Below are 144179 nucleotides of genomic sequence, written 5' to 3'. Positions count from 1 at the left end.
GCAGTGTAACAGAGACACCCATGTCCAACTGAAATTTCTCACATTTCCCACAAAGAAGCAAATGAACAAAAAGTTTGTTGGACTGGCGTAGCACTGAAGAAACTGCTCGCTTGCTAATTTTACTAATGCCTGTTGCAGACTTTGAAGACACAGCATTAATGACATGGGTCTTGTGACTAGTTTTCCGTGAGTGGGCCGAATTCTTATATTTTTTCCGTTGCAAACATATGGATTGTACATGTCCTTGTCACAAGCGTAGCACTATGCATGTCGGGAGGCGCAGTCTCGGCATTTGTGCCATGAATAACACCAAGGGCATGACTTAATTCTGTTCGCCTGTGTAGCCGCCTGTTTAGTGGGCTCCTTACGCGGCATGGAGAGTTGGTTACGTAGTGTGGCGAGCGCAAGCTGCCGCTGCCGAATGGGCCGGTCACAAACAAGGGACTCAACCCAACAAATTGCTGGCTTCTCAGATTTATCAGCTGACAGGGCATCGGAATGGTACTGATCAAGTATTTGCACTACTTGCTGAAATTATGGATCGGATTGTTTCAGAATCTGTTCTCTGAGTTTGACATCCGTTACATTGTACATGATCACATCACGCAACATAACATCTGAATATGAAGCACCACAGGCACATCTGAATTTGCATTTCCTCATCATACCCTTCTCCCCATGAACCATGGACCTTGCCGTTGGTGGGGAGGCTTGCGTGCCTCAGCGATACAGATAGCCGTACCGTAGGTGAAACCGCAACGGAGGGGTATCTGTTGAGAGGCCAGACAAACGTGTGGTTCCTGAAGAGGGGCAGCAGCCTTTCCAGTAGCTGCAGGGGAAACAGTCTTGTTGATTGACTGATCTGGCCTTGTAACACCAACCAAAACGGCCTTGCTGTTCTGGCACTGCGAAAGGCTGAAAGCAAGGGGAAACTACAGCCGTAATTTTTCCCAAGAGCATGCAGCTTTACTGTATGGTTAAATGATGATGGCGTCCTCTTGGGTAAAATATTCCGGTGGTAAAATAGTCCCCCATTCGGAGCTCCGGGCGGGGACTACTCAAGAGGACGCCGTTATCAGGAGAAAGAAAACTGGCGTTCTACGGATCGGAGCGTGGAATGTCAGATCCCTTAATCGGGCAGGTAGGTTAGAAAATTTAAAAAGGGAAATGGATAGGTTAAAGTTAGATATAGTGGGAATTAGTGAAGTTCGGTGGTAGGAGGAACGAGACTTCTGGTCAGGTGAATACAGGGTTATAAACACAAAGTCAAATAGGGGTAATGCAGGAGTAGGTTTAATAATGAATAGGAAAATAGGGATGCGGGTAAGCTACTACAAACAGCATAGTGAACGCATTATTGTGGCCAAGATAGACACGAAGCCCACGCCTACTACGGTAGTACACGTTTATATGCCAACTAGCTCTGCAGATGATGAAGAAATTGATGAAATGTATGATGAGATAAAATAAATTATTCGGGTAGTGAAGGGAGACGAAAATTTAATAGTCATGGGTGACTGGCATTCGACAGTAGGAAAAGGAAGAGAAGGAAAAGTAGTAGGTGAATATGGATTGGGGCTAAGAAATGCAAGAGGAAGCCGCCTGGTAGAATTTTGCACAGAGCATAACTTAATCATAGCTAACACTTGGTTCAAGAATCATGAAAGAAGGTTGTATACATGGAAAAACCCTGGAGATACTAGAAGGTTTCAGATAGATTATATAATGGTAAGACAGAGATTTAGGAACCAGGTTTTAAATTGTAAGACATTTCCAGGTGCAGATGTGAACTCTGACCACAATCTATTGGTTATGACCTGTAGATTAAAACTGAAGAAACTGCAAAAAGGTGGGAATTTAAGGAGATGGAACCTGGAGAAACTGAATAAACCAGAGGTTGTACAGAATTTCAGGGAGAGCATAAGGAAACAATTGACAGGAATGGGGGAAAGAAATACAGTAGAAAAAGAATGGGTAGCTTTGAGGAATGAAATAGTGAAGGCAGCAGAGGATCAAGTAGGTAAAAAGACGAGGGCTAGTAGAAATCCTTGGGTAACACAAGAGATCCTGAATTTAATTGATGAAAGGAGAAAATACAAAAATGCAGTAAATGAAGCAGCCAAAAAGGAATACAAATGTCTCAAAAATGAGATCGACAGGAAGTGCAAAATGGCTAAGCAGGGATGGCTAGACGACAAATGTAAGGATGTAGAGGCTTATCTCACGAGAAGTAAGATAGATACTGCCTACAGGAAAATTAAAGAGACCTTTGGAGAAAAGAGAGCCACTTGTATGAATATCAAGAGCTCAAATGGAAACCCTGTTCTAAGCAAAGAAGGGAAAGCAGAAAGGTGGAAGGAGTATATAGAGGGTCTATGCAAGGGCGATGTACTTGAGGACAATATTATGGAAATGGAAGAGGATGTAGATGAAGATGAAATGGGAGATACGATACTGCGTGAAGAGTTTGACAGAGCACTGAAAGACCTGAGTTGAAACAAGGCCCCGGGAGTAGACAACATTCCATTGGAACTACTGACGGCCTTGGGAGAGCCAGTCCTGACAAAACTCTACCATCTGGTGAGTAAGATGTATGAGACAGGCGAAATACCCTCAGACTTCAAGAAGAATATAATAATTCCAATCCCAAAGAAAGCAGATGTTGACAGATGTGAAAATTACCGAACTATCAGTTTAATAAGTCACAACTGCAAAATACTAACGCGAATTCTTTAAAGACGAATGGAAAAACTGGTAGAAGCCGACCTCGGCGAAGATCAGTTTGGATTTCGCAGAAATGTTGGAACACGTGAGGCAATTGTGACCCTACGACTTATCTTAGAAAATAGATTAAGGAAAGGCAAACCTACATTTCTAGCATTTGTGGACTTAGAGAAAGCTTTTGACAATGTTGACTGGAATACTCTCTTTCAAATTCTGAAGGTGGCAGGGATAAAATACAGGGAGCGAAAGGCTATTTACAATTTGTACAGAAAGCAGATGGCAGCTATAAGAGTCGAGGGACATGAAAGGGAAGCAGTGGTTGTGAAAGGAGTGAGACAGGGTTGTAGCCTCTCCCCGATGCTATTCAATCTGTATATTGAGCAAGCAGTAAAGGAAACAAAAGAAAAGTTTGGAGTAGGTATTAAAATCCATGGAGAAGAAATAAAAACTTTGAGTTTCGCCGATGACATTGTAATTCTGTCAGAGACAGCATAGGACTTGGAAGAGCAGTTGAACTGAATGGACAGTGTCTTGAAAGGAGGGTATAAAATGAACATCAACAAAAGCAAAACGAGGATAATGGAATGTAGTGGAATTAAGTCGGGTGATGCTGAGGGAATTAGATTAGGAAATGAGACACTTAAAGTAGTAAAGGAGTTTTGCTATTTGGGGAGCAAAAAAACTGATGTTGGTGGAAGTAGAGAGGATATAAAATGTAGACTGGCAACGGCAAGGAAAGCGTTTCTGAAGAAGAGAAATTTGTTAACATCCAGTATAGATTTAAGTGTCATGAAGTCGTTTCTGAAAGTATTTGTATGGAGTGAGCCATGTATGGAAGTGAAACATGGACGATAAATAGTTTAGACAAGAAGAGAATAGAAGCTACAGAAAAATGCTGAAGATTAGATGGGTAGATCACATAACTAATGAGGAGGTATTGAATAGAATTGGGGAGAAGAGGCGTTTGTGGCACAGCTTGACAAGAAGAAGGGACCGGTTGGTAGGACATGTTCTGAGGCATCAAGGGATCACAAATTTAGCGTTGGAGGGCAGTGTGGAGGGTAAAAATCGTAGGGGGAGACCAAGAGATGAATACACTAAGCAGATTCAGAAGGATGTAAGTTGCAGTAAGTACTGGGAGATGAAGAAGCCTGAAGAGGATAGAGTAGCATGGAGAGCTGCATCCTAGGCACTCAGTCCGGAACCGCGCGACTGCTACGGTCGCAGGTTCGAATCCTGCCTCGGGCATGGATGTGTTTGATGTCCTTAGGTTGGTTAGGTTTAAGTAGTTCTAAGTTCTAGGGGACTGATGACCACAGATGTAAGTCCCATAGTACTCCGAGCCATTTGAACCATTTTTAGAGCTGCATCAAACCAGTCTTAGGACTGAAGACCACAACAACAACAACCCTGCAAATCTGTTACCCACTCACGATATGAAAAAATTGATACCTAGCTACTACCACAGTCATTTTTTGGTCATTATAGTTAGTTAGCGAATCTACAACCTGATCATACGAAAGTTCACTCAGTGTGGCATTAGGAAATAGCTTCTGTAGGAGGCAGAACACTGCACTTCCTATCGTAGACAAGAAATAGGAGAGTCTTACAGTACCTGGTACGTTGTGAGCAATTATGTGGGCTTCAACTGTTGCAACTACTCGAGCCATTCCTCTTCTTGCTCATGAGACTGGCGGAAAGGCGGTGTAGCACTGGGAGTAGGCATTGCTTGTGCTGCATTAGTAGCTTGGTCTGCCTGGAGCTGCTGTACTGCGTGTAGCAAAAAATGGTTGAAATGACTCTGAGCACTATGGGACTTAACTTCTGAGATCATCGGTCCCCTAGAACTTAGAACTACTTAAACCTAACTAACCTAAGGACATCACACACATCCATGCCCGAGGCAGGATTCGAACCTGCGACTGTAGCACTCGCACAGTTCCAGACTGTAGCGCCAGAACCGCTCGGCCACTCCTGCCGGCCCACCTACAGAGATCAAGTCAGGCAAGAACTTCAGGTTATGTTAGATCAAGGTATCAATGGACCAGCCGTTTGTCAATATATTAACTCTCTTCTCATTACAAAATCGTTATGGCTTTCTTTCACACTGTTAACAAAAAAGATGGCTCACTTCGTCTTGTGTTGGATTCACGTCAGATAACGAAATCATCATTACTGAAACCGATCGTCCACAAGCACTGCAAGAGCTCTTGTAAAAATTTCAGGAAACGTCGATCTATTCCACTTTGGACCTAAAATAGGAATTCTGGCAAATTTACTGCATCCTAATTACAGAAAATACACTGCTTTCCTATGTTTCGGTAACTGCTACCAATTTTGTAAATTGCCTTATGATTTAACAACTAGCTGCTCTGCATTCATCCGTGCGATGAATACTACTCGTCCAAACGAATTAAAAGACAATCACCACATACACTGACGACGTTCTAATTGCAGAACCTTCTTGGCCGGAACATAATTATGTTCTTCGCATGCTATTGCAAACTTTTCTTACCTCAGTAACTCTCAGATTGGCAAGGGTTCCATTAAATTTCTAGGTCACGTGATTTCGGCAGACGACGTTACGCCCGATCCCGACAAACTACAAGCCATCCGTGGAATTTCAATTTCGTCTACCGAAAAACAGCTTCGCAGCTTCGTCGGTTTGATCAATTTTTTTCGCTGTTTCATACAGCACACTGCACTAGATACCCCTAGATTATGTCATCTTACCGGTAAAAATACTATCTGATCGTAGGATGGCCAAGCACACTCCGAGTTTCTCAATCTAAAAAATGCTTTACTTAACGCTCCACTTCTATCACATCCTGCATCGACAAAGAATTTTTCGATTGCTACAGGCAGTTCCAAGACTGCTCATGGTGACCATGTATTTTAAGAAATAGAGGAAAATGGTACAACTGTTAAGAAAAACATCGCGTTTGCTAGTCACATCCTCACATCGGCTGAAAGAAATAATTCTATCACCGAACTCGAAACATTGTGTGTTATTTGGGCTTTCTCTAAGTTTCGTCACTTTCTGTATGGCAGACACACAACAACTTTCACAGATCACAAAGCTATTCAGTTTCTTTTATCTGCTAACTTCACACATGACAGACCTCGCCGTCGGAAACTTCATTTGCAGGAATTTGATTTTACGATTTACCCCATCCCAGGAACGCAGAACACTGTAACAGATGCATTTTCACGCTCACTTTGCAGTGTTGTTGTTGCTATTATCTTCAGTCCAGAGACTGGTTTGATGCAGCTCCCCATGCTACTCTACCCTGTACAAGCTTCTTCATTTCCAAGTAACTGCTGCACGCTACGTCCTTCTGAATCTGCTTGGTGTTTCCATCTCCTGGTCTCCCTCTACGATTTTTACCCTCCAAGCAGCCCCCCATTACTAACTTGGTGATATCTTGATGCCTCAGAACATGTCCTACTGAAGTAAAAAAAGCAAGCACTGTATCGCGTGTGAGATACAGAGGCGAGCAAGTGTGCTGGGACATACCCCAGTTCACTGCTAGTAGCGCCACGTCACCTTATGCGTCTGCGCGAAGCGCGCCCAGTATTGCACCACAATTCAGTATAAAATTAAAAGTCAAAATTTAAGTTTAAAACTTCATTAAAATGTAGTTTAATTAATAATGTTTCACATATCAAGTCTTTTAGGGGGGCTATGCTCCAGACTGAACGCTGAAAGGCATAATCAGTCTTAAATGATGATGATGATGATGATGATGATGATGATCAAGTCTTTGTGCACCTAGACTTGATAGTTCCCATAAAAATGCAGTTTTAGGAAAATAATAAGTGACGCCAAATAATAAAGCTAGAAAGCCAGAATTTGATTATCACGTGCCTATAGAGCTCATAAATAAGTGGTGCAAGTTTCAAAGCTAAAGAGCGATAAATACCACCGGAATCCACGTTTACAGGAAAAATGAAATGCGCTAAATATTGGACTTAGAAACGTAAAAATTTGTTTTATGCTTCAGTTCACCCTAAAAATCATAACTAAGAGACCATGTTAAGCTACCTCTTATAGTTTTTGAGTAATTAAGTAAAAACCAATTTTGTAGCTGAAATACACCCAACTGTAGTAGATTAAGTACCTGTAATTTTAAGAGTAGAGAATTTTGGTTAAAGCAGGTGATAAACCTACTAAATGGTTCACTTTGCACTCAGCCACTGTAAGATCCACGTCTGTTAAACATCGGATGACGTCAGAGCCGGACTAACAAATCGCGTATTTGCGGTAAAACCTGATAGTGAACTCTCGAGGACTGTACACCGTCCTGGATCGCTTAGAATTCGACAAAGTAACTCAAAATGGCTCAAATGGCTCTGAGCACTATGGGACTTAACATCTGTGGTCATCAGTCCCCTAGAACTTAGAACTACTTAAACCTAACTAACCTAAGGACATCACACACATCCACGCCCGAGGCAGGATTCGAACCTGCTACCGTAGTAGTCGCGCGGTTCCGGATGACGACAAAGTAACTTTTGTGGCGAGCATTAATTTTGAACATTAATTTGAACAATCAATTGAGTATTATTAGTCAGAGCGAAAGACAATTTGGTAGGAACGTACCGTAGAGGTCGCCTCTGAACTGTTAGTTGTGCTATTTATCATAGAAAGATTTACTCTCAACAGACCATAGTGAATTTCAGAGTGTTGTACGTGACAGACTTTACTCAATACATTTTTCAACCAAGAACTTTACAATTTCATTTAAAATTATTTATTAACCCGCCGCCCCACACTACCAACCGATCTCTTCTTCTAGTCAAGTTTTGCCACAAATTCCTCTTCTCCCCAATTCTGTTCAGTATTTCCTCATTAGTTACGTGATTTACCCACATAATCTTGGGCATTCTTCTGTAGCACCACATTTCGCAGACATCTATTCACGTCTTATCTAAACTATTTATCGTCAATATTTCACTTCCATAAATGGCTACAATCCATACAAATACTTCTAGAAAAGACTTCCTGACACTTAAATCTATACTCGATGTTAAGAAATTTCTTTCTTCAGAAATGCTTTTCTTGCCACTGCCAGTCTACATTTTATATCCACTCTACTTCGACCATCGTCAGTTATTTTGCTCCCTAAACAGCAAATTATTTAAACTACATCCCATTATCATCACTTTGCTTTTATTGATGTTCATCTTATATCCACCTTTCAAGACACTGTCCATTCCGTTCAACTGTTCTTCCAGGCCCTTTGCTGTCTCTGACAGAATTACAATTTCATCAACAAATCTCAAAGTTTTCATTTCTTCTCCACGGATTTTAATTCCTACTCCAAATTTTTCTGTTGTTTCCTTTACTGCTTGCTCAATATATAGATTGAATAACATCGGGGGTAGGCTAAAACCCTTTTCACTCCCGTCCTAACCACTGCTTCCCTTTCATGCACCACAACTCTTACGCCTGCCATATGGTTTCTGTATAAATTGTACATAGCCTTTCGCTCCCTGTATTTGACCCCTGCCATCTTCAGTATTTGAAGGAGAGTATTCCAGTCAGCATTGTCAAAAGCTTTCTCTAAGTCTACAAATGCTAGAAACATAGGTTTGCCTTTCCTTAATCTATCTTCTAAGATAAGTCGTAGGGCAGTATTGCCTCATGTCTTCCAAGATTTCTACGGAATCCAAATTTACCTTCTCCGAGGGTGGCCAGTTTTTCTATTCGTCTATAAAGAACTCGTCTCAGTATTTTGCAGCTATGACTTATTAAACTGATAGTTCAGATATTTTCACACCTGTCAACATCTGCTTCCTTTGGGATTGGAATTATTATATTCTTCTTGAAGTCTGAGGGTATTTCGCCTGTCTCATACATCTTGCTCACCAGATGGTAGATTTTTGTCAGGGCTGACTCTCCCAAGGCTATCAATAGTTCTAATAGAATATTGTCTGCTCCCAAGGCCTTGTTTCGACTTACGTCTTTCAGTGCTCTTTCAGATTCTTCATGCAATATCATATCTCCCATTTCATCTTCACCTTCATCCTCTTCCATTTCCATAATATTGCCCCTGAGTACATTGCCCTTGTATTTAGGCAGTATCTATATTACCCCTGATGATATGTGGCTCTACATCCTCACATTTGTCTTCTAGCCATCTCTGCTTAGCCGTTTTGCACTTCCTGTTGATCTCATTTTTGAGACGTTTGTATTCCTTTTTGTGTGCTTCGTTTACTGCATTTTTATATTTTCTCCTTCCAGTAATTAAGTTCAATATCACTTCTGTTACCAAAGGATTTCTTCTAGCTCACATCTTTTTATCTGCTTAATCCTCTGCTGTCTTCACTGTTTCACTTCTCAAAGCTGCCCATTCTTCTTCTACTCTATTTCTTTCCCTGTTCTTGTCAATTGTTCCCTAATGCTCTCCTTTAAACTCTCTGCAAACTCTGGTCCTTTCAGTTTATCCAGGTCCCATATCCTTAAGTTCCCACCTTTTTGCAGCTTCTTCAGTTTTAATCTACAGTTAAAAACCAGTAGATTGTGGTCAGAGTCCACATCTGCCCCTGGAAATGTCTCACAATTTAAAACCTAGCTCCTAAATCTCTGTCTTACCATTAAACAATCTGTCTGAAACATTCTAGTGTCTCCAGGCCTCTTCCACGTGCATGAGATGCTATCCAAAATTTTCAGGACTGGTGCTGCCATCTGTTGAAAACCTTTCTTTTGGACTAATGGTCACCATCACCCTTGAAGTAGTTCCTATCTGCACATACACACCAGTCACAGCACTTCTGCCACTGGTCAAACATTTTCTGGAAGTTCTGTTCTTTGAGGGTGTTTATCACTGCCAGCGATGCTTCTTGAATCCTCTCTAGAGTGTCGAACCGACGGCCTTTCAACTTGAGCACACAGAATTCACTGTTTGGTTGGGTGGGATGAATTCTTTGTGCACAATTCCCTTGGTATCAAAGAAAACTATGATCATGCTCTTCACCTGTCTCGCTTTTTTGGGTCTTGAAGAGCCCGGGCTCTTCCACTGGGATGATTGTTGCTTTGTCGTACATGCATGCCCTGTCCCCCCAAACACTTGTTGAATCATAGCATGGGTCTGCATAGCACTTTTCCTGAGATTCACACAGAATTTGATACACATGCACTGTTCTGTTCGCGGACCCCTCGTAAAATCGCCACACACCAACCACAGAGTATTATGGAAATCAATGTGAACACGCAACAATTCCTCCCAGCTGAATGCCACTCCACACACTGACTCATCAGATATGCAGCTCTCTCCACCTACTGGTGCAAAGATCTACTACTCCTACTTTCCAGATGTCAGCACTAGTCCCAAAAACTTTGGATTCCTCCTTGTACAACCTTCTTTCATCATTCTTAAACCAAATGGTAGCTACGATTAAGTTATGCTTGTGCAAAATTCTACCAGGCAGCTTCCTCTCTCATAACTTACCCCCACTCCATATTCATCTACTACTTTTCCTTCTCTTCCTTTTCCTACTATTGAATTCCAGTCCCCCATGGCTATTACATTTTCCTTTTCCTTAACTTTCTGAATAATATCTTTTATCTCATCATACATTTCTTCAATTTCCTCAGATCTGCGGAGCTAGTTGTCATATTAACTTGTACTACTGTGTAGGACTTCGTGTCTGTCTTGGCTACAATTTGTTCACTATGCTGTTCGTAGTAGCTTACCCGTGCCCCTATTTGTTTATTCATTATTAAACCTACTCCTGCCTCACCCCTATTTGACTTTGTATTTATAGCACTGTATTCACCTGACCAGAAGTCTTGTTCCTCCTGTCACCAAACTTCACTAATTCCCACTATATCTAACTTTAACTTATCCATTTCCCTTTTTAAATTTTCTAACACACCTGCCCAATTACAATGTCACAGCCCGGAGATCCGAATGGGGGACTATTTCAGCATCATTAAAAGAAATTGTCAGAAGGCAGAGCAAAGATGGTGTCTGGAAAGAGATCAAACTTTTCTGGTGTGACACGAGCCAACCAACAATCTGAACTTACTACTCCATGCACAATAATATTGTGTTTCGCCACGCTCACCCAGACAGCAATAACAATTGATCTCTCTGCATACCTGAGGAATTTGTCAGTAAATTAATCTGGTATGCACACTTGAGCTATCCTCATTATGGTGCTCACAAATGCCTTTTGATACTACGACAGAACTGTTATTTCACAAATGTGGGAAAGCGTATTCAACAAGTCTTGGCGACTTGCAAAATTTTGTCAAAGAGCTAAATCTTCTACAGTATCTCACATTGTCCCTCTGTACACCATTGTACCCATGAAATTAAGGCATATGGCAGCAGTTGATCTATTTGGATCCATTCCAAGAACTAATAAAGGTTTCTGTTACATATTCATTGCTGTAGAACTAACTTTAAAATTGGTACCTGTAGCTCCGTTAGGAAACGCCACTTCTATAACTGTTTCTATTGATTTTACTTAACATTTTTTGCCTCATGTTGGACATGTTTAGAAGGTAATCTCCAATAATGGACTGCAATTTCGATCAGTATTATGAAACACACACTGCAAGCTAGAAATATTACACCCATTTTTCCCTCCAGATACCATGCTGCTTCTACCCATCAACATTCATCATGAAAGAGATTGGAAAACTTTGTCGTATCTCTTGTCAAAAAAAAATATTGATTGGGACAAGTACATTTCTGAGTTGCAGAATTCCGTACCAAATGACTCCATCATGCTTTCAGCGTATCTTGTGTTAAAAAATGTAGATCCACCTAACAAAATTCTTGAAATTGTTTCTTTTCCTACAACAAAAAAACTACATCACCATGAAATAATGGTCATCACTCTTTACAGTATAAAGTGTGCAGCACAGCTCCACAAACTTCAACAAAAAATAGGTAAGTAACCTCCAGGAATTCCGCATAGAAAAAAAATTGTTGGTATGCACTCACTATCTATCTACCAGAGGAAAATGTTGTTGCAGTAAATTTGAACTTTTATATTCTTGACCTTTTAGAATTTGTAATCTTCCCCATCCCAATGTAGTTCATACTGAAACTTTACGAACGAGAAAAGCATGAGGCAGTCATCACATCAGCAACGTCAAGCACTTTATAGAATAACTTTTGCTTTGGTTCATTTCACATAGCTAGATAAATTTGATGATCACGTACTACTACTACTTATTTTTCCGCCTTTCATCTTTGTATAATTTCTCTTTTTTTGCTATTTTTCAGGAACTGTGCTAATTGCTAAATTTTTTTACAGATGTGCGTATTTATATTGCCGGCTTTCATATGTGCTTATTCTGACTTACATATGACTGTACATAATAATATGACATGACACAGAGTTTTTTACCTGATGCATTTCCCATGCTTACACAAATTCTATTGGTACCTTCTTGTTCAGTATTTCTTGATTATTCAGCATTTTATTAGGTGGCGACGTACCCAGTAGGGAGAATCTTGCAGGTTGGTTCTCTTACCGTAAGTTTAGGCCTTGCTCATTTTTCTGTCTTCATATACAAGTGCATGAAAACAACAACTGAAAGAGACACCATTTATTGTAATATGTGTCCAGCGGATCACAGCCCTTGGATGGTCTGACAGCTGCAAATTGTAACTGAAACGTTTTCCTTCCCCTCCCCCCCCCCCCCCCCCCCTCATAATAAGAATGTTTGTGCTTTGGTATATAGTCTCTATACGTCTTATGTTCATTTATTTCTGATGCTATTTTGTCTTTACTGATACCATGTAATGTGCTATTTTTTATGATGTTATGCTGAAATTTAGGCTACTGTCTGATGAATTATTATTGCATTTTTTGTTAGGTTAGTCACTCTTTGTATTTTATGATGTTGCCATTTTTCATTTATTCCCAGTCTTGTGTTTGGTTTTTGTATATATCTCTTGTGTTTGATGATGTCATTAGTTTACTTGCTTTCACCTTTGTAAATTTAAGAAATCAATGTACTCTGTAACTCATGTCCATTGCATATACTCATCCATTTCATATGTTTTGCAGAACCAATGTACCAAAGTTTAATTGTATTGAAGAGAGCCATTATGTTCATAAATAGAAGCACATGAAAGTGTGAAATGTGCCACCCATAAAAGTGTGCAGGAAATGTATTACATAGAAAGCACGACATAAGCAACTTATATGGAATATTAAACACCATTGACACTTCTCACACTGTTTCCTGGCAGGCTTTTATAACCATTTTCCTGTTGGTGTTCTGGGTAAATTAGGCAGAGTGCCTATAAAGATTTAGGATTAAGGATATTTTTTCTCTGCATTTTGTGTTAGGTATAAGAGTATTACTAGAATATTTAATAAGTTTTCAAGCTCTGAGCTGCACCAATTTTATGGAATAATGATGGAATTTTCATGTTTAATGAGTGTTCATGCCCTGAGCTGCACCCAGTAAGGATTATATTGATATAGTGATGATTCTTCTGTAATGATATTGTATGATGTTAATATGTATTTTGTGTATGTTGAGTCCTTTCTAGGAAAATCTTTCTTATCTTGTGACATATGATTGGAGGTGTTTGTGGAAGTCTGTCACAGAAGCTTTGCACCGAAAAATATTTTTTCACCATTCCTTATGAGACTGCATACAATACTGCCTTCTTATGTTAGCATGCATGATTGCTTTCTTTTCCCAGGCTAATAATCACATTTCTAGGTTCCACTATTTCTGCAATTCACCCTCATCATTTCATATGTATCTCATGACTTACTGTGGTGTGTTACATTTAGCTAATTAGTAAGCTATATTGCACTTAGCACTCCTGCTTGCATGCAGTATAACCACCTTTTTTTTCTTTGCTTTGGCCATAGCAGTTCATGCCTCAGGACAAATGACATTTGTTAGATTAATGTAGGAATTACGAGAACATGGAAGCAGAAGTCTTAATGCAAGCAATGTAAAGATGTTAAATAATTATTACTTTCATTTTGCTAGTGTGTTAGTATAGATGAGTTGGCTGTGAATTTGTCAATTGTTAAGTAACCCCAGAATATACATAAACTGATTGATAAAAAGGCTAGTTAGATATTTACTTTTGTAATGTTTCTAAGATTTGTTAATGGAGCTATATGCAATTTGATGATTTACATTTATGCTGGTTTAGTGACATTAGATAATACATGCTCTTGTAAAGGATGAGCCAGACAGTAGGGGATTTTACTTTATTATATGAGCTTCCAAACGGTAACTTCATTTTTCCATTGCGGCCAAGCCACGGCCGGCAGTGTTAGCTGCCTGTAAATTCTTTTGTACCATGGTCTAGTACACTGACACCGTATAAGTCTCGTTGTTCATAAATCAGTTAGTAAGTATGATGTTTTTTTTATGACTGATGTAACTTCAATTGTCAGATGTTTTTAAAAAGACAAACTTAACTTGCAATATTATTTTACTAAAAACATCAGGGTTAGTAATTCACCACAATGAGTGCCACCTCCCTGACAAGGTCATATGTTTTTCAAAGATGTTGGATTTTTCTTAAATGTTTTCATTTGTCAGCCAAAAGAATTTCATGTACATTCCAAAGTACTGCTGTCAGCATTGCACACCGCTGAGCCAGCATATTTATATTATTGTATGAGAGACCAGAATATATCACGTTCCACCATGGCTGCTTTTATTTTTTTCATGCACAGGGATCAATGTTATCAGTTTTGAACAGGGCCAGAGGATTCAGTACCTAAGGGGCTTAATGTATTTTGTAGTGACTGTATTTCTTTATTGTTACTGGTGGTTGCATTGCCCAAACAGTTTGTATATAGTTTTTGGTAACAGTAACACAGAGTGAGCACACCACTTGCAGTTACAACACATTACACGATAACACCAGATTTATTTGTTATATGCACTCCTCTTCCTCCAAAGTATCTCAATGAATTTTTTAAAAGAATGTTACACCATAAGGTGTGATTTTTTTACACTTAGGGGTTGGGATGTATGCATTTAACAGTTTTGTGCAAGTATTGTACTACTATGTAACCTTACCCCTTTTTTGCACTACTTTCTGTGAGCTTACCAATTCCTAGAAAGGTCAGATTGTGTTATCTCTGTGTTACATTCCTTTTCTGGGAGTATATTTCAGGTTACAAAATGTGTTCATCACTTTACATAGACCCTTGTAATTTGTTGATATAGAAGGGCAGCTTGTAAGCCAGGTGTTTTGCAGCCAACACAGCTACAGGTGCTTAAAGGCGACAGATGACATCCCCTCCCCAGTACCCTCCTTGCTCGTGGAGGCCTTCCCAACCTTCCACTGCAGCTGTGACGTTGTCACAAGCAGAGCCAGAGCAAATAGCCAAAAAACCACATTGCAACAGAAGATATCACGCTTTCAAAGGTCACAATTTTGAATATTTTCCTTGCATTCATCTTTATTGGTTATATTTCACCAGGTTATAAGATTGTTTTGTTGAATTTATAGAAAACAATGGTGTTTTAATGAAATGTGAGTAATTTTCAAATTGCAAATGAAATTGTTATGGTGAAAATGATTTACTACATTTGTCCTTTGTTCCAGATTTTAAGATAATATGGCAAAGAGGACGTTCAATTTGAGTAATGAGAAGGATATGGAGGAGGTAGTAAGACTTTTGACAGCTGATGATGATGATGAGGAGGAGGAGGAGGAGGAGGAGGAGGAGGATGATCCAGTGCTAACAGAAAATTTAGATGAAGAATACGATATTGTGTGAGAAGATGGAGTGGAGGAAAAAAAGATAACATAGCTACTGAACAACAGTAGACTGCCAGTTCTGATGAGAAAGAGGCTTGTGAAGATGAAGATGCCCATTCACGTTAAGGACGGATGAGAACACCAGCTGGACCAGAAAGCCACCAAATAGTGGTACATGCAGAGGACCTGAAAATATTGTCACTGATCAACCAGGGGTCGTGCAAGTAGCTTAAACTCACCAAAAGCCCAGTTGAGCATTGAAATCACTTTTCAACTGATACTATGCTTGAAATGATCATGAAATGCACCAATCAGTATATGGAGAGCATCAAGGGGAATTTTGCTATAGTGAGAGACATTAGGTCAACAAATATGACTGAAGCTTGGGCATTTATTGGTTTATTGTGCTCTGGGGGTTGTGAAACTGATGGAATTGAAAAATTTGGCCTGCTCATGAGCCTAAGATGCTTTAAAACCTTTATCAGGTGTCTTTGCTTCAATGACTGCAATTCCCCAGAGTAAAGGAAAAAGTTTTACAGGCTCTGTCCTATTCATGGTATCTTTAAACTATTTGTGGAGAATTATCAGAACTGTTCTGTTGGAGAGAGGGTCACCATTGACAAAATGCTTCCAGTTTCAGAGGAAGATGCCTTTGCCTTCAGTATGTGCCCTCAAAACTCAACGAATATGAGATCAAACTGTTCAGCCTCATGTAAAGATGACCTACATGTACAAGTTGGAAGTGTATGCTGCCACACATCTTGAACGTCCTTTCAGTGTGAGCAATGAACCACCTGACATCATCAAATGAATGGTTAGCCATTAGCAGGAAGTGGCCAAAATGTCACATAAGACAACAGGTTTACCAATTTTTGTCTTCTTGATGAGCTCAAAAAGCCTAAGCTCACCTATTTTGGAAGCAGTATGTTCAACAATAGGTCTCATACATTCCAAGAGGGAAAAAAGATGTGATCTTTCTGTCTTTGCTTCATAATGACAATGTTACAAATTCTTCATCTGAGCAAGCCAAGAGGTCAGAGATCATAACATTCTACAACACCACAAAAGGTGGGACGGATACTGCAGACCAAATGCGTTCAACTGTGATGTACACAAAACAATAAGTGTTGCCCAATGGTAATCTTTTATTCAAAGAGGAATTTGGCTGGGATCAATTCCCTCCTCGTCTACCTTCACAATAATTAATCTTGAGCCATTAACACCGGAAGGTATTCCTCAAAAAGTTGGCCCATGGCCGTTCTCACCTAGAGCTGCAGAGAAGGAGCCAGAAGAGGCATGGAATCCTCTCCAGCCTCCAAATCTGCCTGAGGAAGATTACTCCCATGAGAAAATTCAGTAATTATTGTCATAAGGACCAACAATCCTTCAAGAGGCAATGGTGCATTACCTGCACAACCGAAACTGGTTTGAGGAGGCTTACCATGTCAAAATGTCTGTGTTGTGCCAAGCTGATATGCAATAAACACGCAAACTTCTGCAATGAGTGCAAAGTTGCCACCCTTCCAAAATTTTCTGAGGAGCTTAATCCAACGAATCTGAGGAGTACTGAGCTCACTGGGATAAGACTGGAGGTCGTACATGGTTTTTAGCATTTTCTTTTAATGTTCATGTCACCATTCAGTTCAAATTTTGAATCAAGTACATCTGAGAGCTAAAAAATGGTTATTTTCTAAATTGGTGTTTTGGGTAAGAAAAACCTTTTTCCTTCAATTTCCTTTTTTTTTAATCCCTAATGTCCATCCTAGAGAAGGTAAGTACAAAAGAACATCCCTTAGATCCAAAAGGAGATGGGAGTTATGACAATTTGAAATTGTGTGCCTTTTTGGCACTTGCAACCGAATGAAATTATGAAAAGGTTGTGACCAATGGAGCATTAAGTGGGGATGTAACCATATATTATATTTCAGATACATTTGCACTAATTAAGAGAACACTTAGTACTGAAGTCAGTGATGGCTTGTAACCACTTGCATTTAGTGTAATGTTTATGCTTCTATTATCATTTTATACTTCCACTCATGTCAGTTTCCACTACTAATCAGTATACACCTCATATGCAAATTTTACACCTGGGTGTCTCTGGTGCCCTTATTAGCCTTGTGCTCCAAGCGGCTTGTCATGTTGCTTGGACCTTACACCAGCCCTGATAATACACTTCTACAACACTTCTCCCTTCTTTGAATAATCACCTTTGGCTAGTTTTAAATATTAGGAAATGTGCCCGCCTCTACAATCTTCTGCCAGTGACTGGTAATTCCAGATGAGTAGGTTGAGGGCAGTGTCGATGCAGTACAGTAGATACTTTACTTCTTCCAGTGACTGACTGATGCAGCATCAGTCTTACATGTACCCAGAGTTTCCCACATGTCAGTATGTGGGAATGTACATCACAACCTCTTTTGTTCATTTGCTTATTGTGCGAATTTTGGTAGCTGAACCACTGAATACTGTAAGTTTATGTATAGAAAATGGGAGAAATTAAGCAGATATAACAAAGACTTAGTCCTACCCAAGAATGAATTGCACTAATATTGCATAAAAATGCCTACAACCTTCATAATGGCCTCAATTCACTGAGGAAGAGACTCCACAAGTTTCTTCAGTTATTTTGTACCCTGCTGAAGCGTCATTGATGATTAGATTCCATAGAGCTAATAAACTGTGGAGACTGTGACATTCGCCTACTTCATTATCTTGTTGATAGTTCTCGGTGTCAACGTACTGCATTGTGATACTGGCTGAAAAATGGGGGCGTTTGGGGGGTGGGGGGTGGAAGTGCAATACTGTCTGCTGTAAATAATGTAGCTGACAGGTGCACAGTTGCATCTCATAGTTCTTTACTTTCAATGTCACAAACCTCCAATATACGCAGTTAATATGGCCAGTGCACTATTGTTTAACTTTCGATAAGCCTCATTAACAGTTTTCAGGCAAACATCAGCATACTGCTACCATAGTTTACTGTTGAATATCTATGAGCAGCAAAAACCTACCCACACAGTTCACAGTTCTTGCAGAGTAATATGGTACGTATTGAACAAACACAGTCATTGTTTTAACACATGGCCTAATTGTGTTACACTTATTCCCCTGTTAAGCTGATTCATTGTTGTTGTTCTAACCAGTACAGATTCCTTGTCTGAAAATCGGCCATGGACTTACTGACTCAGGATAAAAAATCAGGCCTTTATATATCATCACAATAATAGGTACTGAAACTATACATAGTTTGATGTTTAATTTACAGAAATTACAGTAAATTAACTGAATACATTGAAAAAATGGTTCTTTTTAACGGTTTCTTCTACCACAAAGGTTAAGCCAAATTATTTATTTAAATGATGAAATTAACAGATATAGTTATACAAACAATACTTTTGATGAAACTGGTAATTACGTTGGAATTAATTAAGAACTGGATTTGCTAACATGTTTTTGAATAGAGCCAAGTAAATACTTTAAGAATCCTAGTGATTCATTTTCCAAATGATTGCCGTTATTACAGAATTTATATTTGTTTGTAAGTCAACATTAGAATTTAAGTCACAGAACAATTACTGATTTCACCGTATAACGAATGATATTAACTAGGAATAGTCAAAATAAATCAGAAAATTAATTACATACACAAAACTAAGCACAAAATTAGATCTGGTGCTATATTCTTTAAAACTGAGGGCCAACCGTTCTGTTTTATGAAAATGCAGATTATGTTAATGGTAATTAATTAAAAATGAAAAAAAATTTAAGGAGGCAGATGGCAAAACAAGAGGGGAAGTGAAAGTATCACAGCTTGCTTCGTCATATTACGCACCCCCCCCCCCCCCCCCCCCCCAATTGACCAGATAGATATATAGATATTGCAAATAGCTAACTAGGCAATTCAATGACCACAAGTGACTCCAGAAATTGGGTTTAACAATCTACATACAAAAAAATATTACATAAGAAATCTTATCAAAACTACAGTACATATGTTTGTTTTTTTTTTTTTCAAATTTGTACTTATATGAACTGGCCATGTGAAAATCCCCATACAAAATATTTACACAAAGTGTATTGTACAATGGCACAAAATATCCACAAGTTATACTTTTGATAAAATTTAGGCATCTTCATCAAAAGTGACATCCTTTTTGGGTAAACAATGAATACATTCAAAGATATGTATCACTTTATAAAAGTCCTGTCTTGCTTAAAAAAGTAAATCCTCATGGGTTGCAAAAAGTTAAATTAAACTGTACATTGCAGTTCACGTTTTAGATAGAATATTTCACTTTCTCAATTTTTAGTATTTTTCACGAGTACTTTCACTTCTTCAACAAGCTTCAACGCATTTTCTCACCAAGTTGTCCATGTCTTCAACATGTCCAAGTGGCAGTTAGTAAGGAAATGTACTGCTACCAGTTCCCTTGGAGATGGTTCTACTCTAGCACAGTACATGAAAAAATTAGACAAAATACCTACTTTAGTACACTCACCTTTACTTCTAAATATAAGGAAAAAAATGTTTAACACAAATGCAAAAATGGTCATTACTTCATAAATAAATAGATTACATAGTCCTCATTACTTTATAATAATTAGCACTAAAATTGGCTATAGTACGAAAGGTGGGAACTAGTAAAAATGTAAAATCAAGTGCACATTACACTACAAAACATTACTCTCGGTCTTAACTGTCTGAAACTGGTTAAACTTGAAAGAGTTGGCTTTCTTTCTCTTTGCAAAATCACTCACATGCCAAGTCCTGGTTTGAAATTAACATCATTTATGGACTCATCATCTTAATGTCCAAAATATGTACCTCTAGAAAAACTCAAGATCTGCAGTAGCATACATTTATTAATCATTACATTATGGAAAAAGAATAGTCACCATCACATAACTTAATTACTGCTCAGTTCAAAATTAAGGTGATGGAAGTTGTACCCAATCATTGCCCCACTTCTCTACTCAACTCTGAGCATTACTCTCATCCCACCAGAAAATTAAATCCTCACAAAATGTTACCAAATAGTTGACCTGTCAAAAATACTCACATCAGTCTTGCACCACAGTTATCAGTTAATCAGCAAAATTACTTTTCTTTGTTCCAGTATTATCACTTTAAGCTCATAATTCCTCAGAACACAAATAGAAGTTTTCAGATAACCTATAGACACAAAATGCAGCATTATATGACTAATACCTTACTAAAATATTGCTCTTTTCATTAAGCTAGCATTCCCAGCTGCAGTATCATGAATTGCACAATACACACTGTACCAATGTTGTCTAGTTCAAAAATAGATCATCAATATAATTAACAACAGATTTGTTTGTATATAGTTATCTTTTTCATTAATCAATCATGTCTGTCAGCTCCATTATTTTACTTACCTTTCTTACCTCGTTAGCTAGTGCAGTGCATTCTCAAAAAATATCCCTACTGCAGACAGGCTCCCTAACCATTAAGACCCTAACATTATTCATTATTTCATTATCGCATCATTATCCAATAAATTAACACCTGCTCTGCTTATCCAATGCAAAATTGATTCTACTGAAAAACACTCCACAGTAATAGGTCCTTATGCTAAGGCAAACTTAACTCTCATTACTGATCAGACAAAATTATCACTTAGAAAAACTATTCACTGTATTCTATCAAATTCTGTAAGATTCTAGCCTGAAGGGCGATATACATACAAATCTTGCTAATCCTTTCCACACATTATTCCAGGCAACTATGTTTAAAGTTCTATTTCCTTAATGTGAGAAAAGGCTGTACCCTGACACACTTCTATAGGTAGATAGTTATCTCCATATACTGATTGCATGGAACCAAACACTTTTATTATACCACAGTTAACCTTAAGACCTAGTATTCAAGATGGCTTTTACCACATATTACCTCTGCTGCTACACCCATGAGCTACAGTTGGGGTAAGCATTATCGCCACATAATGAATCCAGCACAGAATGTTGAACCCCCTACTTGCTCGTAGGTCTTATTTCTGGTTCAATGCACACTCCATTCTCCTAACAAAATCAATACTACCCAAGCTTAGAAACGTTTTGAACTGTTGTGGATCGATATTCGTACACCTAACTGGTGATACATAGGATTTCAGGTCAATAATATTCTTTAATCCAAAAATCCTGTTACTCTTTGTGTAAGCCAATTCATAAGAGTTTTCATCAGCAAGACGTACCACTCTGAAAGAACCATGATACACATGCAGAAATTTCTTTATCTCATCATTTACTTTGCTAGATTTTTCTTAGGTTTTGATGAGGACAAGGTCACCTATTCTGAAACTGGTTGGATTCACTCCTTTGTCATGCCTTTTGTTTTTCCTGCTGCTTTCTTTTTCATCATCTCTTTAGCCAATCTGATCTTTTCGTCCTGTGCTACTTCACTTACCTGAGGGAAATCCACTTCTTCACTGGTGATGTTGCGGGGTCTCTAATTGAACATAAGCTCACATGGGGCATATCCTGTCTTCCACAAGTTGTTGATAATATTTTCAGGATGTCGAATATGACCGAATATGACACGTGTGTCTTACTACAATAAGTCCTGAGCAGTCTATTAATCTCCTTCATAACCCTTTCACTCATGTTACCTTGTGGAAAATAGGTAGATTTATGTGTTTTATATTGTGTATTGCCATACAGTACTTCTCTGAAACAAATTGTGGACCATTGTTAGATAAAAGTGATTTTGATACCCCTACATTGAAAAAGTACTCAGATGTCAACTTCTCAATTATAGTAACAGTATTTGCCTTCTTAAATGGATACAGTTTTACATATTTTGAGAATGAGTCCAAAACAACGAAAATATATTTACAACCTCCTGTAGATGCAGGCAATGATCCTAGAAGGTAAACTGCTATAAGCTCTTTAGGTTCATTAGGAAGGACAGAATGCATTAAGCCCTTTGATAGCACACCAGTTATCTTTACTCTCTGACATTTATCACACCTTTCTAGGCTCCGCTTAACCCTTCTCCACAAGTTGTTAAATATTACTGTCTCCTGTATCTTAGTTACTATTTTCCTGGTCCCATAATGCCCATAACTCTCATTCAAGTAGTCAATAAATTTATCAACATGTTGGTCAGGAAAGTTTAACTTCCAGTCCTGATCATTCAAATTTTTCCTCCTAAACAACAACCCTTTATGTATAGTACTGTGTCACCTTTGGCATGTTGTCTGAATTGTAATACTGCTTAACCAACCTTAAATGCTGCTCCCTTCTCATTTGCTTGCAAATTTTCCTAAGCAGCTCATCATCCTTCACTCCCCACAAATAAAACAACCTTACTTATTCTTCATGGTTCTCACTACTGTCAGTATCCTCCTTCCCTGCTGGCATCCTAGATAATGCATCAGCCACAATATTGTCTTTTCCTTTTACATACCTTACCTCTAAATCAAATTGTCACAAATACAAAGCCACCTAGTTAACCTAGTGTGTTTCAGCCTGCAGTTCTGAAGGTAACTCAAAGCCTTTTTGTCTGTATACACTGTGGTCTTATGTCCAAGCAAATAGTACTCAAACTTTTGAAATCCAAAAATAATTGCCAAAGTCTCTAATTCTGAAGTGTAATAGTGCTTTTCACGTGGGTGTAATGTTCTACTAACAACAGCGATAGTTTTGTGTTCAACCCCCATCTCAGTAGGTACTAACTGGAAAATTTCTAGCCCCAAACCAAAAAAACTTGCATCAGTCCTCATGCAGAAAGGCAGTGAAAAATTTTGATGTCATAACATCTTACTATTTACTAATTCTTATTTCAGACTCTGAAATGCCTCTTTAGACTCCTCAGTTCAATTCCACACTACATTCTTTTTCAACAAATTACCAAGGCAAGGACTGTTAAATGATTGATCTGATACAAACTTTCTGTAGAAGCCAAACATACACTCCTGGAAATGGAAAAAAGAACACATTGACACCGGTGTGTCAGACCCACCATACTTGCTCCGGACACTGCGAGAGGGCTGTACAAGCAATGATCACATGCACGGCACAGCGGACACACCAGGAACCGCGGTGTTGGCCGTCGAATGGCGCTAGCTGCGCAGCATTTGTGCACCGCCGCCGTCAGTGTCAGCCAGTTTGCCGTGGCATACGGAGCTCCATCGCAGTCTTTAACACTGGTAGCATGCCGCGACAGCGTGGACGTGAACCGTATGTGTGGGGAGCGATCTCCTACACTGGCCGTACACCACTGGTGATCGTCAAGGGGACACTGAATAGTGCACGGTACATCCAAACCGTCATCGAACCCATCGTTCTACCATTCCTAGACCGGCAAGGGAACTTGCTGTTCCAACAGGACAATGCACGTCCGCATGTACCCCGTGCCACCCAACGTGCTCTAGAAGGTGTAAGTCAACTACCCTGGCCAGCAAGATCTCCGGATCTGTCCCCCATTGAGCATGTTTGGGACTGGATGAAGCGTCGTCTCACGCGGTCTGCGCGTCCAGCACGTACGCTGGTCCAACTGAGACGCCAGGTGGAAATGGCATGGCAAACCGTTCCACAGCACTATATCCAGCATCTCTACGATCGTCTCCATGGGAGAACAGCAGCCTGCATTGGTGCGAAATGTGGATATACACTGTACTAGTGCCGACATTGTGCATGCTCTGTTGCCTGTGTCTATGTGCCTGTGGTTCTGTCAGTGTGATCGTGTGATGTATCTGACCCCAGGAATGTGTCAATAAAGTTTCCCCTTCCTGGGACAATGAATTCACGGTGTTCTTATTTCAATTTCCAAGAGTGTACTACCTCTACCGTGTATGTTTATTGTTGACACACTAATGTACGTAAAAAAGTATATGATTGGAAATGATGATAATACTTTAAAAAACAAAGATATACATGATTATAATACTCGAATGAAATATAACTTGCGTGTACCCCCAGCCAGAACCAGTTTGTATCAGAAAGGTACATGCTATCTGGGTATTAAACTCTATAATAGACTTTCAAGTAGTATAAAATGCTTACAAAATATTAGTGCTTTTGAAAGATCTGTCAGAGAATATCTACAGTACCACTGTTTCTACTCAGTAAAGGAATACTTGGACCAGAATAACTGTTAAGAACTAAAGCTACTGTAATTTGTAACATTGTATCATTGTAAGAACTAGAACTATTGAAATTGGTAGCATGTTGAAAAATGATTATTTAAATATGTATCATTTTGAACTTAGTAAAAAGTCCAATATCATCCTGTACACTATACTACATATGATCAAAGGACTCAATAAAAAAAATAAAAATAAACAGCCCCATGACAATGCATCAAATATGTAAGGCTGTTGCAACAGTCATTAAGTAGATAATACCTATGAGTATACGAACCACGCATAAATTGCATACCATTGAAACTCACTTTGTTTTGAGTATGTTCTGATGTAACCTGTAAGTTTTTCTTTCCCTGGGTGTCATCCAGTTGATATGGTAGAGTGCACAAATATTCTGAAGGGAAAATGATGACAATTTTCAATGCCCTGTATTTTGTTTTTGTATTTGCAATGCATTGTTGAAGATGTGAATCAAAAGTCTGAAACACTTTAGTTGGTCCAAAGTTTGCTAAATGGAATTTTGAAAAAAAATTCTTTTATTAGAGTAATTAGCATAATAATATGATAAGGTGACAGGTTAAAATCATTGTTCTGCCAATCAGATTTGGGTTTTCACTCATTTCCCCAAATCATTTAAGGATTGAGACAGAATAAGACAAAAGAAGGTAGCAATGGGAGCTGGTAGAAGATGAGGACTACAGGTGGTTAGGGGCTGACATGTTACAAAGAGACTTGGGCTAAAGCACCAGTTCCCATCTGCTACCTACATCATTTAGAATAATGTTTAAAGGGTGGAGAGAAGGGAGAAAAGGATAGAACCCAAACTATAAGTGCGTTGAAGTCATTTGTGTTGTGGTGTGCAAGTTCTGTTGAAACTATGAGCAATAAATGGGAATCCAGGGGAAAAAAGTAGGAAAATAATGAGAAAATTAAAGGACAAACATGCAACTATCACATGGGAATAGACATAATTAACAATACTATTCAAAACTAAATATTGCAATCATTACATGAATGAGTTTCTGGACATTTGGATCATTTACAGTTTTTTGAGTAAGTATTGTATTTCTCAGTACATACATTTCTAACTAATAGTATTACTTATACTTCTTTAAAAAAAGAAACTACAGACTTTAATTTGTCAAATATTCTTGAAATTTGGTAGATTATCTTCGCTTATAGAACTTGCAATTTTCAATATTTATGAATGAACTACTGCATTCATCTCTAATTTACTGATGTGTACCTATACGCTCTCAATGTTGCCTTCACAATTAACCCACTACAAAACATGATGTGACTTGGCTGCAGCAGCTGCCAAAGCATTTAATGTGTTGATATGTTTTCTACACTGTGATTGAGTGCTGTACAATTTTCTGACATGATGTGTTTATGATTTAGTTAGTCCACTGGCATACACTTACAATGCTTTCATCAGATGCTTTATACTCAACAAATGGCTTTTCAGTGTGCAGTATATGACTGCCTGTCAAATAAACATCATGATTATAAATGGACTCTATTTTCACTTTACATGTGCAAACCAAACAGACAGCATTCCAATTTACACCCACTCTGCAGTTTTGGACTTTAGCCAGAGACAGTGTTGTCACATTGTGCTCACCCATTACTCACCTCTATTAGCACATGAATTTTGGACAAGGTAATATCCAATAAACTTCACTTAGGCCTATGTTATGAATGTAATGCAATAACAAGGTATAAAAATTTTCATTTCAATGCAATTTGTTTTAAATATTTCAAGTACATTCAAAAAAGCAAGTGGTGACAAACATCAAGAATTATCCTACCAAATTTGCTGTGTTAATGTATTTACCAAATCAGTGGGAAAAGTGTAAGACACAATTAGTCTTTGTAAAAACTGACGTTACAAACAAAAGAATTGCTGCTGTAAATAATTCAATGAAACACTCGTTTTTCCATATGTGAAGTAGTACCACAAACAACAGACCAGCAGCATATAATCACGTTTTGGCTTCTCTTATGAGAATAGATGAATATATCTCACATGTAAACACCAATCTTTTCAACAAAAACACATCGCACACTAATGCACGACCTCCAAAACAACGACAAATGACATCAGAAGTATTCAGCATTCGGGCCACTATTTAGGTGTTACAAAAATACAGTATTCAAGGCACAGCCACTTCATCTCATACATTGTATCGAAAGGGGTAACAGTTATCTCCAGGAAATTTAAAGTCATTGAAACTTAACAGCACAGGCTGAACCATCAAAATATGTAACTCATCACTTCAATCTGCTAGTCTGCATGCTAGTCCTGGTATGCTACACAGTTTTAATTCACTGATGATGTCCACAACAGTTTACACCCCTCTTCAGAGTGAAGAACCTCACTCTGGAGATTTTTTTATTTCATGGTAAAAATCTTCAGAATAAATTAATGTCAAAAACAGACTTCCCTTGATTGCATGCTTTCATACATAGCAAGAATATGTAATTAGTTTACCACAGCAGTGCAACTGTACTGCCTGAAACTCACGATACTAATCATTCCTCGTCCACACAGTACTATCCTGACTTTAATAAATCATAAATTTTTATCAAGTACTGTATTAATGATAATAAAATTTATTTTTAAGTAAATATGAGCACAGCTGCCACCTTAATGAATCTATGTCAGGGGAATCCTCACAGTTACCAGCTGGTTTTTTAGTAATCAGCAAATTCATCTCAAGCTTAAATTTTCTACAGACACCATGCAAACAACACTGCTGTGGTAGTCAGTCATGGTGTAAACAAGCAAGAACTTGGACCACCCGCAGAGAGAGGAGTGGAATGGGGGAAAAAACCGTACCTCCCTCTCAGAGGACTAGCAGCCTACATCTGTGTTCTGCATTCCTGCGAAAGCTTAAGTGGAGTAATGGACATAGGGACTGCCAATCTCTTCTGAAGTTGTTAGGGTCATACTCAAACCATGTCATGGACTGGGATTATCTCTTCACTCACTATGAAACAGAAAAATAAAACAACCACCAACTGACAACGTAAAGCAAAGTGTAATACAAAAGCATTCACTAATGGATACAGTGCAATTGTTTACCGAGGTTGACAGTGTCATACATAGTAGTTCACACCCAACCTCTACCGATATCTTAAGCTACTATAGATCAAACACCCACCACCTAAAACTGCCATTATTAAGTGTCAGCATAATGTGTGGGGGTCAGCAGTAGATAATGCTAACCCTCTGTTTAGTAAGGATTAGTCCACAACCTTTTTAAAATGACTGCATGCTGGTAATAAGTTTTTCCATATGTACCACTAAAAAGAACTGTCTGCTAGATAGTTTGTTTTGTCTTATTGTTTTTATGTTCATGTATTTGAATTTAATCAAACATATAACATGCAGCAACTCAAAATATGCTCTAGTGGGTTAGCAATTTCTTCTGCCAACCCCTTTACATTCATTTTAATTGTCATACTGCCCAACATGACTAATTATTTTAGATCAGGTGTTTTTGCAGTTATAGATGCTATTTTACCTGGCACTCTCTTTTTGGTTTCAGACATCCAGTGTCAGAAATTACAGCTTTTTTTCACCAGGTCTTAATTGTGGTTAAAAATGTGAGGCACACATTACACTTGAATTGTCAACAGTATCCCACTTTGTTTTATTTTTCACATAGCCAATTAAAAATAATCTCAATAATAGATCGCAGAAATGTTCTGTATACAGTCTCCTTATAGATGATCTGCTCATTTCTAGAATGCCTTCCCTACAACTGACCTGCCATTTCATGTCATTTTGTGATGTGCCTAGATATTTAATAGATGTGACTGTGTCCAGCAGCACGGCACTAATACTTCATCACACATTACATGACTATTTTTCCAATACATCTACATTAACTGATGTGTTGGCAAATGTGCCAACACCTTGTAGATAGAGGAGGCCGAAATGCACGCTATCTAACGCAGATGGGCGTGAAGTCTGGAACAGGATACGTTATGAAGGCACTAAAGAAAAGTACGTAGCTTCTTTAATACTTAACTTTACTTCATCCTTGTGGTACATCGCTCTTGATCATACAAGTGAAATTCTCAGATATGGTTAATGGCGCCTTGCTAGGTCGTAGCCATGGACTTAGCTGAAGGCTATTCTAACTGTCTCTCGGCAAAATGAGAGAAAGGCTTCGTCAGTGTAGTCGCTAGCAAAGTCATCGTACAACTGGGGCGAGTGCTAGTACGTCCTTCTAGACCTGCCATGTGGTGGCGCTAGGTCTGCGATTACTGACAGTGGCGACATGCGGGTCCGACATGTACTAATGGACCGCGGCCGATTTAAAGCTACCACCTAGCAAGTGTGGTGTCTGGTGGTGACATCACATTAACTTACACTTTTACCACATTTAGAGCAATTTTTGCAACATTTGTTCTTCTTCGAGTCTCCAAAGGAATATATATCGATACATCCATGATAATGCTGTATACAATCTGTACTCATCTGTGTTGTAGTCTGATTCTCAGGCTGCCTTTATCAACAATCCAAATGATGTGCAGGTTGGCTACAAATGTAGTTCTACAGCTGGGTATTGTAATAGTACTCGTGCATTCCCCATCAGTCACTGACTGTTTTGAATAATGCTGCAGCACAATGCACCATTTCCAGACCAAAGTATGTAACAGAAACCTACCACCTGTAACACCACACCCAGCCTGAGAGTGTATAAACACTCCAAATTCAGTCAGTAGCATAATTCCTTTGGCATTGGGCATTAGACCAGTGCAATTTCTGTACGAGTCTATCAGTCAAATGAACAGCTCATCAAGCAGTGCCTCCAGCTGGGTTAAGCTGCTGATGTAATACCTGTTGGCAAATCTTTATGGTTCTGGGCTTCCAACAAGATCTACTGATGCAAAGCCACCTCATGGGTGCTATTGTCTGACAACCCAGCCAGTCTCCTACAGCCTAAGATTTGACATGTAGCCTGTGCATTTATCACTAGCATCACAAAGCACCAGCCATATTCTATCACCACCTAGCTTGGCTTTATGTCACCAAGCTGACAAAGAATCTTGCATCAGCTAGGTCACTGACCATTGCAAATCTCTGCAGTCCCAGCATACTGCTGGGTACAACACCTTCTGCTAATAGTGATGATTGGCACCTAGGCCACAAATGTTGTAAAGGGTGTCCATAAATGAATGTCCCAGTTTCAATGGTGTATTGTAATAGTTTAATTTAGACTATTTACTTAGTTTTCCTTACAGATGTTCAATATGTGCACCTTCAGTTATATGGTACATGTTGTTGTTGTTGTGGTCTTCAGTCCTGAGACTGGTTTGATGCAGCTCTCCATGCTACTCTATCCTGTGCAAAATTCTTCATCTCCCAGTACCTACTGCAACCTACATCCTTCTGAATCTGCTTAGTGTATTCATCTCTTGGTCTCCCCCTACGATTTTTACCCTCCACGCTGCCCTCCAATACTAAATTGGTGATCCCCTGATGCCTCAGAACATGTCCTACCAACAGATCCCTTCTTCTGGTCAAGTTGTGCCACAAACTTCTCTTCTCCCCAATCCTATTCAATACTTCCTCATTAGTTATGTGATCTACCCATCTAATCTTCAGCATTCTTCTGTAGCACCACATTTCGAAAGCTTCTATTCTCTTCTTGTCCAAACTATTTACCATCCATGTTTCACTTCCATACATGGCTGCACTCCATACAAATACTTTCAGAAAAGACTTCCTGACACTTAAATCTACACTCGATGTTAACAAATTTCTCTTCTTCAGAAACGCTTTCCTTGCCATTGCCAGTCTACATTTTATATCCTCTCTACTTGGACCACCCTCAGTTATTTTGCTCCCCAAATAGCAAAACTCCTTTACTACTTTAAGTGTCTCATTTCCTATTCTAATACCCTCAACATCACCCGACTTAATTCGACTACATTCCATTATCCTTGTTTTGCTTTTGTTGATGTTCATCTTATATCTTCCTTTCAAGACACTGTCCATTCCGTTCAACTGCTCTTCCAAGTCCTTTGCTGTCTCTGACAGAATTACAATGTCATCGGCGAACCTCAAAGTCTTTATTTCTTCTCCATGGATTTTAATACCTACTCCGAATTTTTCTTTTGTTTCCTTAACTGCTTGCTCAATATACAGATTGAATAACATCGGGGAGAGGCTACAACCCTGTCTTACTCCCTTCCCAACCACTGCTTCCCTTTCATGTCCCTCGACTCTTATAACTGCCATCTGGTTTCTGTACAAATTGTAAATAGCCTTTCGCTCCCTGTATTTTACCCCTGCCACCTTTAGAATTTGAAAGAGAGTATTCCAGTCAACATTGTCAAAAGCTTTCTCGAAGTCTACAAATGCTAGAAACGTAGGTTTGCCTTTCCTTAATCTTTCTTCTAAGATAAGTCGTAAGGTCAGTATTGCCTCACGTGTTCCAGTATTTCTACGGAATCCAAACTGATCTTCCCCGAGGTCAGCTTCTACTAGTTTTTCCATTCGTCTGTAAAGAATTCGTGTTAGTATTTTGCAGCTGTGGCTTATTAAACTGACTGTTCGGTACTTTTCACATCTGTCAACACCTGCTTTCTTTGGGATTGGAATTATTATATTCTTCTTGAAGTCTGAGGGTATTTCACCTGTTTCATACATCTTGCTCACCAGATGGTAGAGTTTCGTCAGGGCTGGCTCTCCCAAGGCCGTCAGTAGTTTCAATGGAACGTTGTCTACTCCGGGGGCCTTGTTTCGACTGAGGTCTTTCAGTGCTCTGTCAAACTCTTCACACAATATCGTATCTCCCATTTCATCTTCATCTACATCCTCTTCCATTTCCATAATATTGTCATCAAGTATATCGCCCTTGTGTAGACCCTCTATATACTCCTTCCACCTTTCTGCTTTCCCTTCTTTGCTTAGAACTGGGTTTCCATCTGAGCTCTTGATGTTCATACAAGTGGTTCTCTTATCTCCAAAGGTCTCTTTAACTTTCCTGTAGGCAGTATCTAACTTACCCCTAGTGAGATAAGCCTCTACATCCTTACATTTGTCCTCTAGCCATCCCTACTTAGCCATTTTGCACTTCCTGTCGATCTCATTTTTGAGACGTTTGTATTCCTTTTTGCCTGCTTCATTTACTGCATTTTTATATTTTCTCCTTTCATCAATTAAATTCAATATTTCTTCTGTTACCCAAGGATTTCTACTAGCCCTCGTCTTTTTACCTACTTAATCCTCTGCTGCCTTCACTACTTCATCCCTCAAAGCTACCCATTCATCTTCTACTGTATTTCTTTCCCCCATTCCTGTCAATTGTTTCCTTATGCTCTCCCTGAAACTCTGTACAACCTCTGGTTCTTTCAGTTTATCCAGGTTCCATCTCCTTAAATTCCCACCTTTTTGCAGTTTCTTCAATTTTAATCTACGGGTCATAACCAATAGATTGGGTCAGAGTCCACATCTGCCCCTGGAAATGTCTTACAATTTAAAACCTGGTTCCTAAATCTCTGTCTTACCATTATATAATCTAACTGATACCTTTTAGTATCTCCAGGGTTCTTCCATGTATACAACCTTCTATCATGATTCTTAAACCAAGTGTTAGCTATGATTAAGTTGTGCTCTGTGCAAAATTCTACCAGGCAGCTTCCTCTTTCATTTCTTAGCCCCAATCCATATTCACCTACTACGTTTCCTTCTCTCCCTTTTCCTACACTTGATTTCCAGTCACCCATGACTATTAAATTTTCGTCTCCCTTCACTATCTGAATAATTTCTTTTATTTCATCATACATTTCTTCCATTTCTTCGTCATCTGCAGAGCTAGTTGGCATATAAACTTGTACTACTGTAGTAGATGCGGGCTTCGTATCTATCTTGGCCACAATAATGCATTCACTATGCTGTTTGTAGTAGCTTACCTGCATTCATATTTTCCTATTCATTATTAAACCTACTACTGCATTACCCCTATTTGATTTTGTATTTATAAGCCTGTATTCAGCTGACCAGAAGTCTTGTTCCTGCTGCCACCGAACTTCACTAATTCCCACTATATCCAACTTTAACCTATCCATTTCCCTTTTTAAATTTTCTAACCTACCTGCCCGATTAAGTGATCTGACATTCCACGCTCCGATCCGTAGAACGCCAGTTTTCTTTCTGCTGATAACGACATCCTCTTGAGTAGTCCCCGCCCGGAGATCCGAATGGGGGACTATTTTACCTCCGGAATATTTTACCCAAGAGGACGCCATCATCATTTAATCATACAGTAAAGCTGCATGCCCTCGGGAAAAATTACGGCCGTAGTTTCCCCTTGCTTTCAGCCGTTCGCAGTACCAGCACAGCAAGGCCGTTTTGGTTATTGTTACAAGGCCAGATCAGTCAAACATCCAGACTGTTGCCCTTGCAACTACTGAAAAGGCTGCTGCCCCTCTTCAGGAACCACACGTTTGTCTGGCCTCTCAGCAGATACCCCTCCGTTGTGGTTGTACCTACAGTACGGCTATCTCTATCGCTGAGGCACGCAAGCCTCCCCACCAACAGCAAGGTCCATGGTTCATGGGGGTATGGTACATGTCCAACCTAATATACTAGTCTTCCCATACTTTGGTTAATAAGTCTGGAATAATGAGAGCAACAGCCTCCTCAATTCCATGTCTCAATTCTGTTAAATCATTAGGTAGTGGCAGAACGCAGACATGATCTTTTGTAAAGCCCCAAAGGAAAAAAATTCCAAGGTGTGAGGTCAGCTCTGTCGTACTGTTCATTACGATCAATCTAACAGTCAGATACTTTTACATTCAACAACTTTTGTACAAAGAGATGTCAATGGGGAGAGGCTCTATCTTATTCCCAAATAACTTTTTGGTTCACCTTCTAATTAGGAAAAAGAGCTATTCTTCATTCTTGCAACATATCCCGCTAATCCACTCCCACTACAGTAACTTCAGCAAAACAAACTGGTCGGTTTATGCTGTATGCTAAATGTTTAAGAAGCCTCCGATAATTGTAAGTCCCGCCGACTGTGAAGTACGGGCTTTTATAAGATTTCTTAGTGCTAAAGGCCTAAAAAGAGATCGATATTCATTGAGAGATCTATGCAGTTTATGGAGAAAACTTTATGAGTGATGGAATATTAAGAAAGTGGGTGAGAGCATTTAAAGATGGCTACACAAATGTGCATGATGAACAACTGAGTGGGTGTCCTTCAGTCGTTAATGCAAGTTTGGTGCAGGAAGTGTACAGTAAGGTGAGAGAAAACAGACGCTTTACGATTTCCTCCTTGCGAGATGACTTTCCTGATGTTTCTCATAGTGTTTTGTATGGCATTGTGACAAGCACTTGAATTACCGAAAATTGTGTGCACATGGGTACCAAAAATGTTGACGGATGTGCAGAAAACCAAATGTTTAGACAGTGCATTGACTTTCCTTGAGCGGTACCACAATGACAGTGATGATTTCTTAAGCCAAATTGTTACGGGTGATGAAACATGGGTGGCCTACGTCACACAAGAATCAAAGCAACAGTCCATGGAAGTTGAGCAAGGGCATTGTTTTGCTGCAAGACAACGCCCGTCCGCACGTGGCGAATCAGACCAAAGATCTCATCACATCCTTTCGATGGGAAACTCTAGATCATCCTCCGTACAGCCCCGATCTTGCACGCAGTGACTACCATCTGTTCCTGCACTTGAAGAAACACCTGGGCGGTCAGCGTCTTCAAGACGATGACGAAATCAAAACAGTGGTGATGCAGTGGTTAACAAATCAGGTGGCAGACTTCCATGAGGAGGGTATTCAAAAACTGGTACAACATTATGACAAGTGCCTCAAAATTGATGGAAATTATGTAGGAAAGTAGATTAAGGTATAGGCTTTCATGTAAAAATAAAATTATTGAGATATCTTAGTACGTCTTTTTTTAATTTCAAAATGGTACTTATTTAAAAAACACGTCTCGTATATAGGCTCATGAGGATGTTCTGACCCTTCCCCCCCAGATACAAACATTATAACCCTCTCAATTAGGTGCAAAGTTGCCTCGTCACTGAACACCACACAATCAGGAAAGTCATCTTCCTGCTGGAACACTTTACTTGCAAAGTTATAGCATACACCATAGTCATCTGACTTTAAAGCATATACCAACTGTAACTAGTATGGACACATGTGTAAACATTTTCTTAAAACCTTCCCCACTATTGTCTTTGGCAAGTTAAGTTCAAGACTTGCTTTCCGAAAAGATTTCTTAGGACTATGGAGGTAAAATGCTCTGGTAGGGTCAATATCCTATTCAGACATTTTTGGTCATTGCATGCTTTTCCTTTTACACACAACCAGTTGTTTCGATCTGACTACACCATCGATGGATGTCTTTGTCACATGGAGACTCACAATTAAACTTTAAACGAAATGCAAGGTGAACATAAATTACAGATTCCCTCTTAGCAAACTGCAGAACATAAAAGTTTTACACTCAGGAGTCACCATATTGTGTATTTAGCACTGCAAACAAGAGAACAAAAAAGCAGCACTCACTCATCCACTAAATTAAAACTGTTTGAGTTACTCTCTAATTGTGATCTCGAACAAATGCCCTACAATGCTTACAGTTGATACTATTTAAAATTTATAACTGGAACATTATTTTATGGACACCCTGTAATATATCAAAAGGATCAAGTAATAACTAACATTTCTGTTAAGTAAGCTTTCCTGACTCCATGCTTATCACAGAGCCAGAGAACACTTCCCACAACTTCCAGCACACACAACTCTGTGGCTACAGCTGGCCATCCCATAGCATTAGTGTCAAAAAGTCAGTATCTGTGACAATCAACAGCATCACCTCAGCATACTGATGAGAAAAGAACTGTTTTTCATGAAGTAGGATTGGGCACACTATGTCTGATCAGCTGGGTAGGTGGGCTGGATGGAAAGTTCAAGCATTGAAAGGGTAACTTGAGACACACTGCTTTGAGTGGTCATCCCATGTGATTTGAAGGAAACACTCAACCTCCATTTCTAGATGTGTTGTCAAGCGAACACCAGATGACACACTAGGACACAACACCTACCATAAACGGACAGCTCGGATTTGCACTTGCATGCCGGCAGCTGTCGCGCCTCCTCACAACAAAAAGGTGTCCCAAACGTACTAGTGGACAGAGCATGCCAAGTCTCAGACCATGACAGATTAGTAGGTGATTTGCGACGTGTTCTATGTTGATGGTTACAGTAACCACCAGATACAAAACAGATGAGACCATAGCCTGCTACGGACTAAGACAAACTGGCTGAGACTGCAGTTATTCCATATGTATGGAACAAAAAGTGGAAGACTACTCCAGAAACACAATGTCAAGTGTGTGTCCTTCCCACCAACCAAGACAAAAGCCTTATCCACTGAGGGAAAATGTATGTAGGTCAGACTATCTGAACAGTACAGGAGAGATTACACACAGACAACAAACAGCAAACGAAGTAAACTTTTGGCAGAGCACTGTGTATGTCCACGGTAGATGCAGTGCTCTACCACAAGTTTACCATGGACATACCATGCATTATGACAAAGTTGTTGCAACAATCCGACAGCTTCTGTTGTTGTATTCTCAAAGAGGCTGCAAAGACCAGACTATGTGACAGTCTAGTAAATAAAGACAGCGGCTATCCATGATGCAGTGCTCGAGACCATGCTTTGAATGCAATCACAGTACATTAGCAATCTATGTGGAATTTTACTCTCATCATAAGTGAAGAAGATGAGAGCATATTGCTGCCTTGCCAGCAGAGATGCGTGTTTGGTGCCAGTCACAGCACTACTGAGGATCCTGAATCTACCCCAGAAATGCACTTTCCCCATGACCGCATCAGGTCTGTGCCCAGTGGTGGCAGCCGGAGCCTGTGGGAGCAGATATAAAGATACCACTCAGCAGATATCAGTCAGTCATCAAGAACAACTAAAGATACCAAGAAGTCAGCATGCTGAAATATTGCATCTTTTGGACTTCAGGGAATTTGTAAACTTCAGAACAAAGGAAATTTTGCTAGTTACATCAGTCAGAAAGATTCCTGTATTGATGGCAGCAGAAGAGCTGTAACAATGCCAGAGGGAGTAGGTTACACTATGCTCCTCCGTGGTGGTGGAAACTGTCTCAAGGACATGTGAAATGGATCTGTTCCTGGGAAGAACAGAGGCAGAAAGATGCCCACTGGAATTATGGAAAAGTAGGATACTACTAAACAGGACTCAATGTAACAGCTTGGCACCAATCTTTCAGCTATCAGTGATAATAACAGAAAGTATGGCTCTGAATATAACACGTCTACTGTATCTACCTTATAATCCTTTCAAAATCCTGCCAGCAAAGAAGCTAACATACCTGAATGCTAGCCTTGAATTGTCACACTTTGTTCCCTCAACAAGCTGTTAGCAGCACATGGTGGGTGCCTAAGCACAGAACAACTGTATACTATGCAGCAATACCGCAGTATCACCACAAACACACAGTAATGAGAATTTCAACACTAGAAACTTTATCTTGTTTGTTACTGGTGTGGCCAATGTTCACCACCCAGAGAGAGTCATGTGCCCAGTCCATTATCTGCCAACCCAATGGACTGACCACAAAATTTAACAGAAGTGATTGAAAAGTCAGGGTGGAGGGAAGGAAAACAGACAAAAGCATTAAGTTTAAACAATTGTGCAGGAAAGAGTGCACCTCAGGGGCAGGGAGAAAACTGCAGATATCATAAGTAATACCACATTGCTTTAGTAGTTCACTGGTTCAGTAGGCACCTGGAATTTGATGGGTAGTATTCTCCTATGGGGTTTGTAGTTTTGTGGCCAGAGTTTCAGGATAGGGATGGGCTATGATCGCGCTTAAGAAACGCGCGACGCGAAGGCAATTTCTAGAGAATTTCTTGGGTACGCTCGAGAAGTTGACAGTGCTGCGCTCTCTGAGAAATTGCGCAAACCTTGAGTACACAAAACACTGAGCCGCAGCGGACGTACATACGTGCTCGGAAAACTTTGAAATTCTATGATTGATATCAACTGTACTACCGTTATTAACGTGTACTGAAGTATTAGTATATGTCTCATAAAACAAAAATCATAGAATTGTTATTTAAAATAAAGCACAAAATATGCATAAAACAGAAGCTTTATTCTTACAAAATAAATTACCTTGTACATTCTGCATTTATGCATGCATGCTTAAATGTAAAAGAGAAGTTCTATAGCCTTTTATATACAGAAACTGCGTACATGCGTTTACTTACTGAAGAAAGAAAGGAAACAAAAGTTGTTCAGCAGAAGGATTTCTTACATCCCATGGCTACACTGCAGTCGATTTTTGTTTAGAAATATGATTTTATTAACCACTTGGCCTTTTAGTCTGCTTCTTTGTTTCTTTGTAAGTAGTCCTGTTTTCGAAAAGATTCTCTCACTGGGAACAGAAGTTGCAGTTTTTTTTAAGAAGCCCATAAGGAACTAGTGGCATTTTGTACGAAATGGTACTCGTGGCTAGTGTCTTTAGCAGCCGAATGAGTAGATCGCACAGTCTCTACCACGTTCATGCACTATGCAATTAGGCTTGCAACGGCATGTTTTGAATTAATGGGATTCGTAAATGGTAACGTTTTGAATCTTGGGTCGAGAACTGTGGCAACGGCATGTACCGTACTTTGTTTGTTTCTATTAATCCTAGCCGGGCTATTAGTGAGTTGTGCAGATGTTGCTGTAGCTCTTGCGCTGTCGTGGTAGCCCACTTCCCATTGCATATGGTTATAATGAGCTGTCTGATTATTGGACTAGCTTTCAAAAGAGAGGTATAGTTTTCAGTTGAGATTTCACTTGTTACCACTTCAAATGGCTCTAGTACACATAAATATTAGCTCAAAATTCGTCACTCGTCAGCTGTGAGGTTCTCTACACCTGAACACAAAGTTGATAAACAGGTTCCAATGCATTCCTTTTGCTCCACTAGACATTGTAGCATATAAAACGTACTGTTCCATCGGGTTTCAGTTTCCTGAATCAATTTATGAACAGGTTTTTTCATTAGATCCTGGATCTCATGGAGTTTTTCATTAGCATTGCAACTTGTTTTAAAATATCTAACAATTTTTATGGCCTTTTCCTGCATTATGCAGATCTCACTATTGCTGTTCTTTTCACAACTAAATTGATGGTGTGTGCTAAACAAGGCACATGTTGCATATCTATATTGCCACTGAATAAGTTGTACGGCTGCCTTCATGCTACTGGCGTTGTCAGTTGTGATGCTTACAACTTTGTTTTCAATGTTCCATTTTGAAATCATGTTATCTAACGCCTCACTAATATTTAGCGCTGTATGATTTTCCGGGAAATGGAATGTCTCGACAGCTAAAGCTTTCCGGCACCAATTAGTGTTAATGAAACGACCAGTTACAGCAACATATGCCTCACTATTGAGTGAGGTCCAAATTTTGGTCGTTAAAGAAACACAAGTAGAGTCTTCCACGGCCAAGTTTACAGCCTCTTTCTGTTTATGGTAATCATCCTCAATCATGAGGCGCAACTTTTTTCGATTTGGTATCGAGTATTGTCGGTCCAACAGTGAAACAAAACGTCGAAAACCAGTGTCCTCGACGATTGAAAGCGGTTGAATATCGTCTGTTATCATGGCCACTAGTGCTTCATCTAGGTTCATCTAGTTGTTGTTGCCATTTACTTCCCTCTATGAAGAGAAACGTAAGATTTAGATCAGTGCTCCTGCGAGGCAATACGTTATGCTCGAAACTAGTCCAATAAAATTACATATCGTATCGTGCAAAAGCTAGGATAGTATAGGTTTGATTTTGGAGTATGTTGTATGTTATCGGAGTACGATTAAAAATCGATGTTTTTTAAGGTGGCAGACCGCTTCGGACATTATCCGAACTTTTGCACGTAATTTACCTTTTGTACCATACGTACCTGGATATTTTGTCTGCCTCGCACTATTGGAAGAATGAGCCTCTGTATCCACGGACGTCGCTGTTTTATTGTTCGATAAATTGTGCAGTTTAAGATGTCTAATCACGCCCATTGTATTTTTTGATACATTACGGAGATTTTTACGACAAATGTTCCAAGTTACGTTATCTCCATCCTATTGCCAGCACCATGACGTTCGTTTTTGAGTGTCCATATTGATTTGAATAACAACTTTACTCGAATGAAACCTGAGACATACTAGTTACGAGCACGGTGAGTGTGTTTGTCTAGCGGCGGCATTCAATTCATAAAACAGCGGCGTGGCGTATGTTGTCGCAGCCAACTGGTGCGCAGCGGCACACGCCGCCGAGCCATTTCTCGTGAGCTTCTCGAGAATTGCTTGAGAACTAGAGGCTCGAGAAATTCTCGGTGCGCTCGAGTCGCCGCGCCTCGCCATCCCATCACTGCTTCAGGAAGGTCTTCACAACCAACTAAGCAATATGCGGACCAGTCATTGATGAATTCTTTGGTCAGGGTTTATATGCGGACGAGGAAAAAATATTCCCGGATTTCCTGGTTAAAAACACTTTCTCCCCAGTGGAAAAAAAATCCAAAAATCTTTGATGTGCAGCAATATGTACGTTACATATTTTCTTATTACGGTATGCTGCATATTTTTGTATTACGAAACTATAAATTCAAATTCCACCAAATATAGCAAGTTAGTTTCCGAAGCATTGAAATCAAGATTGTATTGCACTTTTCTAAGCCAATCATGGCTATTGTATGTGGTCGTGTCAACCGATGACAGTCAATATTCGGAGCATAGGACATGTGATGTAGTCAGCCAGTAGCAACATCACCGTTAAAAAATGCAAACACACAAGTTGGAAAAGTTAATGGTTTAAATTAATACACTTATTGTAGATACAAGAAAAGCTAAGCTTTCACATATTATATTGGCCTCTAAGATTAATAAGCTACAAGAAAAGCTATAATATTGGTCTTTTTTGAGTGTGTTACACTTCAAGTTACATCACACAAATGTGCCAATAAAATTTTAAATTACAGCCCAAATGTCTGGTCTTCTGGGCTCGAAATTCTTCTAAGTGGCTGGTCCTCAAAGAGTTAAGTCTTAAATGAGAGTCAAACACACTGTGGTTTAAGAAAGTCATCGCACATTCTCACACTTAACATAACTCATACAAAAAGGAAATTTACTGTGAAAGTAACACTTTTCAAACCACCTTTCGTAACATTTCCCGCAACCTGTTAGAAGTACATGGTGATGATTATTGAACTATATGAAAAAAAAATGTAAATTAGTTACAAACTGGTGTGCAAACACTTTATTCAACATGCAAATGTTACTGCAGATATTCAGATTTAGGATATGACATGTTCGATATGTCATGTATGTTATCGGAGTACAATTAAAAAAATCAATGTTTTTTAAGCGTGGCGGACCGCTTTGGACACTATCCGAACTTTTGCACGTAATTTACCTTTTGTACCATACGTACCTGGATATTTTGTCTGCCTCGCACTATTGGAAGAATGAGCCTCTGTACCCACGGACGTCGCTGTTTTATTGCTCGATAAATTGTGCAGTTTAAGATGTCTAATCATGCCCGTTGTATTTTTTGATACATTATGGAGATTTTTACGACAAATGTTGCAAGTTACGTTATCTCCATCCTTCGTAAAGTATTGCCAGCACCATGACGTTCATTTTCGAGTGTCCATATTGATTTGAATAACAATTTTACTCGAATGAAACCTGCCTACCATCACTGGCAATGATGTGCTGCAGACAAATAGTGAAATTCTGCATGACCCGCTGAAGTGTCGGAACATCGATGCTGTCAATCTCCTGAATGGCTGCTTTCAGCTCAGCAATAGTCTTGGGGTTATTGCTATACATCTTGTCTTTAATACAGCCCCACAAAAAGGAGTCATGTGTTCAGATCCAGAGAATAAGGCAACCAGTCAAGGCCCATGCCTGTGGCTTCTGGGTACCCCAGGGCCAGGATGTGGTCCCCAGAGTGCTCCCCCAAGACATCAAGCACTCTCCTGCTTCGATGGGGTCAAGCACCATCTTGCACGAACCAAACCTTGTTGAAATCAGGGTCACTTTGGATAAAGCCTTCACGTACCATTCGGTATCACTGTGCCACCAAGGAATATCGCACCGATTATTCCGTGACTGGACACTGCACACCACACAGTCACCCATTGAGGGTGAAGATACTTCTCGACCACGAAATGGGGATTCTCAGTCCGCCTAATGCACCAATTTTACTTACCAATGAAACCCATCCAAATGAAAGTGGGCTTCATCATTAAACCAAACCATACAGTCCATACTAAATCCCATCATGCCCCATGGCCAACTGTGCAGTTTGAACATCCTAACACAAACCATTAAGAAATTATGATGATTTTATTTCACGTAGTTCAACAATTGTCATCCTGTAGGTTAATTTCAGCAGTTGCTACAGAGCGCCAGGAAACAAGTACTCTGCGCGTGCACAGCTACAATGATGTAGGAAGCCCATGTGTTTGTAGGTATAAAGCATTAAGAAAAAATGTGTGTGAATCCCTATGGGATCGATCTGCTGAGGTCATCGGTCCCTACACTTACTACTTGAACTTATACTAAGAACAACACACACCCATGCCTGAGGGAGGACTCGAATTTCTGATGGGAGAGGCCGTGCAATCCATGACATGGCGCCACATACTGCATGGTCCCTTCACGCAGCAAGCATTAAGAGATCTTACATTACATCATAAAGGAAGCAGGACATCAGAGGATAATCCAAGAGCATCGGGATTTCATTAACCATACTCGTATACAGAATTTGGCTTAAAGTGCACATTCATATGTCCAGATTCACAATTAAGTATACTCGAACCTGTTACTAAGCTTTTCAGTGTGGTTTTCAGGATGTAAATTTTCTTGAAGTAGCAGTAATGTATATCTCATTTTTGGTTCTTTATTATGGCATAATGCAATGTGCCGGAAGATGAAAACATGCACCTGAAATTCAGTGAACAGTTGAAATTAGCCAGTAGTGTGGAATGAAACACTTCGTTTCAAATAAACTGACTTCCGCAGCAGAAAAGATTAATAAAAGCCAAATTTCTTTATCAGAGTGACAGAAATGACTTCATTGTTCTGCAAGGCTGTTAATGCTTGACTGCCAAAAACATGGAAATAAAATAAAATCACAAAACAGAAACTAACAACATGTTTTAGCCTTCCATAATTATGTTGAATGTGTTTTAATTCACGTGACAGCTCCCAGCCACATAAATATTTTTTGTTTTCATTTGAGGTAAGCTGTAAACAAAGAGGAAACATTAAAATCACTAAATGTAAATTCGGGTCACATAGAGACTATCCCCTTCCCACTAAAATCCAGACTGCTCTGTGCAAGTGCGATTCTGGCAACTTGCCCACACCAGAAAAATGTTTCCAGGCAGCATGTGACTGCTTGTTGCTACAGCAGATATATGTTAACAGTCACACTTCAGGTAGCCAAAAGCTGCAGAAGGTACTGCTCATATGCGACTCAACTGTGCATGCACATGAACCCTTTGACAACTGCTCAGATGAACTTAATGTAAATAGCTGTTACATCACGCTCATTGGGAGCAGTTTGTTGTTATGAATTATTACAAAGTCTTCATCCTAAAGCCTTTGATACATTTTGCTGTTGGCAGACACTTGTGTGTGCAGTGTGTTTTGTTGTTGTAAATTGCTCATTCCTTTGCAACTTAAGTTTTACTTTTGTTCTCTTGTTTATGTTTTGTTGCTGCAGTATTATTCTGCAACTGCAGAAACAGTAATATTCTTTGTTAGAGTATCAGCTCATTCCAGTCAAATTTATATATATTTAACTGAAAACAAGAACTCCCAGAATTAAAAAAAAAATTCCTGAGTGTGTCCCAGTTTTCTCCTGGATGAAAAAATTCCTGGATCTTTTCCCCGGATTTCCCGGTTGTCCCAAGACATATACACCCTGTTGGTTCAGTGTTGCACGTTCGTCCGGCACAGTCTCTGAACCAGTCATCTGTCACATGTACAGCTAAACTGCTTCTGCCTCATAAATCAGTGCCACCAAGTAGGTGAAGATGTTGATCAATGATCTTTCAGCTAGCCTTAATGGTTTCAGGCAACAAACTGGATCCACCGAGGCGAGGCTTCCCAGTGGGTGCCATCATCTGACACTCCAGCCAGTCTCTGTGGGTCTTGGGTTTGACGTGGGGCCTGTGCAGTTCCCACCAGCATCAGAGTGTGCTGGCAGTATTTGTTCGCTACCTCGTTTGACTTTGTGTCACCAAGCTGACTAAAAATCAAGCACCACCTAGATCATGCCTACCATCAACTGCCTGTAACTCTGTAAGCTGAAATCTAAGCAAGTTACTCTGATACATGCCTTCAACTTCAGGATCTGGGAAGCAGCAGCCACTGAATGAATTTAGTGTGGATCTTGCCATAAATCCAATCAGGAGTATCAATCCACAAGGCAAAGAATCTCGCATTCAAATTGTTTCTTGAGAAGCACACACAAAGGCTAATACCAGATGAAAACACTTTGAGAAAAAGTTACTAAAGCCAATTTATGAAAATGTTTTAAAGAAAATAACAGAAGCTGTCAGAAAACATGAGATGGGATTCATTTTAGATGAAACTACTGATGAGCTGCTACAATATAATTTGAAAGTGTTGGTTTTTCCATAATCTGGTGAATGGGTAACATCTATGCATCTTAAATGAGCAACTTGAGAATAGAAATGCCTGTACGATAATGTAATCATTCAACTACTAATGTACAAACCTGTGGCTAGGGGACATACAACACAAAAAAGGCCAGGCTTGTGGTGACTGATGAAGCACATTATACGCTTTCAGCTTTCCAACAATTGAAGGGCATGTACCCCAACCTCAATCATGAGACACGTATTGTACATTGTCTACACCGTGTTTGCTAAAGTATCAGGGAGAATTACTGCTGAAAAAATGACTTCACTACTGCTCTGAAAGAGATTCTGGTACAGGCTCCCGGTCATAAAGTTTTGTATCAAGAAATGACACGGCTCCACCTTCCACAGTTTCCTACCATCAGAAGGTGGGTACTTTGATAAGTTGCACGGTTTTCTTGTGTGGAAACTTTGATGAAATTCAACAGTTTTTATGTGCCCTAGACTCAATGGGTGCAGTAGCCATTAAGCAGGCCCAACAATTTGTCAACAACAAAGACCTAGCCACGATATTGCAGTGGCTGTGTTATTAAGAAGAACAACGCAATGTTTCTTCAGACAAGCATGCAAGTCTGAAGGAACATGCACTGTGGTGACTACAGATTATGAAATACATGAAATGAATTTGCAGTTGTGGATACAAACAACCATCAGCTGTATAAGGAAATTATGAAAACAAAAATCTGTGCCACAATGGGACTTGAATCCAGATTTCCTCATTTTTATGCAAGTGCCCACCTTAACCACTTTGGCTATCCATGCATGAGTCACAGCCACATCAAAACTTTCATACATTGTCATTCCTGTATTTGATACATGTCTGAAGAAACATCGTGCTGCTGTTCTTCTTAACAACACAGGCACTGTAATATTGTATTTATCCATCACAACCAGGCAGCAACTTTCAATTAAAATGTACTCTCCCATAGGGGGAATTACATAATGTGTGTATGAGTAAAGGTTGTGATGCAGGAACGATGACATACGTAAGTTTGGGTCTGGCCTTGACTTGTGCACAGATAGGCAAAGTCTAAGGTGGGAGTTCTGAGTTTTTGTTGTTGTCAATCCCTTCTCCAGCTGATGGTTTTTCAAATTTAAAACTGTGAATACATTTCATGTACAAACACCTAGAGTCTGAACTTTTTGCACTGTATAGCTACAACTATTTGCCTGACATGATTCAGAGTTTGGAAGAAGACAATATAGAGGAGGAGAAACAGTAGGAGAAGTTAATGAGCATTAGTGACATTCTTGATGGATTTGTTAAAGACAAATTCAAATTAAATCTCAAAAGTTCAGATGTTGAAACCTCAGAAACTTTGAACTTCCTATATGGGTGCTTACAAGATATGCTCTGTTGGTTTCTTCTTCTTCTTCTTCTTCTTACATTACGGCCTCTTTAGGACCATGGGTAGCCCCTTCGTGGACTGCATTTTCCTCTTCTTCTCCCAGAACCTCTTCATTCTTTCTCTTCTTCTCTCCCACTCTTCTTCAGAGATCTTCAGTTTCCATTTCTCCTGTCGGCTCCACTGGTGACACACTAATCTTTTCCTGCATTCTTCTCTGTCAATGATCTCCGGAATATTGGTCGGTGTGTATTTGTTCCTCCGATTTTCCTTTCCTTCGACCTTGATCCCCAATTCCATCCAGTCCTTCCGAAGTTCAACAACCCACTTGGTTTCTGTCTCTCCCCTTATCCTCCCTGTTGTTTCCCACACTCTCTTCGTCATTCTGTCCATACTCATCCTAACTACATGTCCAGCAAACCTTGCCATTTTGAGTCCGATTTCCCCGGATAATGTTCTCGTTCCGGTACAATTCTTCCCTAGGTCTTCGCATCCACCTCACTCCACCTCTTTTGGGACCTAGCATTTTTCTCAGTATTTTTCTCTCTTCTTTCTCTAGTTGTTCTGCCCCCTGTTGGTTTCTGTAGATGCTGAGCAGAGTCACTGAGTGCAAAGCACCAGTGACTTATTGACAAAAAATTTAAATGAGGTGTGTAATCCACTTTAACAAAAGTGTGTTAATGAACCATAGAAAGTTATTGTACCTAGTTTAAACCCAAATAAAATAATTTCATCAGCAGCTTTTTGTATTTATTTCTGAACCTTTTTCCCCTTTTCTGACCATAATTTGCACATTAAAATCCCTCCACTAGTTACGTATCAGGTATTAAATGATATTTATTAATTATATCACTTATCACTTGTCTCTAGAGTATGCATTTTTGGATTTCTTCTTATTAAAAATTATAATCCCATAAACATTTCACTTTATTTCATTCTGAATTCACAGTCATATTCAAAGACAAAAAAAAAAAAAAATACAACACACAATTTGGTTCGTTATTAAGCAATGAAACTGGTATGTGATCGGTTGATGCTTTTTCAACAACAAAAAATTCAGAAGCGGAAACATTCCACAAACACATTCTTACAAAAACATTTTTACAACTCAAATTAGCATTCATTTTCCTAAATACGTTATAAATAACTAGACTCATTACTCATGAAGAAAAGAAATGTAGATTTACAAATGTTACAAAATTTCCAGTCAGCTCACAAGTGTTCTAAAATAGACAGCTACATGTTTACTGTATGACTCCTTACATTATCCCATTCAAATATCCTGAAATGTGTGCTAGACACATACCTCTAACCATACGTTAGCTATCATCTTTACGACAACAGTATTTATATATCAACATGAATGCAGGTCCATCATCTTTAGGAAGCCAAACAAATAAGTATTTATTTTACTTACTGTAAGTAGCTGATAACTGGTTTATCTGTTTGTATGTTATTTCCGTTGCAGCCACAGTGCACAACATTAACAGTTGAATATGTACAACTACAGATGTATGTAATTCACAGCCTCATAGAACACTGCAATTCGCTTCGATCAACTTGATGCGAACATTTATAAGAAACTTTGTCTCTCTCAGAATGACTGTAAGAGTGGAAGGTTGTAAAAACTGAGTTTACCACCCTGAAACTGCTCCCAGCTAAATCTGACAATGTGGTCCAAGAAACTCCGTCACAACACCATACTATATCTACAGCCTCTGAAAAAAATTGTGTTGGAAGCTACATAAATGGCCGCTTGCTGTACAGACACTTTAAAACTTCTGTCTGTGATTCCTACTTTTGTGCTACTTATAAGACCAACAATGGAATCAACACCATCTGAAATTGGAGAGCTGACTGTTCACGACAAAAAGGTACTTATCTCACTGTCTTGAGAATAACTGTATGTCATTAAGGCAGGGAAAATAATATTTATAATGAGTTTACAGGACCAGTATTAACGATAAAAAAACTGTTCAAGCGGTAAAAAAAATGTGTTTAGAAAACTATCACATTTTGTATTATAAACAACTGCTCATTTTCTTATCGGATCACCACTGTACCCTTTTCAACAAAACACACATGTTAATTAGAAATATCTTGCTAGAAGTTTAAAAAACTTTAATCTGCATCAGTATGCATTTGATGTACACATCTGTTAAAAAATATAAACTCTCTAAAATGGATTTCTCCACTACATCTGAAGTGTTAATGTCTTCGTGTAATGTAGTTTCGATTATCGTTCACCCTGTACACTCACTGTTACTGCAAACGGAGAGTAAAGCAGTTTGACAGTATTTTCTATAATAAAATATATCCAACAAAATTCCATGGTATTTCTACATAAATTTAACAGACTGGGCTGGATCATTTTAATTGTCTATAACAGCAAGCAATCCAAATACCATTCACGGAAATAGTCACTGGTGAGCAGTTTTCCTCCACACTGTACACATTAATTTAGGACAACGTTTCTCATTGCTCAGTTGGCATTATCAGTTTCCATATGTAACCGAGATGTGGATGGGCAGGGCTCATTTGGTGTGTCCTCATCTGACGAATCAGAATTGCCAAGTTCAGAGAAGATGGAGCTTAAAAAGTTTCCTAAAATAATAGAAGAAGTTCAGTACAATGTCAGCTGTTATTGTTTTATCAGATTATTTAACATTTTTTAATGAACAGAAATAAAAAATTAATCAAAATAAAATACAGCAGTATGATATAAATCATAAAAGTAGTTATAACAAGTATCTAGCTTCGCATATCCATAATAATCTACAGGGTATGTAGAGTTCTGGAAGTCCTTCACTATTTTCAAATTATTGTCACTTTACTATCACTTAAATGACCTAATACTAGATACTGAGGTTTTAGCACCAATGTCTTTTCTTTGGTGTAAGTAAATTATGGTTTGTCAGCAGTTGTAAAACATGGAGCCAAGATAGCTATGCAGTGTCATGATGGTCATCTGTGAGCTGAATGTCTAATGGTATATGCACAAACAGCTAATCATTGTAATGGGAAGCTAATAACAATGGTCTGGGCCACTGATACTACAGTATCAGGCAGATTGTCATCCACAAGAATCAGTGATAATGTTACCAACATTAAGCTATAGGTCCCAAAGGTTGGGCATAGTATTTTCCACTTTTGACTGATCAGTGGTGCTTTGGTGTGGGGCCACCTAGTATTTGCTTTTAATTTAACAGGCAATGGCATTGGTTTCTATAGGACTTCATCACTTGCTGTTATCTTACGGATACACCTTCTGGGATACCTTATATACACGAAGTATTTATTTAGGAGAAGTGACCAGTATGAATGTTACGTAAAGTAGGTAACTGAATACTTGGCAGAGATCTCTTTAAGACTCCTGGATTTCTTGCATTCCCTTCCCAGTCCGTCTACTCTTGTTGTTGAGTATCAGCTGAACTGTGACTTACACAATCAATATATTAAACACTATTGGACTTTACTGTTTGTCTAAGGTTCACAGTAGAGTTACATATTCTGGTACATACAGCAAGAAATTATTAATCTCTGCCAATTCCTGTCAAAATTGAGAAGATAACCTCGTTAACCACTTCTTCTGCCGATATTCTTCACGGGTTTGCAGCCAGATCATGTCATCGCCCAGACAATATTTAGGCGGACCAGCTGGCCGCCATCTTCAGGTGAGTTAATGCTCGTGCACGGCCTTGCTGTTGCATGAGCATTAACTCACCTGAAGATGGCGGCCCGCTGGTCCACCAAAATATTCTGTCTGGACGACGATATGATCCAGCTGCAAACCCGTGAAGAATATCAGCAGTTATTATGCCGGGAAAGTCTACGAAATCACACTACTTCTGCCAATTATCTCATAAACTACTTTCAATGACAGTATTCCTGTAATCTACACCAGAAGAAGCCATTTTCATTGTAAATAGATATCGCTTATTACAAATGTAGTTATCTACATTCTCTGATAAACACCAATGTTATGAATTGCATTTGAAGCTACTAATAGAGTACCAACAACAGACTTTTTTTATGTTATGTATACAGCCACTACGAATTTCTTGAGGGAAGTCCTTTTCCAGGGTAAGCTGTTTTATTTTGAAATAAACACTTTATTTCACCATTTAGTAAATACCTTATTTCACCTCCTTGGACATTATCAATCACTATCACACATAAGAAGGAAAATGACTGACCCAAAGAAAAACAACTTAATATAAATGAGAAAGCAACACCCTTTTTTTTTAGCAATTCAATAGGCTACATTTAACTAGTGTAAGCACTTATACAGTCCCGTAACATTAATGTGACCACCTGTCACAAAACTGAAAAGCTATCTTTTGCAGTATGGACCACTGTGAGATGAGAAGGAAGATAGTCAATGAGGTTCTAGAACATACAGACAGGGATATGGAGCCACGCTGTCTTCAGTGCTGTGGGCAGCTGCACTAACTCGTGCACGATGTTTTAGTAGTAATCTCTGTCTTGCATATTATCCTGTCTTCCACCTTTAAGCTCTCAGATTTTCAAATCTCGTCTGATACAGTCCTCAACAATCAGTCTATCCTTCTAATCCCACACAGTAAGTCTCCCCTGACCCACGGTTCTAGGTGACTTTCCCAAAATCTACCCCTTTTCCTAGACCTCTCCAGTCCTTTTCCTTTTTCCTTTATCCTTCTTCCTTCCCCTTCAGCCCTTCTGCCTGAAGAAGGAGCCACTGGCTCCGAAAGCTTGCCAATCACAACAGTCTTTTATGTGTGTGTTCTGCCACCACTTGGTGAGTAGATTTTTTATCTACTCAATTAAATAATTTATATCTAAAAACAAAGATGATGAGATCTTTGTTTTTAGATATATTTTTCCCACGTGGAATGTTTCCCTCTATTATACTCATACAATTAAATAATTTTATCAATTATTGATTGTTTTCATTGTTAAACTGCATGTAGTGCTGGACATGATCCTCAAGGATACATGCATACTTGTGTTGATCCACTGTGTCTTCCAAAATGACAATATCACCCAGAGAATGCCATGAGACCATTTCTCAAATCGTAACGCTCTCTCCTCCAGCTTAGGCACTTCTAACGACTGTTGCAGGGTCACACACACCAACACCCAATGGAGCTTCTTGAAGCAGAATTCATAAGTAAAGGCCACCTGTCGCCACTCAGTGGGCATCCAGTTGTGGTATTGGCATGCAAATTCCAGCCTTTGTTGCTGATGAACAGCTATCAGCATGGGTGCATGAACCAGGTGTCTGCTGTAGAGGCCCATACACAGCAACATTTGCTGAACAATCATTGAGGTGACACTGTTGGTAGGCCCTTGGTTCATCTGGGTGATCAGTTGCTCAACAGATGCATGTCTATTCACAAGTACAGGTCTCCACAGAAGTCATTCAGCCTAGTCATCTACAGCCGTGGTGCACCAAAGTTGCCTCAGCACTTGTTTTGGATAGTGTCATTTCGCTATGCATGGGATACTTCAACCACGGCAACATGCAAACTGTTAGAAACTTAGTTGTTTCAGAAATGCTTCCACCCTTGGCCTGAGAGTCAATGATCATGCTCTTTTGGGCATCAGATAAATCGCTCCATTTCCATATTATGACAATGACTGCATTGTCTTTCTGGATCCCTGAACACGAATTATATAACCTCCATTGCTAGTGCTGCCACATGCTATCTCTAAGTGGTTATTGCATGCTGACTCTGACCATAGGTAGTAATCACATAAATGTGACTGGCCCTTGTAACATTAAGCACTATATTGATTGTCTGTTGTTAATGCACTGTACAGATTAAATTACTAATAACAGCTTCTCTACTGTTCAGGTTCTCCTTCTTGCTAAGATCTGCAGCATGACATATGCTATGTATGTATGGATGGATGGATGGATTAATGAATGAATGAAAGACATCAAAAACATTGGATGCATTGCAAGTAAGAATTGCCAATGTGGTCACAAATTTTTCCAAGTGATGTACAGAGAAGAGTAATTGTAAACATAACTGATCATCTACAAAAATATTTTAGCACTGCAGGGGCTCATGTGGAGATTTAATTGATTCCAAATGAAAGAATGTCTTGTGTGTAGTAACTAAACAATAATGTAGTCAGTTTGCAAATAATAAAGTTGCTGTAATTTGAGAACATGAAGTTGGGAACTAAAGTGCAGATTACGAATGTCACAAAAGTTACAAGTTTCGATATCTACACTGCACTTCACTACAATGAAACAACCCATTCAGTTTGGACAATTTAGAGAATTTTGAAGTGCCCAAGCAAGTACTTGTACACAGATCCTTCCACTCATCAATCAGTTAGTCTACGCTACTGAAAACTGAGTAAACCAGTAAGACACTTGGGGAGCAACGGGTAGGAGAGGATGAGCCTGCCTTAGGCATTTAGAGGGGATATTAAACACTTAGGTTCAGATCTACATCTACGTACATACTCCACAAGCCACCATATGACGCATGGCGGAATGTACCTTACACCACTACTAGTCATTCCTTTTCCTGTTCCATTCTCAAATGGAGTGAGGGGAAAGTGACATCTGTGTACAAGCCCTAATTTCTCTCATTCTGTATTATCTTTGATGTCCTTATACAGAATGTACATTGGCAGCAGCAGAATGGTTCTGCAGTCAGCTGCAAATGTCACTTCTCTAAATTTTCTCAATAGCATTTCATCAAAAGACATCGTCTGCCCTCCAAGATTCCCTTTGAGTACACAAAGAATCTCTGTAATATTCTTGTATTGATCAAACCATCCGGTAACACACAAACAGCATGTATCTGTATCATTTTGATGTCTTCCTTTAATTCAATCTGGTGGGGTTCCCAACCACTAAAGAATGGGTCAAACCAATGTTCCATACACTGTCTCCTTCATAGATAGCTACATTTTCCTAGAATTCCCCAACAAAGTGAAGCTAACTACTACCGACCTTACGTGATACTTCCATTTCATACCTCTTTACAAAACAATGTCTAACTAATTGACAAGACTGCATAAAGCGGCACAACACTAATACTGTATTCAAACATTACATGACTATTTTTCCTAATCATTCTCGTTAACTTACATTTACCCACATTTAGAGCAAGCTGCCATTCAACACGCCAAATTTGGAGCAAGCCGCCATTCATCACACCAAACAGATACTCTGTTTAAGTTAACACATATTCTCCGAAAGGCACTCAATGTTAACACTTTCTTGTACATTACAACATCATCAGCAAACAGTCACCCTATCCATCACATTATTTATGATTATACAGAACAAGAGCTTAACACTTCCCTGGGGCACTCCTGACAAAATCCTTCTCTCTGAGAAACACTCACTACCCCAGACAATGTAGTTATGAAGTCTTTGAGCCATTCACATATCTGAGAACCTGTTCTGCATACTCAGACATCTGTTAATGGTCTGCACTGGAACACTAAGATGAGTGCTTTCTGGAAATTGTGAGGTTCCCCTATTTTGAAAAGTATTAATTTTTCCAAATTTTACATTTACTGGAACTTGGCAGAGAGCCGAAGCCAATTTGCTGCATTAAGCAGTGTCGCAGAGTAAGATCGCAGTAAGTAGGTAGCTCATTCCCATAGATATAGATGTAGCAACTGAACCATATGGCATATCGGTAACCATGAGAGTGAGGAGAGGAACTTGAGCCTTGAGAATAGATTTTACTCTGCTGAGTAAAAACGTAGGGGAATCACTTGATTCTACTTTATTAAATTTTAATAATTACAGTCCTCTTTTGGCATATCTGGTACTAAGAGAAGCCTACGGCTTATCAGAGCTTGGAAACAATGATAATGCTGTGCAGTAAACCAGTAAATTCAGTAAGCACTTGAATATTGTTAATTTACCAAAGACATGGATTTGCTATGAAGTTTTACAATGTAAGCAAGAGATTTCAGCTGTTTGCTAATCTTGCCAGTCAGTAATAAGATGAACTCTGAGCCTGTTCATATGTGATAGTCACCAATGGGCTGTACACTGAGCCTGTTCTTAACACTTTGCCATCCAGCAACACCAGAGTGGTGTCGTGTGTGAAACAGCTGTCAACGCCCGGCTACACCTCAGTGGTGTGTGCACGGTATCGCTCAGTGGTGTCATGAGCATAGTAGTGTGTGCACGGTATCGCTCAGTGGTGTCATGAGCATAGTATCGCACAATGTCCGGTGACAGAACTTAAGTATCTTTTTCATTCTGTTGGTATTTTGTTTAGTTAACAATGAGTGACACATGTCAACAAGTTTTTTTGTTTTTATGAGTACTTGTGCACTCAGACGAAAGAGACGATACGATTATTGATGATGAATTTGTGTTCATCTTGTCTGACGTTTTTGACAACTTGGCCGATTGGGAAGAAGACATTGGATATCAAAAAAATGAAAGTGAAGCAGAATTGTTGGAAGATAGTGAAATACGTCCAAGTAGAATTCAGTAAACACTATGGTTGCCAACTGATTCGGATGAATCAGACGAAGAAGACAGACTATGATTTACTGAGGACCAATAATAAATTTGAAGGATCTCCCAGTCCACACATATTTCCCAAAGATACACAGAGCGTCATGGATATCATAGCATTATATATTGTGAAGGATCTATTTGAATATATTAGCAATGAAACCGACCAGTATTACAGTCAAAATTGCAATAGAAGGAAACTGCATTAAGAAATGCCAAATCTGTCAATGTTACGGGATCCGAACTAAGAAAACGGTTTGGGCTTGTTATACTTAAGGAAACTGTAAAAAAAGGAAGGATCAATGATTATTGGTCAATGAATCAGTTAATAGACACACCAATATTTCGTAAAATGATGTCCTGCAACCGATTCAGACAAATATCATCAGTTTTACATTTTTCCAACAACAACAATAAACCGGGTAATGCCAACCAGCTTCTCAATGTGCAATTTGTAATTGATTATTTTTATGAAAAGTTTAAAGAAACATTTAATCTAAGTCAAAACATCTCAATTGATGAAGGAATGATACTGTGGTGTGGACAGTTAAATTTTAAAGTTTACAATCCATCAAAAATTACGAAATACGGCATACTCATTCGGATGCTCTGCGATTCGAGTACGGGATACATTTCCTCATTCAAGATATATTCCGGCACTGGACAACTTTTATCAAAAACAATGATGGAACTATTGACACCTCCTTATGGAAAGTGAAGTCACCACCACATGGATAATTATTATAACAGTGTAGAACTTGCAGATAAGTTACTTGAAAAGAAAATTCGAGTTTGTGGAACGATACTGCAAAATAGAGGATTTCTCGAAAAATTAAAGCGAGCAAAAGTCCATGTGTTTGAAGCTTGTCATCAACAGAAAGGTGACAAGTGGCCATCGACAAGCCAAGTAATCCGAATTATCACTGCCGGCGCCAAGCGAATAAATTTGTACGAGACATGCGGATGGCAAAGTGTTAATATGATAGTTGGCTTTACTATTTTTTCTGATTTTATTAACTTTTTGATAGCAATCATTTCATAATACTAAAATGTTACTAGTTTACAGTGCTTACAAATAAATGCATTTTAACGGCTTCCTGGGACTTATTTCACATAGATTAGCTACAAGCACCACCAATTAAATTACATGTCACTTGCTTGCACCTTCTGAAGAATGCAATGTGCTACAGGAGCCACTTTCAGGGGCAACCTCCACGAGAGCTTCACAGAGAAGAGGTAGGAGGAAATCCTATGTGCCAATTCGCTAAGATAACTCATGAAATGGTAATCTTAACTAGTACAGTCTTCAGCAGAAAGACTTGGCCAGTAAACTATACCTATCACTCATACAATTTTTTACAGAATCGCAGATGAACTGAAAAACTTGTATGGAGGTTTGGGACCATGAGGGGAGTCTGCAAGATATAGGAATATTAAACCTGGCTCTTGCCTTTCATCTATTGTTCACAGGATATCGTGGGACAAATGGTCAAACCGAGTTTCACATGGTCAAATGAGTATCACTCTTTTGACATCATGGATCATATTCTTGAACAGCCTGGGGTATCATTTTCTTTACATTGGTGAAAATATCAACACTGATCAGTAACACGGAATGCTGAGATTTCTGCGTTGTTTTCCACTGTGGTCGGTAAACAATGTGCTTTCAAATGTCGAGCTAGATTGACTGTCTCATTTAGTACACACATCACTTCAATGAAAGATGCTGTCCCATTTGTTATATGTTGCGAGTAATCCTGTGACAAAGAAGCAAATCTCTCAATACCTGATCAAGATCTTGCATTAGCCATCAAAATACTATATACAAAAATGGAACTGTCAAGTTGTCTAGAAACCCAAAAAGTATCCTCTAATACAGGAACAATATTTAGCTTACTGATTCATAAGATCATTATTTATTTTTGCTCTGGAGGATTGTTTCATGGAAAAGACTGCCAACATCAAAAGTAACTACCAGGTTTATTCAGTCCACAAGTTCCTACCAAATGACAACTATGAAGCCAAGAAACAAGGAAAACTGAAAAGGTTACAATGCACCTTCACTCCTATTCAGTCTGTTTCAGAATGGAATGGCAATCCCCGAGGCTTACTACTTCAATTAGTACTCCATTCAATGCATGTAAAATAAGAAAAGGAATCTAAAAATATATATTTATGACATGAAAGAGTACAGTGTACAGAGTTTCATTACTAGTATTTAATTCTCGAAAAGCAGAAGGGTAACACTGCACAATACACGCCACGTAAGTAGCAAACACTTTACAAATAATGCACCAGATGTATTGTTAATGTTGTTCAATGCACTTAACATGAAAAGAGTAACGTAGCTCTGTGACACTTGCGTGTAAATAAAATGCAAGAATTCAGTAAATATTTTCATTACCTAAAAATCCTTGTGTCTTTGGACGGGCAGCAGCGACACCAAAAAATATTTGGGAAATTTTATCAAGATATTCAGTATATGATGGATCCCTTTTTATACTTGGCTCATATTTCTCACACAAGACAATAAAAGCAGCTAGCTTACCACTGAAAGAAAAACAGTCATAATTATGAGGCACACATGACAGACAAAGTAGTAAGTAAACAACTTCACTACTTCAAAATTTTGATATTACAAACTACTACACAAAACAGCAATAAGTTTGATATCCAAAAGAGAGAAACCATTTACTGTACTTAATTTCTGTGAGTGATATTAAACTGAATTAATCTTTTCTAGATATTTGATCACTGTAGCCAAAATTACAACAGTTTTTCTGTTACTGTATTTCTCAGCCTTAGGTCATACATTTTTTTGGCTTCCTATAAGTCAGTATCAGAAATGTTGAATCTTTTACATAATAATGGACACAAAACATCAAATTACTAAAAAATAAAAAGCAAAACTGGTCATGATGCTTATGAATAAAATGACTTTGGATATCAGGCAACGTCACTGTAAAACGCTAAAGCAACTAAACTGCTGATGTTTCGATCAACGTGGTGCAGTCAAAAGATTGGCAATTCTGTTCGTTTAGTTTTTTACAATGATGAGTCCTAATAGCCAAAATTATTTTATTCAAAATGACACTGGGCATGGAAGCTACAAACTTACAGTCACAATATTTGTGTGAGAAATACAATCAAGGAATTTGTCACACAATAGTTACTGTGTTCTCCCTTACATAGTATGCCAAGTCTGTGTACTACAGTTTTATTTGAGGAAACAAAGGTGATACTAACATCTCCATAATTAACACTGACATCACAGAAGACTATACACAGTTTAATGAGAACTTCATTACAATTCAATAGTGTGAAAACAAAATTATGATATCTTACATGGTTCCACAAATATTTGAGGTCAGCAGCTTAGGTGATTCATGTAGTATATTACAAAGAAACCACTTAATTAGTTTCAAGTGTCAATATGCACAGTTTAATATCCAACATTAATTAGCTCTTCTTTCAGTAACAGCACATGGTAATTTACGTCTTTGCATTCCTCTAAACTTCTGTGACTTGTAATGAAAAATTTTATTTGCAGCAGCCTTAAACCATGCAGATATGTGTACTGATGTGTTAGTACATACCTTTCTACAGTTTGCAAAAGAAACCATATGAAGTTGAGCAGGGGTAAAATATATGGTGGCCCAGCCTGAATATTTGGGTGTTGCTTTGTATAGCACTTAAACGCTTCAACTGCTGATTGTTTATTCTGAAGACAGAGGTACCTGAAATGTTTCAAAATAATTTTTTTGTAACATCAATGACAGGAACAGGGCTATTACAGAAAAATGGAAAGAACACCAACAATTTTCAGTTTTTAATCAGAGAATAGTTTAATTTTTTCCTTTCATTCACTTCCCATTCACCATTTTAGGTCAGAATATCTCACAATGAGAAATTTCCAAGAACAGATAGGCTTTGTCCAGAATTTGCCCATTATGTGAAAGAACTGAGGTCACAAACGATCATCGTTGAACATATGTTTACACTCAATTAATAGTGTTAAATACACTTGGGACTGTCTTCCTACACCCCTGGAAATTGGTAAACATAAGGCAGTTTATGCTTCCCATCAAAAGGGGTTAAGCTGCCTCATCCATCCATCCATCCATCCATCCATCCATCCATCCATCCAGAGTGAGCAAAAGAAATTGGGGGATTCAAATCTGGACTTCAGGTTTGATAGACAGCATTGTCATGTTGCACTTGGCCACAGTCTCGCTCTAAAATAGTGTAGAGTAATTGGGCCTTATGGTTAGTATTCTTTTAGCAACAGGCCTGTGCCTGCCATCACATCCAGAAACTTGCAATTTACAATATGTATCTGTGAAGTGAATCATAAATATGTCACATTATCAACAAATATCAGAATCGTGCCTATGACTTCTAAAACAATGTTTATTTCAGTCCTAATATTTACTGTACGTATACTGCAGCGTGTTCTATGGCTGAATGAGGTCAACATAAATGTTAGTATACTTGAAGACGACAAGAACTATCAATGAAATCTAAGATTTTGTCCATGCCATTCAATGTCAGTTAAGTGATTGGATTATTTTTGTTTTGCTCATCTCCGTATTCATGAACATCACCTCTCAGCGCGCAGAATAAACAAGTACCCACTACAACGAAAAACACAATTTTCTCAGGTTCTGTGATAAGCACATGGTAGTCAAAATGAATGTTAACATTGTTCACAAGCAGGTAAGACATCTCGATACAATAATACACACAGTATATTTTTATGTATACCACAAAAACTAGAAAACTTTTAGTACGCTGCATCTAGTATCAACAATTTATGGCCTCATCTGGTAGACTTCAATGTTTAACGAATGGCATATGCCACATGTCCATTATTTCTTTCTATTCACCTGCTTATCATTAAGGACATATCCAGCAGGGAACAGGGGAAGGCTGCTGTTTCCAACCCCTCCCCTCAGAAAAATGGAACTGTCATCTTCATAAATCGAACTTGCATCATGCCCTGTCAGACATACAGATGTATCTTTTCAATTGTCACTTTGAGGAAAGCCACAGCATGCAATGGACATTGAGGGTTATAGCAAGTGTATTGAGATCTATTGTGAAGCTTGAAAACTTGGTTGGTTGGTTTGTGGGATTGAAGGGACCAGACTACTAGGGCCATTTGTCCCTTTTTACACGAACTTTAAACACCCACAAAGAATAAGAACAAACAGTGGAGATGACAAGAGAGAACACAGGACAAGACGGACACAAACAGAGACCATAGAAACAAAACAGGAAAAGACACCACCAAGAAATGCACTAAAAACCCCAGTCTAAAATCGTAGGCCAAAGGCCAGACTCAACACAAAAAAAAAAAGAACAAACACTTAGATCAAGCGATGAAAACCCCCTGCACGAATAAAACTCAAAACTAAATCTGCCATCGCAATGTCATCTGATAAAAGTGCAGGAAGCATATCAGGCAGCGCAAACGTCTGCCTGGGCAAAGAGTTAAAAGCAGGCAGTCCAACAAGATGTGGACCACCGTCAAAGCTGACCCACAGTGACAAAGGTGGGTCTCATGGCATAATAAATAGCTGTGTGTTATCCAGGTGTGCCCAATGCGCAGCCGGCAGAGGACAACAGAGTCCTTGTGAGAGACCCGCAAGGAGGAGCGCCATGCACTGGTAGCCTCCTTGATGGCCGGAAGTTTGTTGGGTAAAGGAAGGGTGCGCCATTCTTCACCCCAGGTGCGAAGTACCTTCTGCAACAAAACCGACCTGAGGTCACTCTCCGAAAGACCAATCTCCAAGGCTGGTGAACCGACAGCCTGTTTGGCCAGCGTGTCAACACGTTCACTTCCCAGGATGCCGACATGACCTGGGGTCCACACAAAGACCACAGAGTGGCCGCAACGGGCAAGAGTATGGAGGGACTCCTGGATAGCCATCACCAGACGAGAGCGAGGGAACCACTGGTCGATAGCTCGTAAACCGCTCAAGGAGTCACTAAAGATAATGAAGGACTCACCTGAGCAGGAGCGGATATACTCTAGGGTGCGAGAGATGGTGACCAGCTCAGCAGTGAAAACACTGCAGCCAGCCGGCAATGAGTGTTGTTCATAATGATCCCCTGGAGTAAGAGCATAACCGACACGACCAGCAACAATTGAACTGTAAGTATAGACACTGTCAGAGCCTTGAAATGCAAAAAGGATTGAAAGAAAGCGACGGCAGAGGGCCTGAGGAGGGACTGAGTCCTTCGGGCCTTGTGCCAAATCGAGCTGAAGGCCTGGGCGGAGCACACACCACGGGGGTATACGCAGAGTGGCCCGGAAAAAAGGTGGAAGAGGGAAAACCTCAAGCTCAGAGAAAAGAGCTCTGATGCTAACTGCGATCATACACCATGACTGGGGCCACCATTCTGGAAGATGGACGACCAACTGAGGGAACAGGAGACAATAATTGGGATGCCTGGGCAAGCTACAAATGTGTGTAGCATAAGCAGCCAGTAACCGTTGGTGCCGGAACCGCAATGGAGGGACACCTGCCTCCACAAGTATGCTGTTGATAGGGCTTGTTTGGAAAGCTCCAGTGTTGTGTCGGATCCCGCTGTGAAGGGTAGGGTCAAGCGACTGCAATGTGGAAGGTGATGCCGAACTGTAAGCCAGGCTCCCATAATCTAGACGAGACTGAATTAATGCCTGGTACAGCCGTAGAAGGGTAGACTGATCAGCACCGCAGCTGGTGTGACTCAAGCAATGAAGAGCGTTAAGATGCCACCAGCACATCTGTTTAAGCTGCTGAATATGAGAGAGCCAAGTCACCCGGGTATCAAAAACCAAATCCAAAAACCAATGCGTCTCCACCACAGCAAATGGTTCACCGTCAAGATAAAGCCGTGGCTCAGGGTGAACAGTGCGTTGTCGGCAGAAATGCATATCGCAGGTCTTGGCAGCCAAAAACTAGAAGCCATGCGCTACAGCCCAAGACTGCGCCTTGCAGATAGCGCCCTGCAGCTGCTGTTCAGCAGCTGCAATGCCAGTGGAGCTAAAGTATAGGCAGAAGTCGTCAGCATACAAGGAAGCTGAGACAGGCACTCCCACTGCCAAAGCAAGCCCATTAATTGCAATTAAAAAGAGGCAGACACTTAAGACAGATCTTCGCGGTACCCCCTTCTCCTGAACTCAGGAGGCACTATGGGAGGCAGCAACTTGCATGCGGAAGGAACGAAGAGACAGAAAATTTTGTATGAAAACCAGGAGCAGACCCTGAAGACCCCAACCATGAGGTGTAGAGGGGATGTGAAGTCGCCATGTCATATCGTATGCCTTCCGCATGTCAAAAAAGACGGCGACCAGATGCTGACGGCAGGCAAAGGCTGTACAGATGGCAGACTCCAGGCACACCAGATTATCGGCTACAGAGCGGCCCTTACGGAACCCACCCTGAGACGGACCCAGAAGGCCCCGAGACTCAAGTAGCCAATTCAACCTCCGGCTCACCATGCATTCGAGCAACTTGGAAAGAATGTTGGTGAGGCTAATGGGGCAGTAGCTGTCCACCTCCAGTGGGTTCTTGCCAGGTTTCAACACGGGGATTATGATGCTTTCCCACCATTGCAACAGGAACTCACCCTCAACCCACATATGGTTGAAAAGATCTAGGAGACATCGCTGGCAGTCCACCAAGAGGTGTTTGAGCAGCTGACAGTTTATGCAATCTGGTTCAGGAGCCATATCTGGGCAAGCAGTAGGGCACTTTGGAATTCCCACTCACCGAACGGAGCATTGTACGATTCAGGATGGCGCGTGTGAAACGATAGGCTCCAATGTTCCAACCGCTCTTTCAGGGAGCGGAAAGCCAGTGGGTAATTCGCAGAAGTGGAACTCTGGGCAAAATGCTCCGCTAAGTGGTTTGCAATTGTATTGGAGTCAGTACAGACTGCTCCATTCAATAAAAGCGCAGGTACGCTGACGGGGGTCCGATAGACATAGAGTCGCCTAATATTGGCCCAAACCTGCGATGGAGAGGAACGGAGGCCAATGGTGGAGACATACCTTTTCCAGCACTCCTGCTTGCGTTGATGAAAGAGGCAGCGTGCTTGCACACGGAGCTATTTAAAGGCGATAAGGTGTGCCAATGGGGGATGCCGCTTGTGACGCTGGAGTGCCCGCCTGCGATCTTTAATCGCCTCAGCGATCTTGGGTGACCACCAAGGCACAGTCCTCCACAGAGGGGACCCTTAAGAACAGGGAATGGCAGGTTCTGTGGCAATAACGATGCCAGTGGTGACCGAGTGAACCACTGCATCAATGGCGTCATTGGAAAGAGGCTCAATAGTGGCAATGGAGGTGAACAAGTCCCAGTCAGCCTTATTCATAGCCCATCTGCAGGTGCACCCAGAAGAGTGATGCTTTGGCAGTGACAGAGAGATCGGAAAAACGTCAGTACCGCACAAGTCGTTATGCACGCTCCATTGGACAGATGGTAATAGGCTAGGGCTGCAGATCGAAAGGTCGATGGCTGAGTATGTGCCATGCGCCACTCTGAAATGTGTGAAGGCACCAGTATTTAAAAGAGAAAGGTCGAGCTGTGCCAATACTAGCTCAATGATGCCTTGGCCTGTTGCCACTGATCCACCCCACAGTGGGTTATGGGCATTGAAGTCATGCAGTAACAGAAAAGGGGTGGCAATTTGGCTACCAGCGCAGCCAGGACATCACCATCCAGTGGAAGATAGAGATTGCAGACAGAAACAGCCTGAGGCGTCCACACCCGAACAGCGACAGCCTCTAAAGGTGTTTGTAAAGGGACAGACTCGCTGTAAAGAGAGTGAAGGACATAGATGCAGATGCCACCAGATACCCTCTCGTAAGCTGCCCGGTCCTTATAATAGCTCCGATAGCCATGGAGGGCGGGGGTTCGCATCGCCAGAAACCAAGTTTCCTGAAGAGCAATGGAGAGGAAAGGGCGAAGGCTGAGAAGTCGTCGCAGATCAGCAAGATGGTGGAAAAAACTGCTGCAGTTCCACTGGATGATGACACTGTCCATGGCTGAGGAAGACGTGAAGGGACTGAGGAGGCAGATTACGCCGCTGGGTCACCTGCTGCCACCAACTGAGTACCGGCGGGAGTGACATCCATCATGTCTGAGGGACTGGTGGGAGCTAGGTCGTCAACGGATGCCAGAATCTCCACCGCATACTTAGATGCAGAGCTTGTAGGTAGCGGTGGAGTGGGTGCCATCACAATTTCCTTAGTCTTACAGGTCTTAGATTTCAATTTCTCATGCTGTTCCTTTGGTTGCCCTTGCTGGGAGGGCTTCTTTGATTCAGTCTCCAGGACTGAAGAGGACCGCGATGCCCTACAACCAGCTACGTGGGGCTTCTTCAGCCCCTGGCGGGTGTCTAGTTTGCCACTGGTAGGAACCTGGAAAGGGAGTGACCCAAGGGGTACCTTCCTAGTGAGAGAAGTCGACGAACACTTAAGCTTCTCCAGCTTACAAGTGTGGACTGGTGTCCCTGATGGTTGGGGGTTGCTGCTCCCAAGGTAGGAGGTGCGGGAGCAACAGGGAGGGAAGTGCCCCCTACTATCAAGGGGCCAGGTGTGGTCCTTCGGCTCTGAGAGCTGACTATATGTGGTGCAACGGAGCTGTAACAGGAATGACAGTGGCGGCATAAGATGACATCATGCGCATGGGATGAAGCCGTTCAAATTTCTGTTTAGCCTCAATGCAGGTCAGTCGGTCCAGGGTCCTGTATTCCATTATTTTCCATTCCTTCTGTAGAATCTTACAGTCCGGCGAACAAGGGGGATGGTGCTTTCCGCAGTTGACACAGATGGGAGGCAGGGCACAAGGAGTATCGGGATGGGATGGACAACAACAATCGTGACATATGAGGCTAGAAGCACAGCAGGAAGACATATGGCCGAACTTCCAACACTTGGAGCATCGCATCAGGAGAGGGATATATGGCTTGAAATCACCTTCTCGGGTAATGTGTACCCTCGAAGGCCAAGATGAAGGCACCGGTGGCAACCTGATTGTCCCTTGGACTCCGGTGGATGCGCCAGATGAAATGGACACCTCGTCGCTCTAAGTTGGTGTGCAGCTCGGTCATCGGACTGTAAAAGAAGGTCCCTGTGGAAGATAATGCCCTGGACCATATCTAAGCTTTTATGGGGCACGATAGTAACAGAAACATCCCCCAGCTTCTTACAAGCGAGTAACACCCGTGACTGGGTAGAGGATGCTATTTTATCAAGACCGACCCACACCGCATTTTTGCAAGCCCTCCACCTTCCCAAACTTGTCCTCTAAATGCTCTACGAAGAACTGAGACTTCATGGACACATAGGATTCCCCATCAGCTGTTGTACAGACTAGATACCGGGGCGAATACATCTCGCTGTCATTCATAGCCTTTTGTTCCTCCCATGGTGTGGCCAGGGAGGGGAATGATTTGGGGCCACACATGTTTGCATTAAAGTGAGCCCTCGAACGCTTCGAGACTGCTGGCAGTTGGCCACCAGCAAGAGAGGACGTGCCATGATTCAATGCGTGTTATTCACCCTGGTGCCACCAATTCCGACCAAGCGCCCTCCCCACAGGCGCAACCCAGCCACAGCAACGACCACCTGCAAGGATGGCCATTGCCGGGAGTCTCGATGCCCCAGGGAGACAGGCATCTACTCCTTGGCATACGTGGGAAGTTAACAGCGCAGGTATCAGTAGAGCGATCCCTGTGTTGTCAGGGGGCTACAACCAACATGGTACATGGCAGCCCCACCACAACGAACTGGCTACCGTGCTGGATATTAGGTGGCAAGTGGTCCATGGTCATCGTCAGCGCAGAAAGCGACACTGCAGAGTGCATGGCGGAAATCGCACCCAGGAATGTATCCTCGCTCAAGAGGTGGAGAGCGAGCGGGACTGCAATGCAACGATGAATGAGCTAGCTAAAGGTCCCAATGCACGATGAACACAACACACCAAGTAAAACACCCTTCCCCAATTGGCTCGCTCTTCAGAATAATTTTGAAATATGGTGGCCAACCCCAAGAGCAGACCATCACATAGGGGCTGAAACGTTTGAGACTCCTTTTAGTCGCCTCTTACGACAGGCAGGAATACCGCGGGCCTATTCTAACCCCTGAACCTGCAGGGGAACCTGAAAACTATTTAGCCATTTACTACTATTCTTCTTGCAACTGAAAATACTAAATACTTGTAGCATTGTACTTTCAGCCTGGAGTGTCTTTCCTTGTGTGATAAGCCAACAACAAAAACTACTAAAAACATGAAAGTACTATTGCATATATCTGAACATTACCCATCCCACAGCAAAATAATATATCATCATATCAAACAAACTACGCTCTCTCAGTTCAGTAAAATCAAAGCAGCAGCATTACATTACATTACTTGGTGAGAAATAAAAATAGTTTTTAACTAGTTTTCCTACCAATCATCATCTTCATGCCGCTAATCTTTACAGCATTTTACATCTTAACGGCAGTTTTCCCACTCTGAGATAAGGTGGTATGAATCTGTAAGATCATTCTCCTTATCGTCTCAGAAAAGACAACCTTTACTTGCCAAAGCATGTGATTTAAACTTAACAGTAGTGTCTGGTATGCCTCAGACATTTAGTTTAACAATCAAATGCATCATCACCTGATAACTGTGACAATGCGTAGGGCAAAGTCTGAGACATGGAAGTGGTGGCACTTTGGGAGATACAATATATCTAGGTCATGGATATAACTGGGGAGGCTCTCCTAAGGGCATCACCTCAACTTTATGTCAACTGCTGAACTACTTTGACCATTGATAAAGTACTGTGTTACCGCATTCACATATGGAGACAAAATATACTTTAAGATAATCGCATGGCTTTCTGCTTACAGACAAACAAATTTTAAACTGGTTATTGAAGTTTGATTTGCTGTGAATAGGAATTTGATAGAAAGAAAGAAAGAAAGAAAAATGAAATTACACTGTGATTACTGGAAATGAAGCTACAATGTTACATCCTTTAAATGGAGTTACCAACTGTAACTGACTGGACACACTAAGTTTTCATGTATGAAGCTCACGGAACACACTCACCTTCATGGATGCAAACAACATAATATCTGAATTCACTGCTTTTTTACAGGTTTCATAAACTATGGAAATGACATTTTATAGCACTAAACTGGATAACAAATGGTTCAAATGGCTCTGAGCACTATGGGACTTAACATCTGAGGTCATCAGTCCCCTAGATCTTAGAACTACCTAAATCTAACTAACCCAAGGACATCACACACATCCATGCCCAAGGCAGGATTCGAACCTGCGACAATAGCGGTCGCGCGGTTCCAGACTGAAGTGCCTAGAACCGCTCAGCCACACCGGCCGGCACTGGATAACATCTTAGGGTGTCATGTAGTGTTATTCCTACGAGCAACCAAAGTTGGCTTATTTCTCTTTATATACACCATTTTAATATATGTAGTGATGACTCTTTTGTGGAGACAACACACAGGATTCATGAAACTGACTCACTAATGGTTAGATGTTGCACAGTCTCCAGAAGGGAAAACACACGCACATAAGAATTTTACTCCTGGCCACAGTTTTGCACACGGACAGTTGGTTGGTGGTCATGCCAACATAAAAGGCTGGGTAGAACTTATAGTGAAGTTGGTATATGACACAATTGTTTTCATATACAAAGCTGCCTCTGACAGTGCAGGATTTTTCCAGTGACAAGACTAAAATAAAATGTGTTTTCCATAATTTTGCAAAGGGATTCGATAGATGAGGTGAGGAGTTGGGAGTAGGTAAGGCACAAGACTGGATCAAGATATTTGGTAGGTTGGATGAACAGTGAAATACCACTTTGTGAGAGTGGGCAGGAGAAGAATGTTCCACTTTTCAGTGTATTATGAATTTTAGCCAAACTCCTGATGGAAGATATGTTTAAGATATTCAAAGTCCAGGGTGATAATAGGTAATCAGGAGGGTATTCCATTACATCTGGTTAATGAGGTAGATGGATAATTAGGGGCATAAGTGGATACATCACAGGAGATCTGTTTGCTGGCTAGTTTCGGAAAGTAGTGTCTGCTTGTGAAGGCCTTACAAAGATCTTCAGCATACTAGACAAGGTGAAACTTGTGTTTCTCTTGGTGTATAAAATGTTCAAACAGCTTACGGGAAAGCAGTCACGTGACATCTTTGACAGTTGCCGATATTTTGACACATGCACACCCTGTCATTTTTAAGGCATGAATGTAATGAGAGAGCACTTGTGCAAGGAAATTTAAATCTAGTTGTGTGACAAAAAACAGCATACATGCAGGAGACAGCAGGAATCCAATTAGAACTTAGGCAAGAATTCCATGTCACTTGCTGTTTTAATCTCAACTGCATTCTTAATAACATTATCCCAACAGCTGAAAGAGCATGGCAGAAACTCTGTTTTTATATTTCATAAAATGACCAGTACTAAGACAATTTTCTGCAATAACAGATTTACTTTGCTGTTGTAAGCGTGTATGATGCACTTGTTCAGTTCAGTGCAATGTTCCTCCACAGTCCCAATTGTCGGAACAATAAATAACATTTCACAAATGTGAGGGATATGGTTGATACTCACCTTATGCAACCAAAATAATTCTTTGCAGACTTTAAAACAATTCTTATCTTTGATAGTGGTTGAGAAACACATTGTACATCATGTTTCCACAAAATATGGCTAGTCTTGCTCAAAATGCTACCTGCATAAGGCAAAATGTCTGTAGAATCTGGTGCCACTATGTTCTTTTTATCACTCATTTGATTCATAATTGGTCAACAGTGCAACATGCAGCTGATCTCTCTTTCACTATAACCACCCTAGCAAATGGTGATTTCGAGGTGGGCAAACCCAGCTGACCAACTTTTGGTCTGAGATGACATGGGCCCTATGAACTAATGTACAAAGTACCATTTCACACTGAGCTAGAATGGCCTGAAGAGACCAAAATGTGCGAGTTGACTTTCTATAAACAAAGAACAGCTTGTCCCAATGTTCCATTAACATTTCCCCTAACAAACACACAAAAGAAAGGAAGATAGCTATCCTTTCACAGTTCCATTGAGAATCAAATATTCAGGTGGATTGAATTCAGATGTTCTAAAATGCCATTTAAATTCTGACTTCCCTTAGGCCAAACAACTGACATATGAACTTCGTATCTGGGGAGAAAAAAAATGCCAGTTTCAATGCCTTTGACTCCAGGGCATGTTCCTAAAAATCTTCCACAAGTAGACTGGCAATAGTAGATGACAACGAACTCCCCATTGCAGTTCCATCTGTCTATTCATAGTTCCCGCCATTCAATAAAACTTAAGTCTTGGTGGTGGTGGTGGTGGTGGTGGTGGTGGTGGTGGTAAGTTCCTATGGGACCAAACTGCTCAGGTCATTGCACTGGTCCCTACACTTACACACTAATTGATGTAACTTAAACTAACTTTCGCTAAGGACAACACACACACCCATACATAAGGGATGACTCCAAAACTTAAATGGAAGTCAGCACATGTTGAAATAGGTTCTTTAATTCAATACCATACTTAACAACAATTAACCATAGTAAATTAGACACAAAAACAGGAGTGAAGAGAGAGACCACATCAAAAAATCAAAGACACTGAAGTGCAATCCTCCTAATCGACGTACTAAATCTGCCGAGTTCTTAATGTCATCCACATGCTGACCTATTAGTAGGTTCAACAGAGTAGCAAGGTTTTTTTTTTTTCTTCTCTTTTTTTTCACAGTAAGACTGAGCACCAATGGTACTGGCAATAGGCCTAAGAGTAACCCCTTCCTTGTAGATCTTCAGAAGGCCATATAATGTAGTGGAACAGCACAATAGTCATGTGGTACACAAGTTAAGCTGCAACCACTGTGCTGCGTTCTACGTGGTTATGACAATGAACAAGCTGTCTGTCCGCGTGAATGGCCACCGACAAACTGTGGCCAAGAAACACCTGGACCACCCAGTTGCCAAGCACACTGCCCAGCACAACTTTCTTCATTTTAATGACTGCATCATAGATTGTGCCATTTGCAATCTTCCTATCAACACCAGCTTTTCTGAATTGCACAGGTGGGAACTCTCCTGGAGTATATTCTACACTCCCGTAACCCTCCTAGCCTCAACCTACATCCACTTATCCCCACTCCCTGTCCCACTCCAGCACTACATAGCCCTCTGTTCCACTAATGCACCCACAGTGTTTTTACTTCTCTCGTTTTCTGCAGCCCTCCCGCCCTGCCCTCTGTCTAACCTCCTGACTGCACCTAGCTGCCCTACCCTCTCTCCACCCTGATCCCTCTATGCTCCCACAAGCAGCACTTTACTGCCCCAACCCATACCCTGCTATCCCTCCTCCTCCTGCCCCAGCCTCCTCCTTACAACCATTACCCAGATTTTTTCCTCTCACCATGCACTACTACTACTACTACTACTACTACTACTACTACTACTACTCGCTGTCTGGCCTTGGCAACCAGAGACTGTGGTGTGTGTGTGTGTGTGTGTGTGTGTGTGTGTGTGTGTGTGTGTGTGTGTGTGTGTGTGTTTTGTCTAATTCTGAAGAAAGCCTGTTTGGCCAAAAGCTTACTTGTTTGACAGTGTTTTTGCTGTGCCTATCTGCGACTCAACATCTGCTCTATATGGTGAGTAGCAATCTATCCTTTTCATACTACTGTCACTATTTCATTCTGGATTTTCTACTGTTTGACAATAGAAGTTAAGACTTCTGACAGTCTCTTTTGACAAGGAACTTTTGTTCAGGAGGTTGTTAGTCTTCCTTCCAACCCTTGTTGTTGCTCAAGCACTGAGCATGCAAGTCACGGGGTCAGATAGTAAACACAGCGTCTTTTGAAAGTAATCCTGCTTATCTAAAATAACTGCAGCACTGCTGTTGTCCATGAGTGATATAAAGATGTCAGGATGTACCCTGAGTGAATGCAAAACAATCCTCTCAGGTCCTTTTATTACTTAAGGGTGAATGTACCCCAGTCACAACATAACATGCTTCTCTCCAAATGTCCTTGGTAGCATCAAGAAGCAGTTTAAAACCAACGTGTTCAACAGAACTTATAGAATCAACAACTGTGTAAATGATTTGGTATCAGTGCACAGTTTAAACATTTTCCTAGCATGGATGAATCTGAATTGTCCAAAACTTACTCTGTGAGATTGATCACAGAACACCAGGATTCAGTATTACATTTCAACCTACAGAAACGTTTTATCTTAATTGAATGCCATGTTGTCACAGATTTAATTCCCAGTCAGACTGTGACAAAGAAGCACCATACAGCCAATATTAATTCTCCTGCCTCTAATCACATCAGTCAATGTGGCGGTTTAGCTCTTGTTTGTGACAGGAGCTATTATAGTTGCCAACACTTGGGCTTCATTTGTAAATAATTATTTCACTTCATTTAATGACTGTTTACAAAAAAAAATTATTTTCTTGGTATTCACTGGATGATGCTTCTTGGTCGCAGTCTGACTGGGAATTTCATCTGCAACTGTCTGGCATTCGGCTAAGTTCAAATGTTTTCATGGCTCAGACTGTAACATTACATCTCAATGCTGTTTGATCAACTCTCAAAGGAAGTATTGGATGAAGCAGCTTCATCCACGCCCACCCAAACATTTGCCAGTTGTTGATTTTGTAAGTACTGCCGTACAGGCTGTATTTTAAACAGCCTCCTGATGCTGCCAAGGAGGTTAGGAAAGAAGTATGTCATGGGGACACATTCACTCATGAGTAATATAATAGCAGCTTCAGAGCTGCTTTGTTTCCACTTTAGAGTGATCATGATATTGTTATCTTACCCACGGGCAAGGGCAATGGTACTGTTATGTTGGAAACAAGGGAGCGCACTCGAAAGAAGCAGTATTTACATCTGATCCTGCGAACTGCAGGCTCAGTGATGGCCCAACAAAAAGAGTTAACGGAAACTTTAGCCTATCACAAGTATTTCTGTGCTGTCCTGCTAGATTATACAGCCTTCCAAAGATCCACAAGGGAGGGATTCCTCTTAGACCTACTGACAGAAACATTGGTGCTCCACATACCGTATAACGAAACACATTGTTACTCTGTTAAGACAACTATTAAATTGGTGTGTGCACCAAACTGTAACAACTCATCAAATTTTTTATGTCAATTAGAGGGACTGCATTTGAATGACCCTGACTTTTAGTATGTTGTCTCTCTTCACTCACTTTCCTTTCACTGATTCGCTACAATTAATTCAGGCTAGGTTTGGTGTTGGATTAACAAAATCTATTTCAACATTTTTGACTTCCACTTACTTTTTATTCAATGACCAACACTATGGACATATGGCCGAAGTTGTGGTGGGGAGCCCTTTGTCACATACTGGCCAATCTGTTTATGCAATGTACCCTGGAGTCGGTGTCACTGAAAACTGTATGCCTTTTTTGTTTTTTTCCAGATGCACTGATGTCACTTTGGCTTTTAGTCCCATGGAAGTGCGAAATTAAATGGCTTTTTAGAACATCTGAATCGAATCCACTGGAATAGTTGCTTCATAATGGAGATGTAAAGGATGACTGCCTTCCCTTCCTTGAGGGTTTGTCAGGAGGAAGACTGATGTAATGTTGGGACAAGCAGTTTGCTACTTATAGGAAGTCAACTCTCACTGTCTGGTATCTTCAGGCTCATAGTTGTCACCATTCGGCTACACATGTACAGGTACTTCATACCTCAGTTCCACATCATCACACATCCTAAAAGTGTGTCAGCTGAATTAGCCCACCTCGAAGCCACCTTTCACCAGAGTACGAGGGTGGTTTGAAAAGTTTTCGATACGGAATAGAAAAAAGTACTTACATCACTGACACTTTTTTATTTTTCAATGTAGTCTCCTGGTAGTCGAACGAAGTTCCAGTGCCTTGGTACTATCGCGAAAATGAGTTTCCTCCAGGCCTGCAAAAGAGTTGTCAACTCCAGCTATCAATTTTTCGTTTGAAGTGGATCTTTGTCCACTAAGAAAATTTTCAGTTTTGGGAAGGGATGGATGTCTGATGGAGCCATATCAGGCAAATAAGGTGGGTGTGGCAACAATTCATATCTTAGTTCATGTCTTTTTGCCATGGCAATGGCGTGTGTGTGTGGGCACACACTGTCTTGATGGAAGATGACTTTCTTCCTTGCTAAATCTGGCCTTTTTTCGTGTATCTTTTGTTGCAATTTGTCCAGGAGGTTAGAATAGTATTCTCCAGTAATTGTTTGCACCATGGGGAGATAATCTACAAACAGAATCCCCTTCACATCGCAGAACACTGACACCATGACCTTTCCCGTCGAAGGAAGTGTCTTTGCTTTCTTTGGTGGCAAAAAGTCTTGTTCGTTTCTCCGAAACGGGCTAAACATTGTTCCAATATGTCCATCCTCAAGTGTTTTTGATCCACCGTCAAGAATCGCGGCACTCATCTTGCAGATAATTTTTTCATTTCCAATTCTTCAGTTAATATGTGATATACCCTTTCAGATGACATCCGGCAAGCATGAGTAATTTCATACACTTTCAATCGGCAATCCTCCATGACCATTTTGTCCACTTTTGCCATGATTTCTGGAGTAGTGACAAATTTTGGCTGACCATTGCACAGATCATCATCCAAGCTATCCCAACCAAATGTAAATTCATTTGTCGACTTGGCAACAGTTCAATATGAAGGAGCAGAGTTCCCAGTGTATTCTGGAAATCAGCATGAATGTCCTTTGTTTTCATACTTTTCTTTACGAAGTACATAATCAATGCTCAAATCTCTATTTTTTCCAGCTACGCAAATCACTATGCGGGAACAACAACAGCACTATGTCACTGCCACAGTTCTCTTCAAAGTGCACTGACGTGGTACATACACTTACAACAGTCAAGCAAATCTGCTATTGCAGAACACTGCCTTGACATCAGTCATCTTATGGAATATAGCAACACTGAGATTCCACCATGTGCTTCCAGCTATTTGTAAAGTGTTGTTAAGGAAGGAAGAGACATTCGAGATATAAGATTTCGCTTAAAGTCTGTTTAGAATCCTGCTCTCTCCCTAGTCACACAACATAGGGACAGAGTTAACGCTAACTGACAATGGTCATTGTTGTTAGCATAGTGAGTGTGTGTGTGTGTGTGTGTGTGTGTGTGTGTGTGCCAATTTCTTTGCCATTTTTTGCACCTGTCGAAATACTGGCAGTTTTGCTGTTTTAGGGATTGTTCATCTCTGTATATGCACTGTCCACAGCTGGGCAGATTTTACAGAAGCGACTTTGGTGTAGAATAAATAACAGCTATCAAAGTGGAGGCACTGATCATGGTTGAAAAGCTTGATATGATATGGAGATGTTCATGGAATCACTGGCAAGAAAGGAGGTTAACATCCAGGAAGGTAGTTGCAGAGGTGCAGGTGAAAGGGCAAGAGAGAAGGCATTTAAGATGTGAATTACCATATCTTAAACTTGGGTCCAGATCATGAAGATATCCATGAACCAAACAAGAAGTTTAGAACAGGGATACTATGGAGGTTACCTCTAGGTGGTCCATGAAGAGGTTGGCATGTGAGGGTGCCATGCAGGTATGCAGGACCATGCCACAGATTTGTTTATATATCTTCCCTCTAAGGAGAAGTAGACAGGAGTATGGATATATTGTTGGTCACGTGTATGTGGAATCACATGACAGATCTGGAGTTGGAAGGAAATTCAGAGATGGTGGTGAGGCTGGAATCATGGGGATGATGGGGATGGTTATGTATAAGAAGATGGCATCCACAAATAAGGATCTGTGTGGAAACCTGGGATGTATTATTGAGAAGCTACAAAGGAAATAACTTATGACAGTATAGGGAGTTGTGAGCTGTGAAAGGGTGGGGGGAGGGGTGAGAGATGGGAGCAGGGGAGTCTATAAATGGGAGGGCGGAAGCCACACGGGGCGTAGAGGAGGAAAGGGAGGCGGTGGACTGACAGGGGTGTGGTGGACTCAAACAGGGAGTAGTGGAGCGAAAGAGGGGTGATCGTGCTTTTTGAAGATATCACCTTAAAAAATCCTCTTATGTGCAGAACAGTATCCACGCTGCAGACATAAATCACTAATTGTGCGGTGTCTGAAATATCTGTGGACTCATCAAGTGCAATGGAAAATACAATAAACTCCTGCACTGCACTCCTTAATTGACGGTAAACGTCACCTGCCATGGCACTTATACGAAGACTTACAGTCCGCCGAGAAAGAGTGATAGCTCGAAACTGATTCGCATTCAGTGGGCAAAGTAAATCAGCAGCGTCATTGATGCACTCCTTTATAAACTCACCTTCAGCAAATGGTTTTCCAGCTCTTGCTATATTAAGCGCAATCTTATAATTTGTACATACCGCTGGCCTATCATTGTTGTCATCTTGAAAAATTGAAAACCCTGCTCCATAAAATGTTAAATCAGTTAGATGAGAGACATGATGAAAGAAAGTCGCAGATCTCTCGTGACAACAGTAACTTACATCAGATTCATCTCGTATTGTCAGATCGCTCTTCTTAAGCTCAGTCAATTTCCCCATCCGCTCAGAATCCGACAATAAATTGTACTCGGCCTTGTGAAACTTATTATAATGGCGTTCAATACTAACGTTCCGCTGACCAGCAAGAATACTGCCACATATTAAACATTTCGAATTTTCACGTTTTTTCACAAAGAAAAATGATTCTCCCATTCCTTTTTAAAAGATAGCAAATCTCCACTCCTCCGTTTCCTTGATTCACTCTGCATTTTCCAGTTCTTTAAATACAACGTTCACTATATAGTGGTCGCTTCGCATCAATGTCCCCAGCTTAGCCTGGTGGTACTACACTACCGCAACCTGCTGGCTGTTGCCACTGGCCTGGTCGACGATTGCACGCAAGCAGCACATGTGCAGCGCTGTGCGCTCATGAGCCGCATGCAACGTTTGCCCGCCCCTGTCTTAGTCCACTTCCTTACCTGCCTCCCATACGTATCGTTAGCATTCATTCACAACTTTCACATTATGAAACAAGTAAAAAGAATGTAAGAGGTTCACAATTCAATATCCAGTTGAGTTTTTTATAGGTAATGAGGCATTTAGGCAAGCAAGGAAAAATACATCAATTGTGTCTTATTCTGGAATATCATCATGGCATTTGCCTCAATTGATTTAGGCAACCGACTGGAAACCAAAATCTATATGGCCAAACAGGTATCTAAATACTTCTCTCAAGTTATTTCCATTGTCATTCTTTTCCAAATTTTCATTATATATGACACACTCAAGAAAACGTTCAACAGGCATAAGCAATTTTAACATCTTTAATTATTCCTTCCTATCAAGATTTATTGCAGATCCATTATTTTTTATGTCTTCTAGAATCGAATATCCCTCAAACTGCATGCATAATTTAAAAAAAAAAAAAATGCTTTTGTAATTTTATATTAGACTGAAAAAATATATGAATAAAATTACCAGCATTAGGAGTTTGTTGAAATGTTATAATGCAATATATATAACTTTGCACTTACTGTAAAACGGCTTGTGCAATAAACAAGTCAACTTCACAAGCAAAACCTCTTTGCCTATGGAGTTCAACCAGCATTGTTGCGCATCCTGTGCCATCTTCTGAATGTAAAAAATGATGTCTCGCTAGTGTGTAATTTTTTTCTGAAACAAAATACATAAAAACATGCCAGTATCATGATAATTTACATGAAAAGAAGGTTAGTTAAGTTTACTGCATACAAATTGGGATAACCAAACTACCAGAATGAAAAAGAAAACTCAACAGAAATGAGATGAACAAAAGCTCAAAATGTACTGTAGTTTTCTTTCGTTTCTGTCTTCTAAGTGTGCTTGTACACTGCTCATCATGTGCACGTGCATGTGTACATTTACCTACCACATTCTTGCCATTTTATAAACAAGCGGAAATAAACTGAAACCCAACATAGTGGGGGTTTAAATTCTGCTTAGATTCTCTGTACCCCGGGACTCGAATTCCAACAAGTTTTAGAGCAGCTGTTACTTTGTAGGCAACCAGATATATCACAGTGAAATAAATAAGACTGATGAATCACATTTGGGTAAATTCTTCCCTAGCACTGACAGTTCAACAGTTCAAGGGAATGTCTCCATTTCTTGTAGAAGATAGTCTACTTTGGCCAGTTTATATGACGCAGAGTGTTTCACAGAAGCAGTTTCAGTAATGAGGGTGCCCCCTGTCCTGGTCGTTCTGTTACATAATTCACCCACAGAGACCCCAAAGAAGCTGATGGGAGGGAGGGGGCGAGAGAGAGAGAGAGAGAGAGAGAGAGAGAGTGTGTGTGTGTGTGTGTGTGTGTGTGTGTGTGTGTGTGTGTGTGTGTGTGTGGGTGGGTGCATGCGCACCATACCATCCGATACAGTGATCTAAAGAAACTTTGTTCTTTGTGAACATCATACTCGAAAAAAAGATAAATGATGGATTGTATGTCAAATGCATGAAATGTTACAAAAGGACTGAACGTACACATTTTGCTATGTGAACAGGACTGCATGAGGATATGGAATCATCCTTTGTTTTCGTCTTGCATGAGCTGAACTCTTAAGCAGGAACAAAGATGTTAAAGGAGAGCATACACCTAAATTGTTCACAGATATCTTCAAAGACAGATTTTTTACAATGTACACTGATTCGATGACATGTAGTCTGTAAAATTCTAAAAAAAATGGGCAGATCTGCTGAACAAGTATACTACTTTACTTAAATTATGCACAACGAAGGTGACGTGTGACAGGTGGTGGTGGTGGTGGTGGTGGTGGTGGTGATGATGGATATAATAATAATAATAATAATAATAATAATAATAATAATAGCAGCAATGGTCAATCCCAAGCCAAGATGAGAGATGAGGACTGGGTGGAGTAACATCTCATTAAGAAGTCTTTGTGTGTGCCATGCCTGATAGCACCTCATGAGGGCCCCTTGCCAAGTTAACAGAGAAGACACCAACAGCCATTAAGGCATAGATGATCAATGGTATCACAGAAGAGGCAGCCCTGTTTTTAGGAATGATGTAGAAGTAGTAGGAAGCATCCAGAGAACATCTTGAGGTGACTTCTAGTGCTAACAAACCGTAATTGTAACATGGATGTGTAAGAAGAAAGATTCTCCAGGGATAAGTCCTAGGATGGCTCCCTCATCATGAAACAAGTGACGAGTTGGAGTATCTCTGTGTATCACAAAAACTCAAAACCAAATCAAAAACTTTCCTACCACATTCAACAGAAAACTCCCTTACACACAGTGCCAATTTGGAAACTCTCACACTAAAGCCCCTCAACACAAACCTCAACTATCCATAAATGCCACACAGAACACACAGTACCAAGATGAAGAGCACCTTAAATCTGAAAGTTACAGTTTCTTAAGGAGCAGAGCTCAAAGAATGATCCTCAAGATACCTGCAATGCTTGGAACTGCATTTGCCATGAGAACTAGCCTTCTTAAATTAGCCACAAATTTCAAATTAGTGAGAGACGGACTATCTATATTAACTGGGCTTGTGAGTGACTCAAAGAAACTTTTCATTCAGCTGCTTATTCAGAACGGGCTGTGTACTGGGGCTTCAGTTATGTTGATCAACAAGTGCACATTCAAAAAGGTCAGCTCCCCATAACCTGAAGCTACAACATAGGCCCTCACCATATACGCTGGGGATTGCATCGCCATCCTCGGCCCATGGCTTCTGCAGATGCAGTACAGATTTACAATTAAGGCAATGCCAGTCATGGCACTTCACTCTTTCAGTAGTCCTAACACTTTTGGCCTCAACACCTGTGACATTTTCGGCCTACAAATCTTGGGTAATGTGGCAACAATCAAGACCCATGTCCCCCATGACAGCACCACAAAGCTCTGTGGCAAATACAGTCTCCTTTTTGATGCCTCTTTGGATAAAGCAAAAGGTGGATCACAAGCCCCTCACCAGTTTACTCTACCCAGCCAAACCAGTGCCCCCACTCCCCCAGGATGGCACAAAAATTCCAACATTGGGCGCTTACCCTGGTGAACTACAATTATGAAATCCTCTATCACCCTGTGGCATGCCACACCAATCCAGATACTTTATCCTTTGGGTCAATTCATAGCAAGTGGTCCAGCACTGGTTGCTTGACCATCTCAGAAAAATTTTATAATTGCTGGGTGAATTCCCCAATGTTTAATAGACACATAAATAGTTTTTTAAATAATTTATTGTTTATTATTTTGAAATGGTGGCCATATTTGTTCCAGGCAACATGCGTTTATTTTTATTTGCAAGCATCTACATTTTTTACAATTATTCAGTAGTGGATTGTCCTTTAAGCCTTTTGGATAAAATGCATTTAGTTCAAAACACTCTGGGCTACAAATTAACATCTTCATCACTTAGCTGAATGTATTCTGTAATATATTTTTAATAGTTCAAAGTTATCAGCTACAAATAAAAAAGCTCAACTTTTGAACAGGAGTTTTCCAAAGAAAGATTAATTTCTCAGCTTTAATATTTTTCCTGCTATTACACTATATAGTATAGTTACTTTTTATAGAGTATCAACGGTGAGCAGCTTACACTTAAAAAATACACTATTTTAAAAAATGGACTTTTTTAATTTTTCCATTTTGTGGCCTGCAATATCTTTGTTGGGGGACCAAATAAAAATCTGAAAAATTCACAGTTAATAGACCTTTGTGATATCAAAGTTCAATATAAATTTCAACTTCGAGATTCAATTGGAAGTTATGGAAAGAAATATTACAAACACAAGTCAAAAATACATTTTTTTAGCATCTGCGATATCTGGTAGGCTAATCAAATAAAGTATACCAATTGCATAATGTAACACAACACATTACATTAACTAATGGTTATTTGTCAAAACAATGATGTGGTACTTGTTTCAGCAGGCTAACAGTTGCATCTGCAAGCCTAAACAAGTCTGATTGTTGTCTTCCTCCTTAAACCAACAATTGCCTACTCACACTTATTTAGCTAGAAGTTCTTGAGGTATGCAGTTGAAAAATGGTGTCTCAGTGTTCTGCTGCTGTTATTATTAGTGAAGCATGTCATGAAAGTGAGTATGGAGTGTATCGTAAAGACATTGCTTTAATCAAAGATTACAGTGAAGAAGAAAAAGTGTTATTTAACTTATGAGTCGGCCAAGAGGTCAAATCAACATGCGAGTACCATGAAATGAAATACGTAAAAAAAATTCATCACCTTTTTGGTCAGACTTGTATGGACCCTTTTGAGAAACATAAGAAACCTGTAACAAAAGGTGTGCGAGAAATAACATTTGATCATTATTCTAAAAATAAAAGCCCTTTTGTCAATCTCATACCATGAAAATCATTGTGTCCAGCATGTTATTCTAAGATATTTGTAATTCACAAGAGAAAGGATAGTGAAACCTCAGATACAGAATTTTGTGACTTATCAGCAACCATTAAAAAAGTAGATACGGCTTTTGAAATCCAGGGTGTATCGCCTGCTAGTAAAATTAGAAAACTAAGTCAAGATAAAAGACCAAGTGCCTTGAATACAAAAACTGAGAAAGTGGCAGCTACAGTCAAAAAGAATTTCGAAGTTTCGTTTCAAAATACAATTTGTACTAAAACAGATGGAAGTTCTAAAACTTCACCAACTGAATATGATGATTTGATAGAAAAACTAAAAACTAATTGCAGTACTTCAAACAAAGAGGATAAAATTAAGATTACCAGTTTACTGACAAATTCGTGGAGTCGAGCAAAAGTTAGTGATGAATTTAATGTGTCAGAACGTGTTGTTAAGTTAACAAGGCAATTAGTAAAAGAACATGGAATTTTACCAGCATTAAAAAAGAAAAGTGAATCTAATTTGGTAGATGAAAACACAATCATTAAAGTTATTAAGTATTATGATGATTACAAATAACAGCCATTTGATGACTGGCAAAAAAGACTGTTTGTGTGAAAGAAAATGGTTCTAAGACTCAAAGGCAAAAAAGGTTAATATTGTGTAATTTAAATGAACTATTCACTGAATTTAAAAAAGAAAATTCTGACATTAAAATTGGAAGATCAAAGTTTTGTGAGTTGAGACCATGATGGTGTATTGTTGCAGGGGCATCTGGCACCCATAATGTTTGTGTTTTTTTGTATCATCAGAACGTAAAGTTGATGATAAATGGGGCCAATCTTAGAGTTGACTATAAAGATCTTCTGGAAGTTACAGTATGCAGTACTGACAGTTATAATTGTATGATCAAGGGAAAATGTGAAGATTGTCCAGGCAAACAAGCCTTACTCGACATGTTTGAAGAATCCGAAAAAGACAATTTGATGCCTGACAATATAAAATACAAACAATGGGTGACAAGACAGAACTGAAATGGTGACAGTCACAAAAATCACGAAAAGAGTTTTCTGAAGTGTTGGTGGCTAACCTTGAAAATCTGAAAATGCATCATTTTATTGCAAAAGCTCAAAGTAAATTTTTGAAAGACAAAAAGCAAACCTTGGTAGCTGATAAATGCTTAGTTCTTGCTGACTTTTCGGAAAATTATTCCTTTGTTGTTCAAGATGAAGTACAAGGGCACCAAGGGGTAAACAAACAGGCCACAGTTCATTCATTTGCATTCTATTATAAAGATGAAGATAAACTAATGAGCCACAGCTTTTGTGTCTTAAGTGATTACCTTGAACACAACACTATAGCAGCGCACATTTTTCAACTAACATTAACAAACTACATTAAACAGCACCACCCTCCCATAAAAAAACTAATTTACTTTTCGGATTGGGGCAGCAAGTCAATATAAAAACAACGAAAATTTTATTAACATCTTTCATACATAAGATTTTGGGTTTGATGTAGAATGGCACTTTTTCACTTCACTTCATGCCATGTGAAGAATGCTTGTGATGGTGTCAGGGGTACAACAAAGCGAGCTTTTACAAAAGCAAGTCTGCAGTGGACCTATGACAAACATTTCATAACACCATAACACCTCAAGAAATGTTTGAATTCTGTAAAAAACATATCAAAGGAATTGCCTATGTTTTTGTAAAATGTGAGGGAATACAAGAAGGCTATGACAGTGTCTTGAAGGAAAGGTACAACACTTGTCAGCAGATTAAAGGCACTCGATCTTTTCACTGTTTTGCACCCCATTTACACAACTTACTGAAGTGTAAGATCACATCAACTTTGCCTGATAGTGAACTTCATCAGTGTGGAAAACTTGAACAACTGGTTCTTCAAAATAAAGACATAGTGGCTTGTGTTTGCAATGAACAGTGGTAGATTGGTGAAGTTGATAATATTGACTGTCAAAACCAAAATGTACATGTATTTTATCACCCTCCAGGACCAAGGACATCTTTTAAAAAAAATTGAGAAGGATCAAGTTTGGATGCCACTTAAAAATGTACTAAGGAAGCTGTCTTCCATAGAATTTACAACTGTGACTGGGCGAACTTGTAATCTAACACCCAAACTGAGAGAACAAATGTCTCGAATGTTCAACGAGCGATGTACTAAAAACAAACAACAAGAGAGCAATATAATGTAATCAATAGGCTTATTTTCGATAAAAAGTAAGTAATCATAGATATGATTAAATTATATACTGTAACTGATACATTTTATTCCATAAGCCAAGATATCGCAGATGTTAAAAAACATATTTTTGACTCTTGTTTGTAATATTTTTTCCATATCTTCCAATTGAATCTCAAAGTTGAAATTTATACTGAACTTTGATATCATAAAGGGCTATTAACTGTGAAATTTTCAGATTTTTATTTGGTCCCCCAACAAAGATATTGCAAGACCACAAAATAGAAAAATTTTAAAAATCCATTTTTTAAAATAGTGTATTTTTTAAAGTGTATGCTGCTCCTATTGATACTCTATAAAAAGTAACTATACTATACACAGTAATAGCGGGAAAAAATATTAAAGCAGAGAAACTAATCTTTCTTTGGAAAACTACTGTTCAAAAATTGAGTTTTTTTTTAATTTGTGGCTGATAACTTTGAACTATTAAAAATATATTAAAGAATACATTCAGCTAAGTGATAATGACGTTAATTTGTAGCCCAGAGTGTGTTGAACTAAATGCATTTTATCTGAAAGGCTTAGGACAATCCACTACTGAATAATTGTAAAAAAGTAGATGCTTGCAAATACTAAAAAACGCAAGTGGCCTGGAACAAATATGGCCACCAATTCAAAATAATAAAGAATAATTTATTTAAAAAACTATTTATGTGTCTATTAAACATAGGGGAATTCACCCAGCAAATATAAAATTTTTCTGAGATGGTCAAGCAACCAATTATTTTTTTCTCGGACCCCTTCCTGTCAGACCAGATGCTGTGTTTGATTCCTCTGAGGGCCCCTGCTTTCACACTGACCAGATCGATAAAGCCATGATGCTTACCCTTCCAACTGACTACCATAGAAACACTACAGCCATGAAGAGGACGGTACCCTCCACTCCTTCACCAGTTTATTCAGTCAGCGTGGCCTGTAGATAGGAAGCTACTTCCCAATGAATCTCTTTGGTGTTGGTTTTCTCTGTGGAGTGTCTATTCAGTCCAAAATGGAGTTGTGCTCTTACACACACCAAATAACAGACCTTGTTCCTGATCCTGGCATCTCTGCAGCAGCATGTGTTGGACTTCCATCATACAAAACAATGGGGCATTACCTATACGAAGCAATTGGCCAGGTTGAACTGTACATGGCTGGGGACAGCCAAGGACATTGAATACATGATCATTCATTGCTGACAACATGCCTGTTCCTCATCAACAGTTTTTTGACTGGCTCGGACCAGTTGGCCACTGGCAATAAATTCACACCGATTTTGCAGGGTTATTTTGGAGTTTCGTGGATGCTTTTTCAAAATGTCCTTTTTGTGGTCACAATTCATTCCTTGACATCGGCCAGCATGTTTGAGCTCTAGTAACTATATTCTGCGAAGAAGAATTACCAGTTACTATTGTATCTGATAATGGCCTACAACTGACTTCAGCGAATTTCTGTCTTTCTGTAAGGCCAATGGTATCACCTACATCAGATCAGCACCATTCTCACCACAATCTAAAGAAGCAGAAAATCATACCTTCAAGGTACAGATGTCAAAATTATGGCATTTCCACAACAAAGAAAATGCTCTGCTCCTTTTATTATCAATACTATATGATGTCTTATGGAGATAAGTCACCAGCTGAATTTCTGCGTCCTCCATCCTCCTTGGTCCCAAGGCACTTTTCTGTATCCCTCAAAATTCCAGGTCAGTACCCAAGTATATGTTTTCAAAGTGGTCACTGATGGGAACCTAGGATTATAATCAGACATGTGGGCAGAGCAACCTATGTTATTTGGGAGGATCAGGACACAGTTATCACAGACACCAGAATCAGATGTCTCATGCTATCCCCAACCCTGCTACAAACCTTTCTGTTTCCGAGAATGTTCAAACTCACTGTTTCTCCTCCGGCAGTTATCCACAGCAGGTTTGGTACCAATTGCCTGGCACTCCCAGCAGGGTTCCTGCATCAAGGACACCACCACCACCACCACCACCACCACCACCACCACCACCACCACCACACCACAACTATAGCAGCTTGTGTCATCTCAGCCACGGATGTCGCACCCTCCATCGCTGCAGCCCCAGCCGTTGTAGGCCCTGGTGTTGCAGCCTGCATCATAGCAGTCCACGGCACTGCCATTGCGGGGGTCGTCACCATGGGCATCGTGCCTTCTGCCATCCCAGCCATCCTCCTCTTCGCCATTGGCTACCGAGACACCTCTGGACCTGGATTTGCCTATTTCAGCAGGGGATTGCTCCCACCAGGATGGAAAGGAGGTGCATTCTGTCTCTTGTTTTTCCAGAGGCCTTTGCAGCAAATGTTGGAACGCATGTCAGTCACTTCCGGACAGAGCTTCCGCCATCGTTTTGAGAAGGAAAAATGTGGTGTCATCAATCCCTACACCATGGTGCTTGATGCCAAATGGCTGCAGGTCAGCTGTCTCACAGCCCATAGCTAGCAAATCCAGTTCACACGCAGCACTGCCCATCTGGAGGGCACACGCACGGCTGCTGCACATAGCTGCCTCCACAGCACCGTAGTAACACCCAGCCGCAATGTTCTCACAAAATAGCTGCACACCGATGACACTCTCGTCACACCAAGCCAAACACTCAGATCACCCTCAACAGGACTTCGACTCTGTTTGGAACAGGACTATTCTGGTATTTCTTCAACTCGGCACTCTGATCACCAGTGTCATCCGTGACTTTGCTAAGTGCCATCCCAGTGGCAGTGCCAGCCAATCACTGAAGTTGTATATAATTCTGTTTCCTGTCTTCAATGGTAGAGGAATAAACCGTGCTGATTACTCATGCCTTCTGTAATTTGTTGTACCTCCATTCATGGATACAACAGAGACTATACGTCCTGCCTACAACCACTTCTTTTCCACTAGTACCATAATCAGTTCTTCCACTTCAGTCTGTCCTTTGATCCATTTGGTTTCTCTTCTTGTACCTCTCTGTAATTCTCAATGTGCATCATTCAGCTTTTCATTAACTAGCCATGCTCAGTTTTTTTGTTTTAACTCTTTCCTACCAAAGTCCATGCCTCGCTCCCAGTCGTCAAAACTGGTGATACAAAAGGACTGTGGAATTTCCTTTTCAGATATATCAAAAGCTTAATTTTTAGAAACCATATTTGCCTCCTTTCATTTACAAGCACAATGTTATCTGCTGGGTAAAGATGACTACATTACTTCTACCGATATAGATACTCTTGTCAGAATCAACAAGTAGTACTATTAACTTTTCAATGTATCGGTGATATATTATTCTGAACTTCTGTAATTGACTTGTAAAGCAAGCTTGAATGTTTTTCTACCGAGTTCCTCAATACACTTACAAAGTTTGATTGCGCGAAAGGTCAATACTCCAGTATCATCAATAAACCGAAGGCACTTCAGGCAGGAGCCATTAATATGTAGCTACAGCTACTTACAAATTCATCCGTATACGAACAAACTGAATTAATACCTTGTTTCTCAGGGTCCATTCATGCTGATTTTGTAGCAATTAAGTCAAAAACTTTCTCGAAATCCATGAATCTCAGACAAAATAGCAACTCATAGTAATTGCTCTACTCTGCAATTTCATTGATGACTAGCAAATGATGAATCATACAATATCAGTTTCCAAAGCCAACTGATTACTTCACCAGATTAAAATCCCAGCTTTATTCGTAAGTGGCTGGTTATGTCTTACATTACAGAAATGTCTGTAATTTTTGCTTTCCAAGAATACTAACTTGTGAAGCACAGCAGTTACAACACTGAAAACCCTACTCCCCCCTCCACCCAATCTCCCCAGGAACCAGGTCATCTACTTCTTCACATACATATCTTGAATGTACCACACTTATATGGCTGGTGGCCAATTCCTAGCCATTTCCTTAACTACCCATTCTTTCCCTTCATCCCTTCTTCCCCTGTCCACTTTCTTGTTTATCTTATTCATTTCACAGAACTCCCTTCTTCCCAGTCAGGTTGCAGTTGCAGTGCTGGGACAATCTCTCTCTCTCTCTCTCTCTCTCTCTCTCTCTCTCTCTCTCTCTCTCTCTGTGTGTGTGTGTGTGTGTGTGTGTGTGTGTGTGTGTGTGTGTGTGTGTGTGTGCAGTTGGGAAAATTTTGAGGCAAACATCCCATGATGATTTATGAATTTTTCCAAGTATTAAGAAATGTTGACAGTCACCTAATGAAAATGTTACTTGATCCTTGTATGACACTGATATTCCAGTACACTTGTCAAACTTTGCACCATCTGACTGCAGTAAACTTCAAAACTTTTGGGCACCCTTCATTTACAGCCCATTTACTTGTTTGCATAATAAAGACTCAAGAAGGCCTGCAGAGATGAGACACTTCATGTGTGTGCACCTGCAAGAAGACACTCAGCAAAACAAAAAGAGCTATGGTGATTGTTTTTAAGAATTAAGAGCTGCATTAGTTGTACCAAACATTATTTTGAAAACTGAATGATCCTGCGCTGCAAAAGCTTCCTAGTACACATTTTTTCTCAGAACGATTTTTACAGTAGCTCCAAGAAGCAGAAAATATTAACAATGTTCTCCACTTAATATAGGTTCTTCTTTTTTTTAAAAAAAAAAGGAAAAAGAAAAAGAGTACTGTATTCTGTAGAACAGAAAAAATAAACTTATAACCCACCTTTCCAGTAAACTTGTGCTATGTACTGATGTAAATTTGGATGTCCATTTCGGTGTTCCTTCAATCCTTTCGTGGACCACTGTAAAGCATTACTGAGGAACGTTTCTCTTTCAGGTATCTCTGGTCCTATCATTTCAAAAAGCCTGTAGGGAATGAGCAAAATAAATAGGACAGAAAGAAATCATACATTACAAGTGACCTTTAAAATAAAAACAAAAATAAAAGTGCACATAGCTGTCTCTAATTCACAGAAAAATTAGAAGGTAACAATCCCCTCATGGTTGGAAGCAATACAATCTGAAGGGTACTGTATCATTTTGATGGTTGATAAAGAATTTCTGTTTAGTGTTTTCCGGCTCTATAATTTAACTTTCCAAAAAATACTGATTCTGCAACATCACAATGAAACTGACTAACATTCCCACTCAGACTACAAATTTCATTGGAACAGGAAGCAGATTCAGTGGAATATTTTCACCTATGTGCTTTTTTTTTTAATAAAAAAATGCAGTGATAAAAAACATATCAAGAGAACATCATTACATGTTACTCACTAAAATTTAGCTTTTGCATGGGAGAGACATTTTCATGGAATAAACAGTGGGATAAAGAAAGAGATGGAAGTAAATGCTCATGTTTTATCTTCCAGATATAGTCCATTGCTTGCATAATTGTCAGTGTAAATTTTCAGTGTGCATGCTACTGAATCACATAGATTCGATTTATATTATGAGGTCTACCATAGACGGTTTTCCAAAATCTAAGTGTTAATCAAGAGTGATGTTTGTTCTTTTAAAGAAATTAGTGTTTCAACACAATGAAATACCCTGCTTAATTCACAATCATAAAGTAATATATTCACATCAAGACAGAATTATTTAACAAAAACCTCTTGGACCCAAATTGGTGAAAGTCAGTGTACAATAACTTCATAAAATTGAGAGCTTTTGCAAAATTTTTTTTCTCGCATGCATTTTCACAAAATGCTGTACTCCCACCCCTGAGCATCTGGCCAACTCTGATAGAGGCACTTAAAAACAGATTTTAATCTGTGGCTGTTGACAACTGTCGATATGCAAGTTACGATCTACCACACATCAAATTTTACAAATACAGTCACATTTTAGGAGATTTTTTTTTAGGTCTCATAGCTACAGAGAAAGGCAGCACGACGAGTCAAAACCAGCTACCTTTTTTTTGACTAAATGTATTGGAGGAGACATACAAAAAGATAACTGCTAAATGATGATATCGGCTAGACATGAAAAACTCTGCTGGAACATTATCATCATGCAAACGAGTGATGTTGACCCATAGCTCTGAGATTAAGAAGTACTCTAGTCTGAGCTGAGACTGCTCTGAGCATAGCTCTATCAGAAAGTCACATTGTTCACATATCTCACCAAATTCAAACTATTCGAAAATCTCTTCTGTGAGAAAATGAAAATATGATAAGAGTAACAACAGAAAATGACAAAAGTATGATGAAGTTTGAGTAAGACTACACAGAAATGTATGTTTTTAGATACCACATTTGAACAATTCAGATGGCAGACAGTATGATTACCAAGAGAGAGAATTGTACCAACGTACCTCTTTAAATATCAATTTTGTTTGAGAGATTAATCAGAAATGCAGATTAGTAATAATGAAGAAAATGTAACTCTATAAGTAATGCTATATGATGTGTAAAAAATCTTGAAGAAAGGAAAGACACTATGAGCTGACGGTGCTTCAATGGAAATTGAAAAGCTTGGGGCAAGGTTATACAAAAGAAATTTGATCAGTTCTTTACAAATGTCTGAAGTTGAAAGCAATTCTTCAAACTCTAACAATGTTGTAATTATTATATTATGCAAAAAGGAGACTTGAGAAAATAATTTGTAATGTAGAAGACATTCACTGAACTAACCACACCCAAAAATGTTTTCTTTTAATCAAGGAAATGAATAAGCTGCCTTTGGAAGTGGATACAGCACAATGTGTCACTTGCAAGTCATGAATGAAATCACAGAAAACAACGATGAGCATGAAATACTACCACATCTAGGATGCAGGGACTTGGAGGAAACTTTTGGCTTGGCTTCAACATTATCTATACTACAGCAGTACCCTCCGAGAGGGAAAAAAAAGTTGGTTTAAGCTATGTAAGTTTAATAAGGAATATATGCAGCAATGCTTCCATTAGACTTGAAAACTGTAGTGAGGAAATCAGAAATGAGAGAACAATCAGTCAAAGAAACTACATAATGACAAAACTATTCATAGCGCTCTTAGATGAAATTCTCAGATCCCTGAACTGGTGAAATAAAAAGGGGGATAATATTGTGTGTTAACAGGGTATACCTGAATCAGTTTTGTTTTGATGATTACACTGTGATATTTCAAGACACAAAGGAACTGCAGATATTGGCTGTGAATGGGCACTGACAGATCAATGAGTAAGTCAAAAATTGGTGCTGGACCAGGATTCAAACCCGGGACTCCTGCTTATTCGCTGATGCTCTGACCACTAAGCGATCTGGACATAGTGGTCATCGCAACTGCTTCTACTTCTGGTGTAACAGAATACAGGACAACCCTAGCACACACAGATGAGAAGCTGAAGTAATTACAATGAAGGCATGTTAAGTAAGTTGGTTTAAGATTTTATATATTTTTTGTATTATTGGAATTGTTTATAACATGAATGTTTGTTTCTTTGTTGCATGTTGAGACCAAGACTGACATAGTAAGCCATCGGTAAACTCTTCGTTGTGGTGGCCCAATATGCTGTATCCGCCCATTGGAACAAAGTGCCTTCTCATGTGATGTCAAGAAGGTTCTGCTTGCGATTGTTGCTAATGTCTGGTTTTCACTGAACTGTAACTGGCACAACTGCAATTAAATGAAGAAAGTGAATGTCTGTACATCTTTAATGGAAATATAATCATTTAGTGAGTCAGTCAGTCTGCTGATGACAGCTAGTCAAGTCATTCATACTGTCTTATGAACTGTGACAGAAATAAATGTGTTCCGAGTTGAAATTCAATTTCACAGCGTCCTTAATTGTGGACTGGAAATATTGTTTACTTTCAAAAGATGATTTGGCAACAGTTCACATGCAGTGCGTACATATAATTCCGAAGAACTTGCTGAAGAATTTTGCAGTCTGGTTCATTAATTGAGAAAGTTAACACAGTGCGAGATAGGTGAGTCTGCTGATATATGAACAATACATAGCACCTCCGACTGATTACCATAACAATTAGTAGTTTTTATAATAACAAGTGAATTTAATTTTGTCCAATCCAGTTCTATCCTGTTAAAATGGAGCTGCATGTTTAAGAAGGAAAAATTTAATAATTCATTTCATAAATTTGGTTGTGGCTAATGCACTGGTAACTGAAATTCGAAAATGGTCAAAGTGATATATTGAAAATGCAAATTATTCTAAATCCAATACTTTGGACCAGAATCATTACATCACACCTGGTGACACGCACATAGGGCACTGGAGAGACTAAGACTGGAGAATCAACTGAAGAGGGCTCAAACGAGCTGATTGTTCATGTGGGCAAAAGCATAACCTGCAACTGCCAATGACTTTGAGAAGAGGCCATCAAGCTGACAATGCAAACAGCAGATGACAATGAGACATCACAACTTGATGGTGACTGCCAGACACATTTGCTGTTTGGAGATGGCAATCTACACTACATTCCAGCTAACAGTCAACCATTAATGTCGGCACTGGAAGAGTTGTGTAGTGTTGTGTAAAACTATAAGGTGAAGTGTTGTACAAGCTTGAGAAGTTAGTTTAGTGATTATGTATTTGTATTGTGATGTGTCTAAACTATAATTAGTTACCACATCAGCGGAAAATTTTTGATGAGGATGAAATGCTTTTGCCGGTCTGAATAATAATGCAAAAAAAGGACAGTTCAAATTCGCTGTTGAATAATCTAATCATACATGTTAATAGGCTAAGTACACAAGTTAACATTTCAAGACATTTCAAACCTACAGTTAAATAGTCTAAGTGCACAAGTTGTGAATATGCAATCACAATTGCAAGTGCATATTCACAAATCAAATGAGGCAGGATATATCAATGATAAGCAAAGAGATAGGAAATTTAAAAGTATGTAAGATGAAACTGACCAAAATAATTTTACAACAAGTAAGGAGATTACTGATCAAACTGATTTAGTTCCTTAACTGTTATTAAGAGTCCATCAAGGAAGTATCATTATATGTTGGAGGGAAATCAGAAAAAAGAATATGAAATTTGAAACCATGTTTAATCATATCAAAGAGAGAAACAAAGACTTAGAAAATTGTAAATCCAAGGTGAAAGGAAACTGCAACACATTATCTTACAGACCAGTGCAAAAAAGAGTACTCGTACTGTGGAGAAGATCATGGGTTGGAAAAGACCGCTCTCTTTGAACATACAAAACATGCAGCATATCATTTTCAAGACACAAGTTCACAGGTTTTAAGTCTTCTATACAAAAGAGTCGTCCTATTACAGACAAAAACATAATCTGTACAAAACCATACTAGATTTTTTAAATGGTATGGAGGAGCCACTGATAAAAATGGTTCATGGTGTTTCCACCATACCAGTGAGAATAAACCATGTTCACTGAGTAAATGGTGGAGAAGTTTAGCTCAGGCAATAGTAGACATATGGCAGGTTATTTCCCATTTGATGCCAGAAGGAGAGCTTCACCCGATTATATCTGAGAATCTTGGGCAGAAGCTACAGAATGGGCAGTTATTCACATGCAGGACTTCAAAAGCTGGGCAGATTTCCCACAGCATTTTAAATGCAACTATTGCTCAAAAAGCTAAGAATAGAAACTATCTCTGAAATTACTAGATTCTGGCCCTCACACTAAAAGATGAAGAAGGTTTAGGAAATATTTTGAGTGGCACTTGAACTGAAGAAAGTTTTTAGACAAACGTATTAGTGAAAGTCAAACAATGGAAAATTCAAGATGGAATGTGAAAATATTATGAAAAGGAAAATTGCTACTCTCCATACAGCAGAGATGCTGAGTTCAAATGGCTCTGAGCACTATGGGACTTAACTGCTGTGGTCATCAGTCCCCTAGACCTTAGAACTACTTAAACCTAACTAACCTAAGGACATCACACACATCCATGCCCGAAGCAGGATTCGAACCTGCGACCGTAGCGGTCGCGCGGTTCCAGACTGCAGCACCTAGAACCGCTCGGCCACTCCGGCCGGCAGAGATGCTGAGTCACTCAGCATCTCCACTGTATGGTGAGTAGCAACTTTCCTTCTCACAATATTCACATTAGTGAAAGTCATTTTAATAGGGTACTTTCTAGCAGATCCTAGTATATGTGAAACAAAATAATGATTGGAAGTAGGGTTGCCATAATCTCGGAATCCAAAACCAGGACAAAACTTACGGTCATCGTAGCCAATCGAAGGAAATAAGAGGAATAAGGAGTCCTCATGCCCATAAGCTAAGGGAAATGTGCATTTAATTAATGATCCAGAGCTTAGGAAGGACTGCTTCATTAAGAAAGCATTTATTACAAAAAATAACAATATGCATTGCATTATTCAGTACACGAAGTTCTATTGTCATCATTTGAGCTTTTCTTATACCAATCTTATTTCTCAGAACATTGAATAGATGAAAGGAACTTAAACTGGTTCTCAATCAGTTTATGAAATTCACTGCAACTTACATTTTTCATATTGTACTGTATTTGCATCATTGCATTAACTGATTTTACTGTTAACCTATTCCTTTCTTCTGTCCACTGAGAATTCATGAGGGAAAAGACTCACTCTACATATCGCGGACATTTGCCTTTTCGGCCCGGACGTTTTCATTTACCCTACAATCGCGGACTGTCCGTGAAATCCGTGGCGTATGGCAACCCTAATTGGAAGAGATTGGCCAAAGGCTACACTGAGCTACTACACACAAACCTCCAGATGTCAGGGTCTCAGACAGGTACCAAATGTTGTGTGTCAAACTATCAACCAACATACCGATTTTGAGCATGCTGTGTGCTGTCGTTCAGTGGAACATGTGTAAATCATAATTAAAAGTAACACCAGAACTACAGACTTTAGGAAATCTTATCTGTAAGCTGCTGACATTGAGACCTGTAGAGTAGCAGATTGTCATACCAAAGGTCCTGAGTTCGAAACTCATTGATGGCAGATTTTTCTTCTTTTTCTTTCACTGTTATATGGGAAAACATTTTCCTGACATCTAAAAGGACAATTCTGAGTTTATAGTACTGTTCTTTTGGAAGTCTGCTTTTGCTTCATTAGTTGAAAGTAGCAAACCTGTAGTGTACATTTGTACACGTAGGTGTGGTGTTATCTATACAAATTTACGCTACAGGTTTGCTACTTTCAACCAATGAAGCAAAAGCAGACTGCCAAAAGAACAGAGCTACATACTCCAAAACGCCCTCTTGGATGTCAGAAAAATGTTCTCCCATAAAACAATTTCATGCGTAAACTGTTAAAAAAAATTCGCCATAAGTGAGTTTCGACCTTGGGACCTTTAGTGTAAGTGCTATTTTGAATATGGCAGAGTAAAATCTTGCATTTTACGCCAAGGAACTGGATGAGTATTAAAATGTTAGCCAAAGTCACTTCCTATGAGGGGAGAGGGAACACACATTAACAATAAGTTTCAAAGCAATCATCTATACCAACATAAATGTCCCACACTTGTTTGGTTGAGTTGGGTTGTTTGGAGGAAGAGACCAAACACAGAGGGGTCTGAGACTTGTGAGGCACTCACAATGTAGCTAGTATCTTCACTGAAAGAAAGAAATGTTGCTAAAAAAGGGTTAATAATGGTATGGGAGAAGAAACCACTGAAGTATAGGCAACATTCAGACCAGGTAGCAGTTTCATGTGGAGGTTTATGTGGATGCAGAAACGATTTCCTTGGGGACCATGGGCATCAGGGCTGAAGCAGCAGAATTGAGGTAGTTTTAACTGTTTCATAAAGCACAAAGATGCAAATTCACATTTCAGTACTACCTACATATTTTTGTACCACGAGCTGCTAGGAGACAGCACTCCAAACCTGATGTAACATGTGCTTCATGTACAGTAGTTTAGCACATAACATCGCACACATCTTAAAGCTATGCACCTTTCGAAAAGGAAGTTTTACATGACACTGTGGAACATTCAGTGAGTAGGCTGTATGTTTTTGCTCTCCAGCCAAATACATAATTATTTACCACTGTAAAATAGTGAAATCTAAATAGTATTGGGTTTTTGTACAATGCTACTAAGAATATGTAAACAGGATGTGCTGCTTTCAAGCCACAGTGACAAAGGAACTTGCCATAATGTCTATTTACAATTAACTGTATGAAGTGCGACCCAAAGTATCTGAGAATTCGCTGTAAGACTCAGGAAACTATACTTATGTCCTAATGTCCATTGTCACCCTCAAAGTAGGCACCTTGGGCATGTACGCAATAATCCCAGCATTGTTCCCATTTCTGGAAGCACTCCTGGAAGTCCACAGGGTGAAGGTGTTCAGGACATGCTGCAATTCCATTTGGATGTCTTCAATCAAGTTACAACATCACCACTTCAATGCGATTTTCATCTTCAGAAACAGGAAGAAGTCACACGGGATTAGGTCTGCTGAGTAGGCCATCAGAAGTAGTTTACCTTGTCATGAAACTGGAGCAGATAGTTCCTGTGAGTTAGTATGGGCACAGGTCATTCTTGGCAACCGGAATAAAATAACTGGATCCTATTAGCGACCTCCCAATTCAGATGATACAACTGCTGAAAGGTTCAAAGAAAACTTGAGTTTGATTTCAAACACATACCGACTCATACAGGGTTATTACAAATGATTGAAGCGATTTCACAGCTCTACAATAACTTTATTATTTGAGATATTTTCACAATGCTTTGCACACACATACAAAAACTCAATAAGTTTTTTTAGGCATTCACAAATGTTCGATATGTGCCCCTTTAGTGATTCAGCAGACATCAATCCGATAATCAAGTTCCTCCCACACTCGGCGCATCATGTCCCCATCAATGAGTTCGAAAGCATCGTTGATGCGAGCTCGCAGTTCTGGCACGTTTCTTGGTAGAGGAGGTTTAAACACTGAATCTTTCACATAACCCCACAGAAAGAAATCGCATGGGGTTAAGTCGGGAGAGTGTGGAGGCCATGACATGAGTTGCTGATCATGATCTCCACCACGACCGATCCATCGGTTTTCCAATCTACTGTTTAAGAAATGCCGAACATCATGATGGAAGTACAGTGGAGCACCATCCTGTTGAAAGATGAAGTCGGCGCTGTCGGTCTCCAGTTGTGGCATGAGCCAATTTTCCAGCATGTCCAGATACACATGTCATGTAACGTTTATTTCGCAGAAGAAAAAAAGGCCGTAAACTTTAAACCGTGAGATTGCACAAAACACGTTAACTTTTGGTGAATTGCGAATTTGCTGCACGAATGCGCGAGGATTCTCTACCGCCCAGAATTGTCTCTGTTCACTTCACCATTAAGAAAAAAATGTTGCTTCATCACTGAAAACAAGTTTCGCACTGAACGCATCCTCTTCCATGAGCTGTTGCAACCGCGCCGAAAATTCAAAGCGTTTGACTTTGTCATCGGGTGTCAGGGCTTGTAGCAATTGTAAACGGTAAGGCTTCTGCTTTAGCCTTTCCCGTAAGATTTTCCAAACTGTCGGCTGTGGTGCATTTAGCTCCCTGCTTGCTTTATTCGTCGACTTCCACGGGCTATGCGTGAAACTTGCCCGCACCCGTTCAACCGTTTCTTCGCTCACTGCAGGCCGACCCGTTGATTTCCCCTTACAGAGGCATCCAAAAGCTTTAAACTGCGCATACCATCGCCGAATGGAGTTAGCAGTTGGTGGATCTTTGTTGAACTTCGTCCTGAAGTGTCGTTGCACTGTTATGACTGACTGATGTGACTGCATTTCAAGCACGACATATGCTTTCTCGGCTCCTGTCGCCATTTTGTCTCACCGCGCTCTCGAGCGCTCTGGCGGCAGAAACCTGAAGTGCGGCTTCAGCCGAACAAAACTTTATGAGTTTTTCTACTTATCTGTAGTGTGTCGTGACCATATGTCAATGAATGGAGCTACAGTGAATTTATGAAATCGCTTCAGTCATTTGTAATAGCCCTGTACAATTATAGTTGGTGGTGACTTCAATTTAACCTTGATATGTGGGTAAAAATACATGTTTAATTCTGAAGGTATGCACAAATCATCATCCAAATGTGTGCTAAATGCATTCTCTGAAAATTATTTCGAGCAGTCAGTTCATGAACCCACACAAATAGTACACAGTTGTGAAAACACACTTCACCTCTAAGTAACAAATAATCCTGAGCTAATAACGAGCATCAAAATGGATACATAGATTAGTGAACACAAGGTTGTCGTAGTGAGGCTGAGGATTGTAACCCCCAAATCCTCCAAAAATAAATGAAAAATATACCTATTCAAAAAAGCAGATAAAAATTCATTTGACACCTTCCTGAGTGACAATCTCCCTCCTTCCAAATTAACAATGTAAGTGTAGACCAAATATGGCTTGAATTAAAGAAATAATATCGGCAGCAATTAAGAAATTTATACCAAGTAAATTAACAAACAATGGAGCTGATCCTCCTTGGCACACAAAATGAGTCAGAACACTGTTAAAGAAACAACAAAACAAACATGCCAAAATTAAACAGATGCAAAATCCCCAAGATTGGCGGTCTTTTACACATGCTTGTAATTTAGCGCTGACTTCAATGAGAGATGCTTATAAAACTTTCCACAATGAAACTCTGTCTCAAAATCTGGCAGAAAATCCAAAGACATTCTGGTCGTGTGCGAAGAATGCTAGTGGAAAAACACAATGTCTTCTCTGCACGATAGCAATGGAGATACTATCAAAGACAGTGCTGCCAAAGCAGATTTGCTGAACACAGCCTTCTGAAATTCCTTCACCAAAGAAAAAGAAGTAAATATTCCAGAATTCGAATCAAGAAGAGCTGCCAACATGAGTAATGTAGAAGTAGATATCCTCGGAGTAACGAAGCAACTTACATCACTTACAAAAGCAAGTCTTACGGTCCAGATTGTATACCAGTTATGTTCCTTTCAGAGTACGCTGATACAATAGCTCCATACTTAACAATCATATACTACCGTCCGTTTGATGAAAGATTCATACCTAAAGCCTGGAAAGTTGCACAGTTCACACCAAATTCAAGAAAGATAGTAGGAGTAATCCACTAAATTACAGGCCCATATCATTGACATCGATATGCAGCAGGATTTGGAACATATGTTGTGTTCAAAAATTATGAATTACCTCGAAGAAAATGGTCTGCTGACACACAGTCAGAACGGATTTAGAAAATGTTGTTCTCATGAAACACAACTAGCACTTTACTCACACGAAGTGTTGAGTACCATTTCACACTGATTCCGTATTTCTGGATTTCCGGAAGGCTTTTGACACTGTACCACACAGGTGGCTTGTAGTGAAATTGCATGGTTATGGAATTTCATCTCATTTATGTGACTGGATTTGTGATTTCCTGTCAGAGAGGTCACAGTTCGTACTAACTGACGGGAAGTCATCGAGCAAAACAGAAGCGATTTCTGGTGTTCCCCAAGACAGTGTTATAGGCCCTTTGCTGTTCCTTATCTAGATAAACAATTTGGGAGGCAATCTGAGCAGCCATCTTAGGTTGTTTGCAGATGATGCTGTCATTTATTGCCTAATAAAGTCATCAGAAGGTCACAACAAATTGCGAAACGATTCAGAAAAGATACCCATATGGTACGAAAATTGGCAATTGACCCTAAATAACGAAAAGTGTGAGGTCATCCACATGAGTACAAAAAGGAATCCATTAAACGTTAGTTACACAATAAATCAGTCTACTCTAAAGGCTGTAAATTCAACTAAATACCTAAGAATTACAATTACAAATAACTTAAAATGAAAGGAACACGTAGAAAATGTTGTGGGGAAGGCTAACCAAAGATTCCATTTTATTGGCAGGACACTTAGCAAATGTATCATAACTACTAAAGAGATTGCCTACACTACGCTTATCCGTCCTCTTTCAGAATACTGCTGTGCGGTGTGGGATCCTTACCAGATAGGACTGATGAAGTACATCCAAAAAGTACAAGAAGGGCAGCATGTTTTGTATTATCACAAAATAGGGGAGAGAGCGTAACTGATATAATACAGGGTTTGGGGGAGGACATAATTAAAACAAAGGCTTTTTTGTTGCGGCAGTATCTTCTCATGAAATTTGCATCCCTAACTTTCTCTTCTAAATGCAAAAATATTTTGTTGACACCAACCTACATAGGGAGGAATGATCATCATAATAAAATAAGGGAAATCAGAGCTCACACGGAAAGATACAGGTGTTTGTTCTTTCCGCATACTGTATGCGATTGGAATAGTAGAGAATTGTGAAGGTGGATTGATGAATCCTCTGCCAGGCACTTAAATGTGATTTGCAGAGTATCCATGTAGATTGCAATGTTGTTTTGGACACAAATTCCTTCCAAATGAGAGACATGTGCACAGGTGCATTGTCATGATGTTCCAATCAGTCTCTGTTTTTCAACAACTCTGCCCATTTCCACCAAACTTTTCCCCTCAGTCATCTCACAACCTTGCAGTGTAACTGCACACTGACAGTCTGACCAGGTGGAACACACTCCTTATTCACTATTTTCCGTATATCAAAAAAATGATCAGCACTGACTTCCTGTTGCTGTGAACCTGTCTTGCTTTTTACGGCCTTGGAGAAGATGGTGCTTCCCATTATGACGACTGTTGCTTCATTTCAGGGTCATAACTACAGACCCAAAATTCATCACCTGTTATGACTCTGGATAAGGGTTTTGGACACTCTCAAACTCTTTATTGCAGCTCAGTGCACAGCTGAATTCTGAGGTTCACTGCAATTCATCTCATGTTCAGTTCATCGGCTAGAACTCAAAGTCTGTTACAAACATCTTGAATTGTCTACCTTCAGTATTTGTGAATCACATCATGCACTTCAGTGAACATTTACCATGTTGTGCACATTGACAGTTGACCAGAATGTTTGTCATCTTCCACAGATTTTTGACCTTCCTTGAAGTGCCTGATCCATTCAAATGTTCTTGCTTGACTCAGTACAGTCTCACTGCATGCTTTTGACAGTATGTGGCGCATTTCAGTTGCAATTTTTTTCAACTTGAAACACAATTTACTACAAATCTGTTACTCCTCCACGTTATCTGTTTCATAGGTCGCAGAAGCACTGAAACACATCCTGACACACACCACTATAGCTCACAGGTGCACAACTGCATCCGTCAACTTTGTGCCATAGGAGCTACAAGGTGTACCTCGAGACATCTAGTGTCAGAATGTCATACTGTTACTGGTTTGACCGGTACAATGAAATTCTGGATATTTTGCGTAACATTTCACGTATTTTCTTTATTTTCAGGGATGTGCTAAGCGTCTTTGATTATCTAATCAGATGGTTAATAAATGGCTAATTAACCATTAGTTATTGATGGCATATTACCAATAGCTAACAGAAGAAGTGGTTAGTAGATTATACAATTTCATAAAAAATAATTTCTTGCCAATGTGTGTACAAGTACAGGTTAGTGTTTAACGTCCCATCAACAATGAGGTCATTTGAGACAGAGCACAAGCTCGGGTTAGGGAAGGATTGGGAAGGAAATCGGCCGTGCCCTTTCAGAGGAACCATCCCGGCATTTGCCTGAAACGATTTAGGGAAATCATGGAAAACCTAAATCAGGATGGCTGGAGACGGGATTGAACTGTCGTCCTCCCAAATGCGAGTCCAGTGTGCTAACTGTACAAGTACAGATTAACTGTTATTTACACAATGAGTAATTTAGTCGAAGAGGTGTTTATGTGATCCTAATGTGTGAAACTACCTCTGACATGTCATAGCAGAAATGGTTAGACGAGAACTGAGAAGCTTTAGAAGCATGTATGATTGTGGGAAAGATAAATGCCATGGACATGAAAATCTAAGAACAGAAGCAGCTTCATGAATATTGAGTGTTGATATTGGGAGCCAACGTTAGCAAAGAATATAAAGCAGAAAGGTGAAAGAGATACATAGAAGCAGTATATACAGGAAATGAACAAACACAGAATTATAGTAACAGAAGAACAAATATATGAAGATTACATGGGAGGCTGATACGAGACCCCTTACATTCTCTCATAATTAATGAGCTCCTTGGGAGAGCCAGCCATGAAAAATTATTGCACATGGTGTGCAAGATACATGAGAAAGAGTAAATGTCACCAGACTTTGTTAACAACATAATTATTCAAATTCCAAACCAGGAATATGCTTAAAGGTGTGAATATTATCAAACTGCAAGTTTAATAAGTCATGGTTGCAGAATACTGAGACTCATTATTTACAGTACTGGTGTAAGCTGACTGTGTGGAAGTTCAGTTTGCTTACAAGAGAAAAGTAGGAAAATGCGAAACAATACTGATCCTCTGATTGATCATAAAAGAAATATTTAAGAAACACAAACCCATATTTATAGTGTTTAAAGTATCAGAGAAAGCTTTTGACAATACTGACTGACATATACTCTATAGAATTCTTAAGGTAGCAGGGATAACACTCACAGAGCGAAAGGTTATCCGCAACTCTTACAGAACTCACACAGCAGCAATAAAGGGAAGCAATAGTTGAGAAGGGCCCCTCCTTGATCTTATTTAGTCTGTATACTGAGCAAGCAATAAAGGACACCAAGGACACATTTGGTAAGTGGATTATAATTTAGGGAGGCGAATGAAAAATGTTGATGTTTGTTCATAGCATTACAATTCTGTCAGAGAGAGAAAATCAGTTGGATGGGATTTCTTGGAAAGAGGTTAAAAGTGAAGATCAACAAAAGTAAACCAATGGTAATGGAATGTAGTCGAATTAAATTAGGTGAGGCTGAGGGAATTAACTTAGGAAATGAGACACTTAAGGGCTGATTGCATAAATGTTGTTGACTGGACATCAATTTTCATCTTGGTTCAGAAACTGAGTTGAACCTGATTCCATAACTTGTAGTGATTCGAGAATTTCAGCGTAAATTCTAGAACCACTCGCCCTTCTACCACCTCGAACACACAATATTTTAAAAATAAGTGTGTGAGAACATACATACTGTGCAGCACATGTTTGTGTGTGCAGGCTGGAAAGGAGTCACAAGAACAAGGTAGATGCAATGGTCGAACGGCATCGACAAGTGTTTGCCGCTCGCGCCACGGAAGCTGTATTGGAAGAACAAGAAGTAATTATGCAGTATTCTTTGCTGTTTTAGTGACTGTAACTGTTGTTAAAGAAAAATGAACAACTGATTATAGACTTAAGTACTTCACGCACTGTACTCGCTAGAGGCAAGACAGGTTCATAAATTATGTGGTTGTTAAACCAACTTTGTTGCAGATGTATTTTATCGATTCTAACGCAAGACAAATTGGTTGACTTGTAAACATTCAAATACTGATGTGAGAAATGGTGAATATGTTATTCATGGAAGTCTAAATATACCAGGACTGAACTAAAAGTATTCTTCGAGTACTAAATTATTTCAAAAGTAGAGAGGGAGTCATAAATTCCTTTTAACCAGCAGTATTCTTCGGAGAAGAAGTTTTTGGAGATTGACGTAGCACGCAATCCAGAGAAGGAGATTGACTGTATGTAACGAGTAAATCAACCGATGTGTGAGAGGAATGAATGTGGCAATCCAACTTCACATCGCATCTTATCATCCACATCGTTAGAAACTTCCTGTATTGTATAACATTTAAAAACCTTGTGAAGCATAAAAGCTTTTTGGAAAAACAGAAATTTGTTAAATTTGAATATAAATCTATGTTTAGCAAGTGTATGTCTACATGGGGGAGTGATAGCAGCAGGGGGAAACCAAGGCTTGAAATACAGTAGGCAGACTCAATGGATGTGGGTTGCAGTAGTTATGCTGACACAAAGATAGTTGTAGAGGGTAGTAGAACAGAACTGTTAATTAATTAAGATTAGATTAGATTAAGTTTTTGTTCAATAGATCCAAAAATGAAATAATTCTTGTGGATGTGGAACATGTCAGAAACTGGAACCAGAACATAAAAACATAAAACATTTGAATACAATACTCACTATCCTGATCACTTGTCAGGTTGTCAAAATAGGTGAATACATTACAGTAAACTGGAACTGCTAATATTTACAGAATTAATACACTTGCAGAATGAAACATTGTTATCCAATTTTAATAAATTTATCATGCACAAAATACCTCATCTTGACTGCTGTCAAAACTGAATCTAACAGACATTTTTACTTAAGCTGGTCTAACAGTCCCTGTTAAGATATTCATCTATAGAGCACAATAGATGTTCATTAATGCTTTCTAACCAGTTCATTGTCATTGCTTACTTTCACTGTATAATGGCATGCTGTATACTATTTTGGTGCAAACAATCAAGCTAAGTCAAGGCTCTCCAAGTCCAAAAAGCATATAATGTGAATAATTTGTGGGGCGAATTCAAGCTCATGCAGAATCCCATTAACTGCTGGCTCTCAGCATATTTTCATTTCCTGATCACACTTGTTGTAAATAATACACCATTCTTTCACACCTACAACAACACTAGGAATAAAAAAGAATCTACATAGAGACTTAAGATTACTTACTTTGATGTAGGTAAGTGTCCACTAGTCACAAACACACATTTTCAATAACTGCCAGTAACTATACAAAAGTTTATGATACACTGTAAGAAGAGCTTACAAGATTTGTTAGTTGCTAAGTCCTCCAACTTCACAGATGAATTTATGATAAGAACCAATTTATCTGTATGTATAATTTATCAACGTCACATAATGTGAATTCAATGTGATATTTGACTTCCGCACTTCTTCAGAATAGTAATGTAATGTGTGTGAGAAATGCAAACTTTTAAAGATAACTTATTATAATATTCTAAGAATTACCATGTGCACTGTACTAAGTATACCGTATTTACTCGAATCTAAGCCGCACTCAAATCTAAGCCGCACTTGAAAAATGAGACTCGAAATAAAGGAAAAAAAAATTTCCCGAATCTAAGCCGCACCTGAAATTTGAGACTCTAAATTCAATGGGAGAGAAAAGTTTTAGGCTGCACCTCCAAATCGAAACAAAGTTGGTCCATTGTAATATGAGACACAATTTAGGTCGAATGAATGACGATACAGCTACAGTAGTTTGGTTCGAGTCGTAAGCTTAGCAGTTAAGCTTTACCACGTAGCCATTGCTATGCGTCAGGCGCTCCGTCCGTATTTATACGGGTGCCCTTCCTTTTTCACGTGCTTCGTCTGGTTTGAATCGATTGCTTATTTTGCTTTGATCTGATAAGTGCCGTTTTCTCTTTTATAGGTGTTTACGTCTCTCTAAGTTGAAAATGCATCACTGTACTGTGTCATGCATTGTTTGTCGCATTCTGATAGTGCGTGTTCACGGCCTGTCGCCGCTCGCGGCATGGCTTGCTTTTGTGCGCGCTAGCGCCGCTTACAACTAAAAAGAGGCGAATCGTCTCATTAGCGAAGCAATGTCAAGTTGTTACTTACACTGCTGCTTTCTTTGAGAATGATCAACAAGAACCAAATAATAGGCTGCGTATGATAGAACATGTTCTGAACGAGAGTTAGGCGAAAATTTTTCTCCGTTTGAAAATCTTTGCGGCCGCTTCGTTAGTACATCAAATTCTGCACAGAAATTAGTCATCTTAGATTTAAAAATCTAGTCAGTTGCCGTGCTTCATTTCTGACTGTATCACTATTAGGCATAAGAATAATACGAATATCAACATGACACGATAAGTATATTCTTCCGCGTTTGCTGTTGTCTCACTCTAGTTTCGTAGTTTATTAGGCAGACAGGATTTAAATGAGATAGCAACAAACACGGAAGAATACATGGCAAAATGTTTATATTCATATTATTCTTACGGTGAATGGTGAAGAGAATACTGCTTGTGATTCACATTTCATCAGGTTACTATTAGCAACCATCTCTTCTCACAGTTAGGAAAAAATTCAGAACGTAGAGTTGGCCATATTGAAAAACATCCAAGTCTTGCCAGTCGGATTTTCGTAGTACATTGAAATTCTACTACATTCGGAGATGAACAATACGAAATTTGTATTTACTTCGTTGGATAATGTATGAAAATGCAGTGGTCTAAACTCGGGGCAGAGAAAAAAAAGCTCGTCTTCCACCTTTTTTTTTTTTAAATTTATTTACTGACGCAGAGGTTTTGGCGCCAGTATTTATCTTTTTTGCCTACAAAGCATGCCTGTGTAGAGCTACATATATTCGACGGCAGAAGTTAGTTGTGGCGGCACCTACCAACATTTTTCAGAACTTCCGCTTGCTTTGCACTCGATTCTAAGCCGCAGGCGGTTTTTTGGATTACAAAAACCGGAAAAAAAGTGCGGCTTAGATTCGAGTAAATACGGTATATTTACATGTCACAGTTAACTTTGTATAAATTTTAAAAGTAAAGTATGTTTAAAATTTCATTCATTCTACATCCTTCATGACTATTTCACTTGTGATTAGTTGAAGGAATGTTAACATCCCCACCCTGTTGGTATGTTTCATTTCACTGAATACCTCCTCACCATAGGGCTACTGAATGAACAGTGTAACTAATCTCTATCTTCTCCTCACCTTACTACAACCTTTCCAAATATTCTACTTCAGTCCATAACAATCTTAACTCAATTATCATCTTCCCGAAACTATAACAGTGTTTGCGATGAGAATTTTCACAAAACATTGTTGCCAACACCATTTTTCCTCAACAAGGACACTTTTTCCTAAATTTATACTAGACTTCAAAAATTTAACAATGACCTTTTCTCATTTACTTCATTCAGAATTAAGTACCCTTCCTTCTTAACAGATAGGTTCAAGGTTCTGGAATGTTATACCTCAACAATCAGATACATGTGGAAAAGCAGCTATGGTCATTACACACATTGTGTATCAAACACAAAGCTTTCCAGAATGAGATTTTCACTCTGCAGCGGAGTGTGCGCTGATATGAAACTTCCTGGCAGATTAAAACTGTGTGCCCGACCAAGACTCCAACTCGGGACAGAGTTCGAGTCTCGGTCGGGCACACAGTTTTAATCTGCCAGGAAGTTTCAAACACAAAGCTGCTGGTGGCATGCAACAATGCAACACAACTGGGCACACACATGCACACACACAGAGAGAGAGAGAGAGAGAGAGAGAGAGAGAGAGAGAGAGAGAGAGGAATTCACTGAATCACAGGTATGTTGGACAATACTTATTTCGATAACATTTTTGTTCAATGTAATCTCTGCTGTGAACTTCTGAACTGATGTAGCTAATTGCTCAAAAACAGACACTGATCGTATTTTCAAAGAAAGGTCTAATGAATAAAATTCTGTTACAAAACCAATAATCAACTGTCTCTCTGCTCTCGACATGAATAAAGAGCACTCCTTTTAGTAATGAAGTCATAAACTTATTTGAAGTCCTTTCATCTCAAAAGTGATCTGGATTAAAAAAAAAAGTCTACAAAAGAATCCATGGATTTCTCATATAATAAAGTTATCTTTTTAGTTCAAAAGGGAACGACATCTGTAAGTCAAAATGCCTCTGATGTTGACGATATAGCTCCTTACAAGAAGCACTGCAAAATATTTAACATAGTAATATAGATATCACAGCAAAGGTATTATGGGAAAAAGACAGCCACATCTGGCATCAAAATAAATTTATTATGGAATATATATAAGGAGGAGAGTGGTAGACCCATATATGAACATTAGCAAATAACTTTTAGAGTAACAGTACACTGGGAACAGACCAGTGGTATGTTGCAAACTTCTTAAATCTGTATTTAATAACAGTTACTGAAAAGATTCTTTAGGTGTGTTACATATAAGAATATCATCCAATCTACAAAGCAAAATACTTTAAAAAACTAGCAGTTATGATAATATATCAACAAAGTCAATTAAAGTGGGTCCTCATGAGCTTAATAACATATTAAGTTGTATGTGTAATCAGTCATGCTCCTGGAACATTTACTGATTTACTGAAATACACTGAAGTTAAGGCAGTGTATAAGAAAGAAGATAAAGAAATACCATCAAACTGCCATACAATTTCATTTGTGACAGTATTTGTTAAAATTTTAGCAAATTTAATATACAAGTGGATTTCTTAACCATGTAGCTACACACAATACATTGTTGAAGATATAGTTTGGATTTCTAAATGGTTTCGATATTGAGAAAGCTATTCGTGCATTCAACAAAAATATACCAATTGTTAGAGGAAAAATTACAGGTAACTGGTATATTCTATGATCTGTTAAAGAATTTCTGTGTAAATCACAACATCCTTTTAAGTAAATTAGAATATAATGTTGTAACAATAAACCCTGCAAACAGCTCAAATGTTATTTCTTTGACAGGATGCAGAGAGTTTCAACTGGAAACAGTCCTGTATTAAGCTATTAGTCATCATCCAACTGAACTATATATGTATGGTTGCCCAAATAGATCCAACTTGGTGCCCCTACCATTTTCTTGTTTCTCCTTTTGGTGTGTGTGTGTGTGTGTGTGTGTGTGTGTGTGTGTGTGTGTGTGTGTGTGTGTGTGCGAAATTTTACTGATGAAAGGAGATTAATATGGATATAGTTCCCCCCCTCCCCCAAGTGCTGATGTTATAAACACTGCAAAAAAAAACTAGCAAATCATGAATAGTTTCTGAAAGAATGCTTAATGAATTTTCCACTGATATCAGTTAGTGGTTCCTACACAATTCTCTGTCACTAAACTTTGGAAGGCCATGATATGCAGTTCAGAACTTTTGAGAGGTTCCCTCAATCAGCTCCTCCTTTCTCCTAGGAAGAAACTGTTTTTGTGAAAGCTACAGATATTATTATTTCCTTGGACATATTTCTGTTGGCAGTATAGGGCATTACACTATAACAAACCGACACATAAAATAAAATATGAGAGAGCTAGACTTGCAAGTACTAGAAAATAATATTCTTAGTCAAGATTTTTAACTTTCAGCTTACCGTGACAGTTTCTTAAAATAATCATCAGATGGTGCATTCTCAGACTTTTGAAGAACATCGACAAAGAGAATGGATAAATCAGCACCACTGGTCAACTGCAACAAAGACAAAAAGCATACTGCAATGTAAGTTCTATTATTCAAGAAAAACATGAAGACAAAATATCTCTTCCATTGTTTTGTTTGGCAACATCGAAGTTTTCTATACACAGGAAGGATCTTCAGACACAGCCTGTGGCTGGAACAGATGACTGTACACGGATATAGTACAACTGGACATGTAGCCGACTTCCTGGTTCATGCTGAAAGCATGTATCAGATACAAATGAGAAAAAGTGTGCCAGATTTACTCAATGAGATGTGCCACGTGGGTGGCACGGCAGACAAACCCAGAGAAAGTACAGTGTTTCCCATGTTAAAATCCTCTTTTGCTTGGTTCACGACTGAAGCTATTCAGCAATTTGAAACCAACAAAATCTTTAAACTGTCATCATTTAAAAAATGAATCACTTACTTTATTGTTCATCTGATTTGTCATTTGTGTGTTATGCTGTCTCCAGGCACACCTTCAGCCAAGAATCTCATTGACTGCAGTAGTATTGTCTTCAGTACTGAGTTCCACTTCGAATTGAGCCCCGATGACAAGCAAAGATGTATCTGGAGAGCTGCAGACAGTGGTGGCATACCAATCTGAATGTTAGTCACCAACAGCCCAACAACCAGGAGTGATGGTCCGGGGTGTCTTTTCTTCTTCTTCTTTTTTTTTTTTTTTTTGGTGTAGCGGGCCTCCTTTTGTTGTCACCGAACTCTTACAGCAATGTTACGTCAATGCTATTCTATGTCCCATTTTGTTACCCTTCATAGAAAGCCATCCTGGGCTTTCATTTCCGCAAGATAATGCCCTTACACACACGGTGATAGTTTACACTTTTTGTCTTCATGCTTGCCAAACCCTACCTTGGCAAGTAGGATCACCGGATCTCTCTCCAACTGAGAATACTTGGACCATTATGGGCAGGGCCTTCCAGCGAGCTCGGGATTTCGACAATCTAATGTGCCAATTGGAATTTGGCACAATATCCCACAGTACATCCAACAACTCTTTCAATCAATGCCAAGCTGAATAACTGCTTATATATGGGCCAGAGGTGGACCAATGCATGGCAGACTTGGTCAATTTGTAAAGCTCTTTTTCTTGAATAAATCATCCAATTTTTCTGAAATAGTAATCATTTGTTTGTCTATACAAATACATCACATCTACATATTTCCATTCCATTCAGATAATTCCTTTGTGACATTTTTTTTTCCTCTTAGGTGTGTATTTGGATAACATTATATACATTATATTTTCCAATGCCACTGGCACAGCAGCGGCCAGCAAAAGTCAGTGTGAGATAGGCTAAAAGTTGAAAATCACTACTAATGTTATTTCCAGGTGATAGGCTTCTAGGAAGGAAATATTCAGCACTAGAATGGGCAAGTTCAGGCACATTCTATAGTCAAATGCCAGCTTCATTTTGTTGCCTTCAGTGCCCAAGAACATCAGACTAGCAAGTATCTAGAAATGTCCCAGAGGCATGTAGGCCACACATCTCCTGTTTGTTAACAGAGCCACTTGTTTATAATGCAAACCTGCTCTGAGTACTTTGTGAGCTGTCACATGCAGTGTGCGACAATCCCATGTCTAGAGTGGACAACTCACCTCAAACCTAAATCCTATTGCACAAGCGTGGGACGCACTATAGCAAAGTATTGCAATCCATAAAACTGTCACTGTGGACCTTTGTTGACCTCAATTGGCTGCTTGTTACAATATAAGATCTTGTGGTACAGGTTGTCAGCCTGTTCATTTACTATTTTTGTGATTTTCAAGACCTGGGCTTTCAGTTAGTTCACAAATGATTTTCAAGAGGTGAGATGGTCCTGCCACAAATTTCTCAGCTTTCAAATTACACATATATCTCAGCCAAATTGTATTTTTTCTATATATCATTCAAATGTTCAGTAAATGAAGAAACAATTCGTTTTGTAACACTGAAATATTTATTATTATACTGAAGTTCACAATGTATTTCAGAACTCAATTGTATTACAAAACTGTGAACCTTGTGTATAACCTCTGTTTTTCACTTCACCTTTGAACGACTAATGTTTCATACAGTATCCAGTTATGTTTTCGAGCTCATGAGAAAAAGAGGTTACATGTGAGAGCGTATGGGGACTAGTTGTAATCTGCAATTGAGTAAAATAGAACCATTCATTAAAGTTACTTACTGAAATTGTATTGACCTGTGATTAATTTTAAAAGAATTGTTCATTACAAATCTGAGTCCAAAGATCCTAATGAATACCTATCAATCAGTGATACACTGGACAACTGCCAAGGATAATTAAATGATTTTATTCTGCTTCCTTTTTGTTTAGTTAATTTCTTCATTTACTACACTATATACCCATTGCACTACAGGGTATAGTTTAAAAATATGTTAACTGAGCCATTAAACTGCAAACAGGGGAAGTTACATTATCCAACAGAGGGAAGTGGCTTGATTCACTCTATTAGGAGCTGTTATGCATCCAGTACTGCCATGTAAGAGCAGTACACCCCATATTCGCTTCCTGTACGACATTGGCAGAGGGTCACAATACATGGTAAGCATGTTACAAACAAAACCATTATTAAGTGGAATTTTTTGTGCCATTCGATAGAGCAGTACTAGATTAGTCTAGTGCAATATTCATCTAAGCAATACGTATTAACAGTAAAACATGAAGAATAATGAGTGCTCCAGCAGTGACAGCATTGTCCTCGTCCATGCTGGCTGCTACTACCCTACAGAAACACGTTACTCAGGTGTTGCTGGGGTACTGATTATTCTTCATGTTTTGCTGTTCCTGGTAATAAATATCGATAACATAAATAATGCACTAGACTAATCTGTGAGTACTCTATGAAACAGGCATATAAAATTCTGATTTAAAAATAATTTGTTAGTTATGGGGAACAAACTGACAGTTTCCCTCAACACTGGGCATTGTATGAGAGACGATGAACAGGATTTGACTGAGCCGACACCAGCTACATGTTGCAAAAACAAAACTGCAAATATCTACCAAAACACTAGAGAAAAACAACTGACAACCCATAGGAGACACACCTGACATATAATTAAGAAGAGAAAAAAGAAAACCACAATAAACCAAAGTTAAGTAAATACAATAACTGATAATCAGGTGCAGTCAATGAGGGGAAAAAAGAAATACTGAGCTGACAAACTACTACAGATAGGTCTGTCACTTGATACTATATTTTAAAAAGTAATCTACAAGCAACTGTACTGACATGTGAAAGCTGACATTTAGCATGGGCATGTTTAAAGGGGTCCATTCTATGATACTAGAATTAAGCCAAAATGTTTATATGCATAGCAAATCTTAATTCTAAGCAGAATTATAACCATAACATATATTTTGCACCTCTAATGAAGAAGCTTAGGAAGGTCACTAACTGCGTCGAATTATTTGACCAAGGAGACTGTTTTCAAACATTAATAGGTTGATCAAGTGGCCTGTATGGAATATTGGACCTCTCCCTCAAATCCCCTTAAATCTTGGTTGTGGTAACAGCCTGATCTGTAGCACAGGTTAAGTTGAAAGATCACAATTTGCTCACAAGTTGATGAAGGCAACAAATGTGAATGGCAAATAAAGGTTGTAGTAAAAAACTGGCCTGTAGCATAGGATAATATTTACGTTTAGGTTATACTTATACAAACTTATCATATTTAATGCCCTTTCCCATCACAAAAGGTGAAACTGCAAGGTAAATTAAGATACTGTACATTAGATAATAGATAAGATTCCAACAAGTACTATGATGCCTACTGTGCACATTGTATAACACACATACTACAGAAAATGCCAAAGGGGGAGAGGGTGCCCACTAAATGACTTTCACTCAGTACATTAAAGTTTTATGTTCAAATACTTTCGACTGCTAGAATGGCACCAATCTAAAACATGCATGAGCATCTTGAGCATTACTGTAAATAACACTTAGAAAACACAAAAGGAAAAAAAATGAAGTAAAATTACATATTTCCAACTAAGTGTTTATTACTGTCATTATTCAATGCACTTTATTCATATTCACTTGCTACAATGACTTATTTAATGCATGTGTGACAATGTTATTGTATTTCTACAGAATAAATAATTACACTACACAAGAGGATGCAACTTCCTTCCCAACCCTCCCAAAGTTCTTGTAGATTTCTAGAATGAAGTTATTACAGTCTCTGTTGAAAAACGTATTTAACAACAATAATACACCCTAATTCGTAAAAATATAGGTTATCCATGTGTAGATACCTTGAAAATTCAACAAAACATAAATGTTCAATGATAAAGCACCACCTAAAGGCATAAACAAAAGCAAAAATAAAGATGTCTGATAAAGATGTCTGATCAAGTGTCCTACAATGTGTCAAAATGAATGACAACCACAACACTCAACAGGAGCAATAATTTGGTGTAATACACTCAAGCTGTCTTATGTTAAAATTATTTGTAGCATTAATACAATTAATAGCTTCATTTGCAAAATGTAATTAAATATATTCCAATAAAACCATGAAAACAACACACACACATATACATACTGCTAAATGTTGCCATATAAATTTAACTCCCTATTACATTTCATTCATACTAACTTTTACTCCCTGTTTGTGTTGACCAAATCGCTTAAAAACTGAATAGAGGAAACTGCGTGTTCACTATTACGACCACTGGCTTTAGTTCTACAACTAATCAAAACATACTCTGCACTTTAAATAGTGTGTACCTGATCGTTTGTCAAAAGCCATGTAGCACCCTCGTGTATCAACTGAAGCAATTCTTCATATTTTTTCTGCGCTAAGTATCTGAAACAAAGCCCACCAGTGTATACATCTCACTATCAAACAATTTGACTACTTGTTATGGTAAATAAACAAGGTTAGATCGTCACTGATTCCTTGACGCAACAAAATCCGGTGACGATACAAACATCCATGTCTTTCAATACCTAAAATATAAAGTCCTGTACATTTGATGAGCTTCATAATAGTCACCGGCCTTAACCGACGATTCCAATTTAGTAAGGACTCTTTGTACACCATGGGCCCTTCTGGCTGCCATGTTTAGATTTCCGTGCGTTTGTCTGTTGTTATCGTACACTATTAGCAAAGATGCTTGTATCAATCAAACCACGCTGTGCCCTTCGTCATGCTGTCCTAAGTAATTAAAAAAAAAAAAAAAAAAGATGGTGAACGATTGCTTGCAGTAGAAGTTGGAGAACAACTGTGTTATTTCAAATACGAAAGTCATAACTAATTTTCTTGTTTACCAATTAAGGTCATTACACAGGCTTAATCATGCACTGAATTCAGTGATGTTCATCATCAGTTAATGAAAAATATCATTTCTTAGCTACACGTCAGAATTATCAATGTCACACAGTTGCTTAGTGACATTTCGCGCTATGACGTTGGCTAACTTGTTGGTCCACAGCGCGGAGAAAGCTGTCGCCTAGCAACGGAGAAGCTGCTGTCATTTTAGTGAACATACAGACCGCCGGAAGGTCTAGGCGCAACTAGCGACGAGATGTTGTTAACAAACTAAGTGACAGACGTGACGGCCATTCGAATGACAGAGTGTGTGAGCGGAAAATATAAAGTTCTCAGCTCTTCTTATAGCCTGTGAAGATTTTACGAGCCACGAAAAGTTGTGTGATGTGCAGCTACCGACACTATTTCTGCAACAAATTGTTTGGAGTATACGTGTGAACTGAAATTTTAACGACACACTAGAATGCCCGGCCGCACACTGGCATCGTGGTTCGGTAGGTGTATGAGCATATTTTCTTACTAATCCGTAATACAATTACTTTTTGTTTATCGATACTCGTATTCCAAGAACGGTCAGTTTTTGACGTCTTTTCTGGCACTATTCTTAGCAAGCGCAGTTCTGTGATAGCTTGGCACTCAAGAGACAAGATTTGCTCAGTGAGGGACATTATCTCAGAACTGAGTAGATATTTTAATTACTTGGGATTTTATTTATTTTGGCTACGTTCCTTTGCGTCAGTTAATTCGTTTACTATATAGTGTAATATCTTACTTAGCCAGATACAGTAACTGTCAACAGATATAGAGCCACGGAAATTGCGTGGCCTAGACAGTCTCGTTCAAAACAAAACTTTGTTTATTGATAGTGGACTGATACAAATGGTTTTAGAATACTTGGCGATAGATGCAAATCGATCAGTTTTGCTCAAACTGCGAAAATTCACTTTCATTGCCGTTTTCAGTTGCTTCGTTTAACCTCTTTATCGTTAATTACTTAAGCAATCATAGTCAAAAGGGGAGGTAAACAAATTAGAATAAAACTGAGAGTTTTTGGCGTGCGTAGAAGAGAGCAACACGTAAAAATTTAACCCCAGCGCTGTAATAGGAGCTCCATTTTTTCACGTGATGTTCCGATTTGTGGACGCTAATTATTGTTCGGATGCACTATGCAACTGTCCCAGACTGCCGGTGGATCGATCTAGCATAGCTGAGGTCGCGCATTTACGGCCAAGCTACGTTGCCACGTTAGCATGTCCTACTAAAGTTTCAGACACTCGAAGAGGAGACAGGAAACTGAGCGTCGCATTTGTGGCATCTAAAAATTCTTCAGAACGACTCAGGAACATTTTAATTCAAATACTGCTTTCGTTACGCAATAATGTATCGGAAACAGATGAGTAAACGGAGTCGTAAGTGCCTTCTCTTAAAGCAGCCGCCTTGGAGTTACACCAAAGTACAATCACACGGGATGCACAGCAGACGTTCTCCCCGCACTCGCCGTGTCCTTCACCTTTACAAACCCAAACTTGTTTTCGTTTTACTCCTCTCGGGAGAAATGCCCTTGCCCGTACGCCTACAAACAACAAACCAGGTAGAAGAAGACAGTGAGTCACGTGGAAAACCACAATGACCAATGCGTCAAAACGTGTCTAAAGAGCGACTATGGTAAAGCATCATGCGCCTAGATAAGGTTACCCAAACGTGGTAGTTTCTTATATCAAACCGTCTCAAGCATCTTGTTTGTAATTTGTCAGTGGCATTACTACAGTCACCAGTGTGAGAACCAGAAGTAAGTAACGAAAGTTTCTCCGTTTGGAAGCTAACATTCAGCTGTCATAAATGAAAGCTATCTAAAATAACAGCGGCTGGGTTGAAACTATTACAAATGCTACAGGACATGTTTCAGAAATAGTTTGGTACTAGTAAACAGTCAATTTGGGACTACGTTTGAAGGAATGTTGTACGTTAACTTCCTGTCTGCTTCGAAATCAAGAGAGAGAGTACAAACACAGTTCAAGATAGCAACAGATCGGCCGCTACCATTCTTAAGGAACCGTCCAAGATCCAACGATTTGCCTGAAGTGGTTGAGGCAAACCACGGGAAAACTGATTTAGGATTCGGATCGAGTTGGGAGGGGGTGAGGGAGAGAAATGTATCCCTTCCCTTAGGAAAATGTTTCGGTCTTCGCAAAGCGGATTTGTATCCTATCCCGACGTACAGATCATTCGGTAATAGTAACTATTGTCAATGTACCCAGAGTAGAGTCGCGCTGTACCAAAACTGTAGTTCGATAGTTTTGGTACATTACATAAATGACGAAGTAAATGCTAGGATTATTGGTAGTATTAGTGGGGAAAGAAACATAAATGAATGTCTAAGAGAGAAACTGGGAGCCGACGACTTCTCTTTGGTTTTTTGTTTGTTTTGAATATAATTAGAACCGAACATCAATCAGTGTTAGTCAACTGCGTATTTTATATTCTTACAGAACATATGTTGCACTTTATAAGTAATAAGAATTAGCTTAATACGTAACCTATGCACTTATATGTAACCAGAGCAATTACTTTAGATGCAAGTACAGTTTACGTGTGCAAATATATGTAATTATAGTTGTTATTTTGTACTCAACACAACGTTCTTCGCCATGATCAAAGGCAGGAGTTTCCCGTTATTACTGATAATTGCGAAAATTGTTTATGGATAACAGAAACATGTTTTATATAAGTTTGACGAAGCAATGTTTGATATATATCAATTTATTTTTATTTTACCTTTTTGTTGAGGAAGTTGCGTTTTCTAGCGCTATACGACAAACCTGTATTCTTTTCTTTATTTTTGCTACAACATCCCTCTGTTAAACGTTACAAATCAACAGTTTTCGAACAAAACTTGTATTAAACATTGATAATTCAGTTTTTCTGTAAATACTGTTTCTAGACAGTTCACTGCTTCCAGTTTTTAGGGGAATCTAGTAAGACAATGATCACACGTGGAAAGTAAGCGATCGTTGTGAGGTAGCGCCCGACAAGTGACTAACACACCTAGCGCACAAGTAATGCAGGTACGACCTTAACTGACCAAAGCTACAAGGATAACTACCGTAGTCTAAATTTACTTATGATGGTTTATGGTGGCTTACAGTCGTTTTACAGCTCTGACCCACAGCCATTTGTCAAGAAATTTCAAAACTGTTTCACCATTCGATGTTATTCTCCTTGCAAATGAAAATTCCAGCTGGCTTTGACATCTAAAATCTTCTAGCGGTGTAGTCCCTTCAGTTCACAATATTTGTTCTAATGTTACCACGCAGTGTGGAAATTTACTGAAATCGTGTATATAGAGAGTATTAGCAAGCATCTGAGTATTACCTGCCCAACAGCAATATAATATATACAATTCTAACACAAACAGCGCATGCTCATTTAAGGTACCTATTATAAAGTAGTAGCATCAGTACGTTTGTTGCTTAAAGAGCACAATTATTAATTTTTTTTTTTTTTTTTTTTTTTTTTTTTTTTGCAAGGGACTATGATTCGCTCCCTTCACACTTCCTCTTTCAATTAAACTAATATGAGTACCCCTCCACCTCCCCGAACACCCTTGTCCCTTGCCTAACAGATCCTGTGTACGCTCTTAATACGTGTATGGGTGGAAAAAATGGTTCAAATGGCTCTGAGCACTAACTTAACTTCTGAGGTCATCAGTCCCCTAGAACTTTGAACTACTTAAACCTAACTAACCTAAGGGCATCACACACATCCATGCCCGAGGCAGGATTCGAACCTGCGAACGTAGCGATCGCGCGGTTCCAGACTGAAGCGCCTAGAACCGCTCGGCCACTCCGGCCGGCTGTATGGGTGGACACGAATCTGAAATCCACTCATCGCAAACAAGAATCCAGTGGATTAACTACTGCAACCCGTCGTGTGATGAGTAATAACGTGCCCACAACACACACTGTAAACGCACTATACTCGAGTGTGAACAGTGGGTGGCAGAGACATAAATACTCATGAGTTGTCGTTGGATGAGTGCAGTATTTAGCTTTATACACTCTGGTATTAGCATGGCATCATACTCTGCAGTCGCTTTGGCCTATGTGATTGGGACTGCTGAGGAAGCAAACAGGAGGAGCGTCCTGCATGTTCCACTGTACTCCATAATCTACCTCATGTGCGGCTGAGGGTGTTTCCGGACCACAGTTACAGTATTTATCCCCTTTCCTGTTCCATTCGAGAATGTTGCGTGGCAAGAACGGCAATGTATAAGCATCCATTATTATGACCCTCTCTACGGTACAATCCCACCGTGTTTTCCACCCAACCACACTTGTAAAATACAGATGAAATGTTTCAGTACTTTGCCTTTGTGTCGGTCATATGACGGCCCGCTGCCCAAGCCTAAATTTGATCAGTAGTTCTCCAGCCCCTTCATTCTTTCACTATCCGCACCCACATTTATCAACTGCCCTTTCTCATCTGTTGTCCAAGTCTCTCACCTGTCGCGATACTTATTTCCACCTTTTTGTACACTCACATTCTTCCCACTGCCTACCGTAAAACCACATGATTGGCTGCCTATAAATTGGAACTACATTGGTCTACAAGTACTCCTTCTTTACGAAACTTCAGGACACCATCCTTAGGCCATGCCTTGGTTATTCTCTAGTTTAGGTTCTCCTGACAGTGGAATTCGCAAGCTACGATAAGCTTGTTATCGCGACTGCCAGTCATGTTACGAGGGACATTTGATAAATAATGCCCGGGGTGGTATTACTGTGGATTGTTTGATCCAATAACAATGAAAATTCGTTAGAGGTAATTGGGAGCTTGAGGAAGAATACTTGTTTTTGTTTTTTTGCTGTATACTCTAACATAAAATTGGCGAGAGGTAGAAATGGACCCATAGGGGTCTCTGGTGCTGTGATTGATGAAGACCAGAGTTCATACACCAAGATAGAAAAGCCCTACAGAAATCCACAGTGCGTTAAGTGAAGTTCGTGTCGAGTTTACAGTAGGCCGTAGTACAGTTTCACGTTGGGTTAATCGTTTTCTTGATGGTCGAGTGGTTCTAGGCGCTTCAGTCTGGAACCGCGGGACCGCTACGGTCGCAGGTTCGAATCTTGCCTCGGGCATGGATGTGTGTGATGTCCTTAGGTTAGTTTGGTTTAAATAGTTCTGAGTTCTAGGGGACTGATGACCTCAGATGTTAAGTCCCATAGTGCTCAGAGCCATTTGAACCATTTTTTTTCTTGGTGGTCGTTTGAGTATAGACAATAATCCAAGATCCGAAAGGCAAAAAACGTTGACAGATGTAGTGTGAAAGGTGTGGCAGAAGGTCGCATTGTGAATTCTAAGAAACACTCTGAAGCCAACGGAATTCCCCCGACATCAGTATTCTGTATTCTGACAAATGATTTGAAGAAGAGAAAAATTTCAGCGAGATGGGTCACACATTGTTTGACCGCTGAAAGAAGCAGAGACGCCTGGACATTGGAACCTTGCTCAGGCAACGATTCGACCTTGAAGGTCAAGGATTCTTGAGTCGAATTGTCGCTATTCATGGAACTTGGAAGAGGGACTTTGATTCAGAGTTGAAATCAGAGTCTAACGAGTGGAGAGCTTCAGATTCTCTACGTCAAAAAAAAAAAAAAAAATCAACGCTCTCAATCAAAGCTTAAGCAAATGATGATTTTTGCTCATGATCAAGCAAGGAATCGTCATGACAGGGAAAAGTACCATGTGGAACAAGTGTCACAGCAGTGTATTGTTGTAATTTCTCACAAAACCTGCACAGAGAAACGCATAAAACCCGAACTGAGTTGCTCGAGGCTGGGTCACTCACTCTCCACGAAAATCATCGCCCGCACATCGGCAATGTTTTAGCCCAAAACCTGCGCGAATACGAATGGGAAGTGTTCCCACATCCTCCCTGCAGCCTGGACATGAGTCCACTAGACTTCGACTTGTTCCCGACGTTGAAAAAATCTATACATGGACGTCGTTATATTTCTCTGGAAAAGCTTTCTACCACCGTCACCCGAGCCAACGAAGATGAACAGAAGTGGTGTCCTGGATGGAATAATAGAGCTTCCGAGACGTTGGGATCCAGTCGTAAAGAAGCCTGGAGACTACACTGAAGGACTGTAAACAGATATTGAAAAAAGACGCATAAGAAAGAGAAATTAGTGTGCATTATTTATGAAATGTACGTCGTAGAATTCACAGGACTCCTTACGTAGATACACTAATCCGGTTGGAACATCTACACGCCCTACTGCTCAGATTATGTGCAAGTTCCTGAGACCAGTCTCTTGTGAGGTTGGTTGGTTGATTTGGGCGAGGGTACCAGACAGACAGGTCATCGGTCTCATCGGTTGAGCGAAGGATGGGGAAGGAAATGGGCCGTGCCCTTTCAAAGGAGCGACCCAAGCACTGCCTGAAGCAATTTAGGGAAATCACAGGAAACCTAAATCAGGATGGCTGGACGTGAGTTTGAACAGTCATGCGCCTGAATGCAAGTCCAGTATGTTAGCCACTGCGCCACCTCGCTCGGTTTCATATGAAGATACTACAGAAAGTAATTAAACATTACTATGGCAGGCCAAGTAACTTTAATAAAATGCTGCATTACACTTCAGAATGACACAGATATATGACACAATTTTTCTGCATCGTCACCAAATCTCAGTTTACAATGATCGGAAAGTTCCACGTACCATTTAATTCCTCGACAACAGAAATCCGCTCTATGGTCTCGAAGCCATTCCTCATTGTCAACTGTGGTCTATGTCGGTGGCTTTCCTTCGCGACCAGCGTCACCCACGCCTGTGCGGTCTTTGTCAAATTGTAGCACCATTACATTACGGCCGGACACGACATTGTGTTTGGTCCATATACTGCGTGAATTTCGCAGTGAACTTGTGAGCAATGTAGACATTTTGCCCACAGTAATCACACCGTCACGTCTACTTCAACGTTGGGGTTCTACGTATCCATTTGTGGAGCCCTTTCAGTCCAACACTGTCACGCGCTGTATATCTTTACCATAGCATAACTGTATCTGCAGCGAGCTCAGAACACGTTCTCTCTTCTGACAATGCGCCATTCTTTTGGGGCAATGGTCTTAGCATGGGACGACAGGTGTAAATTACTTTCTGAAGTCCCCTCGTACTAGTGGCTACCTGCAGAAAGTATCCACGTCACATCGTTTTCATTTCCCATCGACCGTTTGCTTACAAATTCCTAAGGCATCAGGTTATTTACCTCTTATATAGAGAAATTTTGTTATTACAGACTCCCCTAACGCTTTGGTCTTCTGTCCACTGAATCCACACATGCATTATTCTTAACAATGATAAATCTTCGCACATACAAGTAGCTTCGGTCCTGCCTCAAGGGAACATTACATACGAATCGTTTAAATGACCTGCGGAACACCTAACTAACTAACCAGCTATCTATGATTATCACTATTCACAGTAGATGTGGGTGACTTAGTAGATAACAACATCCGAAGCTGAATGAGACTACAGATAATGCTGTTGTGTGTAGAGATGTCATGTTGTAGTGGTCTTCAGTCCTGAGATTGGTTTGATGCAGCTATCCATGCTACCCTATCCTATGCAAGCTTCTTCATCTCCCAGTAAATACTGCAACCTACATCCTTTTGAATCTGTTTAGTTCAAATGGTTCTGAGCACTATGGGACTTAACATCTGAGGTCATCAGTCCCCTAGAACTTAGAACTGCTTAAACCTAACTAACCTAAGAACATCACATACATCCATGCCCGAGGCACGATTCGAACCTGCGACCGTAGCAGTCGCGCAATTCCGGACTGAAGCGCCTAGAACCGCATGGCCACCGCGGCCGGCGAATCTGTTTAGTGTATCCATCTCTTGGTCTCCCTCTACGATTTTTACGCTCCATGCTGCCCTCCAATACTGAATTGGTGATCCGTTGATGCCTCAGAACATGACCTGCCAACCGGTCATTTCTTCTTGTCAAGTTTGGCCACAAACTCCTCTTCTCCCCAATTCTATTCAATACCTCCTCATTAGTTATGTGATCTACCCATCTAATCTTCAGCATTCTTCTGTAGCACCACATTTCGAAAGATTCTATTCTCTTCTTGTCCAAACTATTTATCGTCCATGTTTCACTTCCATACATGGCTGCACTCCATACAAATACTTTCAGAAACGACTTCCTGACACTTAAATCTATACTCGATGTTAACAAATTTCTCTTCTTCAGAAACGCTTTCCTTGCCATTGCCAGTCTACATTTTATATCCTCTCTACTTCGACCATCATCAGTTATTTTGCTCCCCAAATAGCAAAACTCCTTTACTACTATAATTGTCTCATTTCCTAATCTAATTCCCTCAGCATCACTCGACATAATTCGACTGCATTCCATTATCCTCGCTTTGCTTTTGTTGATGTTCATCTTATATCCTCCTTTCAAGACACTGTTCATTCCGTTCTGTTCTTCCAAGTCCTTTGCTGTCTCTGACAGAATTACAATGTCATCGGCAAATCTCAAAGTTTTTATTTCTTCTCCATGGATTTTAATACCTACCCCAAATATTTCTTTTGTTTCCTTTACTGCTTGCTCAATATACAGATTGAATAACATCGGGGAGAGGCTACAACCCTGTCTCACTCCCTTCCGAACCACTGCTTCCCTTTCATGCCCCTCAGCTTTTATAACTGCCATCTGGTTTCTGTACAAATTGTAAATAGCCTTTCGCTCCCTGTGTTTTATCCCTGCTACCTTTAGAAGTGAAATAGGCTATTCCAGTCAACATTGTAAAATGGTTTATCTAAGTCTACAAATGCTAGAATCGTAGGTTTCCCGTTCCTTAACCTTTCTTCTAAGATAAGTCGTAAGGTCGGTATTGCCTCACGTGTTCCAATATTTCTACGGAATCGAAACTGATTTTCCCCGAGGTCGGCTTCTACCAGTTTTTCCATTCGTCTGTAAAGAATTCGTGTTAGTATTTTGCAGCTGTGACTTATTAAACTGATAGTTCGGTAATTTTCACATCTGTCAACACCTGCTTTCTTTGGGATTGGAATTATTATATTCTTCTTGAAGTCTGAGGATATAAGCCTAGAAAATTGTAATAAAATGAAGGACACCTGCAGATGATTGAAGCTTGGTAGTTCAGAGGCGTACTGCTAGACCGGTAAGTTCGAGCAACGCGCGAGTATTATGCAAATACTTCGCGAACACAAATGGAAATCGACATTCTTTTCGCGTAACACTGTAGAGAAAACTACCTGTTGGCTTCTGTCTCGGGTTCTTCGGTCGACGTGTGTTTGATGATTTTTCTGACGTTTCGCCAGCACGAGTGGCTGGCATTGTCAAACTTCACCCTCCACTGCTGGTGGTGGACTGGAGTCGAGCTCGCGGTCACAGATTATATGTAACTGGCCTCCCAACATCCAACGGCTTTTCCGTGGTCATTCCTGGTGCGGTCTTTCACCGCAGCATGGGAATCCAGGTTCCGTTCACCTTGAGGTTTTCTTCTTTCTGCCGGCCGGAGTGGCCGAGCGGTTAAAGGCGCTACAGTCTGGAACCGCACGACCGCTACGGTCGCAGGTTCGAATCCTGCCTCGGGCATGGATGTGTGTGATGTCCTTAGGTTAGTTAGGTTTAAGTAGTTCTAAGTTCTAGGGGACTTATGACCACAGCAGTTGAGTCCCATAGTGCTCAGAGCCATTTGAACCATTTTTCTTCTTTCTTGTTGATGCTATTCTCTTGTGTGTGTATTTCTTTAGCTTGTATGAACAAGCGGGTGTGATAGCTCGTCTCTACAACCAGAAAATCATCAATCAAATGTCGGCCGAAGAACCAGAGACAGAAGCCAACATGCAGCTATCAACAAGTGGCCACGAAAGCCTTGACAATTTTGTTCTACGCCTCTAGGGGGAGGAGATCTTCAGATTGTACCGACGCCTTGACCAGCGACACAAGAAGAAAGCGCGAATGATTTCTCTCGACTTTCTGTCGCGATGCCATATGAAGGAGCTACACCGAAGTTCTTGAAATGTAGGCACCTTTTTACCACCACCCAAGCACATTGTATCTATGACAGAATGCAACGAGCTCTCCGTCGTGAGCAAATTCGTGTAACATAGAGCTACTTGGCAAGAACGAATGAGGAACGTGTGGACTTTTTCTATCAACTAAGTAGCAGAATGCATTGAGATGACTGGGACAAGACCGATAGCATCACTAACAGGAGCAAACAGAACGAACTCGAGCGCTGTACTGAGCGACAGAAGAAAAGGTTTGCAAGATGGCGGAAGCAGATTGACAAGGCGATTCCCGACACAGTGGTCAACGTCACTGAGCGACAACTGACCAAAGAGGAACTGTCTATCCTCCAAAAAAGGAGGGAATTTCCCAATCATCCCGAAAACTATACCTGTGAAGGACATCATTGCTAACGCCGAAGCAGCTATTCGGATCCCTCCTTGTGAAAGAGCTGAAACAGCCAGGATACTGCGCCGAGCAAAACCACCAGCTGGCAACCTGAAAAAAGTAGAGGTACAAACTATCAAGAGCCTTAACGCCGACAAGAGTATATTGGTACTGCCTGCCGATAAGGGAAATGTGACCATCGTAACGAAGACCGAAGATTATGAGCAGAAGATCCAGGACCAATTAGACCTGACGACGTACCGAAAACTAAGCCCAGATCTGACGCAGCGGATCACACGAAATACGAATCGGTTAATCAAGGCGTCTCCTCCCGGCTGACACACAGAGGAACCTGCGTGATACTGAAGCCCTGCCACATCGGCTATATGGAATACTAAAAATCCATAAGATTAACGTTCCATTAAGACCGATTTTCTCCTAGCCCACCGACGTATAAACTGGCAAAACACTTGGCCTCTCTGCTCCAGCAGCACGTTGAGAAGACTGACACACACATAAAGGAATTAGGAATTTCGATGAGAAGCTGAAGAAAATAAAACTTGGACCAAACGACATCCTGGTCAGCTTTTATGTTGTTTCTTTGTTTACCAAAGTGCCACACAGTGACTCTCTGCAGAACATTGGTTCCATTTTCACGCAAGAGATCACCAAACTCTTTCCTGCGTGTCTTACCACGAGCTATGTCATGTGGAATGGCAACTTCTACTAACAGCTCGAAGGCGTCGCCATGGGTAATCCCCTTAGTCCAGTGATTGCCAACTTTTTTATGGAACATTTCGATGCACGGGCACTGGACTTGGCACTTTGTAAACCTAAGGTGTCGTACAGATACGTCGATGATACCGTTGTTGTGTAGAGCCATAGTGAGAAACAGTTAGATGACTTCATAAGACACTTAAACAGCCTCCATGCCAATACGAAATTTACCATGGAAGTAGGAAAGGACAAACAGCTACCCTTTCTAGACGTGCTGGTCACAAGGGATGCTGAAAACCTGGGACACAGCGTGTGTAGAAAACCGACACACACGGACCAATTCAAATCACTACCCGATCCAGAAAAGAGGCATGATTAATACGCTCGTAACGCGAGCAAGACGAATGTGTGAGCCACAGTACCTCAGACGCGAGATGCCACACCTGGAAGGCGTTCTGAGGAGCAATGGGCACTCCACCAGTTATATAGGAAGTGTAACAGAGCTAATCAAAAAAATGGTTCAAATGGCTCTGAGCACTATGGGACTTAACATCTGAGGTCATCAGTCCCCTAGAACTTAGAACTACTTAAACCTAACTAACCTAAGGACATCACACACTTCCATGGCCGAGGCAAGATTCGAACCTACGACCGTAGCGTTCGCGCGGTTCCAGGCTGAAGCTCCAAGAACTGCTCGGCCACTGCGGCCGGCTCATTGGAAAGAGTCACATTCAGTAAATATTTGGGAATATGCGTCAAAAATGATACAAAGTGGAGCAACTGCATAGTCTAAGCCTAGTAGTAGGAACGGCAGGTGCCACACTGAGATTTATTGGAAGAATCCTAAGGAGATGGAGTCTACCCACGAAAGAGGTATTTTACATGCCTCGTCCAACCGATACTAGAGTGTTGCTCCTACTCAAGGCTTTTGCCAGCTTGGACTGGTAGAGGAAACACAAATGATCCGGAAAAAAAAAAACGCAGCGCGTTTCGTCTTGGGTTCATTTAATAAGAGCGAAAGCATCGCGTGAGTGGCTCATCTAACTGCACTGAGAGGCGCTACAAGAGAGGCATTGTACATCATGCTGTATGAAACTTCCTGGCGGATTAAAACTGTGTGCCGACCGAGACTCGAACTCGGGACCTTTGCCTTTCGCGGGCAAGTGTTCTACCGTCTGAGCTACCAAGCCACGACTCACGCCCGGTCCTCCCAGCTTTACTTCTGCCAGTATCTCGTCTCCTACCTTCCAAACTATACAGAAGCTCTCCTGCGAACCTTGCAGAACTAGCACTCCTGAAAGAAAGGATACTGCGGAGACATGGCTTAGCCACAGCCTGGGGGATGTTTCCAGAATGAGATTTTCACTCTGCAGCGGAGTGTGCACTGATATGAAACTTTCTTTCGGGAGTACTAGTTCTGCAAGGTTCGCAGAAGAGCATCTGTAAAGTTTGGAAGGTAGGAGACGAGATACTGGCAGAAGTAAAGCTGTGAGGACCGGGCGTGATTCGTGCTTTGGTAGCTCAGATGGTGGAGCACTTGCCCGGGAAAGGCAAAGGTCCCGAGTTCGAGTCTGGGTCGGGCACACAATTTTAATCTGCCAGGAAGTTTCATATCAGCGCACACTCCGCTGCAGAGTGAAAATCTCATTCTGGATCATGCTGTAGTTTATCGCGAAAGTCCAAAAGCATACGTTCGTAGTAGAGTCAATCAAAGATCACAAAGATAAAATCAGAGAGATTCGAGCTGTCACACAGGCTTAACAACAGTCGATCTTTGCGCGCACCAGTCTTGAGTGGATCAGGGACGGGAAGATGTGACAGAGATACATACTGATAGTATCCTCTGCTACGCACCACAGAGTGGCTTATGCGCATAGATGTACAAAGAGCACTGTCGTTGGAACTTAATGCACAGTGGACGAGCCTTCAGACAAGAAGATCATAACGCAAGAGGATATGTATATTACAAATTCCGGGAGATCTCCGCAAACTAACAAGGGCACCACACAGCAGTCGGATTTCTGTGCTTTTTTATATTTATGGTACATGAAGGTGAGAACTCAGGTATTAAACCGGCAAAACAGTTCGATGCAACTCTAAAAAATTCTGGGAAATCGAGTTCGAAGTTGGCCGTCTTTAATATGCTAAAATGTGTTCGATTTTTCTTGACAAGCTGTGTTGTAATAAAATATTTGCTTGCCATATAGGGTTTTTAGGTTCGATTCCTGGGTGATGCAAGTTTTTAAACAGGAATGCCCGCCCTACTAGCGATTCTGCGAAGTTTAAAATACATGTAGATTGAAAAAAATCATTGGCAGTCGAGATTGGTTCGAGTCTCGCTCCTCTCATTATTTTTTCTTTTTTTCCCGTTCAGTTCGAATAGCTACGTCATGTAACTACAAATTTCATCAAATATGTACTAAAAAATAGTCCTCTAACTGCTGTTCTTTGAAAAATGCGCGCTTTCTTATTTCTAACTACATATCACACACAAAAATCTAGTTTACATTGCAAATATACAGTCTTAATTACTGATCTTTTATAAAATTTTGTTTGAATTTTTAAAAAAAATTTCAAATTAAATTCGTTTTCAACCTTACGTATTTTACGCCCCATGGCCATGTTAATTGAACATGCACTTGTGCTTAAAATTTTGGCAGAGCTTGGAATCTAAATTGTACCACACAGGTGATAGACGAACATTCTACCACAACCATTTGACATCTCGAAAAAAAAAGACCTTGCTTTATCATATTAAAGAAAGTCGGAAAAATTCAAAGAGAATTTTTGAGAGTTTCGTCGGTCTATTTTGGGGGATTAGTATCTGAGTTCTGAACTTCATATCCGATTTCCATATGGTCCCCTTGTAAGTGTTAAACTGAAAATCTTTTAGAATGAAAATTTATTGTCAGATGATTGCGTTCCTTTTAAAATTTATTTATTTATTTATTTATCTATTTTACGTGTCAGGACATGGATACTGGCAGAGCATTTATAACACATGCGCAGAGCTTTATTAATACAAAGAATCAGTTACAAAGAAAATCCAGTAAAATGCAGGCAAAGAGTGATAACAATAATATTACACGTATTAATATGCAAAACAAGAATTTATAAAATACAGACTGGAAGATAAAAACAAATAAACAGCAAGATAATTTTCTACACATTCTCTGGAGAGCACGATTTATGGTGGTACAGACCGCTGTTTTGTTGGCTGCAGCAAGAATACTGGTAGTAGGCTACATGTGTCTGGAAATTTGCCGCAGGCTAGCAGACGTTGTTGGTCCTACAGGACATCACACCGGCAAATTTCATCAGCGCTGCTGAAATCCCATTTCCTGAAGTTGACATTGCTTCGTGACACCGCAGTTTTCAGTCTGATCAACCTCCTCCCTGTCAAGTGAGGCAGGTGCAAACCTGTGGCAGGTTCCAGTTTGGCATCCGTTCGCCGTTCTGCAAGCAAACACTCTCACCAAAGTTCCACTCGGCGAGTTCCGGGGTATGAAAGGATTGCTGTAGTTGTCTACATGAAGCTCTTTCTTGATCTGAGTTTTGGTCGTTGAGGCTCGTGTCCAAACTAGGTGCGGCTGGGATCTGTTACCTGTTTCTCTTTCTCCACTTCTGAAGCTGTTTTCCTGCGAATACCTTGTGGTAATGTATCCTCAGTCACATACAGTTTACTGATATGAGTTCGACGTAGGCAGCCTGTCGCAGTACGTCCAGTGTTGTTCAAAGCTACACCAACCAGTTTGGCATGTACAGAATTTCGCCAAGCTGATGCTGCCGAGAAACGTAGAGCCAGGGCACTGTAAAAGAGGGCGATGTGCAAAAGCAACAAAATTTGCTAACAAATACTTCGATTGGTGATATGAGGGGCCCGCATCTCGTGGTCGTGCGGTAGCGTTCTCGCTTCCCACGCCCGGGTTCCCGGGTTCGATTCCCGGCGGGGTCAGGGATTTTCTCTGCCTCGTGATGGCTGGGTGTTGTTTGCTGTCCTTAGGTTAGTTAGGTTTAAGTAGTTCTAAGTTCTAGGGGACTGATGACCATAGATGTCAAGTCCCATAGTGCTCAGAGCCATTTGAACCATTTTTGATATGAGGAGCCTGTACCAGCCAGCCAAGTGCAAGACACTTGCAGAATGAATTTTGCAGAACACTAGGGCAGAGTGGCGACTTTGGTATGCGCCTTTTGTGGAACACTTTGCTGCTGCAGCTGATGTCGAGGCACTGCGGCTATTGCTCAGAGTGCGCTCAGAACTTTTGTCCTGAGTCTAAGCGACAATGATCAGCTGGAGAGACTGCTGGTAAACTCAGAGCCCACTCTGCCTGCTGTCTTCAACAAGCCAGCCGGCCGAAGTGGCCGTGCGGTTAAAGGCGCTGCAGTCTGGAACCGCAAGACCGCTACGGTCGCAGGTTCGAATCCTGCCTCGGGCATGGATGTTTGTGATGTCCTTAGGTTAGTTAGGTTTAACTAGTTCTAAGTTCTAGGGGACTAATGACCTTAGCAGTTGAGTCCCATAGTGCTCAGAGCCATTTCAACAAGCCACACCTGCCTTAGGGAAACGCCGTTGTTTCGCAAGTTACTCGATGACAGTAGACTACGTACCATCTTGTAACGAAATGCACAAACGAATCAAAGTCTGGCTGACAGTTAATAACTAAGACTGGGGAGAGGTCCAGAATCCACAGGTGTCAGAGCGCGTCCGCTCTTTCGGTAGAACTTCCCGCGAGGAGAAACACAAGCCATACAATTATCATAAGAACGTGAAACTTCCAGGCCGATTAAAACTGCGTGCCAGATCGGGACTCCAACCTGTGACCTTTGCCTTTCGTCTGCAAAGGCTCCACTGACCTTTTTTTTCCTTCAAGAAAATAAATTATTTTCTGGTTCATTATCAGGTAGAAAAATAGCAATAAACATAAATACACTGGTGCGCAAAACTTAAGGAGGAAAATAACTTTCACTGTCAAGAAACATAGCCCGATCAAACTTGGACCACACATAGAAAGAATTGCTGCAGTATAGTACAGAAGGTAACTGAAAGAAATGCGCAGTGAGATGAACAGAAATTACACTTTTCTATATAGACTACTGAAGTCATCGTGATTTATGACTGTCTCTTCGACATTACATAAGCCTGGACATGGTTCTTAATAGGGTGTGGAACCACTAGGGATGGCAATGCATCTTCTGCAACGTCCTACTATGCTAGCCACAAGATTGGTAAGGAGTTCTTATGGTAGGGCGATCCATTCCTTCAACAACGAGTTTGCCAACTGCTGGATGGTCGTTGATGCATGTCGACGTCCTCCACAGCGCATCCAACACGTGTTTGATAGGATCTAAGTCGGGGAACTGGCAAGGCAGACCGTCCGCCGAATATTCGCTCCTTCCGAGATCTCCTCCACTTGCGCTGTTTGAAGCGGCCGCGCATTGTCATCCCTAAAAATTAAGTCAGACCAGAATGTACCCTGAAAAGACGTAATGGGAAGGAATATAGTGTCACAATATCGCTGGCCAGTTGTGGGGCGGCGGGTGGAATAATAGAATAAATGTTTTGTATTTATGCTGTTTACCGTTCTCAACACTGGCTCTCTAACTACAATATTGGCAACCAGAAGGTGATTAGCAAAACATGAAGCCTGTAATTAGAATTCCTAGTGCCCGCTTCATCTGAGAAATACATTTATAGCTACAGCGTATAGCTCTGAGGAATTAGGAGATTGTCTGGGATTCATAATCAAAAACCATTCTCTCTAAAATGTTCACTATATTCTGAAAGTCACAGACCAAAAAGAATCCACACAATCCAACTACCAGAGCAGTTCAGAGTCCAATGCGCTGATGCCACTATAACTGTTCAAATTAAATGTTTAAGTGAATGCTCGCCATAATTTGATGATAATGTTCATCAAACGCCACGCTAAATAATGGTAGAATGTCTGTCCTGTGGCGGCACGTGTAAATACGACGTACGCAAACTGAAGATAGTTCATTAACGTCATCCCAAAATTAACACTTCACTCGAAAAAGATTTCATGGTTACGCGTATCCCGAGTAACTTATTACGGCATCCGAGGCTGTTTACATCAACGATACCGACGCTACGCGACTCCTGGCACAGGTGGTGCGCTAATCAGCGTTTGGAGAGAACTGGGGCCTTCCTTCTTCTCGCGCAGCGTTCTTACATATAAAGCCGCGGTGCGGACAGCTAAGGGAACGTCTGATCAAATCTGCTCTCCCGACTAGCCGCTGGGCTAGTAATGCACCACTTTAAGTTATCGAATAAATCATTGCTTCCTTTGCTGATGTCCGATGAAGCTTTCCACTTAATTGTGCAATCAGCACACAAGTAAGTAATCATAATTAAAGTCTGACGTGGCTAAGTAAAATATTTTGGGCGAGAGAATTAATTTAATTACACTATATGCAGTAGATGAGCTCTGAACTTGCTCTTTGGAGATACGCTATAGCTATAGTTTTATAGTTATTCTCTTGAAGCTTCTCACATTTTTATGATTATAGCGGATCTCCCTTCTATTTAAATTTAAACATCCTAGCTTTATTTATTCGCCTGCTTAATCTATCTTGCTTCCTTAATTTCTAAGACAAAAACCATAAAATCATGAGTTTCAACTAAAATTTTAATTTGTGAGATCCAGGATACTGTTTCTATTAAATCATTATGCAAAAGGAATCTAAATATAAATTTTCAAGTTTCTAGCTCTTTTCTGTTGCGCCAATGATTTTTACAGAAAAACATCCAAATTTCGAAAATGGTTAAAGTTATAGAACTGATATCCAACACATATTGATTTTGTATTACTCCTGACATGCTAGAAACGTTTCAGGTTATTTACTTCATTTCAAAGTATTGCGCAATATTTATGACGTCAGAGCTAATTACAACGGACTAGGCTGGCACACAATGGAATGACTGATGTGAATTTTATAAGGCGTGAGTATGCTGCTTCCCTACACAGTGAGTGAACAGCGAACAAAGATTAGGAGGACAGTACGCCCATGCAACATTCAGCCTCCCCACGCTATAATACCTCGACCACCAAAACGATCATTTTCGACAATCTTCCTGGCTGCATTAATGTTCCCATCTCTCGCCATATGAAGGAGGAACGCACAGATTTGTCGAACATGATCGTTTTGGTGGTCCAAGTGTCATGGTGTGGGCAGGTACAATGCTGCAAGGGCGTACTGCCCTCCAAATCTTTGAACACGGTACACGCACTGTTCAGTGTTGTTGTGTGACTGTAACCATGTATGTGTCAACAACCGTCCAGCAGTTGTCAACCCGCTGGTGGAAGAATGGAATGCACTACTACAAGAACTTCTAAACTACTTTATGATCAGCATAGGAGCACACTGCAGACCATACATTGCCGTCTGTTGTGTAAAATAATAATATATAATTCAGATGAGTACGAAAAACAATCCCGTAATGCTCAAATACATCGTTAATAGTGTGCTATTTGATATAATCAGGTCGATTACATATCTGGGCGTAACGTAGCAAAACGATATGAAATGGAACGAGCATGTAAGAATTGTACTGGGGAAGGCGAATCGTCCACTTCGGTTTATTGGGAAGTTTTAGGAAGCGTGGTTCATATTAAAGGAGACTGCATAAAGCACACAAGTTCGACCCAGTCTCGAGTACTGCTAGAGTTTTTGGGATCCCCACGAGGTCGGATTGAAGGAAGTCGTCAAAACAATTCAGAGCCGGGCTGCTAGATTTGTTATCGGTAGGTTAGATCAACACGCAGGTATTACTGAGATGGTTCGGGAACTCAAATCGGAACCCCTGGGGGGGGGGGGGGGGGGGGGTAAGGCGACATTCTTTTCGAGGAACGTTGCTGAGGAAATTTAGAGAACCGGCATTTGAAGCCGACTGCCGAATGATCTTACTGCCGCCAATACACATTTCGCATAAGAGCCACAAGATAAGAGAAAATAGGTCTTGTAGGGAGGCACGTGGATAGTCATTTTTCCTTCGCTGTATTTGTGAGGGTAACAGGAAGGGGAATGACTAGTAGTGGTACAACGTACCCTGCGCCACGCGCCGAATGGTGGCTTGAGGAGTATGTATGTGCATGTAGACAAAGAAAATTCAGTTAATGTTATAAAGAAAAACTATATAAATAAATTGCTAGTCCTTTTGAAGCTCTTAAAATACGCTCTTGAATTGGTGTGTGTTACACTGAGGTGTAGCCTCCTAATACCGTGTCGGACATCCTTTTGTCCGGCGTAGAGCAGCAGTTCGACATGGCACGGACTCAACAAGTCGTTCGAAGTCCCCTGCGGAAATACTGAGCCATGCTGCCTCTGTAGCCGTCCATAATTGCGAAAGTGTTGCAGGTGCAGTATGTTATTCACGAACTAACCTATCGAGTCCCGTAAACGTTCGTGGGTTTCATGTCGGGCGATCCGAGTAGCCAAATCATTCGCTCGATTTGTCGAGAATGTTGTTCAATCCAGTCTCGAACAACTGTGGCCTGCTGACATGACATCATTGTTTGGGAACATGAAGTCCATGAGTGGCTGTAAATGGTCTCAAACTAGCCATACATGACCATTTCCAGTCAATGGTAGGTTCAATTCGACCAGAGGATCCAGTACACTCCATGTAAACACCGCCCACACCATTATGGAGCCACGCCGAACTTCCACAGTGCCTAGTTGACACCTTGGGTCCGTGGCTACTTGTGATCTGCGTCACGCTCTAAAGCTATCATGAGCTCTTACCAACTGAAATCAGAACTCATCCAACCAGGCCACGGTTATCCAGTCGTCTAGGATCCAACCGACATAGCTACGAGCCCGCCGCAGGCGATGTAGTGACGTTAGCAAAGGTACTCGGATCGGTCGTCTGCGGCCATAGCCCATTAACACCAAATTTCGCCGCACTGTCCTAACGGAAACGTTCGTCGCACGTCCCACATTGATATCTGTGGTTATTTCATGCAGTCTTGCTTGTCTATTAGCACTGACAACTCTACGTGACGCCATTGCTCTCGGTCGTTACGTGTAGGCCGTCGGCCACTGGGTTGTCAGTGGTGAGAGTTATGCCTGAAATTTGGTGTTCGCGACACACTCTTGACAATGGATCTCGGAATACCGAATTCCCTAACGATATCCACAGTGGACTGTCCCATGCGTCTGGCTCCAACTACCATTCCGCGTTCAAAGGCTGTTAACTCCCGTCGTGCGGTCTTAATCAAGCCGTAAATCTTTTCACACGAATCACCCGACTACAAATGACGCTCTGCTAATGCACTGCCCATTTATACCTTGTGTACTCGCGACTACCGCCATCTGTGTATGTGCATATCGCCATCCCATGATTTTTGTCACCCCAGTGTAAACAAGTGTCAAATCACCTGCATGAAGTAGTTTGAGTAGAGCTGGAAGTAAATGTGAAATAAGGAGCGCATATAGTACATAGATTTTGGAACCGTTCTTTACATAGGTGACATACACCGAAGCAGTTGGTACTTAGTGTTCATCTTTCTCCTATACTTTTAGTAGTAGAATTTAGGTCAAGCTTCAGTTTCATTGCAATACTCATTTATTGCTTACAGATGAAATATTGTTTTTAACCTACTGCCAAAATGTGTCTGACGCTCTTCATAGAAGTCAACTCCAGTATAATACACTACTAGCCATTAAAATTGCTACACCACGAAGATGACGTGCTACAGACGCGAAATTTAACCGACAGGAAGAAGATGCTGTGATATGCAAATGATTAGCTTTCAGAGCATTCACACAAGGTTGGCGCCGGTTGCGACAACTACAACGTGCTGACATGAGGAAAGTTTCCAACCGATTTCTCATACACAAACAGCAGTTGACCGGCGTTGCCTGGTGAAACGTTGTTGTGATGCCTCGTGTAAGGAGGAGAAATGCGTACCATCACCTTTCCGCCTTGATAAAGGTCGGACCGTAGCCTATCGCGATTGCGGTTTATCGTATCGCGACATTGCTGCTTCCGTTGGTCGAGATCCAATGACTGGGTGGGTTCAGGAGGGTAATACGGAACACCGTGCTTGATCCCAACGGCCGCGTATCACTAGCAGTCGAGATGACAGGCATCTTATCCGCATGGCTGTAAGGGATTGTGCATCCACGTCTCGATCCCTGAGTCAACAGGTGGGAACGTTTGCAAGACAACAACCATCTGCACGAACAGTTCGACGACGTTTGCAGCAGCATGGACTATCAGCTCGGAGACCATGGCTGCGGTTACCCTTGACGCTGCATCACAGACATGAGCGCCTGCGATGGTGCACTCAACGACGAACCTGGGTGCACGAATGGCAAAACGTCATTTTTCGGATGAATCCAGGTTCTGTTTACAGCATCATGATGGTCGCATCCGTGTTTGGCGACATCGCGGTGAACGCACATTGGAAGTGTGTATTCGTCATCGCCATACTGGCGTATCACCCGGCGTGATGGTATGCGGTGCCGTTGGTTACACGTCTCGGTCGCCTCTTGTTCGCATTGACGGCACTTTGAACAGTGGACGTTACATTTCAGATGTGTTACGACCCGTGGCTCTACCCTTCGTTCGATCCCTGCGAAACCCTACATTTCAGCAGGATAATGCACGACCGCATGTTGCAGGTCCTGTACGGGCCTTTCTGGATACAGAAAATGTTCGACTGCTGCCCTGGCCAGCACATTCTCCATATCTCTCACCAATTGAAAAACGTCTGGTCAATGGTGGTCGGGCAACTGGCTCGTCACAATACGTCAGTCTCTAATCTTGATGAACTGTGGTATCGTGTTGAAGCTGCATGGGCAGCTGTATCTGTACACGCCATCCAAGCTCTATTTGACTCAATGCCCAGGCGTATCAAGGAAGTTATTATGGCCAGAGGTGGTTGTTCTGGGTACTGATTTCTCAGGATCTATGCACCCAAATTGCGTGAAAATTGAATCACATTTCAGTTCTAGTATAATATATTTGTCCAATGAATACCCGTTTATCATCTGCATTTCTTCTTGGTGTAGCAATTTTAATCGCCAGTAGTATATTTGTATTCCTCAATTGAGTCGGATCCTATATTATTGATTACGTATTTGACAAAGTTACCGACAACAATATTTAAAATTTTACTTTGTATCTAAAGAACTTGGATCGTTTCCTTCTCTAGTACAGAAATACCACACATTTCCACTGTTTAACGCAGTGTCTTAGAATTGATTCCATGAAGGCTGTCGTCGTCATTTCTACTATCTTTCAACATTTGAAGTTATCTGTTGGTTGTCGATGCCAGATTATCCTCGTCACCTTCTATTTCAGTGGCCCAATCCGGTGTACCTAAGATCTTCATTCTTTCTTCAGATTTTCTTCTTCTCGGAGGAGATCGTTGGTTGCTGGGCCTTCTGCGATGTTTGTTCTTTTTCTTGGGCTGAGAGAGTGGTTGCTTCCGTTGTCTTCATTGCTCTGACTGGTGTTGGAAGTATCGGCGATATCTTTTTTCTCTTCTGATATGACGTGACTTTGTTCTTTGTCCTGTAACTTGACGTGAATTGTCTCTTGTTTCGGGGGGCCTAAGGTTCAGCTGCTGGACGAACTAATCTTACGAGTCGTTGCAACATGATATTCAGATGCGTTGCTCCTCATGTCCAAGCTATTTACTTCATCTGGTACGGATTTCGGCAGGAGAACTGCACAGTCTTCGGTGTTCTCTGGAGGTCGCATTTTTCCGTTGACTATAGTCGGTATATCCTAACTCAGCGCCCGTTTCTAAGGTTCCAGTCTGTGAGACATTCTCAATCTTTTTTTTATTTGTTGGCTTTCAGGATGTGCCCTTACAGCCATCCAACTATTGTAATGTCAGTTATAACGATACGAACGTTAAGGACAACACAACGCCCAGTCGCCTAGTGGAAAAAATTTCCGACCTGAACCCGGGCCTCTTCGGTTAGCAATTCGCCGCGCTAACCGTGCAGCTCAATCTCGATTTTCGTTTCCGGGATATTGTTTGTCGTCACAGGCGAGGGTAGCGTTGCCATGGCGACCGCGCCCACTTGCGTCAGCGGCATGCGCCGGCCGTGCGCGCGACCGCCTCCTTGTGCTGCAGCTGAGCACTGGGCACCCGTATGCTCAATGGAGCCGTACACTGCACGCGTGCTCGGCTGGCTGTCTTAGATAACTAATCCACTGTAGCTGGGAACATCTATAAATGACGGAACGTGTTTCAATAAATCAGTCGTAGTTTGCCTAGCTCTATTGAGAACAGGCAAGTGAAATCCCGTTACTACCTCATCACTCTTCCTAAACAGAAATTACTTGTCCAAAGTCGCTTAAAAATTAACTTGCGTGATCACGTGGGGTTTTAATGGAGGGAGTTCACTTATACTTCCGCCAGCGTGTGTAAATTTTACAGTGCCCACTGTTACCTCATCACTCTTCCTAAACAGAAATTACTTGTCCAAAGTCGCTTAAAAATTAATTTGCGTGGTCACATGGGGTTTCAATGGAGGGAGTTCACTTATACTTCCGCCAGCGTGTGTATATTGCACAGTGCCTACTGTTTCTTCAATTACACGACTGCAGATTTGCAAATTTTTACGCTTCGCATAAGCGACAGTAGCAAACTGCGAAAAGTGTACACCAGCATCTTCTAAAGAAATTCTAACCTTCTCAACAGCGAAACTATGAAACTTACACGAACTAAGCTTCACCCAATTATGATCAGTAGTAAACTGAATTATATCTGTTATTGAATTCAACGGCGTCTTCAAATAACATAAATTAACAAAAACAAATGTGTACTAGTCAAATACTCAGCGATCAATGCAGCAAACCTCTCTTGCTTTCTGCAGTGTACAGCTCAGCCTTCACACGTTCGCCCGCGACAAGGCTCCTAGACAGACTCCGGCATTCACCAATATTATAGCGCTAGTCAAGTATGGACACATTGCAATTACGAGGAAAGTAGTTATCACCGTTCAGCGTTACTCACGGCAAGACATACGAAAGAAGACTTCGCCAAACCCGAAGTCTGGATGGTAGGAGAGCAGGTAATGACGGGAGTACATCTGTGAGTACGGCTCACATGTCTTGCTTCGATAGCTCACTCGGCAGAGCGCTTGCCAGCAAAGGCAAAGATCAGTGTTTCGACCCCCGGTCCAGCACACAGTTTTAATCTTCTGGGATGTTTTAAATAAGCACACGCTCAGCTGCAGAGTGAAAATTCATTGTATATCAAGAAAATACATTGAAGCGCAAAAGAAACTCGTATAGGCATGCGTATTCAAATACAGAGATATGTAAACTGGTAGAATACGGCGCTGCGGTCGGCAACGCCTATAATAAGACAACAAGTGTCTGGCGCAGTTGGTAGATTGGTTAATGCTGCTACAATGGCAGGTTATCAAGATTTAAGTCAGTTTGAACGTGGTGGTCTGACAGTCGGCGCACGAGCAATAGGACACACAGCATCTCTGAGGTAGCGATTAAGTGGGGATTTTCACGTACGATCATTTCACGAATGTACCGCGAATATCAGGAATCTGGTAAGACATAAAATCTCCGACATCGCCGCGGCCAGAAAAAGATTTTACAAGAACGGGACCAACGACGACTGAAGAGAATCGTTCAGCGTGACAGAAGTGCAACCCTTTCGCAAATTGCTGCAGATTTCAGTGCGGGGTCATCAACAAGTGTCAGCGTGCGAACCATTCAACGAAACATCATCGATATGGGCTTTCGGAGCCGAAGGCCCACTCGTGTACCCTTGATGACTGCAGAAAACAAAGCCTTATCCCTGGCTTGGGCCGGTCAACACCGACACTGAACTGTTCATGACTGGAAACTTGTTGCCAGGTCGGAAGAGTCTCGTTTCAAGCTATATCGAGCGGATGGACGTGAACGGGTATGGAGATAACCTCATGAATCCGTGGATCCTGCACGTCGGCAGGGGCTGTTCAACCTGGTGGAGGCTCTGTGGGGCGTGTCCAGTCGGAGTGATATGGAATCCCTGATACGTCTAGATAAGCCTCCGACAGGTGACACGTACGTAAGCATCCTGTCTGATCACCTGCATCCATTCATGTCCATTGTGCATTGCGACAAACTTGGGCAATTCCAGCAGGACAATGCGACACCACACTCGTCCAGAATTTCTACAAAGTGGCTGCAGGAGCACTCTTCTGAGTACATTTCCGCTGGCCACCAAACTCCCCACACATGAACATTATTAAACATATGTGGGATGCCTGCAACGTGCTGTTCAGAAGAGATCTCAACCCTCTCGTACTCTTGCGGATTTATGGATAGCCCTGCAGGATTCATGGTGTCAGTTCCCTGCAGCACTACTTCAGACATTAGTCGAGTCCATGTCACGTCGTGTTGCAGCACTTCTGCGTGCTTGGTGTACCAGTTTCTTTGGTCTTCAGTGTAGTTTAACCGATTACTTTCTATTAAAAGTACAATAAAGTAGTAGATGACCATTCATTATGGTTATATACCTTTTTTTTCTTACCAGAGGAGGCGTCGCAGTCCTTAATGTTCTGTGCCCGCAATCTAGAGGTACAGGCTTCAGATCCCCGTCGGACCCTCATGATTTACGCTTTCGTGTGGTTTCCCTAAATGTATTCGGGGGAATGCAGGTATGGTTCACACGAAAAGTTCACGGCTGATTTCTGGCCCGGTCTTGCCCAGTCCTAGGCAGCTCTCAGCTCGTACTGAACACTCCTTCAACGAGACGTTAAACTCTAATTTTCCATTCCGTTTCCTGGCTCTTTTATAAAGAAATTTGTCCCCGGTATCGTATTGCAAACATTGGCAGCCTTGTTGAACCGATTTGGTACTTAAGCCTTCGTAATATATGTTGAAGATGGGGTAAAACAATCGCTGACGAGGTTTGCTTGAACTCTACAGTGCTGCACTAGGCAGGGCTGTGTTGTAGATTGCACGTCATTGTCTTTGCAGACTCACGAACGAGCCCTCCCCTTCACTGTGGGCGGTACTCTATATCTGCATCTACGTCTGTACTCCGCAAGTCAACTTGCGGTGTGTGGCGGCGGGTACTTTGTGTACGAGTGGCACTTCCCTCGTCTCCCGTTCCAGTCGCGAAACGTTCGCGGGAAGAACGATTGCCGGTAGGCCTCCGTGTTATCGCGAATATCTCTGATGTTGTCTTCAGCGCCTTTTCTCGAAATCTGGGTAGGAAGAAGAAATATTTGTTGGCTCTTCTAGGAACGTTCGCTCTCGGAACTTTAACAGTAAAACACACCGCCGGGCAGAGCGTGTCTCTTGCAGCGCCTGGCACAGGAGTTGATGCGCATCACCGTGACGCTATCACGCTTACTAAATGAAACTGTAATGAAGCGCGCTGCTCTTCTTTCGATCTTTTGTATTAGTTCGATCTGGTTCAAATGGCTCTGAGCACTATGGGATTTAACATCTGAGGTCATCGGTCCCCTAGAACTTAGAACTACTTAAAGCTAACTAACCTAGGGACATCACACACATGCATGCCCGAGGCAGGATTCGATTCTGCGACCGTAGCAGTCGTGCGGTTCCGGACTGAAGCGCCTAGAACCGCTCGGACACCGCGGCCGGCAGTTCGATCTGGTACGGATCCCATAATAACGAGCAATATTCATGTTTCGTGAATTTTTTTCCGTGGCCATCTTCCATAGCAAGCACAGAAATATTTGTTTTCTCAGTAAAGAACGCCTTATTTTGCTGCACTGTATTTTATTTCTCCCAGACGCGATAAAACAGTTCGCGTCTCGTTTTTATATAAATAAGTGCTGACCTACAGTACTTCGCGTTTTTAGTTGGCATCTGCGTTTCCTCTGATCTGGTGACAAGCTTCAGGTCGTATTACAGCTCTGTTCACGAAACATAAGCATGTTTTTCTGTTGCGACTAACAACTAAATACACGAAGAACTGTAAGTAATCACTTACTTATATAAGAAACGAGACTTGAACTGTTTTATAATCTACAAGTAACACATGTCAAAACAAAACTGTATTATTCTAGATCCCACTGATGATGCCTTAAAGTGAAAAAAGGTGGAAAGCGCCTGGGAGAAATTGTTCCAGTGTAAAAGTCAAGCGCCGGCACAACGATCAGGAACGGTAGAGCAGAGAGAGCTGTGAAGAAACGTCAGCCAACCGTACGCTGACCGACCCATCTCTAGGACGACACCGATACCGCAGCGGCCTCTAGGAGAAGAGAACACAAGCGCCACACCGCCTGGCCGCGGCCCAGTTGAAGACTAGCCGTTCTACGGGCTCTACAGCAGCGAGTTAGGAACTGTATTGTTTCACTTGTATTAGGACTTGCGGATACTGAAGAGAGATTCTGTCTGTCGCCCATTGCTTGCGACACACCATTGTAACTTCTCAAAGTTATGTATTGTCATTTATCTTACCGTAATGAAACTTCACTAATACGATTTGCTTGAATGGTTGTCTAGCGATCAGAGAAAGCAGGCTTCCTACGCACCCTATATTCGACGAGTAGGCAGGACACAACAGAAATAAAATACAGTGCAGCAAGACAAGGCATTTTTTATTTACTAAACAAATATTCATGTTTTGCTCGAAGGAGTGTTTTGCAAGGTACGTCCTTTGTTGATGGACTGCATTCTGTCTGGCATCTGACGTACCCGCAGTTAATTTTAGTGGGCGTTCTACTTTCAGATTAACTGGCAATTCAACACGAAAATTTCACTCTGGGTTGAGTTGAAAATGAATTCGAAACATGATCGGTATTCACATTTACACAAACTCTTATCAACATTGAAAGTCGTGTTAAATGACGAAAAAATAGCTAAATAGCTAAACGCCAGTAAGACGAAGGAAAATTAGGGTTTAACGACCCGTCGAAAACGAGATCATTAGAGACGGAGCACAAGCTCGAATTATTTCGTGAAGGATGAGGAAGGAGATCGGCCCTGCCCTTTCAAAGGAACCTTCCCGGCATTTGCCTGGAGCGATCTAGATAAATCATGGAAAACCTAAAGCTGGATAACCGAAGGTGGTTTTGAACCATCTTCCCCCACGAATGTGAGTCCAGTGTGCTAGCCACTGCGTCATCTCGCTTGGTAGCAGCGCCTGATATCGGATGCAAACGTATGTCTTCGGACTAGCGATCTAACAAACTGAAGGGTCAGTCCTAATTTTTGGGCATAGAATTGTATTTATCATTGAATGAAGATGGAAAAACGTTAAACTCTAATGAAGACGATAAAAAAATTGCCTGTATCTAGCTGCTTTGGTTTGCTTTTATTTTCACCGGATGCCTTTCGCTTCTTTGCATTAAATAATTGTCACTGGTGCAGTTAGTTCTTTTTTTAAAAAAAGGATCATTCTAAATATGTGCGTCACTAGACTGAAAGTAGTTCGGGAACATATACATCGTTATTTTTATGTTTATGCACGGGATTCACTTTTTGGTAGACGTTCTTACACACTTCACTTCCGTATCGGTCCCTGTCTTCGCATAGGCAGTGAATGGCCCGTGGTTGGACTTCTTCTTATCCGCATTCCTGTGGAGTACGATGTTTACCTAACTAATCAATACCTATACACTCGGTTGGCGCATCACCTAATCACCAATCACGACCCATCGGTCATCTTAGGTTTTTGGCGAATTCGTGTATGTGTTCAGTGTGCTTGTACGGAACGTTTGTTGTATCGCTTCTGCTGGCGCGGAAGGATGGTCACGTGCTGTGTATTCGTTGAAATTTTATGTAGCCTATTCTGTCGGGGTGCTGATCTACGATTGTTTTAGTCGCATTAAAGTGGTAAATGTCTGATACGTAGATTATACAATATCGCTCGATTAAACTGAAGGAGATTCGATACCCGTTAAGGAATCTAGTTTCCTTTGCCAAAGTTTAAAGGTGCAATGCATTGTTACAATCTACTTCTCGCCGATTAGACTGTACAAGAGAGTCTCAAGTGAAATTATAAATCTTTCCTTGCTATCTCGTGGAGCAAGACCTTCCTTTGAGTGTGGGATTAAATGCATGGGCACATCAGCCACCTCGCGAAGTGATGTTCGATGTGCCTTTAAAATGCTTCTCTGCTTCCATTACATTCATTTCCGTCCTTTTCCACAGCAATAAAATCACAACATTATGACGGTGATGACCGCTCAGTCGAACACCACAAATTCAAGTAACGAAAACATAAACTGCTGTAACGTACAAGGGCGCCCATACCAGGGGGCAACGGAGCCCGCCCCCCCCCCCCTCCCCCAACCCCACCACCCAGCTCTCAAGAAATGGAAAAAATATAGTCAGGGGATTTTCTTTCGATAAAATAGTTTAAAAGTCGATATGATGCGGTTTTGTAACAGGGTTGAAATTAGAACTCTTTTATGGATGCTTGCATGTGGCCATTTGTCTTCCAGAATATTAAAAATACCCCATATCCCATATCTGACTTACCCGCAGTTAATTTTAGTGGGCGTTCTACTTTCAGATTAACTGGCAATTCAACACGAAAATTTCACTCTGGGTTGAGTTGAAAATGAATTCGAAACCCGATCGGTATTCACATTTACACAAACTCTTATCAACATTGAAAGTCGTGTTAAATGACGAAAAAATAGCTAAATAGCTAAACGCCAGTAAGACGAAGGAAAATTAGGGTTTAACGTCCCGTCGAAAACGAGATCATTAGAGACGGAGCACAAGCTCGAATTATTTCGTGAAGGATGAGGAAGGAGATCGGCCCTGCCATTCTTCCCCTACAAACTGAGGTATAGGCGCCCTTGGTAACGTAAGTCTCTTGATGTTCTGTCGCGACTATGTGGTTTTACAACGATACACACACAACTCATTAGATTCTTAGTCGATTCAAGAGGGTTGTAATGATACAATGCGTCGTAGAGCAGAGTAGCCAGTAGAATACGATGAACAACGAGAACAACCGAGCATATGTCTGGAACAAAATGGGCGTAAATCGCCAGCGATGGTTGTCTGAAATACGTTACAGTAACACTACACGCTGTAATATCAATGTAGTAATAAATTCCAAGTGCACTGTTACAGATTGTTAAACGTCTAACAACAAAGACAGACTGAGGAACTGCATACCAATTTCTATATAATGAGGTTTCTAGAATGAGAAACACCCCCAGGATGTGGCTAAGCCATGTCTCCGCAATGTCCTTTCTTCCAGGAGTGCTGGTTCTGCAAGGTTCGCAGGAGAGCATCTGTGAAATTTGGAAAGTAGGAGACGAGGGACTGGCGGAAGTAAAGCTGTGAGGACGGGGCGTGAGTCGTGCTTGGGTACCTCAGATGGTGGAGCACTTGCCCGCGAAAGGCAAAGGTCCCGAGCTCGAGTCTCGGTCCGGCACAACAGTTTTAATCTGCCAGGAAGTTTCAATTTCTATAGAATATTGTCCAGAGCGACAGTTCAGAATATCCACCTTTTGAAACGCTATTTTAACATTTTATTTCAGGTATACATTGCAGGAGACATTATAATTTTAGACATTTATAAATTGACATCGAATAATATTTTTATTATTTTTAACCGATTTGATCAAATTGTGCTTCCACCTTCGCCAGATCTATTACCAATAACGGTAGCAACGACTTTTTTACTGGCGAACGTAAATATTTTACCTGGCGAGATTCCATCCCTTGTTGCAAGTTGAGTTGTAACAATTGTCGCAGCCTTTAGAAACAGATGGCAGAACATGAGGTGCATAGCCGCATGCTGTAGCCTATCGCAGCTGTAAGGAACTGTCATTCGGAGCAACTTTTGGTTCTGACTGTCCACTGTTTACACGAAAAAGGGTGTGTAAAATTTGTGATGGTTCAGACTGCAGTTTCATGGTATCAAATTTAGCCTTGTACATGGCGTGGCAAATAAAAGTGACCCGGCGAACAGAGTTCCAGAGTACAAAGAAACACAGCAGAGGAAAGGAAATACAGTACTAACCTGACTATAGCAGATGTACAAAGTGACCACCGGTCATGTCTTGGCACTTTTGGGTCCTGGTCAGCAAGCTGCTGAAGGGGGATCGAAGCTGGACCGCTGGAACTGCTGCAGTCTCATCCGCAATGTTCTGCTGCAGTTCTTGAAGACTGTGGAGGTTGTTGCAGTACGACATAGACTTGAGGGCTCCCCACACAAAGTAACTGCACACTGGCAGATCAGAAGATCTGGGTGGCCAGCAAGGGCCGCGGCCAAACTGATCTCTGCAAACAACCCTGTCAGGCGTGAAGATTGTGTAAATGGGCTCCAAGTTTCGGATGCGGTATGGGCAGTTGCTCCATCCTGTTGGAAGTAATTGTATGTCTTTTCCTCCTCCGTAAATGCTGCCACAAATGGTTTGAAAATGTACCTACTCGTCCTGGCCACTTTTATTTGCCCCACCCTGTATTAGTTTCTAAGGATGAATTGCGGCCAAAGATTATGTGAACATTGACCACGTGTAGATTATGATGCACAAAATGTCCAAAATACTAGCGATATGCGCATTTGGGTACATCTGTAGTGTGAACGTCATTCATTGCCAGTTACAGCTGGAGTTGGCAGTCTCAGTTAAGACAGCAAGGATGGTGCTCCAGTTCATACTGTTATCTATGTTAAGACGAATTTCAACACGTCCTGTGGCCCAACCCAATCAACCAACCCAAACATTATACAGTATCTGTTAACATCAGCCACTTAGATTCCTCCTCCAATACTCGTTGAACAAAGTGAGGACTGCTCTGCATGGTGAAAGGCACAAAACTACTCTGAAAACGCTCCTTGGTTGGCTGCATCCTTCCTGCGACAAATCAGTATATCCGTTCTTCATTTTTGCATCATTGCTAACTCTTTCTTTGTGAGGATGAAACATTTCAAGATAAAACATTTCTGTATTGATGTATTATAAGAAATTGCATATACTTTTGTCCAATCCCATGAAATCTGTTGAATAGAATTGTTCGTTT

General features: G+C 40.4%; 1 protein-coding gene across 1 annotated transcript; it reads right to left on the bottom strand.

Annotated features, from left to right (window-relative positions):
* Nucleotides 1-46553: 46553 nt before the first annotated feature.
* On the bottom strand, nt 46554-111907 carry LOC126162094 (Golgi to ER traffic protein 4 homolog). Its single transcript, XM_049918371.1, has 8 exons — nt 111749-111907; nt 111527-111605; nt 106679-106773; nt 86488-86630; nt 75739-75877; nt 57743-57883; nt 56551-56696; nt 46554-48259 (listed from the first exon to the last, which is right to left on the bottom strand). The coding sequence occupies exons 1-8, from the start codon at nt 111859-111861 to the stop codon at nt 48138-48140; spliced, it is 978 nt and encodes a 325-aa protein (XP_049774328.1). The 5' UTR covers nt 111862-111907; the 3' UTR covers nt 46554-48137.
* Nucleotides 111908-144179: the final 32272 nt, after the last annotated feature.

This window comes from Schistocerca cancellata, chromosome 2, assembly GCF_023864275.1.
Source record: "Schistocerca cancellata isolate TAMUIC-IGC-003103 chromosome 2, iqSchCanc2.1, whole genome shotgun sequence".
In the NCBI taxonomy this organism is placed as follows: Eukaryota; Metazoa; Arthropoda; class Insecta; order Orthoptera; family Acrididae; genus Schistocerca; species Schistocerca cancellata.
The sequence above is the reverse complement of the archived record's forward strand: the minus strand, read 5'-3'. Positions and strand labels throughout refer to the sequence as shown.

Bases quoted from the DNA above. Each gene is read 5' to 3' on its own strand.
- LOC126162094 (XM_049918371.1), bottom strand. From the start codon at position 111,861: ATGGCAGCCAGAAGGGCCCATGGTGTACAAAGAGTCCTTACTAAATTG. The intron at 106,774-111,526 runs GTACACACTATT...TCTTTGTTGCAG, and splicing joins GGCTTTTGACAAACGATCAG to TTGACCAGTGGTGCTGATTT. The intron at 56,697-57,742 runs GTATGTACTAAC...TTTTTCTTTCAG, and splicing joins CTTTTGCAAACTGTAGAAAG to TGGTAAGCTAGCTGCTTTTA.